Here is a 104,492-nt window from a genome sequence, read left to right as displayed (position 1 = left end):
GTTCTTACCTGAAAATATCAGGTTTGTGGTAGACCCATACTGTGGAAAACTGTAAATTTAATCTATATGTGATGATATGGAGTGATAATCATAATACATTGTAAGTTAAAAATGCTAGTTGCAGAATATATACATGCAATGCATATATATATATATATGCAATGCAATGTTAGTTGCATATATATGTGTGTGTATATATATAACATATATATGTATATATATAACATATATATATGTGTATATATATATATATAAAACGTTGACATAAAAGGAAAGGAAGAAACTGAGGCAAAATTAATATAAGCAGAGAGTTTATTTGGGCCAAGGTTGAGGACTGCAACTTGGAAGCATAGATTCAAGTTGCCATGAACGTATAATTCAATTAGTGGCAGTTACAAATGGATTTTTAACGGAAAAAAAAAAAGGGACAGGGAGTTGATAGGACATTCATTGTTTGTCAGGAATTCTCATTGGTTTACAGAAATAACATTGATTAGTGATTGGCTATACATTGTTAAACTCTAGAGTGTGGGTTATAGTGTTTGATGTGGCATTATTAGATTAATTTATAGGCAATAGCAAGCAGGTTCAATGGGTGAATGCATAGCTCACAAAGCAGGGAAGTAGGATGTGATTGTTTTCTCATTTTAATGGCTTTTTAGGCCTAAAAGTTAGAAAGGGCTCACATTCCTCAGATAAAAATTCTTTGCCTTCCTTAATAGAATAATCCCATTTCTTTAAATAATAGATATAAATATATGCACAAGAATAGAAAGGTATGAAAGTTATTATATGAAAGTTAACATTGATTACCTCAAGGAAAATAAGAGCTGAGCAGATCTTTTGAAAATAATAGTATATTACATAAAAATTAAAAAGAAATTTAAAAACAAGAGCCTTAGTGCTGGAGAAATCTCAGAAACTTGTGGACAGGGAAGGTGTGCTTCCTTCCATATCTTCCTGTTTGAGTCAATAGAAGAGTCTGCATTTAAGAGACTAGGGAATGCCCCCAAGGTGCCCCAGGGACTGGAAGTCTTTCAGGAAGAGGAGACCTAAGCCACAGTCAACCACATCACGACAGGGTGGGATTTTAAGCTGCTGAACTGCAGGGAACTTTCAGTGATTTCCCAAATGTGGTCTGTGAAGGACTAGAGAGTCTGAGAGGTAGCTGTGGAGGAAGAGCTGGGCAGGCAAGTGGACTTCAGGGACCCCTGTCGCTATTGTCTATTTTGCTTATTGGGACTTTTAACTTAATTTGGAGTTCAGCAGCAACAACAGTGGAAATTTTCTGTGGAATCCATTGAGAAGGAATTTGGAGTTAAACAAAATTTACTTAAACTCCTTGAGTCTTAGTTTCCTCATCTTTGCAATACAGATAACTCCCTATCTCCTAGGGCTGTTGTGAGGATAGGATGAAATAATGCAAGTTAAGTGTTTAAGGCTTAATAAATGGTTGCTTAAGAAAGGAGGTAAGGTAAGTGGTAAATAGTAGCACAACTAAGGCAACAGGATGGGCTTGGGACTCCTTACAACCTGGGTCCTCAACAGGGACCGGTACTGGTCCATGGCCTGTTAGAAACTAGGCTGCATTGCAAGGGCAAGGGAGCATTACTGCCTGAGCTCAGCTTCCTGTCAGATCAGAGGCGGGTTTAGATTCTCATAGGAGCATGAACCCTATTGTTAACCAGTACATGTGAGGGATCTACGTTGCCCACTTCTTATGAGAATCTAATGCCTGATGATCTGAGGTGGAACAGTTTCATCCCAAAACCATTCTCCCCACCCCTGTCCATGAAAATAGTGTCTTCCACAAAATCGGTCCCTGGTGCTAAAATGTTTGGGGACTGCTGCCTTACACTGTACCATTGTCTTCAACTTTCCCTGTCATCCATAGATATCATGCATGTCAAAGACAGTTCAATTGCCACCAACATGTGCTCTGGGTGCCTGTTTATCCTTGGGGCTTCATCACTGTCTTCCTGAAAAAGCCGTCTCATTTTGCAAGGTCAGGAATCTAAATCCTTGTCAGCCTAGGAGAAAAGAAGGACATTCAAGGAAACTCATGTGTAGGAGGCATCCATGTGGAGAAGATCCCCTCTTGCATCCTAGGCCAGGGAAAAATATGAGGCCTGTATGGAACCCGGCTGACCTAGGTAGTCTGTCTTGATTAGAACAGGAAAATAAGTACATAGAGAGGCAGTTTGGCATAGTGGTTCAGAACCCAAACTCTGACCCAGGCTCCTTGGATTCCAGTCCTGCCTTGGCCACTCACTAGCTTTGTAACATTGGGCAGGCTGTTTGACACTCTCTGTGCCTTATTTTCCTCATCTGTAAAATAATAACTTACGTATGGTTTTTGAGAGGATTAGACTAATGAATATAAGTAAAGCACTGAGAACATACGAGCTATATATTGGTGCTATGTAAGAGTTAGCACACAAAATACAATTCCTCATGCCTATGTCCAAGCAGACAGAACTTAACCACAGCATACTTTCTCACTGAACCTATTGGAAACCTCTGTATCCTTCTCAAAAAAGTCACTTCACGTCTTTGCTAATGAACCAGATCACTCAATAAAACCTATTGTCACATCATGCTATCATGTCAACTGGAGTATCTGAATGTAGCAGTAGAGAAATTCAGTTCACACATACCCGCTTTCTGTACCAAACACTCCATAGGAGTAAAATGCACCCTGATTAGAAGCAAATTATGCCATATAAGAGGGTTTGGCACTCAGGCCACCCAGGTGGCCTGTTGTGTGGACACAAGTGTTTTCAGTTTCCCTAGGATGCCTGTGCATATCCTGAGACAAGCAGCCATGAAGAAAGTCCTTTTGCCTGTCCTCATTCTTCATTTACTATAGAACAAGAGTGGCTGCTAAGCCACAGACCACAAAGAAAAAGGTCAGCCTCATAAAATACACCACAGCCCTGCTGATGTGCTCAAAGAGGCACGCACACTTCAAAGTTAGCCATGGATGGAGACACACAGCTGAGCCACTCAAGAACTTTTATTTCAACTAGGAGCGTTTACCCTGAGGACTTAGCCCTTGTGAAGTTAAATCCTTCATAGAAGAACCCACATCATAGAAGCTGCATTCAACCAATGAACATGGAATCAACAGTGGAGGAGACATATGGGTAACAGCTTGTTAATTTATAACCAACAATAACATGTTGGATCAAGAGAAAGGCAGTATTTTCACCCACACTCTCATTTATCTGAAATTCCTGATTGGCTCTATCTAATGCTCCTCTCCACACTTCAGACCCCACACCCCTCTGTAAATCCAGCATTTTGTTTTTCTCACTAGGCTCAAATGAACCAGATTATTCTTTGAAACAGAGGGGGATAAATATCCCTGAAGGACATGGGGAAGTTCTCATGGCACACCAGGAAGTGGGCAGATCACAAACCTGTGACATCAACAGATAATTCTGGAGCCTATATTAGCTCCATTAGCATTTACTTCAACCACATTCTCACCAACATTTTAGAGGAATTAGTAATAAGTAGCAAAGTGGCTGATTTGATTTCCTTACCTTCTTGTATTTTTATTTATCTTATTTTTATTTTTTATAGAGATGGGGTCTCACTGTGTTGCCCAGGCTCATCTCAAACTCCTGGGCTGAAGCAATCCTCCCCCTTGGCCTCCCAAAGTGTTGGGATTATAGGCATGAACCACCATGCTCAGCCTTCTCTTGTATTTTTAAAAGTGAAATGAAATGGCTCAAAGATCATCCAACACTGAGAAACAGACAAGAAAGGACTTGCTCATCTTGGTGAAGTTGCTGCTTAAAATCCTATGATTCAGGGGTCAAACTAGAGCTTACCTCTCAATTCCATTGCCCATAGCCATGAAGTTTAGGGCAAGATAGCAAGCCTCTCAGAGGCCAAGTTTTCTCACCTTTAAATGGAGACAAATAATACCTACCTTCCAGGATTGTTGTGAAGCTTAAATAAGGTAATACGTATAACACACCCAATAAAGATCCAGGGACATAATAGGCATTACATAAATGGTAGCTCTCATTATCATCAGTATTATCACCACTGATAATTCTCCAACCAAGGCAACCTGTTGATTATCACTGTTATTTATGTGACCAAAACATCTGGAAAGAACCCAGAGACAATAAATGACTCAATGAGTGAGTAATCTAAGAGAAAGTGAAATATGTGGTATTATCTCACAGGGCAAAAATAACTGAAAATTAATCCATTAAAATTATTTGAATACCTTTTAACTGCAAACAGGCATAAGGGAAATTTTGCGGATAACAGCAATGTTCTAAAGCTGGATTGTGGGAATAGTTGCACAATTCTGTAATTTAATAAAATCATTGAATTATATACTTACAATGGCCAGTGGGGTCTATGGTATGTTAATTATGCCTCAGTAAAGGTACTAAAATGGTTCTCCATGGACAGGAGCTGAAGGGGGATTCAGATAACAGGAATAACAGACATTACCTTGCATGTAGCATAGAAAGACAAAAAGAAGGAAAATATGAAAGCCAGATTAAGAGACATGAAGGATACAGTGAGACTTTAAGATGCATTGAATTGGAGTCCCAGAAGGAGAAGAGAAATAAGATGGAGAAGAAAGATTTTTAAAAGACTGAACAATTTTAAAAGGACTGAGATTTTTCCAGTATTGATGAAAGACATCAATCTATAGATTCAAGAAGTCCAAAGAATTTCAAATAAGATAAATAAGGAGAAATTCAATCTTAGGCATATCATAGTGAAACTGTAAAGACCAAAGACAAAGAGAAAATGTTAGAGGCAATAATGAAAACAAAAAAATAATATCTTCAGGAGAATGACAACCTGAACAGACTTCTCAATAGCAAAAAATGGAAACTCGAAGAGGGTGGAAATGAATGTGCTAAAAAATATAACTGCCATCCTTGAGTTCTATATCTAGTGCAAATATATTTTTAAGAATGAAGGTGAAATGACAATTTAGACATCAAAAAGTAAAGGGTTTGCCACCTGCAGACCTTCAATAAAATAAAGTTCCTCTTCTATATTTTAGTATCTTTGAAACTGCATTTCTTTCATGTGCTGGACCTAGAATATCCAATAATTAATTAAGTGTCATCCTTAACTTCAAGAGTCTCACAATCTAGACAAGGGTTACCAGATTTAGTAAACAAAATACTGGTCATCAAGTTGACTTTGAACTTCAAGTGCACAATAATTTTTTAGGATCCATATGTTCTAAATACTTAAGGGTACACACTTACATTAAATGTTGAAATTCAAATTTAACTGGATGTCCTCTATTTTATCTGACAATTCTAGTCTATACAAAGGGAGAGATGTCAGAGTTGGAAATTGTAGGTTGGTAGATGACAGCCACATCTCAGGGATTAGATGAGATTGACCAGAGATTGGAGAACATAAGACAAGAAAGGACCAAACGCTGGAACTCCCACTTTTAAAGGGGTGCTGGAGGAAGACAAAGAGGAGGACCGGCGAATGCAGGCAAGAAGGCAAGTTTCAAGGAGGAGTCCTTCAATGCATAAAGCTTCATTTATTTGACAATTGAGTGGTTGCTACTGACCAGGCTCTGTTCTAAACACTGCTCTAGGCAATGGAATGATTGAACAGAGTGCTCTGAAACTGGAACTTTGGAGATCACTCAAGAGTTTTTAGAGAGCCCATTTAGTACTCTAGGGAGAACCAGGTCACCTGCAATCAAGAGGGTTTTGAGATTTTCCTGTTCTGGGTTGAATTGTGTCTCTCCCAAATTCCTATGTTGAAGTCATATCCATAACTCCCAGTACTTGAGAATATGGCCTTACTGGAAATAAGGTCTTGGGAGATGTAATTAGTTAAGATGAAGTTGTACTGGAGTAGGTTGAACCCTGAATCCAATATGACTAGTGTCTTCATCAAAAGGGGGAACTTGGACACAGACACACACACAGGGAGAGCACCATGTGAAGTTGAAGACAGAGATGTACAAAGAATGCCAAAGACTGCCAGCAAACCACCAGAAGCTGGGAGAGGCATGGGACAGATTCTCACAGTGCTCCGAAAGAACCGACCCTGCCGACATCCTGATCTCAAGACTTCTAGCCTGCAGGACTGTGAGACAATCAATTTCCATATGGAAGCCAGCCAGTTTCAAGTGCTTTGTTATGGCAGCCCTAGCAAACCAATACACTTTTCTTCATAAAGGTTCACTCAAAGGCTGCCCAGGTGGTGCTTCCTGAAGCCTTGCTCATCCCGAGACCTCTCCCATGGGGCATTTTCTCATGCAGACGCTGGTGCTGCTGACCTTCTCCAAGACCAAGTGTGGGGTGGTGCGGTCTTCCTGTCTTCAGCTTCTGCACCTTAAGCCCTGAAACTGCTTGTCAGCTGCAGCTCCTCTCCCTACTTCTGAATAAGGCAGAGCACTCCTGCCACTTTCCCTTCCTCTTCACCCTTCCCCAACTACCAACGCCCTCCTTTCCTTCTCTTCTCCTTGTTCCCACAAAGCCTCTGTATAGGCCTCAGTAAGGCTGTCCGAAGGAATGTTTCTAGTTCCCCTTTCTCTTCTCCCCAAAGCGCCACCCCCCTCATGTGAAATTAAGCTAACTTCACTAGCTTCTGTCTTCTTCTATTTCCTCTCTTTCTTGGGCCCATTTCCTCCCTAATGGCTCTCTCTCACTCCAAACACTGATGGGATGTTTAATTATTTGTTCAAAAAGAACCACTCTTGAAGTACTCTGCTAGCAGCTTTGGGGTGTCTGAGATGAAGAACATCTGTCCCTCAGGAAGATGGAAACTTGGTCATCATTTAAGGGGGACAGGTAAGTCTCTCTGCAGGCTAACACCAGTTGACTCCTATCAGCTTGTTGGAAAAGACTGTGACTTCTAAGGCACCTGGGCTCAGTTGGAGGGTGTGGTGGCAGATGAGTGATGTCTGCATGGCCAGGGTGGTGGGAGACACCAGCATGGGAAGACCAGGTGTTTGCCATCACTGAGGTACAGATCTGGATTCCAAGTCTGGTTTCATGTACTGCTCCATGAACTTGGGCAAAATGTAACTCTTGCAACCTCTTGGGCAATTTAACCCCTGAGCGTCCGGACAATTCAATATTTAACAAGTAAATGATACCACTGACACCAGTAACCCTGGCACATACGGGAATTTTATGTTAACCGATTTTAAGTCTGGATATAGTATGGGTGGGGACAAGACAAAAGCCAAAATAATAAAAAAATCAATTGTAAGAGCCATAAAAAGTAAAGAGTGTTGTGGGAGTTCAGCGACAGCTTCCCATTGAGATGATTTTGCTGGTCTTGAAAGATGGGGTCTTGCTGGAGAGAAGAGACAGTATGCAGTCTGAGAATGGAAGCAGAGAAGAGCATGGGGCATACTCATGGGCCTTTGATAATAGGAGAGAAGTAGGAAGGAAGGCTGGAGCAAGAATAGAGAGCTTTGAATTCCTGGTCAAACACTGGGATTAAAAAAAAAAAAAACCACCACCACCACCCAGAAATCTTTATAGCAATGTCAAGTTGTGCAACACACTTGTACAATACTGTTTGCACCTAAGAGAAAGAAAATTAGAATCAAGCTTTTGACTGTATAATTTTACATGGGTTATGTCAGTACAGGAACACCGCCCTCCCTGCTTAATAAGGTGAATTGGCCGTGGAAAAACTTATTAGGCATATGAACGAGCTGGTCTTGACAGCCTCACATTAATACATCAAGGTAGACACTACTCCCATGAGCTGAGATTTCAAGAGCTAATCTGCCTAATGTCACACAGTGGTTAAGTGGTAGACACAGGGGTGGCACTGAGATTCGAACCAAGTTTGAGCCTGGGCACCAAGACCTGGTATTCCTTTCCAATGAAAAGCTAGGCTGGTGAGGAAAATTAGCTAGACTCTTAACACAGGGGACTGTCAACTGCTTCTAACGCAAATTTCTCACACATGACAAAGGCTAAATGACAGTGAAAACATTTGGAAAGAAAAGACTTCTTTGTTTTGTGGTCAATTAGCATTCATTCCTGTCTGCAATAAAATAATGGGAATTGCCTGACTGAAATGTGGGTCTGTTTTTCACTGATTATTGACGCATTCCTTGCCACACAATTCCCTCTGGATTTTAAAAGGATTCCTTTTCATTACAGGTCACTTTTCACCCCTTCCCTTTCCTTTCAGGAGACATTTCTGCAGGTGTAGATGTCACGTCAATAAAGACAGTCATGACTGAGGGTGTGTGGGTGCCTCATTCTTAATAAGATTATGTGATTCAGGGTGCTTCCTTTTGTTTCAAGCTGAAGAACTCTCAGCCTCTGTTTGGGTTCCAGTGGTCTGGACGGTACCAATTGGGCATGCATAATGTTTCACCCACATGACAGCACCCAGCTCATACATACTAAGCACCTTCTCTGTATCTATTTTTCAATTTAAATAGAGACCTCAGGTTGTAAGACTAAAATGAGAAAATATCACACGTATGAAAATTCTTAATATCTGTTGAATCTCGAAGCATGTAAATCCTAGCGTGATCTGATAGCCCTGCACATATTTTATGAAAACTGCGTACAAAACTTTGTCAGGATGATTGCACTTTAATGCTTTAAAGTTTAATCTCAACGAATCTCAACAATCAAATGACTCCACTTGATTTATATATGTACATTTTATTAGAATTCTTCAGAACTGTCAACAATTGGACAACATACAGGAATAAAACACGTGGAACACCAACATCCTTTAAACTTACGCCGCTTATGTATTTACACATAAAGTTACTGTATATATAAAAAATATTTTCAAGGACTCATGGGCTTGGGAATATTCAAAAGACATTATTGCTACATTTCAATATTTACAAAAAAAGCCACAAAATAATTTCAAACATTAAGCCACTGCAAAGAAACATCTGATGTAAGAAAAAATTATAAAAATATAAACTTTCAAGAATATCCAAGACAAAACTCTCAATGAAGTGCCCCTGAAGTACCTAGACATCTATAACTAACAACCACTTTTCTTACTATCATTGAAGTCAATAGAAACACAAAGGAATTTTTCAGACAAAGTATGGCAAACAACAATCTCTTGGGTGACAACACAACCCCAAAATCTGTTAACTTTGGAAAGGTGCGAGAGCATAGAACTCCAGTGCAAATGGTTACTTCCAGATAACGGCCACAGTTCTCTAAATGTAGTCTAAGAAATGTAGAAGGGGGAAACCATAAAGGCAACATACCTGAATCTTTCAAGACAACACACAAACTCTGCCATGTACACATTTGCCTTTTATATTGGGCAGTGAGGAAGGGGAGTTTTTTGTTTTGTTTTGTTTTGTTTTTAAAGAGGTAAACTACAAGAATAATATCCAGGCTACAGTCTAAAGGGTAAAATTTAAATGTTTCAGTGAGACAGTAGCATTATGGAAGGTCTAAGGAACAGGTACAGTAAGATGAGTCTAAATAACAGAGTGCCTTAAGTGCAGGTGAACTGCAAATACATAGGGACTGATGCCTTCCACTTCCTCTGCACCACTATGGAAGCTTCTGGTAAGCTACTCTAGACAGCTATGTGAAAAGAAACAAGAGCAGTACTAATAATGAAAGCCAAGTTACTTTTCAGGTACTAAAGGACCCTCTTGGACTCAGGGCAAAAATACCCCTCCAAATATTTGTCTACACACATACAAACGTACATACACATATATAGATACTGGCCCGGTGTCCAGGACATGCCTGCGAAGGAGGCTAAACCTATACTTTATTTCCTGCTACATAAGAATCCAAACTAAGATGGCAGTGTTTTCCCACTCCTGTGGGAGCCATGCAGTGAATCAGTAACTTTGTCAAACAGCATCAAATCCATTGAGTACAATGCCATTCTGAAGCTGATAGGCTTGTTCCACAGAATCTACAGAATAAGTTCATCAGCTAAAAGAGGAGATTTTGTTCAAACTGTGCTTTGTGGTTATATTGTTTCCTTAAAAAATGGTATTAACTGTTTCCTTCAAACTTATATGGCTCTTAATCTACTTCTATACACAGTGGACATAATGCCAGGGTTGTATACAGAAACGAAACCTTATGGTGTTTTCCCCTCAAATGTATGAACACGGACAATTTATAGATGCGTATATACAAGTGCTGGCTAGGGAGGCCTTCTCTCCAATTCAATGCTCTAATAGCAAACTCTATTTAAAAACCAGGTCGGTAGTATAAAAGCTCATGCAGTGGTCCACAGAAGAGCATCTTTTGTTCACACTTGGGGATCATTTTTTTCATGGCCTATGTCTCATTCCCAGCATGAAATACTAGATTTCTTAAGCCCAGGTGTTCATACTCTGTCCTTTGTTCTAATGATGTTCTGTTTTCCACATAAAGGACTTAGGTTTTCAGCTTCTAATCTTGTATCATCATACTACTATGGATGGTTCTGAAGGCCAACTGTGATTACTACCATTTATTCAGGTAAACTATCAACCATATTTTTGGGCAGAATTGGAGAAGCCTTGGAAAGGACTCTGGCCCCCAGTCCATACCTCCCTCTCTTTTTCCAAATCAGAATGTTTTCTGTTCATGGTAGAAGCTACGTTGCTATTGGGAATATATACAGTTGGAACCTTTGCAATAGGATGGTGGCTGATGACAAAAATCATCGGCCACTAAAGTGTGCTCAGAAAGACAGGATTGCAGTGGGGTGCCCACTATCCTGGAGTTGGATGCAAGTTGAAAGAAAAGAAAATAACCATCATGGAAGCCAAAAGAAGAGATCATTCCTGGAGGGGTGACCCAAACACTGATTCTGCTCAGACATCGTCGTGCACAAGCAGAGGCTGGGAGGAGGAAGCGGTGCTGCCGACAGAATTGATCCGCACAGAATGGTCTACCACGGGCTTCTGTCGGTTGGGGCTGCAGTTTGCTAAGTTGGAGTAAATCTGGAGAAAACAAGCCCATAGTCAATACAGCAGTCCCTACAACGAACATAGCAACAAAAGGCATACTTACAGTGTCAAGATCACAACTAACTGATGGAAACTCTTAAGAGAGAAGTGGTTTCCAAGAACTTTGTGGCCAAAACCCAAGTCATACTGACAAAACAAATATAAGCTTTGTTTTCCCCCTTCATTTTTCCAAGGAAATAACTTTATACAAGAAGTGGGGACAAAACATGCACAAGCTTAGCTCTTCTAAAAGGGCACACCAGGCACCAAGCACTATCTTACCTATTTAAAAGGCTTGTAAATCTCTCCAGCAACTACAACCCAATAACCAATGTAATTTGCTGGGAAACCCACGGCCCTTCCAGGGGTCTCTTGTCAAGAATCAAAGCAACTGGGTGGAAAATGCTGTTCAATTTGAAACATGTTTTGACACCCAGAAGAACAAGCTTTAACCCAAAAATTATCAGTGGTGTGCTATTAGGAAAGAAAAGATAGCTCCAAGCACACAGCCCAGGAAAGAAAGCAGCTTAAAAAAATCTGAGTCAAAGTATCACTAATTCTTGCTTAAAAAGAGAGGAAATAATGGATTTGAGTTTTCATTCCCCCACACTTCCCAAATCACTGGGAGGGATCTCCCAACTTCAAACAGCTCTTCATTCTATATGGCTTGTGGGCATGACAGCTATCTGCCATTTTCTGGCTATGCTTGTTTGATCAGAAGGCTTATTTCACTGCAGTAACAAGCTGTCTTTTCTATGCTTTTATTCTAGTTCACATCACCCCAACCCTCCAAAGGATGCATGGCCCTGACATGTGAGAGGGAGAAAATACTGACCCCGTGACCAGCATTTGAGATGAGGGAGGAAACATGGCAAATCCTTATGGAAACTTCTACTTCCAGTGAGTACAAAACTCTCCACCCTTCCCCCTCAATCTCACATCCTTCTTTGGCTCAGAACAGGAGGGCTGGGCAGAAAGAACTAGTTTCCATTGCTTTACTTCCCCTACCTGAAGCCCAATTTGCAACCTAAGATTAGGAGAGAAGGGGTTGGGAGGTTAGTCCTCACCCTGAAAGCCTGAGGAGGAGGACACACCTGGAACTGGGAGAAGGGGGATTCTATGCCTGGCCAGGGTATACTCACATGATTGGTGCTCTCTGAAATCTGCTTCTCAATTAGCTGAACAATTTGCTTGAATGTTGGTCTTTTTAGGGGATCTGCATCCCAGCAAGTCTTCATTATGTCATACCTGCAAGACAAGGGCCATTTACTATCCCTCCTCAATGCCCTCAGCTTGTTTTCAAATGTATGGGCATCCAGCAACTTCAGTAATAATTCCAGGGCTATGCAACTGGACATATGGACTGACATATAGATAACATAAAACACTGCATGTATGAAATATTACTGAAACTTTCTGTATTTTTGGTGACAAGAGATTATGAAAATAAACTACAGAAATGACATTTGACCAGTGTGTCATAAAGAATCCAAGTGACATTTCAAACTGTGTTATGAAAACCCTCAACATCTGGGTTTCTGTCTCTAAAAAGAAAAATAAAAGGGAAAACGTGACCTAAAGGAAAAATTTTTTGGCTCTTACATTTCAGCAGGTGCGTGTTCAGGGCTGAGCATCCGGAAGCCTTCCTTGATCATCTTGTAGAACTTAGAATCGACCGGCATTCCAGGATAGGGGCTGCTTCCTGAGACACAGTTTGCAAAGCAGTGTTAATCACAAGGAAGCAGGACACCAATGAAACTTCAAGAAGATGCTCTGAGTCTAATGAAGTTGTCTTTGGCAAGGATCATTTTACCTAAAGAGAACAGCTCCCAAAGAAAAATCCCATAGGACCAGACGTCACTTTCAAACGTGTATACACAGTTGAAAATGCTTTCAGGTGCCATCCACTTCACAGGTAGTCGAGCCTGTAATAGAAGCACAACAGAGTCAATAATGTTAATTCAGAAGCTCAACAAAATTGAACAGAAGATATTCTTATAGATGCTGCTGTTGCTGAAATGTGGAGTGATAACTTGAGTACCATCTCACAAAAACCTTTTACCTATATGAACTCAGATGATCCCAATCACCTCTGAAATACATGGCTCACAAGTGCATTATCCCCATTTTAAGATGTGAGCACTATGTCAGTACGGCATGGAGATTAAGAGCACAAACGTCAGAGACAGCCAGACATTTTAGCCCTGGCTCCACCATGGGCCTTAGGTAATGCAGAGATTTGTTAGTTTCCACTGAATATGTCCCTCTCCTTCCTTAAAAACAGAAACACGGCCTCTCACAATTAGGACTACATTTCCCAGCCTCCTTTGCAGCTAGCTAGCTGTAGTTAGGTGACTCGGTTTTGGCCACTAAGTTGTAAGTGCTGTATAGCAGCTTCAGGAAAACCTCCTTACAATATAGCTGGCACGTGCCCTCTGCCCTCTCTTCTCTAGTGCAAGGGCCCCCTGCCTTCTGGATATGATGGCTGGCTATCCACCTGGTGGTCATCTTGGACCATGGACATGGGGGTTACACTCAGGAATGGCTAAGCATGGAAAGGAAAGACTTGCCCGGGTACTCCATGGAACCTTTATACCAATCCTGGTATAAAGTCTACTCCTAGACTTCTTTTATTTTGGGTTTTCTGTCAAAACCCAAAACTTTCTCTAATACACTGGGAAAGTCACTAAAATATTTGTAATTAAGCCTCAGTATCTTCTTCTGTAAAACAAAATGAATACTTTTAATTTTATGAATTGTCTTGTGGGTTAAATAAGATAAAATGGGTAAAAATGCTTAGCACCGCCTGACTCAGTGCTATCTGAAAAATTGCCTAGAAGAAAGGCAAGTACTTGATAAACAGTAGTGGCTTGTGATCCTGACTCTTTGGAGAACTCTCTCCATTAAAGTTGAGCTAAACTTTCTGTAACTAGTCCTTTTAGATGCATTCTGGATTCCCAATCTTAATCTGCCATAAAAAGCTAAATCAATCCTTCTCTTAATCCATTTAGGATTGAAAACTGGGAAAGCTTTTTTTTTTTTTCTTTTTTTTTTTTGGTGTTAAAGTTATTTTAGTCAGCTTACAAAAACAAAACAAAAAACTTCCAATATCCCTTCCCTTCCTAGATGTTGTGCTAAAGTTCCTATAAGGGCTCCTAACCTGAGATCTATGGGTGTCAAATTCAGGGGCCTGTGAACTTGGAAAGGAAAAATGACATCCTTATTTTCGCTAATTTCTAGATGAAATTTAGCATTTCTTTAAATTACTAACAAAGGTGATAAAACGCAGTAGTATCAGCTGTACCTGTGACTTTGTCATGAACAGTAATCATAAATATCTTCATATCCTATTAAGTCTTTATAGGTATCTCAAAATCATATTTACATTAATCACCACTCTAAAATTACAGTGGTTTTTAGAAAAAATAGCAAAACCCACAATTACTTTTACACCAACCTAACAGAGCCTGTTACACTCTATAGTAAACACATGTACTGACATATCACAAATTTACTTAGTATCTTCATAGCTATTTCGATTTAACTGTTTTCCTTGGTATTCCTATGTATTTCATCATAGGCGTTGAAAACAGTGTTCTGATAAGGGTCCCATAGGCTTTACCAGGCTCTAAAAGGGGCCATGACATGAAAAACAATGAAGAACTCATGTGAAAGGAAAGAACTTCAGAGAACCTGACACAACAAGGAGATCTCAAATGATGATGACAAAAATGTGGGGCGGTAACATATATGAGTTTCCTTCTTCTTATCTTGTTCCAGAAATTCTCCTTACCCACTAGCCTGGTGAAAGCGAGATCTGTGATTGGTTAGTTCAACTGACTTGAACTGGAGTCTACAATCTGGAAGCCTGATAGAGCCAACCCCTCTTTGTCATTTCAAACTAAGGTCACTAACCAATAACAAGACAGTATGTAACCACCGTCACGATTATTTAGATCGTAAATAAGACATCTATAAAGAATAGTAACAATATGTCTGGCACTGTCATAAGCACTTTACATATATTAACTCATAACTTTCTGAGTCAGGAATCACTATTATTCCCAAGGGGAGAAAAACAAAGATTCAGAGGTATTGGACAACTCTTGACAAAATTACACAGGCATGAAATAATGGAGACAGATTGCAGAATTCATCAAGACTGGGCCTGGAGGCGGCCACCTTCTTCCTCCTCCCTTTGGTCAATATTCAGAGGACTGGATAATTAACGACTTATCATTCTTCCTTCCAAAATTGCACCAGGATGAAGAGAAGTTGTTTTTATTATCACTCCTGATGATAATATCTAGCTTCAGGGCAGCCTTTTCAGAAATTCATGCTTTGGCCAGGAGATAAACACAGAAACACTCTTACAAAACCAAATCGAGTACAGGCTACCAATAGAGACGCCACAGTGATGGGGGGAAAACATTACATTATCATAAGGGGCACAAAAATCCACCTCCAGGAATAAATCTGGACTGCAGAAATGGGCCCAGGAAGACAGGCAGAGAATATTATAAAGGGCAATATGGTTTTCCATGGCGATGGGATGCCACTCTGGAAATCACAGGCTCTAGTTTCAGCCTCTATTGTCCTGTGTCACCTCAGATAAAAAGCACTAAAATATGCCATGCCTTAGTTTCTCCAACTTTTAAAATAGGAAGGTGCTGCAATTATAGGACAAGGGTTTGTTCTGAGGATTCAATAAAAATTGGCAAGGAAATACAGCACTTTGAAAAACATTTGCTATGTTCTACAAACCCATTATTACTTATGAACCTATTTAATAGCTCTCCGTGTATTCTAGGATCCAACATTCTATATGGCTAACTCTGAATATGATCTTAGATTTTAATATTTTTCACACGGCATGCCAATCCCCCCAAAATTTCTCCTGCTGTGACCTTCAATGACCTACATTTGTTACACTTGAGCAAAATCAAGTTCATTGCTATTCTCAGGCTATAATGAAAATTAAGGCTATTTCTGTTTCCTTCACATGCCCCAAAATTACACAATTAGAATTAGGACTTCTATTATTGAATGTTAGTTGTAGTAATGTTCAGCATACCATGCAAATTTTGCTGAAGTATACTTAATTTGACTGCTAAAATGTGTGATATCCCTAGACAGGATTTACATTATGAAAATCACAGGAAACAATTTTTATCGAAAGTTGAAACTAAAAATCCTTTGCAGGACTGTCAAGCAGAGAATGGGTACTCACGTTTCCTTTAACCACATAATTAGAATCATTCTTGATGTCTCTGGCTAGACCAAAATCACAAATCTTTGTGATCCGACCATGAGTAAGGAGGATATTTCTGGCTGCCAAGTCTCTGTGAATACACTATTAGGTTGGAGGAGAAAAGAAAACCATTTAAATTCATTTTAACTTGTAAAGAGTGAAAACTAACTTTTTAATACTATAGTGTTGCTTATATTATAAAAAATCCAATACTTTTGTTTTAAAGTATTCAGTACACCAAAAATAAAAATCAAAAGTACGCCTTGAATGATGTTCACATAATCAAGAGTCTAATTATTATAATCTCTTTTAAAAGCAATTCTAATAAATGCTGTTTTCTTCTCAGGACTGCTTTCATTCATAGGGAAATACATAAGAAATAGTCATATCATATTGTTTAAACTGAAAATTCATTTTGCATGCATCTCTTTGAATGTCCTTTCACAGAGTTCCTAATATGCCTTTGCAAATTCAATCTGACATCTCCCAAGGACACACGGAAGAAGGTCTTTATTTCAGCCATCTTATATCCTTTCTTAGTTTGGTAATTGTTGGGAAATGTCACCCATGACATTTAAGGGTAGGACTGGTAACTCATTCTGTTCGGTTAATCTTACTTCCTAAGGAACTCCTTTCACCCTTCCACAGACCATGCTCCTTGTTTTGGTTCCATCATTCTTTCCATTCCTAACCTTCTCCCAAGTGTTTATTACTCCCTCTGACCCCTTATTTCCTGACACTTCATAAGCCACACATATAATATTTGGATCTAACTTCAATAAAACTCAAGTCTATGCTTCACCCCAAGCCTTGTAACTATGAGGTGCCCTCTGCTTTTACTGATAAAATGATTCTGTTCTCTAGGAACATATCCTATATCCTAAAAGCCAAAAGTTTTAAAAGAATTTCACTGCATATAAAAGAATATTCATAGAAAAACTCATTTAGACAGGCTTGTACTTTACAGCTTATAAATTAGAACAGGAATTCCAAAGAGACAGCAGTTGGAACATGAAGAAACTAAATTTCCTCTGCTTTTGGTTACCACACTTCAAAATGACATTCTGCATTTTAACTATGGCTCTAAAATGCTCTGTTCTCAAAAAAAAAAAAAAAAAAAAAAAAATCAAAAAAACAAAACACAAAACTCTTTAGAGAATCACTCCCACTTACATTCTTGGAGGCGAGGAAAGCCATGCCCTTTGCCACCTGGTAAGAAAAGCTCAGCAAGTCTTCTAAGTCTAGGGCCAACTCGTCATCCTCCATGATGGCGGGAGTCACATCTCTTTCTATGTATGAGCCTGTGAGGAAGAGAGGATTTTTCTTAGCAATTACAACCATAAAGGTCAGGAAAGGAAAAGACAGTGGCAATGACATACCAAAGGCTGGTAATGAATGAACTAATGTGAACTTGCAGGCAGATCACTTCCCTGGTGTCCAGGAAAGGTAGATGCTGAATCACAAAGTTAATATTTAACAATCCTAGGCTGGGTTACAAAATCCATAGAGGAGAGGGATGGCGAATTAAAGCAAAGATCCCATATCTATAGAAAGATACTCAGGCACAAAAACATATGCTCTGACCCCAAACACCCACTTGCAACCCTAACTGCCATTGACCATTGGCACTGCTACCATAAAGCAGAACTGGTCTGCATCATTGCTACTGGGAATGATGTTATATTCCACATTAGCATGATATACATACTCTCTGTAAAGTTACTCTTGGTTGCTTGATAGGTAGGTACTCACCTATTCTCACAGATCTCCTTTTGTCGGCCTTGGTTGGGACAACATAAGAAACTCCAGGTTTCATGTCCATGTACTCATTAGTACTATCGCTGCTGGGAGAGATGAAACAAGTCATGACTGAATCAAGTGGGACATGTAGAAGGGCACTCATGGGTCATGCTCTACCTCCTCATCCCCTTTGCTACATAATAGACTGGACCAATTTGAGGAAAGTCATGTAAAGTTTGAATAAAGAGTTTGAAAATCCTGTTCTGTAAGAAATGAGTTTTTAATAATCGATATTGGGGTCCATGCCCAGAAACTAGGTGTCCTTTTTGTGTATAATCATATAGAGGACTCAGGTTAGAAATTTCCCGTCTCTTGACACAATGAATTTAATGGGAGACAGAGAGCCAAATATGGTATCCCGTATTACCTCAAACTCTCTAAATGAGCCCCAGGAGACAAGATGAAAGAAAGACAAAGAAGAGCTTCCAAGACGTGTTATGCAGGAGGCAGAGATCGTTAACATATAGTGACTGATGGAGGAAGGTTTAAAAAAAAATCAAGTTGGTTCAGATAAACACCAATAATTTGGATGATTTTCTGAACCATCTGGACCTCTTCAATCTGCAACATTTGGCTGGAGACTCTTCAAGATTTCTAGTACTTCCTGCTTCTGATTAGCATAGAAACACCATGACAACAATCTCCTTCAGAGTGTGCTGGTGGTTCCAATCCCATATGGGATCCCAAAGCACAAAGAACATCACACAGGATTGAACAATTTAGGCCATTATATCAGAAAGTTAAAGGATATATATAGGGCCAAGGTTTCGGAAAGAAGCAAAATGGCTCATTTCTTCATATAATGAGCACATGCCCAGGAGAAACTAACAAAAAGTGGTTTTGTACAGTTTCTACTACCACTTTAAACTACTCAAGTTTATAGGATTAAAAAAAAATAAAAAGTTTCACCTGGGGTTTTAAACTTTAGCCAGAGGTACAGAAAATGGCTTTAAGGGGTAATTGCCCATCAATAATATTTACTGAGGTCTCCTTGAGGACCTGGTGTTAAGAGTTCAGGAGGCAATGTCTTGCCATTGCAAGATGCAGTGGATATAAAGTGCATGAAAAGGATAGGAGAAATCTACCACACAACTGCAGCAATATACAGTATAGGGGACTGGGCAAAATAACCATGACTTCTGTTGGACTGGGTACATCTAGGAAGTCTTCTCAAATGGTGGCCCTTAAGAGCATTTCCAAAGAAAGAATAGGCAAGATATGAGAAGAATTCTTTTCTGGTTGTAAGTCAAACTCAAAGCTCTTTATACATGATTCAAATTCAGAATGGCATCAATGATGAAAGAGATGAGAATAATGTCCAGAATTTTTAAAAAATGTGCTGGAGTAGTTATGTCTTTTAATAGCATGATGAAATAAAAAGGGCAAGAGGCAAGGTATACAGGAATAATCCAGAGGTCGATGGCAAGAAGCCTACATGTGGAGATATGTTCAGAGCTCTTTGTCATTCTGCTAAAGGTTTTAAAGGGACTTTACTGTGGCAACTTGAGAGGCTTTAGCATTTTCCCTATAAACAGTATCTCACTGGAAACATGCATGTAGTACCAAGCTCAATAGTATAAATGGAAATACATGCAGGACAGAACCGTAAGAGAAACAGATATAGAATGCATTCAGTTGCATGGAACTAAAGTGTAGAAGAAAACTGAAAATACATTTTTAAAAAATCAGCAAAAATCTAGGTTTGAATCTTTAAAAACACAATTTAACTTTCTAAACTGTTAATCACATTTAAATGATTTAATAATTTTGATTTCATACCTCAGAGTACCTCAGTTCATTTTTTAAAGAATCAGCCTTGATTGCAAACCCTTATGACCCCATGAACTGCCTGTCAACAGCTAACTATTTATGTAAATCAGTCTTACCAGGAAGACTCCTTTGAATGCAGAAGATTCTTATAAAGTGCAGCTTCTGCATGATCTTCCTGCTTTGAACAAATAAATGAATCACGTTTTCTTCTCAAAAAATTCAAAAGATCACCATAGCAACAATATTCTGTAATGACCAGGGTGGGCCCTAAAAGCACATAAGAAAAGGTTAGAAAGAAGGTGAGATATATAGATTAATTCTGCCTCCCATAAAAATACCCAAGGGTGGTCATGGCCATTAATATTCAGCTTCAGTGGATCAGACTACTTAGTCCCAATACAATCCCATATATTAACACTGCTTATCAAAAAAGCAGCCTTATGTGGAGTAACATAAAACAAGCAAGCCTCTTTTAACCTGAATTTCTAAGTGACATTAGTATTTGGAGCCAAGCATGACTGCTGGTTTTACAGAGAGAAGTTACTGCTTTCAAAGATTCTACTATTATCAAGCTTCCTACGTGAATCCTCTGGTTCACTTCTGTTTACAGCAGGGCTTCACACACTCTCTGTAACGTTATTATGGAAATAATGAAGGCACAAACTGTGGCATAGTGGGAAAATCAGCCACAAGGAGCAGCCAGCTGGGACAAGACTGGAAAGTGAGTGAAAACCTAAAATGACCTGTGTTCTGAGCGCTACTAGTTGAAAAATTTTTTGGTGCTATGAATGTTTAAACTGTAGTTTAGAAGTAACAGGCAACTAATTAACTTGGGTAAGAAATTTTCTCATGAACAATTCATGATGTGGTGAAGCAACATTTATGGGGATTATTGGAAGACATGATATAAGGCTGTCAACTTTATCGTGGATCTCCAGAAACAGCTCATTTTACACATCTTTGTTTCTTTCAACTGAAATACTTTCTGCAAACATCACAGACATCCTTGATGGGAACTTCAACTAAGGCTTCAAATTGGAAACTTATTTTTAGAGAAGTGAAATGTTTGCCTCATTTGGTGTATATTTGAGAACCAGTAGGCTTAGGCGCCTGTTTTAAATTGTAGTATGCAAATTAATATTAACCCTTTCAGTGGCTACATATGATCAAGAAATGTATAAAGCTTACAAGATAACAGAAGCCTTCTGGTCGGGATGAGATATTCAAGAGGCTGATGTCGTTGATGTTACAAATACGACAATAACTAGGGTATGTCCTGGGCTGTTCTACCCCATAATGATAAAATTAAAATCTGCATTCTTAAGAACAATGAGGAAAACAAAATCTAGCAAGAGAGAACAACAGTCTGGGTAAAAAAATCTTCCAAGCAGTTTATAATCTAGCATTGCCAAAATCATATTAAAATGTCATGTTTTGATAACCTGACAGACAATAAAAGGCAGCTTGGACACGGCTTTACCTCCAATGGTGCAGGCTCCAAGTAGATTCACAATATTCATGTGATTACCAAGGTAACTCAGGACTTTGAGTTCAGACATGAGGGCTTCCCGTTCTGTCAAATGGGCACTCGCTAAAATTGGAAACATGCATTTTAGCAAAAAGCACAACTGGCAAACTGATGTCAAGCGCATGCAGTACCATACAGGAACTTACGCTTGAGCATCTTTACAGCGACAGTCATGGCCGCATCTGACTTAATTAAGCCATAAGCAGTTGCCTCAACAACCTTCCCGAAAGCTCCAGCACCCAGGGTTTTCCCTGTAGGAAGGAAGACAACAAGGTAAGTGGTGATGGTGCTGGTGGTGGAATTGAAGGACCATTTGTGCAGTTTCAAAATCAATAAAGGAATTAAAAACAATGTTGTCCAGAGACATTTTCCTACGATGTTCTCTATGGCAAACCTATCAAAAGGGGCGCAATTTCACAGAAAACTCATTGTTTCAGGTGGAACAAAACAAAGGAAGCCACTGGAGTTCCTTAAAGTCACTGTTATGTGTACCCAAAAAGGTGACATGGAAAGCCCCTGTTTCATACTGACCAAAACTCAGCCTGTTTCTGGGAAACTCCCATTTGTGATCATAAGGAAGTTGTGTTGGGTCTATGTAAACATAATTGTTTCCATTTATCTCCTCAACAACCTTCCACTGTACTTCATACATGGGTTTCTGTGGGGAGAAAGGGAAAAATAGATCACCTTTTAATAATTATTGTCTCAGTCATTAGAGCACTCTGGAGAGAGAACAAATAAATGGTTACCTGTAAATATTTGTAGGTCAGAATCATCACAATAATGCACATCATGCCAGCTACGATTACGAAACCAATCAGCAAAGGAGTGAACAGGGTGTGGGGATGGATTTGCTCTACAATGGAAGAGAAATGTGGAATCACAAACTTTGGCAGGATGGGATCTCTACCACAGCCACTCAGTCCCAAACTGACCCCACCTCCCAACTCACAGCCCATGGCAGGATGCAAAGCTATGTGAGTCTCAGAGCTTCACCTTGGTTACATTGTACTCTTGTTATTCAAATGAATCTTTAAAAATATAACTTGAAACCACAATACTGCAGAATAGAAGTTGAGATTTCTGTAGAAAAGGAATAATTTATGCTGTTTTTCAATGAAAAGCAACATCTGAATGCACTTTATACTTCAATCAAATTCCTGCCTTGTACAACTTTAAAAAAAAGAAGCTTCCTTTATGGACGGTTTATATTTTCTTCTTTAAGCTTTCCTGTATTTTCCAAATTTTCTACACTGAGCATGAATGTCTTTCACAACCAAAAAAAAAAAAAACATTTTTAAGGTATTCTTTTCGTTGCCCTGTCTGAAAAACATGGAAGATTCTTCCCCTCACTACTCAAAACCTGAGAAAACACGCCACTTTTTGGCACTAGTCTTTGCCGACTCAAAAAACGAAAACAACAAACAAACAAACAAAACCCCAAGAAGGCCTAAAAAGTAAGTGCCCAGTTTCTTTGTCTTCCCACTTTGTACCAATTCATCAGTTTGCCCAAAAGATCTTTTAACTTGTTAAGAGAGTTAGTCACACATGAATCAAATTTTAAATATTTTAAAGAAATAACTTGCTAACATGACTTCATAAAGGCAGTGTTAACTTTTGGATACAGTGTCTGGCAAAGTGTTAAAATAATTCATTTTAAATAACTGAAATTTTTAATTGAATTTAAATTTTAGATTGTTCTAATTCTGTTTGGGTGTAAGGTAAATATATTCCCCCATTTGCTTTCTCTAGCTCTTTTTAATGGAGACAATTGTAAATATACAACTAATAGAGACACACATACATATAAAATATATAAAGTAGCATGGTTAAAATTGCTCTGGTAAAAGCATATACTTAACAAGCTAGTACAAAATGAAACTTAGTGAGTTTGATGACAGTATGGTGTGATGCATGTATTACCAGAAATGACATGGTCAATGTTGGAATGAACTTAAAATCATGACTGATATGGTAGACAGAGCCTAAACATCCCCTTAAATTGGATTAAAAAGAAATATACCTTTGTTGTTACCTTTAAATGCAAAGTTAAAATAGGCAGAAGTCTTGCCCACATCGTTGTAAGCCTTACATTCAACCGTGCCATTGTGCTTGAATGCACTAGAATCTATAGAACTCTGAACCACTAGCTTTCCAAACGGTGGCCCAGATGAGTTTAGTGTCTGCACATCCACTGGCAGTACAGAAGCAGAGCATCTAAAGGGAAGAAAACAAAAGCCCTGGCTTACTCTAGGAAAATAAATAAATACATAAAACACTTGGGATGTGGCATACTTTTAAAACAAAGTTAGAGGTTCATAATCAACAGAAAATGTCCTTTTACAAGTGTCTAAGAATAAGCACTTTGGTGACCTAGTGAGTGAAAAAAGCACTGGGGAAGAGAAGGCAGAGGAGGCTTCGGAGTCAGATGCGGGTTTGAATCCTGATGAGTTTTTAACCCCCACCAACACTGAGTTTCTACGACTGTAAAACAGGGATAGTAATACCCATTGCAGAGGGTTACTGAAAGGATTGGAAAGGAATTCAATAAAATGGCAGGCATATATGCTGGTACACAGTAGATCCCTAAAATAAACAAGCTTCAAAAGGGTACACGAATGGTTGAAAAGAAATAGCATAGAGGAGGAAAGCATAAAAAATCTTCAAGGGGCCGGGCGCAGTAGCTCACACCTGTAATCTCAGCACTTTAGGAGGCCGAGGTGGGCAGATCACCTGAGGTCAGGAGTTCAAGACCAGACTGGCCAACATGGTGAAACCTCGTCTCTACTAAAAATACAAAAATTAGCTGGGCGTGGTGGCAGGCGCCTGTAATCCCAGCTACTCGGGAGGCTGAGGCAGGAGAATCACTTGAACCCTGGAGGCAGAGGTTGCAGTGAGCCAAGATCACTCCATTGCACTCCAGCCTGGGCAAGAGAGTGAGACTCGGTCTCAACAACAACAACAACAACAAAATCAAGGATGTAGACCAGAAAATAGTCAAAGTGAGGACTGAAGTTTGAGTTCTAAGCAGGAAGGCCTAGTTATACTGCAGGTGGCTGAGACCACCACTGCAAGGGATCCTTTTCATGAGCCAGACCCCGACTTCCCTATTCTAAACACCTAGCTATTCCCTGTTTCCTTTCTTAACACCTACATACATTCATTGTTTATTCCATCTATTATGTGTTTCTACCCACTAGAACAAGCTTATCCAACCTGCAGCCCACATGTGGCCCAGGACGGCTTTGAATGCGACCCAACACAAATTCATGAAGCTTAAAACATTATGAGATTTTTTTGCAATTTTTTTTTTTTTTAGCTCATCAGCTATCGTTAGTGTTACTATATTTTATGTGTGGCCTAAGACAGTCGTCTTCTTCCAGTGTAGCCCAGGGAAGCTAAAAGACTGAACACCCCTGCACTAGAACATAAACTCATAAAGGCAAAAAGACTTGGGTGTGTTCTGTCCATTAGAATAGTGTCTGGTACACACTTGCCACTCCCTGTGTATCTACTGAATGAATGCCTGTAACTACAGGGCTTGCTTCTGCTGTGGCCATTCCTCCCAGGGGCCTTGAACCCTACTTAGTATTCCCCAAAAGAAAACACTCTCCTAAACCCCAGCTGAAAACAGCAATCCGATGTAACCCCTTCCAACTTGTTGTGATAAAGAGGCTTATTCCATGAAAAATAAAATTTCTGCGACCATACTAACTATTCAATTGTGATGTTAACCTGGGCTTTTAAAGCCTGAGCATAAAATAGCAATTGATGGATAAAAACAGCTGTGGTGACCCCATTTTCGTCTTCAGGTAATGCAAAAGGGCAATTTAAGGCTTAAGTGTGGATGGTGAGGGGCAAGCAGCACAGTGCCAGATGTTCTCTGTTCAGGGGCTGGGCACATTATCAAGAAGAAACCCTTTTTAAAAGCGGTCGCTTGCAAATGCCATATGTATGTTGTAATTGTGCGATCATTACTTTTTGGTAACTTGGCAATTAACTACTGAGGTAATTTTTTCATGATAACTACAGTCACATTTCCCACACACATTACCTCCTGTGTATAGAATGGAAATCTAATTACTCTGTCCTGCAAAATTGCTTTATCTACCTGCAGGCTAGAAATTGCATGATAAATCCAGAAAGATAACACCAAAATAGAGAAGTCATTCAGTAATGATTTTTCAGCAAACAAAATTAATGTCTACCAAGAAAAATATAGCAATTATCCCTTCTAAAAAGCCACATGGCTAGAAAAAAAACAATAATCAAAACAAAGCTTTTTTAAAAAAAATCAGAAAACATATTTGAAATTCAAGTGAATTGCAGTCCTTCCCCTCTGCATTATAAGCAGTGCCAAAAATAATCATCTCACCTCTGCTCAGTTCCTGGACAAAAATACCAATCTATTGTGGGCTCTGGGAATCCTGCTGCCACACATTGGAGCATGCCATTCACGAGCCTGTCGTAAGTCAGGATTTCTGGTTTTGCTACAGGAAAACAGAAATGGCCATATGTCAGAGTGCTGGAAAACCTCAGCAACATTCACTTCACTCCCTCTCTAATCCCTACAACCTTCCTGAGGCTGCTGAGTAGCCTGAGGGAGCAAGTTCAAAGGGCAGAATCTGAACCAAGGAGTGGAAGGTACAAGGAGGCGGCTGTCAGGGTCCAACCCAGAAAGGCTTTCCCAGCCACAGTGGCCCAGCCCCAGAGGAGATGGCTGAGGCAGAGGTGGCAGGGCCAACTGCAGGGTTTCTGCTTTCAGGGAGTAGGGATCTGAAGACTGCTTCTAATCAAACTCTAGGACTCCAAAGTGTTCCACAGGTAAAAATCTACTTTAAAGGATTCCTGCCAATGGGATTTCAAGCAACTGTACCTGCCCTAGGAATTTCAAGTTATTGTGGGAACTGGAATGGATGAAATTAGGAGTTGTTAGAGGAAAAGATAAGCCCCACTCTTTTGCTCTTACATGAATTTTCTCCTTTTTGGGGGTGGAAGGGTGGTGCCGATTAAAAGCCGAATCACTCTATTTACAGGGAAGCTAGAACATAAAGAGTAAAATACAATATGGGCTTTACTTCAAATCTTTGTTTCAAATGCAAAATATGAACAGAAAACTAGAAAAGAAAACCAGCCTAAGATTTATATATTTATGTATATTATGAACGTGAATATATATATATAAATACATATATATAAATATATATACATATATATAAAAATATATATAAATATATATAAATACATATATATATATAAATATATATATAAATCTGAATATATTCACTGTAACAGCAGAAATGCTCTAATTTGGTATTTCTATGTAACTACAATAACCAGCTAACACTCAAGAATTTCTAATTTTTGAAGTTATTTACAAAGTGAAAGGAAGATGCACTTATACTCGGTGGTTCTGATGGCAATACATCTGAAGGATTCCAACCCTCTAAGAATAAATAAGCTCAACAGAAGCAACAGGATGGCAGGGATGCTGATATGCTCACCCTGTACTCTGAAGAATAGCATTGATTGTGCCAAGTCTAAGCACAGAATTACGGGAGCCCCATGCATAGTGGACACATCTGAATACCAGCTCTTACATTTCTCAGTTCTTTGAACTTGAGTAAGTTTCTACATCTCTCTAAATTTTTGTTCCCTCATGTGTAAAATGGGAATAATAACTGTGCCCCTCTCATAGGGATATTGAGACAATTAAATGAGATGGCACATACAGAGAGCTAAGAATGACTTATAGAAATGAAACAATTATTTATTATTATTATTGCTGGGCACGGTGGCTCAAGCCTATAATCCCAGCACTTTGGGAGGCTGAGGCTGAGGCAGTGGATCACCTGAGGTCAGGAGTTTGAGACTAGCCTGGGCAACACAGTGAAACCGCATCTCTACTAAAAACACAAAAATTAGCTGGGCACAGTGACATGCGCCTGTAGTCCCAGCTACTCGGTAGGCTGAGGCAGGAGGATGGCTTGAACCCAGGAGGCAGAGGTTGCAGTGAGCACCACTGCACTCCAGCCTGGGTGACAGAGTGGGACTCCATCTCAATAAAATTTATTATTACTATTAATACTGAGTTATTATTTTATAATCAGAATATCTACCTTTCTTGGATAACCAATTTCACTACAAATGAAGTGAACTGTATTTGCCACTCTAAATATTCTCCTCAATAATCTAAAAATTCCTTCTTTAGAATAGTCTGATAAGGTGTATATTTTAACCCAATGCGCAGGGAATTCAACATCAATTATATTGCAACTGATAGGGAAAATATATGCAGTGAGAAGGAAAGACTGACAGATCAGAAACTTAGGAAGTTTATTTCCCCAAAGGAAGGTAACACTGATAAATGACATCTTTGTAGAATAACCTCTCAGCACCTCACCTCCCTGGAGGCACCTCCCTGGAGTTGGCGGAGATCAGAGTATCCACATGCATGACACACCCACCTGTCACTCAACCTGGCCCTGCTGATGAGCAGGCCATTTGGCTAATATACACAAAAGAGAAACTCTCCAAAACAATCTCAAGGTAGGGGCATCCTTGAGAGTTTGGATCCAATGCCAGCTTTACAAATAGAGCAAGAAGACAAGCCATCGTCTTGCGAAAGCATCCATCTGGCAAGTTTCATTTAATTATCATGGGCAACTGTGTGATCAGGCTGAAAAGTAGGACACGACACAAGAAATCAGCAGACCCTTAGGAGAGTGCTATTTGCTAGGGACTCTAGGTGCCATACTGTGGGTCTCTCTGGACTCAGTTTAAGTGTCACCTCCTTTTCTAAGCAAGCCTAAACTCTCTGATGCCAAGCTGGTCTCTCTCCTTTCCTTATTCCCAAAGCATTTAAGAACACCTGACGCTGGTATGCAAGATCTTGGTCTGCCTCCTCCATCAGACTCGATGTTCTCGAGGGCAGAAACGACATCTTACTGATTGAGTATACTTGTGACTCCTAGCTCAGTGAGACCCACAGCAGGCACACAGTAAGCACTGTTGTATGATGAAGATCCCACCCAAAGGAACAAGTCTCTAAGATTCCAAAGGCATTCAATTATAGAGTCACAAGAAGAGACCTGTGGGAACAGCCTAATGGTGACTTTCGTAAATACGGCACTATTTCTATTATTTTTGCAATGGAGGGCCATGAGATAAGAAATCCAAGCGCCTGACAACATGAATTTTTTATAACACTGAGATGAATGATGAGTGGGACCAGTCTACACAAAGATGGTAGAGATAACTGAATAGGACTCAAATAGGAGCTAAGTTCACAACATAGATGTACTCATACCTATATTCCCTTAATACTCATACTTCCTAATGCTCATAACACTACATGGTAAATTCTTAGTGAAATTAAATATTAACTTAATAGGCGGAGGAAAGGCTGAAAGAACACTTTAAGATGATGTTAACAATGGTTATCTCTGGGTAGTAAGGTGATGAAAAGTTTCTATTTTATTCTTTTATTTCTAATTTTATTTTGCAATGAATGGGTAGCTGAAAGTGAACCTATAAAACATTGTTTAATTAAAAAATTGGAACAGCTCAAAATTACATAATCAATTCCATTTAGCTTTGGTTACAAGTATGCTCTAACATCCAAGCCTTCTAGCGTGACACCTGGTAGCAGTTATACAACAGCCATGGCTGGCAACGGTGTGGTCTGGCTGGCCTACTTGTTCCCATGTGCCGGTTAATTAAGCAGTTTTGTTAAGTTTCTATCCCAGGTGGGTCATAACCTGAGGCTAATTGAGCAGCTTTTGTCCTGCTGGCCTTAGGTTGGCCAACCAAGCTGACAGGGTCCTAAATCTTCAATATGCCTTAGACTCTCTAAGGGAAGAGAATAAATGCACATTCCTGGGCCGCACCTCCAGAGATCTAGTAAGCTGAGGGTATAACCCAGCAATGTACCTTTTTAAAGGGCCTTTAAGGAACCCTTATCAAAGCCAGGACAAGAGTAAGGCAAGAGAAGCACCCAGGGCATAAAAATAAGAAGGCACTAACCCTAAAGGGCCTATGAGTGGGTATCTGTGAGAGCACCTCCTTATATTTCACACTCTAGGTGCCTTTCTTGCCTCACCTCGGTCCAGCCCTTTCCCTAACACTGGTGCTAAGAGACCTCCTTCTGAAAAGGATGAGACACACTAGTACAGCATGAGCTGTACCTGGCAAGTTGCATTATGAAAATGTTTAATGCATAAAGAATGAGCCAGGTGGAAATCTAATTCCTAAAAATGAAAATCTGGGCTCATCTGCATTTTATAAGTGCCTCAATGCACCGTGTTTGGCATTAAATATACATCTTGCCTTTAAAGATACATAACTCTGCAGTTCTCCAGGTTAAATCTGAGCTGTGGCTTCTTAGATATTCTGCAATAAGCAGTATAGCAAATGACACATTCTCTAATTCCTCCCAAGTTGGAGGTTTAGATAAGCCTAAGAGGTGTATAAGTTATGCATTTCCTGTGGAGATAAAAAAAAATAGCCTTTTTGCCTTTAAAAACATCATGGACCTGAGTCATTCTGATATCGCCAACAACACCGATCAGCTTGTAGGCAGATTTCAGATGCTTGTAACTCTGCTGAGAATTTATTGCTCATGCAATTAAAAATCCTACACATCCAGTGATTTACCCCACAGATTTGTGATCTTGGAAAATATTCCTTTTCATCACCATCCAGTCCATGTGGAAAGCAAGAACAAAATGAATTTTAAGAACATAGTACAGATAACAAAGCTGAGGGCTGGTGGCTGAAAGGCAATACACAAGCCAATGGTAGAAGGGGTCTTCCTTTCTTCATCTAAATGCAGGGAGGCATTTTTTGATTAGAGTTCTCTCACCCAGCCACTTTAACCAACTTCCGCTATAAATGCACATTTGCCCATATTTTATAATCAGCAGGACAAAAAACGCAAACACTTAAGTCTCCAAATAATAAAAGACTAAATGAAGAGGGATCATAAGAATGAATTTCTGTTTTTAAAATTCGAGGTTTGCTGGTGTTTAAAGGCAATGAAGCAATGCTTTTCCGGAATTTTTCACTATCCCGGTTTTGGTCTGTGTAAAACCTACACTTGTGCCATAATACCATTATAATAAAGAAATTTAAGTCAGCTAAAATTGGAGTAGAAAAATAACCTTACTTATAAAAGGAATATTATACTTTTTAAAAAATTCCCAGGATAGATATTTTGGACATATACTGTGTCTTATACATTCTTAAAGATATCCAGAAATTGGCATATGGACACTAACAGAAGTTTATTTAACAAACAAAATAAAACTTCAACTATAATCTCCTGTACCTATTTATTTTAACAGTGACTGTCATTTTAAAAAGAAAAAAAATCATTCTCTTAATGAAGTGATTTTCTCAACTAGGGCTCAGCAAACTTTTACTATAAAGGGCGAGATACATATTTCAGGTAAATATTTTAGATTTGTGGGCCATAAGGTCTTTCCTGCAACTCAACTCTGCAGCTGTAGTACAAATGTGCCCATAGACATTATATAATCAAATAGGCATGGCTGTTTTCAATAAAACTTTCCTTGTGGACACTAACATTTGAGTTGTATTCTCATGTCTCATGAAATCTCCTGATTTTTTAAAACTAATCAGAAATAAATTCAATAACGTTCTTAGTTTGTGAGCCATTCAAAAACAGGTTATAGGCCGGGTGCAGTGGCTCACGCTTGTAATCCCAGCACTTTGGGAGGCCAAGGCAGGAGAAAGACCAGCCTGGCCAACATGGTGAAATCCCATCTCTACTAAAAATACAAAAATAAGCCAGGCATGGTGGCAGGTGCCTGTAATACCAGCTACTCGGGAGGCTGAGGCAGGAGAACTGCTTGAACCTGGGAAGTGGAGGTTGCAGTGAGCCAAGATTGTGCCACTGCACTACAGCTTAGGCGACGGAACAAGACTCTGTCTCAAAAGCAAAAAACAAAACAAAACAAAAACAGGCTACAGGCCAATTCTGGCCAGCAGGCTATAGTTCTACCAACCCCTGTTCTAAACAGCAATCAAAAAGATATCCCAATCACGAGATTACGTTGAAAAATGATGAAACTACTTGGAGAGAGACTTCTTCAGCCAGAATCACTGCTCAACTTACAGGAGCACCATTGCTGTATCACCCAGCCGTGGGGAGGAAGACCTGTACACACATCACAATGCCACTCTGCTTGCTGCCAAGGAGTGCAGGCATGGGACAAAAGCCTCTTTTTTCCTACTCTGGAAAAGTAGCTAATTCATTTTGCAACATAATTCAGAAGTGGAGGAGAAGGGTATTGACAGAATGCCCATGGAAACATTATGTCCCTATTCTTGGATTAATTTAAATTTCACTACATTACAGGTGACCTTGCATATATCTGTAAATGAAGGAAGCTAATTTGATGTAAAAACAAGTGGCTCAACTGAAAAGAAAATCTCCACAGAGTGGAAGTTCCACAATATAAAAGGGACCACTCACTGCTTTTAGCGAAGTCTATGTACCCAAGTTTAGAGTCAATTCCAGCAGAAGTTTACATGGCTACATACCTAAACCTGTTTCTCCTGCTTTTCCACCATCAACATAAAAAAATGGCCAAACCACACAAACGGGGGCAACCAAGGGCTATGGATCCAGAGAGTTTACCTGGTTCTCTTACAGGTTCAGTGTTTACATCAAGGCCCCTAAATTAGCAACACATCCACCAGACCAACTTTCTTATGAGATAGGGAGGAAGAGTAATGATGCCAGCCTTTGAGGAGGGAAAGATGTTTAGCTTAGTTCAGAGCTACATCTGCTAAATTTTTTCAGAACAGAAGAGAATCAAGTTCTACTTTAAAAGTAGGTTGCCATTATATCTTTTTTTTTCCAATTTAAACATCTATAACAATTCTTGCCTCCACAGACATTCTCTTTATAAGGAGAAAGAGATATTAGAGTGTCACATCAAAAACAACATTCATAATTCCCAAGCAATTTGAGAACAAAAACTCATTTCAAGTTCAGGAACAGAAAATACAAACAGAGTTCAAACACTGTCAGATATCTCAAATGAACACATATTATCTATAAAAAGATTAATGTGAAAAGACAAGCAACGATTTTTACATAGATTAGCTACCACACTAAGAAGATCTGAAAATTATTCCTTAATTTAGAACTGTCCTGAAAGCCAGCACAGTATATCTGCCATATCGTATGTTGAAGACACAGAGCATGAAAGATAACAACAGATGATAACCTTATTAACTTCCAGCCACTTAAGCAAGGTCACTCATTAGACATTAAACACGATAATTATAAACTTTAAATAATCATCTGACAGGTTTCTTTTAAAATTCAGTCACATCATTTCAGAGTCCCGCCTCGCTCCTGGATGTCTCAAAATTGCATCAGGCATGGGCTAGAGAAATTATAAAAGATCCATACACTGAGATGCCAAAATGATGTTATAGAAAGATATTCACAATGCTTTTGTTGTGCAGCACCAAAAATCCAGGTTATAAAGCAATATGACTTCATTTTTATTTAAAAAAAAATTAATGGTCTGGAGGAATGTATAATAAAGAATATTAGTAATGGTAACCTATAAAAAGTAAATAAACATAAAAAGTAAAAATAAAACTTGATTTTTATTTTTGCTTATTTACATTTTCTAATTGTTCTACCCTTCACATAATGCTTTTGTAATGAGAAAAAATTGTTTTAATTTAAAAACATGCAGCATACAAATGTTCACACAAACGAAGCTATGTTCCAGTTACTGTTGCAGCCTTAGAGCAAACTCTCAAAAGCAAGTAAATAAATCAGAAAGGAGTTCTATTCGGCACTTTATTTAACGTTTAAAATTTACAATTATTTACTATAAGAGGAAGTCACGCTAATAGTATCCACCTAATGGGGAAAACACTGAAAAGCAAAGACTTTCAAGCAAAAATTAACAGCAAGTCTTCAAATTTGTGGCCTCTAACACAAGTATGGTTTGGACGCGCATGTGTTTGAAAGGTCCTACTATTTTTTTAAAAAATGGAAAGAAAAAGCTAATAGGTTAAGTGGTGGGAAGACATTGCCATCTTCCAAAAAAGTTGAAGTTCTAGTAACTTTGCTCTGTTTTGTGAGGATCTTCCTGAAGGGCACAGTGGCCTTAAGGACCAAATCTGAGCAGTCCTTGCAGGCAAGACTGCCGTTATTATTTTACTCTGGATAAAGGTAGTTGGAGATTCCAGCCAGGTGGGTGACCCAGAGAGCTGGCAAACAGGTGAAGCCATCTATATGGCTGGCTTTCACGGGTCTATGATACAGTTTGAATATTTGTCCCCTTCAAATCTCATGTTTAAAAACTGATCCTGAATACTGGAGGTGGGGCCTGATGGGAGGTGTCTGGGTCATGGGGACAGATCTTTCATGATTAGCCTGGTGCTGTACTAGAGGTAATGAGTGACTCCTCACACTATTAGCTCCCTCGAGATCCGATTTTTAAAAACAACCTGGCACCCTTCTTCTCCTCTCTCTCTTTCCTCCTCTCTTGCCATGTGATGCCTGTTCCCCTTCCGCTTCCACCATGAGTGGAAGCTTCCTGAAGCCCTCACCAGAAGCAGGTGTTTCTTACAGCCTGCAGAAATGTGAGCCAAATAAATCTCTTTTCTTTATAAATCACCCAGCCCCGGGCATTTTTTTTTTTTTTTTTTAACAGCAACACAAATGCACTGATAGTCTACCTGGGATCATTTCTGGTTGGCTGGCCAAAAGCTAGATGGCTATGTGCTTTATCTGCAGGAGCTTCTCCCTAGAATTGGTTCCACCATCCATAACTGGATTTAACTGTGAACCAAAAATACTAAAAGGTAGCCCAGACTTTGCATACTTGGTCAAAGGGGATCTTTCTCATCGAGAAGCCTTATTCTGGGTGATTTATTGCTTTGGCTGATTTTGGTATACTGTATGACCTATAAATAATTGCTAACAACAGGTAGGATGTTAATTATATGATGCAGTGATTTGGAAATAATACATTATTTAACATTTCCTTAAATTGTTTCTCAACCCCCTGTTAATACCCTTCCATAAATGGAGTGAAATTGGTGACTTCTGAGTTAATTTGGTGCACTTCAGCAGTCACTTGGGCTTCCAATCTAGCTCAACATTAAAGGCATCCTATGTAAGGCTAATGATCAAAGGGAGCCCTTCAGTTCTCAATGTCTGCCTCCCCGTCACCACCACGTGAGGATCACAGTACTCCCACCGCACTGGCTGAAGCTCGTCATTAAAGGATAAGCTTTCAAAATGGGAGCGGGATCTATTTATGATCCGTAAATACCGTTTGCCACATATTTTAAATGCATAATACCGCCCTGGAAATGCTACCAGATCATGTTTTGAACTATCCACTTTAAGGTTACAGGATCTTCTTAAAATTATTCCAAAGGTTTGAAAAACAACTGGTTTATCATATCAACCATAATTTATTTCTACAATTATGTAAATTATTTCAGGATTCACATGGGTATTTAAAATTGAAGCCAAAATAAACCTACAAAATATTTACTTTACTGATTATCCTTTAAGTCCACTATAAAGTTTGTTATTTATTCAAGAAATACTAGATGGAGTGGGGAAAAAAGCCAAATGGATATATTAGGATTAAAGTGCATATTTGGCCTTTTATTTGTCCTGGATCTGGCAAAAAAAAACCTCATTGTGTGACATTTAATATAACCAAAGAGGCCATCAGTTCCTAAATAAGTAGCATAAGCTACCCATAGCATCTTGGCAATGTCATTTTTTTCTAATATTTCCAAGAGTTTTGGAAAGGTTAATGTCTATTAAGAAAGCACTTTGAGGTAAGGTTTCAAAACTCTACTTTTTTCCTGATTTTCATTTCCAAGAAAAACAAATCACCATTTTCGCTGAAGGATATCAAACATTTCAGATCTAAGAATTTGATGTCCATACACATCTTGGATAAGCAATTCCAAAAGTTAATTAGAGTAATGCAAATTCAATGCAGATATAATCACTAATTTTTGGTTTTGCTTTGTTTTTTAATGAAAATTCCTATCAGTTTCCACTAGAAGTTCTACTCAAAGATGGCAACCATGTTATAATGGCTCTTGGCCATTATAAACCACCTTAAATGTCACTGAGTCAGTTTAATAGGCCCATGTAAATCATGGCTTGATTAGAGAGGTTAGAAACAGTATTAGAACATTTTCAAGCTTAACATGTTATATACGTGTTTTCTTAACACAAATTGTCAGAGCACAATATTTTTTAAAAGTCTACCATATAAGCAATTAAAACATGCCCCTTCCCCACATTCACTATACTGAAATTTACATGTGGAATTTTCAAAACAAATAGATTTTTCAACCGCCAAATATTTAACCATGCCAAATCAAGGATTTTCAATAGCATTTCTTGCAGATGAATCTATTAAGCAATTACGCATTAGTGTCACAGAGTAAAAGTAGGCTGAATTTCTGCACTAACAAACACTATGCATTCATTATTCTGATTTTTATCAATTCTGATTTTTGCAGAACACAATCCCTTTTGTCCTTGAGGCTCAGCTTATTTACAAAATAAACCATACAGTACACCTACATATGTAACTGGCTCAGCTAAAATGATGTCAAAAAGGCCACAACTATTCTAAGTTTAAAATTGTAGAATTATTTTAGCTTTTGATTTTAAAATTTAACATGAAAAAAATCCTACCTCACGAGCTAAGCAATGAGGATGCAAAATCATGAGAATGACAGAATGAACTTTGGGGACCTAGGAAGAAGGGTGGGAGGGGGGTGAGGGATAAAGACTATACACGGGTATAGTGTACACTGCTTGGGTGACAGGTGCACCAAAATCTCAGAAATCACCATAAAAGAACTTATCTATGTAACTAAAACCCATCTGTTCCCCAAAAACTATTGAAATAAAATTTTTAAAAATACTACCACATAATAATGTTAACTAGATTTTTTTTCAATTAAAAAAAATCAACAAATCAGCTAACTATATCTCTAAAGAGCAACTGGGACGTACCTCATAGACAGTTTAAAGCTCAAACATAAATGCTACTACCTCTGTCCAAACGTTTGCAAATCAATAAATCCAACGTGTTAGGTAAGTGAAATAAATGCCTCTGTCAGTTTGTTATTTGTAACAAACTAACTTCAAGGAAAAGACTTTCTGAAGAGCTTGAGGTCAGGACCAACATGATCCTCATCTGTATATCCAGTGAAATACAGTGGGACCTCAGGAAGTGCTGGGTGGGTATTAGAGACCCATACCCTAGAATGCAGAAAAGACCTCCTACTTACAGGCAATCCAAGAAGATATCCTTTTGGAAGGCTAACAACATATCCTATCTAGTTTCAAATAAGCATGGGTTCACCAGCAGCACTGATTAAAACTGAGCCTGCTGGAATGGCAAATTAGCCTAGTAGCAATTTTGCCCCCACCAGAGAAAAGTCAGAAACATCTTCCTGAGGTCAATATCTCATGACCAACTGGCAGACCACACACTGGCAAATGGAAGCATGAAAAAAGAAGAAAAGAGACACATTTAAACACCCCTTTGGACTTAAAGCCAGGGAAACAGTGGTAACACAAAGTACCTCACTTCATAAAATTCCCAACCACTGAACTCTCAAAGTGAGGTCTGTGGAGTGGGCCCCACCCACGATCTGCTGTTGCTGGTGCACAGGAGATAAATACAGAAACTGAGAAGAAGCACTGAGGAGGAGCAATTTGACAAAGAGTAATTGTTATATCTATTGAATCTAAAAAATAAAAAAACCCGAGCTTGTATTTTGTATATTGTTCTTTTTCATTTCACTTTTCCAGTAATTGGTTTTTACTATATTTTACAAGAAGTATTGATCCACAATGTATTGGGAATCTTAGAAAAGAAAGTCTTTTAACATAGAAAGGTTGAGAAGCATCACACAAGAGCAGCCACAATAAAATTCTGTATGAACAATATGCATATTATGCTTGCAAGGATACCGATTTACCTACGGTCATCTCTTAAATGAGATGAACATTAAGACTTTTCAGAAGCAGGTAATTTTGTCCATGGGTAATACACTAAGCTCTATATACTATTATCTTTTTTTTTTTTTTTTTTGAGACGGACTCTCGTTCAGTCGCCCAGGCTGGAGTGCAACAGTGAGATCTCAGCTCACTGCAACCTCTGTCTCCCAGGTTGAGGTTCAAGTGATTCTCCTGCCTCAGCCTCCCAACTAGCTGGGATTACACGCACTCATCATCGCAACCAGCTGAATTTTTCTATTTTTAGTAGAGAAGGGGTTTCACCATGTTGGCCAGGCTGGTCTCGAACTCCCAACCTCAGGTTATCCACCTGCTTCGGCCTCCCAAAGTGCTGGGATTACAGGCGTGAGCCACCGCGTCCAGCCTCTATATACTATTACTTTCTGATTCACATTGAAATTAATCTAGAGATACTTGAATTGAGGACCAGAGAAATGCTATGTAATCAAAACTGTTTGCTGGAACTCAGATAATAATTAATGTTTCCCTTGAAAAGGGAGAACTGTGTGATCAAACGAGTTTGGGATATATACATCCTATCCCATGGCCCCCTCTGGCAAAGTCACATTAGCATATTAGGATTCTGGGAAGGCCAGTAATAAAGATATGTGTTTAATTACACGAATGTGACCTTCTTCATCTAAACTCATATGAATGTCTTATTCAGAAAACACAATTTTTGAAATGTTCATAGTCAAAAGACTCTGGATTAGCAATAAAAAATCTGTCCAGCTATTTCTTTTCATTGGCTTACACCACCCACCCTACCATCTTTCCTGAGCTGTAGCATCAAATAAGACAATTATGTAAAATCACTTCACACAGGTTGAGTGTTGTGGCTCACTCCTGTAATCCCAGTGCTTTGGGAGGACAAGGCAGAAGGATCGCTTTAGTCCAGGAATTCAAGACCAGTCTAGGCAACAAAGCAAGACCCCCATCTCTAAAAAACATTTAAAAATTAGCTGTGCGTGGTGGTGCATGCCTGTACTCCCAGCTACTTGGTAAGCTGAAGCGGAAGGATCTCTTGGGCCTAGGAGTACAAGGATATAGTGAGCTATGATCACTCCAGCCTGGGTGACAGAGACAGATGCTGGCTCAACATGTTTGTCAACATGTTTGAAAACAAAAACATGTTTGTCTCAAAATCAAACAAACAAAACATCTAGCTGGGCGCGGTGGCTCATGCCTATAATCCCAGCACTTTGGGAGGCTGAAGCAGGTGATCACTTGTGGTCAGGAGTTCAAGACCATCCTGGCCAACATGGTGAAACCCCATCTCTACTAAAAATACAGAAATCAGCTGGGTGTGGTGGGATGCCTATAGTCCCAGATACTCAAGAGGCTGTGGCAGGAGAATCACTTGAACCTGGGAGGTGGAGGTTGCAGTGAATCGAGATGTCACTGCACTCCAGACAGGGAGAGAGAGTGAGAGACTCTGTCTCAAAAACAAAAAAAAACAAAACCACAACACCTCGTACAGAAAGTAAGCTCCTTCAAGACAAGGAATTGGCCCCAGTCCTTTGTTCCCACAACACCCTATAACCCAACACACATAAAGTGCCCAGCATAACGCCTAAGCTCTTTTCTATGAAATATTCCAGTTGTCTCCTCATCCTCCACACACCCAGGAAAGCCAATTCCAATAGTCATTTATTGGGCCACTCCCTTGGAACTCCTAGTCTTTAGGGGCCTCCCTTGCACTAGCAGGTATGGTGTGGGAGGCACCTTCCTTGGAAATGCACACGGGGCCCAGAGTGGAGCCAGGAAGAAGCCCTGCACTTGGCAAAAGGTCCAGCTCATGATCGGGCTCCCTTGGCCTCAACTTCAGAGCAGACATTTCTCTAAGACATGGTGGGCTGCAGGAGTGGGGTCGGTAGGACCCCAGCAGTGCAGGACTTGGGTGCTCAGGTGCCCATGGCCATCTCCCATCCTAAACCATCTGCTACCTTCTCCCACATACCACATGGTACTCAGTAGTGAGCCATGGGCCTGTCAGTATTGCATTTGTCTCAGTGGAAGAACAATCTAAACACAAGTAACATCACAGCCTCAAAAGAGACAGCACTGAACAAAGAAATCACGTCAGGGCTCGATAGCATCTCTTCCCTACCTAACGCAGTAATTCAGCTCCTATTCAACCACTAGCCCCCCATTCCAACAATCAATAATAATACATTTTCCCTCAAACAACTGTATGTTCAACTTGTTTGGCTCCTCTGTTTACTTCAAAGGCAGCACGCAGAATTTGAGCAACTTCTACAAGGTCATGTGATCAGTGAAATGTAGGACAAGGAACTGGTTTTTTGACACACTCTAACCACCAAACCACGAAGTCTCTGTGAAGGTCAAGATTATCATGAAACGTTATTTACATAGTACACAAGTTGAGTCCTTGCAGCTGTTACAAACACGAGCCACAACTTTAAAAGAATAAAAAATTAAAAGGAGCCCTTCATGTTACTTACTATTCACATAAACATTAAATGCTATGGCAGCATTGACGTCAGAATTGGACACTAGGAATGTGTAAGTGCCTCCTTCGGTGCCTTTTAATCTCGTTAGATGAAGTTCACTTACGTATCTACAAAGAAAAGACAACTAGTCAATCACCTGTGGATAGCATGCCTTGGAAGGCATGTCTTTTTCAGTTTCTACCTGGAAATCTATGCCTGTTTGAGGAAAAATATAACTCATTTAATTCAGTAAGTATTAGCAAAATCCACATTAACAAATACATAAACACGCACACACATATTCCATCTGGGACCAACGCCTGTTGTGAGAGACCACAGAGTGGGGAAAGGTTAAGCACAAAGGCAACCTGACAGAGGCTGCAGCCTCTCCACTGGCCCACCGCCTCCCGCCTCCGCCCTCCCCCCACCACCCTGGGCTGTCCGCATACCACTTCCTCCCCTGCCCATGGTGCTGCAGGAGCCTGCTCTCCACAGTGTCCTGAACTCACCTGCCCTGCATGCACATGCTCACTGCCCTCACACAGACACTCTGGGCCCTCAGCGAGGTCCACACTGCTCACCTTCCTTCTTGCAACACCCCCATCTCCTGGTTTTCCTCCACCCCGGAGACTTCTCAGTGCTCCTGGCAGTATTTGCCACTCAAGCTTCTGACTTCTTGCAGGACCGCCATATAGGGCTGTGTACACTGAGCACCCTACAACCCTGTCGGGGTTACTGGCAGGGGCTCCGATGTACATGTGTCACCCTGGGCAGTCCACGACCCACACGATCCACATGGGCCACAACACCAACTTGCCATAGGCGGTGTGCCAACTCTCACACTATGCAAGCTCCCTGGGCAGCCCACTCTCTCACACTGAGCTGCTGGCTGCTGGCTCACAACCTTCACGTCTTTACTTCCAGCGCAGGGTTCTCTGTACCATGTCTCCTCTACAGAGCTACTTTCATGCCCCCAAACACTTGCCTGCAGCATTCTCCCAAGGATTGCCCTTGCGCAATCCTTGGAAGACGTTGACCGTGCAGCCAGGTCTGCAGCCAGTAAGTGACTGATAGCTGGAGAGGTGCAAAAGCCCCGCTCAGCTCCTGGATAAGACTGAGGCTTGGGGTCATCTGAGCCACATCCTTACTTGCCTCCTTTCCCTCCCATGCCTCTTCCCCTACTCCCTGGTCAGTCTATCCCTGCATAAGTCACTTGCCTCAGAATCCCTGTCTCAGGCTCTGCTTCTAGGGCGTTTGGCAAAAGATACTTCCTACCTAAACAATCCCACTCAAGATCCCACTATCAATCTCAAATCCAACAAACCCCAAAACAAAGTCACTGTCTTTCCTCAGAAACTTGTCCCTCCCCGTCCTCCTGCTCTCCCTGAATGGTATGGTCTCTCACCACCCAACCTAAAGGCATCTTCAACTCCTCCCTGCCTCTCCTGCCCTCTCAATCACCTGGAGACCTCCCAAATTTATCCTCTTCCCTCCAACCTTTAGTCCTTGGCCCAGGACGCTATCATCTCTCACCCGTATTTTTCCAACAGTCAACAGTCCTGACTGGAAAAATAGAGCAAAACCCTATCCAGGCACTTAGCCCTTATTAGCCGTTCGGTCTTGGTCAAATTACTTCACCCCTCTGTACCTCTGTCTCCTCTTCTATAAAAATGGTGGGAAATAAGAATGTCTACTCACAAAGTCTGTGAGGCTTCAGGTCAGTGGGTGAATACACGTAAAGTACTTAGAACCATGCTTCAGAAAAAAAGCACTTATGTCTTACCTGAAGTATTACTATTGCTACTATTTTTACTATAATGTTTTGAGGATCAAATGAGAGGTCTAGTGTAAAAGAACATGGGTTCACTGCCTGAAGCGAAGTTATTTGGCTCTTAGTTTTCTTACAGCTTTAAGAAACAATTATAGGTACTAACTTCCCTTTTTCTCTGAAGAGACTTGCTGTATCCCGAGTACATGAAAGTTACTGCTTTGAGCTAAGCTCAGATCTCTAGAAAACTGTCCTCCATTTTACAAGTGAGAAAACTGAGGCACACAGGTGTGTGTGTGCATGCGTGTGCAAGAGTGTGCATGCTCTAAACACACAACAAAATGGAATACTAGGATGAGGACATAGGAGGCAGCCCCAGACTTTCTTCTTTACCAGGTATCTTCTCGTGGATTTACGGGTTACAGAAATAAGATCTGATAAGCCCACTGGAAAAGGGGGTAATGTGTAATCCCCCAGGGCAAGGTCCATTTCTTACCTGATATTACTTTCATTCTCAGACTTGGGATAATCTTCCCATTTATCAGTGAAGGTTCTGTTCATATAGATCCACTGCTGGTGTTCAGGTTTGGGGAATGCTTCATATTCAACAATCAAATCTACATTTTCTCCATCGTTTACAAATACTGTAGTGTTTATCATGGGGAAGATATTAATGAATCCTTTATCTAATTAGAATGAAATAAGACAGAAAGAAACCATTATCTACAACTACTGGACAAAAAAACAGAACCTCATCTTGGAATTACAAAAACAATTGGTTGATTTCCAGTATTAATTGGCAATAAGAGAATTTTAACTAGCTGTTTTTCATTTTATTTTGCTCTTGTAGAATCACTGTCACAAGTGAGAAAGGACACACATTTGAAATACTGATTCTCCCATCTCTGCCTCTTAAGCAATTCTCTTAAAGATCTATCACCATCTTAAAAGTCTTCTAAATCTACTAGTCTTGATGTTTATTAGGTTAAAAGAATTTGGAATAAATAGTGAGTTCATACACAGACCCAATATATAATTATATATGTGATAAGGTGTCATAAATTAAGGGAAAACAAGGGAGCCCTAATGTTTAATAAAAATGTTCAAAGAATGTTCTTTAGTATTTGAAGAAAAATAACCTTAGGTCTTCTTATATATCACAGATAAATCAAAGAGCATTTTAACAATAAAATGTTATTTTTAACTAAATAACAATTGACTCCTATGAAATTTCTACAGAGGGGAAGTTTCTAGGCTTTTTAGAAGCAACAGAAGAAAAACATCATAGAAGACAAATTTAAATCCATAAATATTTTTAAAAGTCTATATAGTAAAATAATTAATGTAACAGGAAAAAGGAGAATAAAATGTAGAAAAAATGTTTAGCTAAACTAGTAATTAAAATAAGACATCACTTTTCACTTATTAAAAATAGCAAAACTAATTTTAACTAAACTCAATAATTTTGCAAGTGTGGTAAAAGTAGTATGCTGAATTACACACTGTAAATTGGCACAATTCTTTTAGGAAGCATTTAGCAATATAGATTTTTTTTTAAATTATCTATTCCTTGATTAAATCTTGTAATTTCCATTTGAGAACTCTTCTTAAAATGAGATAGATAGCTACAGGCCAAAAACAAAAGTGCTATTTACACTATTATAAGCTATTATAATATAAAATGGCAAAATAGAAAACCGGTTAAATAAATAATGGAGTCCTTAGAAAAGGTGATATAATAATATAAAAAAGATCTTGAAAAAGAGAGCAATAAAGTAATTGCTAACATTATTTTTATGGCCACCATTTATGTGCTTACTATGTGTTAAGAACTGCTTTAAGTACTTTAGCATACCTTTTACTTAATAATTGTGACACTTAATCTTTTGTTTTGTTTTGTTTGAAACAGGGTATCCCTCTGTTGCCCAGGCTGGAGCACAGTGGCACGATCACAGCTCACTAAAGCCTCGACTTCCTGGGCTCAAGCAATCCTCCTGCCTCAGCCTCCCAAGTAGCTGCAACTCAAGCATGTGGCACCATGCCCGGCTCATTTTTGTATTTTTTGTAGAAATGGGGTTTCACCATGTTGCTCAGGCTGGTTTCAAACTCCTGGGCTTAAGAGATCTGCCCGCCTCAGCCTCCCAAAGTGCTGGGATTACAGGCAGAGCCTCCAATTCAAAACCAGGTAAAATGTTAACAGCTCTTATCACAAAACAAAAAACAAAGAAAGGGTAACTTTGTGAGATGATGAATACATTAATTTGCTTCACTATAGTAATATTCTTACTATCTATATGTACCCCATAACATCATGTTGTATATCTTAAAAATATACAATAAAAAAGTAATTTCTTAAAAAAAGAGTGATACCAAAGCCCTGTTCTCTTCATCACTCCATCATGGATCCAAACCCTCCTCCCAGCCACTAAAAAATTACTTTTCTGTTTGTCTCCTCCTGTTCCTGTTCCACCTCAACCCATTCTCAAAACAATACAAAACCAGATTCAGGTTTCACAGCCACAAGTCCTTCCAGTCATACAGTGATAATTCTTGGAAATTGATGAATGGATTTTAAAAATCCGATTACATACAACAATGTTCTCAAAACATCCTTACTAATTGCTTTCTGGAGCTGAAGCTGATATATCAACATGCTCCCTAATCAACTTAGCAAATTAGTGCTTATGGAGTTTAATATTTTAAAAGCATAGCCTTCTATTCAAATTAATAAATGGTTCACAATCATGTTTAGGAACAAAGTAGTACACTTTCTGTGTGCTGACTATAATTGCAAGTAAAGTATCTTTTCCATGTTCAGTCTGGGGAGAAACTTTCCATTATAACATGGGCAGAAACGCCAAAATTTTACGAGATTATTGTGGGATAATCACAAAGCTTTAATACTGCTACATAAATTATTGAAGAAATTTGGTGAGGCGGGGAAAGAGATGAAAACAAATACCGCATCACTTTATTATTGTTCTTGATCAAGAATTTTGCCACCTTAGAAGTATTTAATGAAAGTCTAACACTAGGAATATGGTTGTACTAAAAAGACAGAAAAATGGATTAAATTCAAACAATACTCAAAAGACAAAAAAATTGTAAACAAAGTAATTTTAAAATTATTATTATTCTCAGTAAATCAAAAGCATGAAGAAACTCACTATGCTCTGCTCTCTTTAAATAAAGATGCTTGGAAAATAAATATTTAGTGAAATTTCTAGAGTAGAGAAGATAAGGCTGAACCAATTGTGCATACCAGATATGATGGGGTCCGGGGACAGATTACCATGTTGTAGTTTATGCTCCGTAGAACCAATGACCTGTGTCCCAATGGCACTCCTTCCTGAAGGTTTATGCTATAATCTTTATGCTTAGAGAACAGGTGAGATAAGGAGGTAGGGAATACTAGGGAGGAAAAGTCCAATTCAGTCCTTACTAGAAGGAACTAGATCTGATGAGTGGCAAAACAATAAACCAAGGGGCACAGCCCCTACCAAAAGTTTCAGAGAAATACTTCAGGCTCTAAGCATTTGTGTTCCTTGATAAATTCTACATCCATTTCCAAACTCAAGTCATTCAGCGAGCACTAGCATTTTTGAAAAATCTCAACTTATGTTTTGTTTGGTGGGGAAAGGAGGGTGAGGTGCACAAAGAATAATAGGTTTGAACAATTTTAGTAACAGCTTTCCACTTTCCTCCACTAAACTGGTAGAATTTGGTTTTGTGCTTTCATTGCAAGAGGCTACAAGGATAATTTTCATTCATTCAGTGATAACAAAATTCTAAGAATCTGTTCAACATTCCATTTACATAAAAAAGAAACTGTCTAATAATTTCTTCTTTCACTACTGCCAGTAATTTAAACATTCCCATAGAGGTATTTACCTACTACTTCCAAGGTTGTTGTGACATTTGCTGATCCAAAAGTATTATTGGCATAACACATGAACACTCCAGAATCATTAACTCTCGCTGAACTGATAGTCAACGTTGCCTGACGTTCATAATTGAAGTCACCGTGATGCCAGCTATTATATTTCTCCTGTAGTTTAGTCTGCTGGTTTCAGAAAAGGAGAAAAAAAAATGAAGATTACCATATAATTTATATTCAGAATCTTTCCTAGATAAATTAAAAATAGCAGCAATTAACTTCTCCATATTAACTTTCATTATACACTACTTAAGTAAGAATAATAAAGCATCATGACAAGTCTGTCATTGGAACACTTCATATTACAGGATTATGTTGAAAGACAGTCATTATTAACGATTGGGAAAAAAACGAAAATTCATTTCTTAACCCTAGTATGTATAATTCCAAATTCTATACAACGCTAAATTTTAAAAGTTGCTATCTCTGAAATATTATGGGATACTGATATTTTGTAATATGAGTCAGCATATTTTTGTCATGTCTTTTTCTCTTCTATGTCCCAATGACTGAGAGCGAACACATTGCTAATAACAATAATGTTCTATTTTATTAAAATTTATTATTTGCAAGAATGAAAACAGAATCACAATGTCAACAACTAGCTTGGAAACTCATCCTGCAGTTCTCACCCAGCAGAATCTTGTAAACTACTGAAGGGAGTTCCAAGGTATAAGAGACATCTAAGAACAAGGCCCAAATTATTTAAGCATGAGCTGAAAAGAAAAGGTTGTGAATTTACCCTTGTGATATCACCATCTCACTCATTTTTTGTCTGCAGACAAGACATGGAGAGATTTCTTGTATTTAAAAAGTCATGGGGAAACCATAACATAAGCTACAGCAGCTTTCTGAAAAGATTAAAGAAAGTCTAATATAGCTTTCTGCATCTTCCAAATTTTCTGTAATGTACACACACTCCTATTACAATGGGGAAAAAAACAACCAATTAAAGTAAAAGGAGCTAATAGTGACATGGAATGAGATCAAGGGTGATTCCTTGGCGAGGCTTTGGTAAACCTAATAGAGTTAAAGCATCTGACAGTATTATAAATCAGAAAAATCCTTCTGGAAAGGAGCTTACCAGGATGTTCATACCCTCTGATCAACTGCAGCAAATTTAACTCAAGGAAATTGCTCAACAGAAAATAAAAGCTTCAATATGTTGGTTGTGGTAAAAACTCAGAAACGACCTAAATGTATATCAAGTATAGCATTATGACTATAAGAGAGGTGTTTACCTACTTAAAAAGCACAAATTGAATGTACCTTAAAATTGCAATTATCTGATAATACATATGCATAGGGGAAAAGAGAAAAAATATGAAAAAATGCAGACTATATAGCATTTATAAGGACTAGACACTTGGGACTACTAAGCATTTGAAATCTGGTAGTCCAAAGTAAGTTGTGTTGTAAATATAAAATATGTCCTGGATTTTGAAGACTTATATTTAAAAAAATGTAAAACACCTAATTAGTAATTTTTATGTTAATTACATTATGAAATAATATTTTAGACACACTGAGTCAAATAAAATATATTATTAAAATCAATTTTACCTTTTTTATTTTTTGTAATGTACCTACTAGAAAATTTAAAATTACATATAAGGTTCATGTATTTCTATTACACAGCATTGCTATCTATGACGGTGGAATTATACCTATTTTTTAATGTTATTAAGGTTTTACAAATATTTTTACATTAAAGTAACCACACACAAAAGTTGACTGCTGAAGCTGAATGTTTCAAACTAAAAAGAACAGAAACCTGCTTTGCTGTTAACTAATCGTGAGATCTTAGGTAAGTCAAGAGCATCACTAGTCTTAACTTTTAGTTTCTAAAAGGGTATGTGGGAACAAAACTATCTTTAAAGGCTTTTCTAGTTTGTAACACTATGTAGATTTCCTACTACCCCCTTCTAAGAGAGTCTTCTAATAATTGGCAGAAATCTACCATTTCACAGCATAAGATCAATTGTCAAGAAGATGTAAGAGCAAGGTGAAGCAACATTTTCAAACTGGCTTTTCCCAGTTCATAGTTTCACAGACTTCTCCACAAAGGCAGAGTGACAATGGACAGATAACATATCAAAGTCTCAATTTAAGGTATCTTCCTTCTAGTTCTTTCAAGAGCCCAAGAGTCCACAACAGAACTCAAACAGGAACTCTGAACTTGTCAGCGCTGAAAGGAATAGTGCAGTCATAAGAGATGCAGCATGAACATCCAAACCCAAAGCCCATAAGTTAGGATACTGTCAAAGATTCTGATTACAAGCAAGTAAAAATGTGAGGGTTTAGAGGCATTAAGAAAGCTAACCAACTAAGATTAACAGTATTGAACAAACTCCAAGACTCCCTTGCGCTTAAACAATGGCAACAATGCTAAAAAGTCATTTTACCCTAAATTACATTGTGAGTTAAACTTATTCCAAAGGGTCAGAATAAAATATTATGGATTTTTTAATAATTTGATAGTGCTAATAGTATTCTAAATTAAGCCAAAAGATATCAATAAAAGATTCATGGATGAACCTTGGCAGACAGCCATGAGCCCCATCTGCAAGTCACACATTACATATTGTTTGCACGTGATTTGGTTTTCCTTAACCCTTGGAGGTGCACACTGGGATTTCCCCAAAGAGCTCCTAACACTGAAGGCTTATCTACCAGCACCAGTGGATTAATTGGGACTGGCATGCAGGGCTCCTGGGAAAAATGGTTCAGAACAAAACTGCCTGGGGCAATTTAATTTCTCATCTCAAAAAAGGATAATGTTCAAGTTATACAGAGGCTCAAATGCACACCCGGTCTAAATTGTTCTCTCATCTGAAATCAAGGATTATAGAAAGCCAATTAATATGAGATTGTATTCTGTAAGGTTAGCCAAAAATCCATACATAAGCTATTTTTGTATTACATTATATGATACAAAAACTAAAATGTTTCTCTGAGTCATTGGTTTGAAAGAATAAGTCTATGGTACAATCCATTCTACCAGTCAATGGCAGGCTTCATTTAGCAAGATATCATCCATCACAGGTCTACATGAATATCATCACACTGTCTTTGCATTATGGCAATCACCATGGTTATTTGTTTAGCAAAGAGTTTTTTAAACAGGCATAAAATTGCCAATGTTGAACATGGGGCAGGAGGAGGAAGAGGAGGAGAAAGAAAATATAATATTTCTTTTTTCCAATATAATGCTTGCATGGGTAATGAATAAAAACCACTGTGATAGCTAATTAACTAGATGGCCAAGATTATTCAAACAAAAATTACTGAAAACTTGGTCAATGGGAAGTTTAAAGCAAAGTATTTGGAAATTAAGACAGTGTAAAAACTCTGCTCTTTTAGTAGGGATAAAATTTCAGTAACTAGCTAAAATTTATTTAAGATATGCCTAACCCAGTATCTGAGGTATAATGGCATTGAATATGCATTTGTTAAATGAATGGGAACGTAAGCATGCCCAGATGTTTCAGATTAAGGATAACAGTTTTATTAATAGTGACTAAAACAAATAGAAAACCATTAGCAACTTAATCTCAGGTAACCAGCCTCAAAGGAGGAAATCAGATCCTTACAAAAAGAAACCCATCTTCAAATGGATAGGCCAATTTGTGGGCGAGGGAAGGGTTTTCTGGTGAATAATTGAGACTCTCTATTCTTTTTAAGTATGGAAGTGGCAACTCTTTTCAATATTTTAAATAGTCTGGCCTAAACGGTATCAACAATAGCTTTAAATCAAAGTATTCATGCAGTTAACCATGTTTTTTAAGTCCCTAACAGTTTTTCAAAGAAACAGCATGAAGTAATAACATGAATCTGAAGTTCTCTCAAGTTTCTCAAAATAAATGTATAAAATGAAATTTATTTGTTACTAATAATAAATGTATATATCTCCATGTGGAGGTATGAAAGGGGGAAATATGCAATCCCAACACTCTCCCAGACAATCCACCTCTGACAGACGCACTAGTCGAGGCAGTTTCAGGACAGACTCTTCTGAAAGAGAAAACTTATCATCTCCCACAGAGACAGAACATGAGAAGAATGAAGCGATTCACTCACCTGACTGTTTTCTCTTTTCCACGTTGAGTACACAGAACTAGACACATCTTTTATTGTGCACGTCACTGTGAATTCTTCCCCTTCCCTAAGAAGATAGCTTGCTTTGGACACAGACACAACAGGCACAGCTTTGAAGGCTAGAATGAAAAGAAATGTGGCCCCTCAAATAATTTGTATTATAGCATGAAATTTTGATTTACCATTTCTCCTCAAATGTGTACAGCTTACTTTGTCATCTTTTAAATAAAATACAAAGCATGGTGCTAACCTATCTGTACTACTTGCATATCTGAAGGTACCAGCAATTAAATCAAGCATCCTTCAAGTAAATTGAGTGAAAAAGACAGAAATGCCCACTGTGAGATTATAATACTTCTGGAAAACACTTTTTCCAAACCAAGTAGAAGCCCTAGCATAGAGAAGCTGCTTTAATCTTTATTTCAGACAACCTTGATGGTGTCAGGAGGATGTGACCAACAACTACTTATATTCTTTTAAGCAAACAGGCGTCTTTCTCATGCAAATCCTACCCTGCTCACCTCTGGAAATCCCAGGTTTTAAATAATCAAATTTTCCCTAATTTCAATAAGTATACTTTTTCAAAAGCCTTAATAAAAACTGTACTCAATAGCTGAATGCCAACTGGTGTTGAATTAGATGATCTCTGAGATTTAAAACCTAGATTATCTTCCAGCTAACGAAATATTCTACATAACGGCACAACCATAACAAGTTCCACAGTCAACTGGAATTTTCCTTCTCAGATCTCAAACAGTTTGAGGATGCATTGCAATTGATCAGCTGAAGGGAAAGTCAATTCATATGTCAATAGTAAATCAAAGAATGAATCATCTGCATGCTAATCTTTTCAACCAACATAATTCAAGCTACCCAATGGGTTTCCCTTAGAACGAGTACTTGATGCAATTATGAAACTTTGGGCTGACTTAAGTCAGTCCAGTCTAAATGCCAATCTATGGCAGATACATTCACCTCTATGAGAGGCAGTCATGGAACTGCCACACGGGGTCAGGACCATGAAATAAACAAATTCAAAAGCAGATGACATTTTTTGAAGCTGGGGGAACTATGAACAGCTAGCTCCCTGATTGACTACACTAAGGTGGATCAACGAGAAGAGAAGTCTTCTTTAGATAAGTGAGTTCTCAACTCCCAGAGGCAGATAAGAAAGAGCCAGTACCTGGCCTCACTTTCAGGATGAATTTTTCCGACAGCACTGACTTGCCCTCCTGGTCCACAGAACAATGCAGACAGAGCCGATGGTAGGCGCGTTTCACACTTTTGATCATGATGCCCGCCTTGGGGTCAGGAATAAACCTCAAGTCCTTGGGAAGAGGCTTCCCCTGGCACCCCTTGAGGGAATAATTGGTCACTTCTGGGTCTGTGAGAGGACAGCGGACCAGCGTGTCGTTGTCTTCTTTCCCATACAAGGAGCGGTCAACAAGGAAAAGCTTGGCAGGATCTATAGAAGCATATCCAAAATCAGTAGTTGGAATGGCTGGTCACAGACACTGAAAACACTTTTTAAAAGATCTAATATGTTGCCTTTCATGACTAGTGGCCCAAATGGCTGCTTTTTTCTGTGTAAACAAAAGCAAAATTTATCCATCTAGTACTATTGAGAATTAACATTTATTAAACGCTTTCCATGTATCACGCACTAAGCTTGGACCATTACACTTAATCTCATTTAATCTTCAAATTGCCCCTCCCATGATCAGTACTATTATTATTGCCATTTCATAGATGAAACTGCGGTGTCATAAAAGCAACCCTCCTAAAGTGACATGACCTGGAAATGGCTGATTGGAACTCAAACCCAAGTCCAACAGAGAGCAATATTTGAGCTCTTAAAACTTTGGGAAAACTTTATTACAACTCCAGGGATCATCTGCCAATAAGCCAGTGTGATGATTCCTAGTGAGAGCAGGAAAGGCTTCCTCCTTCTAACCACTTGGTGCAGGACCCTTTCCAGGGTCCAGAGTCTTTCGGCTTCTAAAGAGAATCCAGAAAACTCTCACCAGGCCACCCAGTACCCATGATAGGTGAGTCTCACTTGATTCATATTCCTCTGAAGAAACATGTAAATGTAGCTTCTGGAAATCAAATAATTTCAAATGCACAAGGGGAGCTTGTGAGTTTCAGGAATTCTGTGGCAAATACCATAGCCCACCAGGACACTTGTGAGTGAAAGTGAACACCATTAGTGTTTATGACAGGACACCAGGAACAGACTCGGAGTGGCTCAGGCTGACTGGGGCCTCATAGAAGCCAGACAAACCTAATTTCGTATACACAATATGCTGCCACTCTCTACAGTGTCATAATACAGATACATGTTTAGGCCCACAGATTACATTTAAAATCTGTTTTTAAACTGTCCTTTCCATCTGAAACTCAGGTGTTTCACAAAATGAACTTGACATCATTGAAATAGGTTTGTGTTTTATCCTTGATCAATTTTGAAAAAAAAGTTTTCCAAGATAAATTATGCATCTCCCAACCTTACTAATTTATTCTGCAAATAAATGACCTCATGATGGTTGAACTATGGATGGTCCCAGGCCATAGCTAGTTACTGTTTTATCTACTCTTTGTAGGTCACTTGAGTCTAGCTCCTACAATGATGCCCCACCTTCCTTCATTGCTGTAACAGAGATTACTTAAGTATTCAAACATCTTACATTTGTTATAATTAAGGATAGTTCCAAGATACAGAAGATGACTTTCCCTATGAAGAATGTTTGTGAGCCCTGTTAGAGTGATTTAACCAATTCAACAGTTTTCCTCATTTATTCAATTGTCATGATACTTCATTGCCACCTGGAAATTGCAAAATACCTTCCTGAATGTAAAGAACAGCACATGGATTAGCTCAGCAATCACAGAAGCATGCCCTGAGGCGAAGTGGTGACTTACCAGGGTATATCTCTTTGCAGCTACCTACTTCGGAAAGGACAACTGATAAAGCGGAGAGGCACAGTCAAACTTTAGAGTCAGCTTTATTCGCTCCTGATGGAGCATGTTAGAATTTGTACCATCCTGGCTCCCTAACAATTACGTAAGGAAGACAGAACAGATCATCTTATCCAAATACTGTAGTGAGGAACTGAACTCAGGAGGTACCTAAGATCTCCAATCTAGAATAAAAGTATCCATTATTCATTCACAATACCATGGATAAGGCCTCTCAGGCCTGTTTCAAAGACAGCCCCAGTCCAGGGGCACCCAGAACTAGAAAATAGAACTCTATTTCTCCTCCCGTCACTTGGATATGTCCCTTAAGCTGCCAGTGGATCAGTTTTTACATCAACTACAAGATACACCCCTGCCCAGCATGCTTACTCTTGAAAAGGCTATTAAAATCACAGACAAATCACTGAACTTGTCATAGGAAATAAAGCAAAGAACTCCAACTACCATATTTATTTTTCTTTTGTTTATAAGAGGTCACATTTTTTTCTATGGACAACTCTACAAAGAACCCATGACAGACATGGGATGTTTAGCTGACCAAATTATTTTTCTGAAATTTACTCCTTAAGAGTGGGCCACATCTTTCGAAGTGTCGGTCTGGTTAGGCTTTGAGAGGCCTTCGGCTCCCTGAAGTGTTTTTACTAAGTGGGAGTATCTAGTATCTCAAGGCATTAAAATGCAGCTTTCCCAAAGGGCCTAATTGATTCTCAGGGTTTACTCAAAGCACCAGCACAAATGGGCTAAACCTACTGTAATCTCATTAGGAAGAGTATCACAGTCCTGCAGTCCTCCAGCTGGGGCCATACCCAAAGCCACTATGTATCATATCAAAAGATGGGAGAGAACAGTGAAGAAACATGTGTTTTAGGCCTTCTAGACCCAGCCAGAAATATTTTATCTATGGCTCAGTCATCCATATGTCATCCAAAATTAAGAGCAGGATATTAAATTCTTGAAAGCACAGCACTGCAGAAAGCCAAGCATTTACCTCTAACAAACACATAAATGGAATTGCTTAAGCCGTGTTTGTTGGTGCACGTGTATTTGCCGGTGTTGGTGGCTTCTGCCTTTTCCGTGATCCATTCATTCTGCTTATTCTCATTCGTTTCATCCAGGATCTCAAAAGTCCATTTGACAAAGCCCGGATCAGTGCATAACAGCCTAATCTCGTCGCCCACGCGGACTATTAAGTCTGATTTTCCTGGATGGATGGATGGTGGAGACGGTTCCCCTGGACTCACAGATGGTTGAGAAGAGCCTGCCAAGAAAAACAGAATCGTGTTGAGTATGATCTTCTTCCTTGGCGAAATAAAGCACTTCTTCCAATACTGAGTTCCATCTTCTGTGTACTCTACAATAAAAATAGGACAAAGCTGCCCTGCTATTTATGGCTGAAAAGAGAGTTCTGTCTAAAATGTCTTAAGTTCATCTATAAAATTATTTTCTCCAACCCTCAATTAATCCTGAGGGTCACATTTGGTCCCCAAGCCAGGATGTGCTGAATGCCCCAGCCTTCTCTGGGCTAAACATACAATTGGGTCAAGTTTTCATTCTGAATATGGGCCATCTTCGCAGTGTGGACATGCAGACACCCAGCTTAGAAACAACAGAAACAAAATCTCACACTATGGGGAAAAAGAAAAAAGAAACTACTGGCCTGTCACTCTCTTTGGCAGAATATACATGACCATGACATAGAATAGCTTTTCCTTAAAACTGTGTGAATTCAGTTATTTCTGTATAACTCTCTTTACATGGCAATGTTCATCAAAAGGAGAACTATTCACAAATCTCTAAACACTAAGGCAGAAAATGATACACCTGTTTTAACACCCTAATGCCTAAATAGGTTTCCTAGATAGGAAACTATTTAGTTTATAAAGATGCAAACTTTAGGCTCTGAATATGAAACCTGAACCCTAGAAATTTTACAACAGCCACTTCATTCAGCCATGCATGCCTCCATGTATTCAAATACCTATTCATTAATTATCATCTACAAAAGCACCATGCTAGATGCTGGGGAAAAGTCCATGCTAGTGTGACACATGGTCCTCACATACATTTCAGGGTTTAAAGAACAAACTGCTGGCCAGGTGCCGTGGCTCACGCCTGTAATCCCAGCACTCTGGGAGGCTGAGGTGGGAAGATTGCTTGAGCCTAGGAGTTCGAGACCAGCCTGGGCAACGCAGTGAGACGCCCCCACCGCCCAACACATCTACAAAAACTAGAAAAAACATTAGCTGGGCATGGTAGTGGGAACCTGTTTTCCCAGCTACATGGGAGGCTGAGGCGGGAGGCTGAGGTGGGAGATCACTTAAGCCCAGGAGGTTGAGGCTGCAGCAAACTGTGATTGCAACACTGCACTCCAGCCTGAGTGACAGAGTAAGACTCTGTCTCTCTAAAAACAATAGAACAAAGTACTGAAGTAAAACATAGCTATGAGGTTTACTGTCAATCTGAAGAAAAAGCAAGAGGTGGGCTGGAGTGTAACCATATCATAAGGGCAAAGGAGGAGGAGGAGGAGAAGATGACAGCATGAACTGGCAGTGAAGTGAGCACAGAGCCTCTAGAGTTATTCAGAAACCAGCCTGGCTAAAAAACAGGGTACCTTGCGGAGCACATGACAGGTGAAACTACGTGGAGTGAAACCAGATCCATCAAGGGTCCTGAACTTCTGGGTGTAAATTCTGGGAACGTACCTCAGGGACCCTGTAGATTCAATTTAGGTTTTTCAGCAGAGAAGTGACATGCATAGTGAGATCCCAGAGAATCAACTAGATTCAAGGAAATGAGTGAAACATGCTGGTCGCAGGCAGAAGTAATGAGAACCTACAGTAAGGAATTCAGAATAAACAGGAAAAGACACTATAGATTGTCAGAGGAAGGCCATATCAGCGGGATGAAAAAGCAAAAGGTTGACTCAGGGAAGACCTCAGTGAGGAGGCAGAAGGCAAGGTCCCCAGGTGAGGTGGGCTGGGGCAGTGTGATAACAAGATTCCCTGGGGCCCCCAGTCACCTCTTGCAGAATGGTGAAGGGAATGGTTCATGCACATCAGATTTATGTCCCCTGCCACCATATGCAAGGTTGCAGATGAGGACTGATCTGAGTGAGCCACACAAGTTCAGGATGGGTGAGGATAGGGGATGGGGGCATATTCTGAGGGGAGGGGACGTGAGAGGTGTAATTTGCTCACAGGTACAACCTGGCCAGTAATGGGACTTCTCAGCAGTGGGTTGCTTATGACCTGGAATTCAGATGATGGTGGTCCAGTGACACCTTGTGAAGTTAAAAAACAAGATCAGATCATTAAAGAAAAGGGTTTGAGGAACCAACCAAGCATTGATCTTAAAGGGCTCTTCCAGCCAAGACGGTGTAGGAAAGGGTCATGAGAGATTTAAGAAAAAGAACCACCAGGAAGAAAAGGGAGAGAGGCTAAGTGGCAAAGAAGGCAATGCAGTACAAAGTTTCAAAGAGAGGGTGGTGGCTCTAAGGGCAGATGCCACAGTAAGATGGCAGGGAATGAACAAAAGACCCCTAATCTGGTTACAAAGAGACTGCTGGAAATTCTAAAGTACAATTTCAATTGAGTGGGAAGTGTTGTTTGCTCCAGGGCTACAAGCTGCAAATGCAGACCTCTCCCTTGGGTAGTTCTGGCAGTACAAGACAGAAATAGAGATCTGTAGCCAAACCAGGCTTAAAGGTAAAGAAAACAGGAGACCCCCTCACATGCGAGATAGAAAGAAGAGCACTTGTGGGTAGGGACAGACTGAAGGTGCTTTACAGGAGGGTGGAAATTGTTTCCTGCAGGTGTGTGTATAGATGACCAGTCTCAATTCCTGTTTATTAGCCAAATATTGCCTGTGGTGGCATCAACTGTAGCCCCATTATGTCAAGCAAAGTACACCCCAGATCAAAAGACAATAAGTCCAATTATAAGCATTAAATATTATTAGGCAGCAACAACGTCATAAAGGCTACAGAGTGAGACGTTGAGTCCGCTAGGTGCAGCATCTAAATGTGGCAGCAAGAATATGGGCACGCAGTGGCCAGGATTATTTTCAGAGTTGTACAGAGCACTAAATAATAAAAACAGAGGCAGCAATAGAGATGCTATTATTTATATTATTTATTCCTTTTAAAAAAGAACAGTTCCCAATGAATGTGCATGATATTGATAGCAAATTTGACCCAATATTTCTTAAAGAATTTATACTGCAATCTATTTCAATCAATTCCATTTTCTCATGGGTTGATCTGATGGATATAGATAATTACAATCCAGTCAAATAAACATCCTTGACTTCCTGAGACACACCAGGCCAATGCAGCTAAGTCTAGCTGTGTGACATAGGCATATCACCCTAACTCTGTGTCCAAGTTTCCACACCTGGAAAATGAGGATAAAAATACCCTCATCTCATAGAGTTTTTCTGAGAATCAAGTGAGGTAACACATGTAAGGAGATTAAAACAGGACTGGATAGTTTTTAATACATGCTATCATAGAAAAGCAGGAAAGCCTTTTAGCATACCAAGTGAGAGCCTGGCTCTTGAGTTAGGACTGTCTAGACTTGCATCTTGGCTCTGCCACTGAGTGTGTAACCCTGAGGCAAGTTCCTACTCAACTCTGCCCTCAGTTTCTCATCTGTAAAGTGGGGATACTAACAGTACTTATTTTATAAGGCTGTTATGTAAAGCTCTTAGAACTATGTTTTGGTACATGGAAAACACATAATAAATGTTAGGCACACTTATTCCAGAAATGGAACTTCTTATTGGCCTTCCAAATCAGTCCGGACTCACCCACTTCCTATGTATGGGAAGAGTTTCCATCATCTGCCAAACATGTTCCTACCTGACTTCCCCCTCTCGGGCAGCACATCCTAGCATTCTTTCCTTCAGAGCCCCCTCCACACACCCTGTATCCCTTCCATTCCTGCTGTTCCACTTGAGACCAGCCAACTACTTCACAGAAGTAATATCCTCTCCTAAAAGACTCCCCGCCAGCCGCCACCCACCCCACCCCAACTCATCCTCCCTCAAAACTCTGAGGTCCATCAGCCTAAAACAATATCCTTTTAACAATTCCATCCCCAGCCTCAAAACCACAACAGAGGCAGCAGCAGCTAACAGTAGCAGCTCTTACAACTTTAAAGGAACTGCCATGGGGTTAACTTCTAGCTGTTTTCCCCGGACCCAACCTGCCTCTCCTTAGGCTGACTGGCTAAGGATCCTGAGAACATTCTTCATCCGTTGTCATGCCCATCATCCCTTCTGCCTGTGTCCCTGGGACACATCTTGTCTTGTGTAAAGCCCCGCTGAAGACAGCCTCTTCATGGATGTTGTTCCCTAGCCACTCCATGTTGCGATAACCTGTCCTCACTAAATCCCACCAACAGAGGCAGCCCATCACTCATTTGCCTTGTACTGATGTTCAACTGTGTCCATATCTCCTACATCCACTCCAAGGTCTTAGATCCTGCAGGTAAGGATCCTAAATCGTACTTTTCCCTCTAGCACAGTAATAAAAACATTTTCTTCAATCCTGAACATATGAAAGAATAAAGACAGGACAGGCTCCTAAACACCCAGTCCCTATAACAGATGTCAACAGTCTACAGATCTATCCCCAAAAGATGACCCATGTCAATTCTGCTGCTCCACCAAGAAAAGCTTGGCTTCATCAAGTCAAACAGCCATGCATCCCTCCAAATAAGGGCCCTCTAAATTCAAGATCATGAGTTCATGCTTCACTTCTAGAGTTTTAAAAAATAATTAAAATAATTGCCACCAGAAGTATTCAGGGTTTTATTTTCAAAATAAATGATTTATAAACTCACATTATAAAATGAAAATAGGGCTTTTATTAGGGTGGGACTGTAATGTTTATTCTCTTTTTTAAATTGTCTTTAATATTGTTATAGTAGTCTCACAATTTTTGAAAAACAAAGTTTTTTTTAAAAGAGTAGAGGTTCGTATTAAGAGAACGCCTTTCAAAAAGGTATTCCAACTTAGCTTTGAAATTGCTCTGAAATTCCAAATTTTGAAATGTGCGTGGTAGACAGCAAGTTCTTAACAAATGTTTGTTGAATTGTGTTTTATTTACACCAGGACTTTTTGCATTAGCAAATGTACTTCCCAAATTATGTTTGGCTAAGGCTAATATTAAGAGTTGTTTTCTGTTCCCTGAACACATGTTAATTAATTAACCCAAAAAAAGGATAGGTGGCAAAACCCAACACTCTGGAGACCAACTAGCACTATAAGGAATGACGGCTTTAAGCTAGGAACTCCGGGAACTATTTATTCAGTAAATACTTATCCCAGCTACTTGGTAAGTGCTGAACCTAGAAAATGGCCTTCGCTCTCAAACAGCATAGAGGAGGAAGCGGACACTTACGAAGAGTCAACAATGCAAGATTTCAGTGATAGCTCAAAATAAAAGAAATGCCTCTGGCTTATAACCTCTTCAGGTACTTGCTATGTCTCCCTCATCACTAGCAGTATAAAATTCAACCTATATAATTGAAAGCAGAAACTCAAACCCATACTTGTACACCAATGTTCCCAGCAGTATTATTCACCATAGCCAAAAGGTGTAAACAACCCAAATGTGGTCCAATAACTTATAAAACCCAATGTGGTCCAATAACTTGGATAAAATGTGGTATATACATACAATGGAACATTACACAGCCCCCCCCCCCCACAAAAAAAAAGTAACATTCTATACATGCCACACATGAATGAACCTTGCAAACAGTATGCTAGGTCAAATGTGCCAGACAGAAAGGCATATTGTGTGATACCAGTTATATGACGTACATAGGATAGGCTAATTCACAGAGACAGAAAGTAGAACAGGTTATTAAGGTGTGGGGAGGGAGTACAGTGGGGGATGGACAGTTATTATTTAATAAGTAGAGTTTCTGTTTGGGATATGAAGAAGTTCTGGAAATGGTTAGTAGTGATGGTTACACAACATTGTGAAGATACTTGGTGCCACACAGAATTGGGACACTTAAAAATAGTACATCCTAAGTTACATGTATTTTACTGCAATTAATGTTTTAAAAACTCAACAATTCTTTAAGGCCCGGCTAAACCTAAAACCTGCCTCAGCTATCTTGACACTTTTTTATCTGATCACACTGGCCTCTATTATTAGCCTCTGTGAGCCCCTCAATGTTGTTTTAATTCATGTCATTAAAAAATTAATTGCTTCACTATTTTTATTTAGTTTTGCTATACAGTTGAGCTTATACTAAATAAGCATTGGCAGGAAAAGGTCTTTTAACTCTCTGAGTGGAAAGACCTGGAAGCTCTTATTTTAAACCACACTGACCCTGCCCAAGGCATTTTTAATGTCCAATACTATTAAGTTCTTCTCTAGTGTATCTTTGCTCTTCTGCTCACACCATGAGTCATCTGGTTTTATCCCCAAACCTGCTTATGGGAGTTGTATTCGATATTTTATTATGTATAAATTACATGTATAAAGTGCACATTATGGAAATTGGTGAAAAATGAGTGTGTGCTTATGGGGAGAAAGCTGCTAATTCTTCCATAACTAAGAAAGGCTTTATATGGGTCGCTCAACTAAAGAAAGTCTACTATTGAATTAAATGTGGGCAAACATTAGCAGATCGGAGGAGGGCCTCCAATTTACAAAAACTTGGCGTGGGTTCTGCATTTGGATTGTTTCACAAGTACTCCATTTAAGGACACAGAAATAAGGAATCACAGACTCTGCATTGTGGGTGTGGTGTATGGAAAGAATGGCAGCTCAGAACTTTCCTGAGAAAGCCCATCACTCAACCAAAACTCAAAGAAGAGGCTTTGGCCCTCCATCAAAAGATAGGCAGCTGTCCATCTCCTAGCTGTCCATTAGGCCTATTCTAGTTTTGGGGAAGCAGAGCAGGAAGAACTGTGACTGGGGCAGAGCCTGTGCGTTGTAGTTCAACTACTCTTCAGTTCACATAGTGTTTAACCACAATTCGTAAAAATAAAATATTCAAAGCATACCTGTAGTATTTTTTTAACATGTCAATTCACAGACTAGTTGAGACTGCAATTCTAGGTGCAGTGATCTGTGGAAGCAGGAGTGACCTGTTGATGGAGCTCAGGGGTTCTCCCCGGCAACTTCAGCAGTGGCTGGCCCAGGTCAACCATGACTGCAAGGTCTTTCTATCCTTCACAAAAGGCTAAAGCTCCAACAACTGGATTGATAGCTGCGGTTAAAAGTAAGGAAGTCCTTTCTAAACCTGTCCTCTTTTGGACACAAATATAAGGAACTAGACAAAATAATGGCGGGGAAGAAAACCCACCACATTAGGCCTATTCTAGTTTTGGGGAAGTAGAGCAGGAAGAACTGTGACTGGGGCAGAGCCTGTGCATTGTAGTTCAACTACTCTTCGGTTCACATAGTGTTTAACCACAATTCGTAATAAAAAAGCTAATGATTTGTATATTATACTGTTTCTGACACACTTTTATATCCCCATAGGAATAAACTGGATGAAAACCATGATGGAAGGATCCCAGTAATCGCCCACAACACCCATGAGGCTTTACAAACAAAGAGATGATACTGGAAATAGCATGCAGATGGGGGAGGGGGAGTATGAGCTCAGTGAAAACCACACAAGTCCTCAAAACACTCTTGCCCAGCAGTGGGGAGACTAAATCAACTCTGAATCACCCACATGAACCAAAGGAAGCCATGCAACAGAGAATCTCAAAAATGTCCCTGTTCTACTATGGGGAGCTCAATGCACCGTCGTCATTAAAGTCTTACCTTTCATCACGCATGTACTGTGTAACCAGAACTAGATGCTCATGGGGGAGCTCACAGCCTTGTGCAGACAAAGACATAATGCTAATGAAATAAAACATCAAGAGGTGACACACGTGCTACAGGCCTGTGCTGCCCAGAAGGACCATGAAAGGGTGTAGGGGAGAGCTGAGCCAGGAAGACTTTGTATATGTGTTTGCACGTGTATGTGTTTCTATGTGTATTCAAGGAAAAGGAAGGCGAAGACAAAGTTCTCAAAGCATGAAGGGGTGTCCAAAGCATCAGGAAAAGCTAGTCCTATGGGGACCCCAACCCAACCAAACTGTGAGCTCTCACAATCCAAAGTAAGGTCTCTGTCCAGTGCCAGGAATATACCACCTGCTAAGTGCAGGGGGAAGGAATGTCTACAGTACAGAAGATGCAAAGGGGCAGAAAGGAAAGAATGGTTAAATAATTTGTGGCATCACCCTACAGAGCAATGCTTTTTCATTGAGGATGTTTGATTGTAAGTCTTTTTTTTATTTTTTTTTTGGAGATGGGGTCTTGCTCTGTCGTCGCCCAGGCTGGAGGGCAGTGGCGCGATCTCGGCTCACTACAGCCTCTGCCTCCTGGGTTCAAGCAATTCTCCCACCTCAGCCTCTCAAGTAGCTGGGATTACAGGGGCACATAACCATACCCGGCTAATTTCTGCATTTTTAGTAGCGATGCAGTTTCACTATGTTGGCCAGTCTGGTCTCGAACTTTTGACCTCAGGTAATCCACCCGCCTCGGCCTCCCAAAGTTGATTATGAGTCTTCTTGAAGGTTGATTTCACTCAGTGGTAAATAATTTTAAACAGTCTTTCATATTGTTTTACATATTGTAATATAGAAGGTAAAATCAAATGTATTTTTTTCAGGAGGAAATAAATGAGCTTTCGAAGAAACTGAATTACTTTACAACCACATATTCCCAAATGTCCCACTCAAACCAGTGGTACCTCCAATCTTTAAAAGTAGTTCCATGGAAAAGTTTGAGAATATGCCTGGACGGATCACACTTTCTCTTAAGTTCAGATCTATCTTTAATCCAGTAATACAGAGATTAAAGCAATTATTTAGGCAGAACTCATGATTAAAATCTGCTCAGGGCCAGGAGTGGTGGCTGACACCTGTAATCTTAGCACTTTGGGAGGCCGAGGCAGGCAGATCACTTGAGTCCAGGAGTTACAGACCAGCCTAGGCAGTATGGTGAGACCACATTTCTACAAAAAATACAAAAATTAGCTGGGTGTGGTGGCACGCTCCTGTAGTCCCAGGTACTCAGGAGGCTGATGTGGGAGGATCACCTAAGCCCAAGAGGTCGAGGCTGCAGTGAGCTGAGATTGTGCCACTGCACTCCAGCCTGAGGAGTGGAGTAAGGCCCCATTTCAAGAAAAAGAAAAAACCTACTCAGGTTTAGTCATGAGGTGAATGATAGGTAACTGATTGACATCATCTCCTCCTTACCTTTCATTGTAATATTCCCATGTCCAGGCCTGAGAAACCAGTTCCTTTGGACAATGCAAATTTCTGTTTAGCTTTTAAAAATTAAAGATATGTTCTATCTGCATGCCAGGTCTCAGTACTGTATTATGTACATGATATTTAGTGATTTTACAGAATTTGGACAGTTTAAGGTTTCAAGCAATAGCACTATACCATTTAAAAATGATTAGCCATTTAAAATTCACAAAATAACAGACTTCATTACAGCATATTTAGTTTTTTTTTTTAAGTAGCTCCTTAAGTATATTTCAAGGTTGGTCTAAAGATGATGAACTAATTGACACAGGGGAATCACAGAACAGAGAAATAAAGCTAAAGCTAGAGTGTCAGTAATTAATGGCAAACAAGGCTGGATCAGTAACAAAGCAAGCACTTGTGTAACGTGTCCTTATTGATGAAATGGGAATTGAGCTCCTATCATTTGGCCTGGGAATACAAAGAAGGGGCTCACAGCCCAGTGGGGAAGACAGACTCACATAATTACCATACAATGAAGCAAGTACAGGCTAAAACAGGGCAGAGTATTATGTAGAACTGAGCTGGGAAACTAAGGCAGTGGGCAAGTGGAGAAGGCTCAGAAAAAGATTCCTAGGGCTCAAAACAAGTGATGTGTGCAGCCAGGCTGAGGGGTAGAAGAGGAGAAAGGTCTATCACTTGGGTCAGGGGAGAAGGGAGAGACATTCAAGACCAAATATCACAGAACTAGTGGAGTCAGTGCCTAGGAGTCACAAAATCATTCAGAATTGCTGCCGGTGTGAGGCTAGAGAGGGACAGAGGGCAGAACCCCCGGAGGCCTCCTCCGTCATGGTAAGGGGGTGAGCTGCAGATGTATGTTTTAGGAGGACTCCTCTGGGAGCAGTGAAGGACAGTGCAAGGGGAACAGAATTGGAGAAAGGTCAGCCAGGAGACAACCAGTCAGCGACCCAGAAAAGAGCTGATGAGGGCATCAACCAGAGGTGGTGGGATGAAGGGGAGGGGTGGCTTTATGCCAGGTGAGCCTGGGACCTTGGGTGGGCTGGCCCTGGACAGTGAAGAAGCAAGGAGAAAAATATCCCTGGTTTTGTCTTACATGATGGGGAGATGGGGTGCCAATAGATTGGAGGGGTAAAACAGATTTTGAGGCATTTGGCCCAGCAGGCAGCAGCAAAAAGGTTCTGGAAACTGGAGGCAGGAGGTGGGGTATATCCACAGATATACTCTGGAGTCTTACTGGCACACAGAGGGTGGTAGTGGTGTCCATGAAATCCCCCAGGGAGGGAGTGGAGACTACAAAGAACAGAGGGGCCAGGGAGAAATGACAAGGCCCAGGGTGGCTGAAGTAGGATAGAGATGACAATGACTCCACTGCTAAAGGAGAACCAGGAAATTCCAGATCAGACAGTGCACAGGGCCTTCTATAGAAGGTTGGTGCAAAAGTAATTGTGGTTTTTGCCATTACTTTGAATGGCAAAATAGATGGACACTAGAACCTCAGGACAAGGTAGTAGGTTGGGGAGCAGAGAAGGATGGGGAACCCACCCTCAAGTCTCCAGGGCACAGGACTGGCCACTGACAGCAGTGAGGAGAAACAATCATAGAACTCATACACTCATTAGCAATCCCAGCTGCATGTCGGAACCACCAGAGCTTTGCCCACAGTAGTCAAACCAGGATCTCTAGATGCAGGGCCTGGCAACTGGTACAGCAGAAGCAGGCCCGGCCATTGGTATGGCAGAAGTGGGACATGGAAGAAGGGAGCTTTGTCGTGCTGCCGGGGGAGCAGCAACTGTGGGGACTGGCTGGTGTCAGGGAGGAGTTTGGGGGAGGAGGTGGAGGGAGGACCCTCGGAGTCAGTGAGTGTGGGGGACAGTGCCTGATGGCAGCATGAAGACACAGGGTGCTTCCAGAAGGCTCAGAATGAAGAGTTGGGGAGATGAACATCCACAGAGGAAGATGGCAATAAAGAAAGAAGGAACTGAGGGGAGGGATAGCCAGAGGGATGACTAGAAGGGCTCCTAAGTTGACCTGCCCAGGAGCTGATGCATGTGTCCATAAGGTGCAGAAGCCCATTTTGGGCTCAAGCCCCCCTTTTTTTGGACCTACTCTTTTCAGGAGACTCTCAGTGGTACAAAGGAGCCCATGGTACATGTGGGTCCCACATTTCCAAGGACATGTGAGACGAAGTGTTTCCCAGGTTCGCCAAGGCTAGAGAGGGATGTCACACTGCACACAAAGGCACATCCTTTGCAGCGGAGGCAGTCAGGCTGCACCACCCCACCCCACCCCACCCCACCCACACACCTCTGTGTGGGCGTTCAACCTGGGTGGATTCACCTGTGGTTTGGGCCCTTCCTGCCTCTGCTACTGAGTAGTTTCCTCCTCAGGGCCAAGTCAGCCCTTCAGTTTTCTGCCTTAAACCACACGGACATAGTGCCAAGGTATCATTTGTGCCGATCCCACCTTTCCTGTAGCATTTTCATGTTCTGCTTTTCTGTCTTTTATTTTTGTGATCTCTGGGCAAATCAGACAGACTTCATTCTCTGCAATGAAGCATTTCCCCACTCAGATTCCTCAACATTGCCCAGCTGGGAGATTCATTTTAGTGCAACCCTCACCTTGACTCATTCCTTCCACCAGTTCCCAATTCACAAGCGTGCCACCTGGTGGCAAAAGAAGATGCCCTTGGGCTGCTTCTGCTTTTTGAACAGCACTCCCAAGATAGAGAACATGTTAAATGTTCTGTGTGCTTCTAAGGAAACTTACTAAGAGGACCCAGCAGCAACGACTCAAGCTTCCAGTGAGTGTGTTTTAGAGACAGGACATCTGTCAAAGCTTTTCTCAGGCTGGAGAAGACAAGCAAAATTATTAAATGTTTGGTGTCTGTTAAATATTTAATATTTGTATATATTAGATGAAATGTATAAATGCATACTTTTGCAGGTAGTTACACTTGGGTTTTGGGGGTTTTGTCTTCCCCACCCCCCCACCTTTTGGTGGAGAACGAGGTCTCACTATGTTGCCCAGGCAGATCTCGAACTCCTGGGCTCACGCTATTCTCCTGCCTCTGCCTTCCTAAGTGCTGGAATTACAGGTGTGAGCCACCGCGCCCGGCCATAACTGCATACTTTTGCTCTTAAGCAATTAGTGAAGGATGTGAAGGGGAAAATATATACTGGTAGAGACATAGCAGTTCTGGATTCTAAATCATTAGGCAAGTTACTTAGGTTCTCTAGGCCTTGTTTTTCTCATTTGACAAAGTAAAGAGTCTAAAGCCACTAACAATTCTAAGATCTGTAATTAAATGCTTAGAAGAAATAAATGCTGAGGTGATGGGATAACCCCAATTATCCTGATTTAATCATCCTACATTGTATGTTTGGAATTAAACACATAGGCCCCATCGGAAGGTTAAGACAGGCCGGGCACAGTAGCTCACACCTGTAATCCCAGCACTGTGGGAAGCTGAGGCGGGAGGATCACTTGAGACCAGGAGTTTGAGACCAGCATGGTCAATATGGTGAAACCCCGTCTCTACTAAAAATACAAAATTTAGCCAGGTGTGGTGTAGCATGCCTGTAATCCCAGCTACTCAGGAGGCTGAGGCACAAGAATCGTTTGAACCAGGGAGGCAGAGGTTGCAGTGAGCCGAGATTGCGTCACTGCACTCCAGCTCGGGTGACGGGGCGAGACTCTGTCTTCTAAAAAAAAAAAAAAAAACGGTCAAGACAAAGAAATATCGGCCGGGCGCAGTGGCTCACATCTGTAATCCCAGCACTTTGGGAGGCCGAGGCAGATGGATCACTTGAGGTTAGGAGTTCAAGACCAGTCTTGGCCAATATGCTGAAACCCTGTCTCTACTAAAAATACCAAAAAAATTAGCCGGATATGGTGACATGTGCCTGTAATCTCAGCTTAGGAGGCTGAGGGAGGAGGATCACTTGAACCTGGGAGGTGGAGGTTACAGTGAGCCAAGACTGTGCCACTTCACTCTAGCCTGGGAAATAGAGCAAGACTCCACCTCAAAAAAAAAAGAAAAAAAAGACAAAGAAATCTCTTACATTAATAAAAATTCAGTGCTTGGGCCAGGCACGGTGGCCCATGCCTTTAATCCCAGAAATTTGGGAGGTCAAGGCGGGAGGATTGCTTACCCAGGAGCTCAAGACCAGCTTGTGCAATGTGGCTAAACATCATCTCTGCAAAAAATACAAAAATTAGTCAGGCATGGTGGCATGTGCCTGTACTCCCAGCTCCTTGGGAGGCTAAGGTGGGAGGATCGCTTGAGCCCAGGAAGTTGAGGCTGCAGTGAGCTGTGATCGTGCCACTACACTCCAGCCTGGGAGACAAAGAGAGATCCAGTCTCAAAAAAAAAAAAAAAAAGAAAATTCAGTTCTTGTACATAGAAAGCACTCAAATGTTTGTGGCAAGAATGAATAGCAGTGATTCTCTTATAATATAAATATATAACTAAACATCTACTTTGTTTTTGTTTGTTTTTGAGATGGAGTCTCGCTTTCCCAGGCTGGAATGAAGTGGCACGATCTCGGCTCACTGCAACCTCCGCCACCATGCCCAGCTAATTTTTGTATTTTTAGTAGAGTCAGGTTTTCGCCACGTTGGCCAGGCTGATCTCGAACTCCTGGCCTCAGGTGATCCACCCGACTTGGCCTCTCAAAGTGCTAGGATTACAGGTGTGAGCCACCATGCCAGGCCTACTTTGTTTTTATACTACTCTTTGGACACAGAATTAGAATAAGGACCTAAACATGAAATTTGACTTACGGCTCTGACATCTTATAATTAACTATGAAGATGCAAGTATCATTCGACACTCAAAGACGGACCTTTCTCAGCTAATTATGTGGTCAGACTTCTCCTAGATACACACACCTTACCAGCAGCAAAGACCTTCATAGGACTACTTAATATATTCTCTTCTCACTCACTCATCCTAACAAAAATACAACCTAATGCTTGAGGAAAGACCTCCCCTTTTGATCTCAGAGACAGACTAAGAGGAAACCTTTCTCTGCCATTATGAAGTCAGTCTTTGGGGAGTTGGATAAGGTCTGGATGTGACAAGCAAAATATACTGGGATCCATCCCTGAGCAGAAAGGAGGAACTTTCTCATTTCCAGTGGGTTCTTCCCAACAGCCCAGCACAGTCCCCCGTTTCCCCGCACCCCCCACCCCATCCCCGCTGCCGTAAATATGTAGATTTCTGTGTTTTGATTTCTGGAAAGCACATATTGAAACATGAACCAGAAAAGCACTAAGGATTGGAATCCAATAAACACCAGAACAAGGCCCTCACCATCTGTGAAGTTTGGGGTCGGGGTAGCGAGCTCGTCCCTTCTTTGAACATTTTCTTCCTTCACTTAAAGAACAATTCAGAACAAAGTAAAAAGAAACAGGTCAAAAGAGCATGGCAAAGGTCAGCCACACTAGTCAAAGACTTCACCCCCCCAAGACCTAGGACATACAAAAGGGAGCCCTGGTGCAGTCTCACCTCCGAGCAGATCCTCCTGGCTGCACACTCCACAAACAGATGGGCATCACCAGATTCTTGCAACAAGATCCTGCAGGAGGACCTGACAAGTGCAAACTGCCTTCATGTTAGCACTGTCCTGGACAGGTGTGGGTGTGGGCGAGTGTGAGCTAGGCGCTCCAATATTCACTAATCACCAAATTTCCTCCTATCAGGAAACTCAAGCTTCTGCAAAATGTCAATTCCCTGCAGGCTCAGGAGGGGAAATGGAGTTTTGAGGAAGACAAATAAGGCCGGCACGGTGGCTCATACCTGTAATCCCAGCACTTTGGGAGGCCGGGGCATGTGGATCACCTGAGGTCAAGAGTTCGAGACCAGCCTGCCCAACACCGTGAAACCTCATCTCTACCTAAAATATAAAAAATTAGCCGGGCGTGGTGGCGGGCGCCTGTAGTCCCAGCTACTCGGCAGGCTGAGGCAGGAGAATCGCTTGAACTGGGGAGGCGGAGGTTGCAGTGAGCAGAGATCATGCCACTGCATTCTAGCCTGGGCAACAAGAGCAAAACTCCTTCTCATTAAAAAAAAAAAAAAAAAAAAGGACGAATGAAAACTTCAAGACATAAAAAAGTGTGACAACCCTAAACTCTAGTTCTAACTTATGGCATCTAATTTGAATGATATCAAATGAAACACAGATAAGTGAGAGGCTGATTAACATTTATACATACACATATGCCTATCTGTGTGCATGTGTATATATACACATATATCTGGCAACTGGGGCATTTAAGAAATGTTTTACTATGGTAAAATATACATGACATAAGATTTACCATTTTAACCTTGCAAGTATACAGTTCAGTGGCATTAAGTACATTCACATTGTTGTACGGCCATCACCATTATCCATTTCCAGAACTTTTTCATCATCCCAAACAGAAATATTGCATAATGACTCACCATTCTCTGCTCCCTCCAACCCCTGATCAACATGATTCTACTTTCTGTCTGGATGAATTTCATTATTCTAGGTACCTCATATAAGTGGAATCACACACTATTTGTCCTTTTGTCTCTTGCTTGTTTAACTCAATATAAGGTCTGCAAGGTTCATCTATGTTGTATCATTTGTAAAAGTTGACTTCCCTTTTAAGGCTGAATAATAGTCCACTGTGTATATGCTATATTTTTGTTTATCCATTCGTCTTGACATTTTATTAATATTATTTCCCTAAGGCATTTTTAAAACCTGTCTTCAATTATGATCTACATTTTATAAAGGCCTGATTTTCTAGCTCTTAAAAATGCTATAAATTATACTTGACTCAGATACTTAAGCTAATTTTCATTATAATGGGTAAATCAGTACATTTTGCTAGTGAACATACTCTGAAATCCTGCTTTAATGGGCCTGTCAAATAGGGAAAATTGCACCTTCCCCTCCATCCCACACTGAACAGACAGGACATTTTTCCTTCTATTTCCACTTTCAAAAATGTCACTTTATAGCCATAGGGATGGTTTATACCAAAGGAAGTAAAAACAAATTATTAATAAGAAAAACAAGTTTTATCTGAGGCCATTGCTAGAAAAAAGGTTACTGCCCTTGATAACTGTTCTGCAGATAGACTTCAATTACCAGCAGCAGAACAGTTCACCTACAGCTCCGGATAACAAGCAGAGGCAAATCTCCTTTCTCCCCTCTCTGGAGTTGGTAGAAACATTCAGGGAGCCCCTTTTCACTTGCCTTTGTGTTACCCTGCCACAGAGGAGGATCTGTTTTTTAAGTGCTAGAGAGAGCCAATTTCCAGGAAGGCAGTGCATGTGTTTCAGAATATGAGTTTAATTTAAAGGGCTCACAAGTGAGCAGCTCACAGTGTCACTCCTTGGAGCAGGGCCCTCAGCTCTAGAGGGACAAGGTAAAGGCTGCACTTGGGTGGAGGCAGAGGAACTCACCCTGGGTGGCCTCAGTGTTTCTCATAGAATAATACAAGGCTGTCTCCTTCAGTGAGTCTTCAAGGGGGCACAGCAAAGGTGGGGGAGGGGGTCATGTTAGCAACTTACTCTCAAATGGTTCAGAAAAAAATATGTATATAAAACAAAATACATGTGGCAAAATGTTAACAACTGGTGTACTGGAGTTCTCTGTACTAATCTTGCAATTTTCCTTTAAGTTTGAAATTATTTCCAAAAAAGGAGCTTTAAAACAAAAAGTGGGTCCAGCTTTGTAACTTTACTCAGCAATATTGGAAAGTTTAGAAGGAGGATCAGACACTGGAAATTAAGGTGCTTCTCTGAGCTTGGGTGAGCAGATGAAAACAAGAGGAATATTATGAAAACAGGTGTGGGTTTTGGAGTCAGACATGCATGGATTGCAATGTGAGACTTTGGGAAAACTCATTTGACCTCTACAAACTTCAGTTTTGACATCTATAGGGGTAAAATAGGTCAGAATCTCCATCTTCAAATCCTTTAAATGCTTTATACTCAAATAAAATGGTCCTGTTGTTACTACTACTATAATTACTGCACTTGACAGCAAGAAGAGAAGAGAAGGGGGTAAGGCAACGTGAAGGAGCAGGGAGACAGCCTCACAGGGATTGGGGGAGGGAGGGAGGGAGGGAGGGAGGGAAGGAAGGAAGGAAGGAAGGAAGGAAGGAAGGAAGGAAGGAAGGAAGGAAGGAAGGAAGGAGCGAGCCAGCCATGGAATGCATTGAAGCTATGAAGAAAAATGGCAGCTGATGAAGATGAAGGAAACAGACAACATAGGTTATCAAAGCACAAAATTATAGTTCTTCCTGCTATCAACACTCCTGGCAGATGGTAGCTACGGTATTCTGACAGTGAGTGAGGAATTGTGTTTATAATTTTTCCCAAATTTACTGTGTTTTATTACATTCACTTAATCTAGCAGACGTTTACGATAGGTATAAGAGAATATGTTGAGCCTCAAATGTAAAAAACAAAAACCACACATCAATCAACGTGCAAATAAAATAGTGAACAGATTACCAGTTCCTCTATCAAAAGCAACATTCCCATTAAGCACGTCAGCCTCTTTACCCTCTAGGTCTTGAAACCCCAATCTTTCACAAAACATGAGCCCTCATTCTCAATATATGTATTTTTATAAGCTATTGTCAAGCTTTCTATTAAATCAGCAAGGCTGAGTTTCTTATTTTAGACAAATGTCCCAATGTTGCACAGCTGTTGCTTCTGAAGGGCAACTTCCATGCCTTTACCTTCTAGAATAGGAATAAAAAACACTGGCTTCAACCAGGCCAAAGTAAATTGACTAAAAGGCAAAGGAGTGCGTATCTTCTAACAAATAGATTTGGAAGTGGGTGGGAAGAAACACAACCCACAACCCCCAGCCTGCCATCAACTTCTGTGACAGAAGGAGGCAGTGTTTCTTGGAAGCCCCGAGGAAAGAGGAGGCAAGAGTCACTTTCCCTGAAAACCTTCCGGGGCCACCTTTACTCCAGGCTGCTGGCTTCTGACCCATGTATTATGAATGTCTGCAAAAGCAAAGGAGTTCTTCCTTCCCCATATCCCTGAAATACTGATACTCAAGAACTTCTCTCTAGTGTCCCACAGGGCAGACCCCAAGTTAGAACCAAGTTATGAAATTTCGCTGCCACAGTGCCAGGGACCTGCCTTTCCCATAGTAGAATGAGATGGTGGTGGCAAATGCTCCTGGGACGAGGGTGGGGATGAGAGTGGGGATGGGGGCGGGAGGGATGGAGGGGTCTAAAGCTCAGGTGACACCTCAATCAAAATGTAATATATTAACCAGCCCATGTGTCCTAACAACAAAGATGAGGACTGCTCCACCATTCATTCATCCAATAATAAAGCTTGCTGTGTGCTGGGCCCTTGGGACAGTCAAGAGGGCAAGAATTCCCCACCCCTCACCCATAGAGTTTATATTTAACTCCACATCAGCAATAAACCAATAATTATACAATTAGGTAATTACAATGTGATAAGTTCGAACAAGCACGCTGTACAATGAGGGCTGATCTGACCTACCCTGGGAGGTCAGAGAAGATTGCAAAGGACGGGTGGGAGCTGGGCTGTGAAGTGCACTAGGAGGCCAGGGAGAAGCATGAGGCCCCTGGCAGTGGACAGAAGGGCAGCTCCTGCAGAGGCCACAGATGGGTGGATAGGAGCTGGACACCTTTGGGGGTGCAGCGTGCACTCCACAGCCAACAATGAGGCAAGTGCTGTGTGCAAAATGGAGATCAAAAGGAGATACTGGAGGCTTGAAAGGGATCTACGGAGACAGACTTTATTCCAAGAGCACTGGGCAGTCTCTGACAGGTTTTAATCAGGGTAGGACACAATCGTATTTGTCCTCTGAAAATACCACTCTTCCCCTGCTCCCTCCACCCATGCAGGTTTCTCGAAGCCTCTACTGCAGCACTGTCCCATGGTACTCCAGTTGTCTGTTTTCCTGTCTGGACTAACCGAAACTCATATCTATCTTTCTTAGTCTGACACAAGGAGAACTGAGAATTGCACCCTGGTCTGACGTTCTGACATTAAGAGAATTGAAGAATCCACGAGGGCTTTAACTTTTTAACTAGCACAGCCTGACAGCTGTGACAAAGCCCAGTAATTTTTACACTCAAGGCCAGTGGTTCTCAAACTTTCGCCTGCAGCAGAATCACCTGGAGAGCTTGTTAAAACAGATGGCTGGGCCCTGCTCTCAGAGTTTCCAACTCAGCAGGTTCTTGGGTGGGGGCGGAGAGTTTGCATTTCTAACAAGTCCCAGGTGATCCTGATGCTGCTGGTCCAGACCACACTCGGGAACCCAGCTACCACAAGAAACTCAGGGCATTAGCGCAGCAAACAATTTTACCAGGATCTGTATCTTGGAACTCAAAGCAAACCTGCAAAAACAGATTTTCTTGAGTGAGCAAATCTGCCTGGCTTTTACACCTAGAAATCGGCCTAGCACTGGGTCCCCCTGACAAGCTTTGGCAGCCAGTCGGGCACAGATTTCTCGAATCCCCAAGCTTTAGAAGTGGGAAATGTTGCAGAATTCTCCAGTCACAGCTACGGGACTCCAGAATAGTGACACCGGGTGGCAAATACAACTTCTGCAGCACATCAGACCTCAATCTGGTGCACTACATCTGAGAGCCCGGAGCCCACATCCACAGCCCATACTAATCCAGTGAGATCCTCTGAGCTGCCATTTGTAGTGAGTGAAAAACAGCAAATATCCTCCCTGGACAGTCTGTGTTCTTCCACACAGCCCTGTAAAATACCAGATATTTCTTGGTGAGTAGTCAGATACCATTCACCAATTTTCTAAATTGCTAATCAGATAATTGCTGCAATAGTTAATTCTGCAGCCATTCTACATTTGAATAAGCAAAACAGAAAATAATTAGGCCAAAACAATCACATTGGTTTAAAAGCACACTAATGGACAAAATTGGTTTATTCAAATTTGTTTCAACATTCATCAGAACGCTTGCTGGTCAATTTGCTTAATGAGTATTCACTTTTCCCTTAATTTTTCTTGGGTGACATTCACTTAGAGCAATACATTAAGCCTGTTTCCCTTTGCAAAGAATTCTTAACGACCAGCCCTGTGTTTGAAATTACTTCTTCTCAATCTTTTTGTGGAAAACAAGAGGAAATGTCTAAAAACAATCTTACTCTATCTTCCAGAATTTAAATAACAAAAGTTTCCAGTATGTCTATTGAGAAATCTGTCCTTATTCTTCATATGGCTTTAGGATAATGGCCATTCCCAAAAGCAGAGGGGTAAGAGGTCAATTCTAAAATTGTAACCTTTTAGTAGGTAATTTAAATCAATGGCCAATTGGAGGAAAACTCAGGTTGGAGGAAGGAAATTTAGTATTTCTGGAAATCTAAATTAATATCATGTCAATCCCTAGCAGCATTTTTTCCAGAAATGATTATAATTAGAGATATGCAAATTTTTCAGTGGGGGAAAAAATCAGAGGAAAATACACCTAATTAAGAAATGCTGTTATCTTTATTAGATGATATTAAGTATAAATGTGATTTAATACTTTTAAAACTGTAAAATAGCACTCTCTCCTTCAGAACTCAAGGAATCTCACACCAAACAAATAATGACAAAAGCATGTCAGTTCTTATAAATTTTTCTCAGAAATAATAGCTCAGCAGTGAGTTTCCTGGCACTCGGATGATTTCAGCCACTATATTTTCTCATAAACAATAAGCTTAGAAAGCTAATGTTAGGTAGGCCATACAGTGTTCATTTCCATAGTAATCAGTTTTCAGATAGTTACAAATTTTTAATAACTTATTTTGGAAGCAAATCATTTTGAAAAGCAGCTACCTCTGAGTTGAGATTTCAAGACAGGACTTTATCCAGATTTCATTGACCCAAAGGTTGCCAAATTTTGTGTTAAAATGTCAATATAGATTCTGGGAAGATGGTGGTGGCAGCATAATTATTGACTCTCCCCAACCATAAAAACTGACAGAGAGCAGACTCAAAAACCATGGACAACATCCACAACAACTCTAGATGACAAACTACCATCAGCTACAGGAACCACTATCAGGCACTCACTGGAAAGCTCAGAGGGTCATCCTGAGAGTAGACAGAGAAAAAAGTTCCAGTTTAATTAGTGAGTGCGGAGAGGGCTGTGCCACCTGTATGTCCAATGTGCCAGAATGTTCTGGAGTGGGAGGGGTCTGACTCCTATGAATTAGCAAGCCAAGGCAAAGCCCCACACTGGGGAGAAGCTGCTGGGGATGAGATCTAAGATGAGGAAATAGGGGCAAAGGTAAGGGAAAGTCTGGGCAGGTAAGCAGTGTGGGTAGGGACAAAAAAAAAGTCTTAGGATATAGGAAAGTAGAGTTCATATTTTTATTACCACTTTATGAAAACAACTATGAGGCCGGGCACGGTGGCTCATGCCTGTAATCCTGGCACTTTGGGAGGCCAAGGCGGCTGAATTGCCTGAGCTCAGGAGTTCAAGACCAGTCTGGCCAACATGGTGAAACCCTGTCTCTACTAAAAATACAAAAAATTAGCTGGGCGTGGTGGCACATGCCTATAATCCCAGCTACTCGGGAGGCTGAGGCACGAGAATCACTTGAACTAGGGAGGCAGAGCAAGACTCTGTCTCAAAAATAAAATAAAATAAAATGAAAACAACTAACAGAGTCTCCTAAATCTCTGATGCTAGGAAATCTACACTGGCCCTCCTAAAAGTATAGGAAAACTCGGTTAACAACAGAAAAGAATCCAGTTGAATTCCACATAGTTATTTTTAAAGAAAAACTAAGGAGCAGAATGACATCCATCGTGTAAACAATAAAATCACGCCAGAAGGGCACAAAGGAAAGCTATGACCTAATATTTCAGAAGGAGCCAAGAGAAATTAACTAAATGAAAGAAGCTATGAAGAACAGCATAAATCAGAATTTTTAAAACTCAGAAATGAGTTGATTGAAGAAAATGAAGATTTAAAAATGGAGGCAAAAGAACTAAGAATTAAAAATAAAGAAAATAATCATTTCAGAAATGACAGGTAAAGACAACACGAGAGCAAATAAAAATGAACAGTGTCTTAAATGAACCAGAAGACGGAAAGGAGGAAAATTTTTCAATTCAAATGAATTATGACGCGGTTAAAAGGATTTGAGAGAAAGTGGCAGATACAGAATACAGGCTAAGAAGGTCTAACATGAATAATGGGAGTTCCTAAAGCCAACAAAGATCAGAACAAATGGTAAATGAAATCTTTATTGGAGAGGAAATAAAAAAGAACTCTTAAAATTACACATTAAAGCAGCGAGCACATTGTGTCTATGGAAAAAAAATAATCAACCTACAGCAGCCAATACTATAAAACTAACTAGTGGGCTTTAAAGAATAAAGGTGGAAAAACATTCCTTTGGGTATCTAGGCAAACATACCAAGTTAAATTTGAGGGATAGAAAATAAGATTATCATCAGATTTTGACGCCACTTTATGGCAAAATGCAATACAGTAAAATAATAAAGGTATCCAAGCAAAGATAAGATGGGCCAGCAATTTTATACTAGCCAACCTGACCTTTAAATATACAGACTACACACTCGCCGTTGTGGACATATAATTCAGGAACTACTTCCCATAAGGCATCTATTAGAGGGTGCGTTTCAGAAAACCAAAATGCCAGGAAAGCCATGATATAAAGACTGGCCGCCAGCATTAAACAGATATTTACCTGTAGAGCTAAGACTAAATGATGGTAACAAGGGAGACAGCAGAGTATATAATTGCTGTATGCTCTGAAAAATGAGTATAGCCATCAGAAAAATGGGGAATAGGTGAAGTTCCGAAAAGTAGAATATGCTTGCTGATTGCCTTTTAGATATTAACTGGAAGTAAAAGAATATTACTTCCAATCCCCAGCTCAGGAGAGTAAAGAGAGAGCAAAGAACAAACGCTGGCTAATTTAAATATTATGGTAGCAACAATGGAAAATAGCCCCCACAAAAACAGCAGACAAGGGTATTATAGAAAGGTATCAGTCTGAAGGCAACCATTAAAACCAAAAATACAAATCTAGCAAAAAATATGAATCTTCACAAATACCCAAAGGTACACCAAAAAGAGAAAGCAGAACAAGAGAACACACCACTTACACAGTACCCTCATTAAAAAAAAAATCAAACTGAGTATGATCAAACGTCTAAGTCACCAATTTACAGGAAATATTCAAAATGGTACAGGTGAAGACCAAGGAATGCAATCAGAATGAAAAGCTGCACAGGACAACTGCAGTTTCCTTAACCAAAACGGGGCTAACACCTACAGAGAAGAAATGACTTAAAGGACATATCAACCAATTACAATGTGTAGATCTTGTTTGCTTTCTTTTAAATGTGCATACATTTGTTTATATTTTTATGTATCTTCAATAGGAAAATGTGAATACTATTCAATGACATTATGTAATTATATTTATTTGGAAGGGTTTGACATTGGCATCATCATTATGTTCAGAAAAGAAGGTCTTTGTAGTTTAGGACTACATACTGAAAATATTTATAGATGAAATTCTATGATGCTTGAGACATGCTTCCCAATAATGGGAAGATAAAGTGGGTAGAGGCCGTATTGGTAAGTGTTGAAGCTAGATGGTTATATGAGGGTTCATTACACTATCCTATTTGAAATGTTGCCATAAATAAAAATATACTTTTTTTTAAAGTTCAGTTCTTTCATATTGAAAAATGGCTGCTAACACATTTTCAAACAAGCCAGGGAATACTCTAGAAGGCATAGACTCCTTACTGCTTTTTTAACCCTTCCCTAGTCAACTAATAAATTTAAATAGGGTTTACTTAAATGTAGACCCTGAAATTCTCACCCAAAACAATAGGTGCTAACCAGTGATAATTACTGTAAATAAAAGGAATTGTGAAACCTGGAGCAAATATATTTAAGCAGCTGAGTTCATAATTAGTTAAGCAGCCACCTATAGACCTAATGCTGCTAATTTCATTGAAATTGTCAACTGACACCCAGACAAGCACCTCAAGATTCCTCCTTAATACCTTCAACCAAGGCTATGGTCACTAGGGATGCCTTCCTGCCCATATTCCAAGAGGGTACCACTTTTATCCCCAGACAGCCTTTATCTTGGATTCCTTCTCGAGAACCAGAACAATACCATCTGCAGCAAGAGTCCTACTCCAGTGCCCAAGAATTGATGGAGAAGGAACTTTCCCATCCTGAGGAATGCAATGGTGTCAGTTCTCAATTTGAGGCGTCCTTCATTTGAAACTGGAGAGCTTATCATTTCATGGAACTGTGAAAGGCCACTCTAAAGTGAAAACGCAAAAAGCCGGATGAAGTCACCCTGTCACCTCTCTGCTGGCACCTCACCCAGGCCAGCTACAGTAACAGGAGCATTGAAACTTGACATGCAGTAGGGCTGATGGTGGCTAAATGGTACCGTGTCAAACAGACCGACAGTTATTACAACAGTTATTATTAAAACTGAAGTCTGTCATATTTTTTTCCCCAGGGAAAACCTTTATTTTTATATTTAGGTTTGATGAATGAACAGCCATGCAGAAAAGTGATTGGACACAAAGGATCTGGCCTAACAGTGATGGACAGAGTGGTGAAACCCAGCAAGCCCGCTCTGTACAATTCCCCTTCCCCTGGGGATGGGGCAGGACCCCTCGGGAATGAGGGTCTTCCAGGAAGAAGGGAGAGTGAACTTGCTAGGTTTTATGACTGGCTTTGGGAGAGAGGAGTTCTAGTTTCTATGACCTGCCTTGGGGAAAAAGAATTCTGGTTTCTGTGACTCACTTTGCGGGAGAAAAGGGAGCAGGAACCAGGAGGAAAGAACAGAGACCTGGCTTCTGAGGCCTTCCAGTCTCCTCTTGGTCAGAGTAGTCTGCATGCCAAGGTGCCATACTTTGGGGTTTAATGAGCCCTGACAGCAGGTCCTTGCAGTTTTCACAGGCAACTTGTGATCCAAGTAATTAGCTTTCAGTCCCCCAATTTCACAGGACTTTATAGCAAAGCCTGGTTGAAATGGCCAAGTGTTAGAAGAACCTCTTTAAAGTTGAAATTCATCAAGTTCTTCAGCTGAGGGCCTAAGAATCCCAGGTGTAAGGTTAGCAAGAGTTAGGAGTTCGGTCATATTTTAAGAAAAACATGAATGAATTTTAAAAAGAGGGGCAGAATCTCCAGTCCTTGGAGAGATACCAAAGAGCATCTAGCCTGGACCCTGAAACATCTCTCTCAGATGTGAAAGAGCATTCCGGCACATTCCAGAACAAACAGTTCCAAACCTGCAGACTAAAGCACATTAAAGGCTCCAAAGGTCCTGAAAGTGAAGACACCTATCACTAGTCAATCCTCTTGGGTAAATCCTCCATCAAAAACACCTGTTGAATCAAGAGGCCTGCTGCTCTGAAGTTACAGAAACTGGGGCAGGGACATGGTGGGATGGAGCTGGTGCTCAGCCCTCTGGAGGGCAGCACTGGTGGCAGGTAGTGAAAAGCACCTCACAAAGCTTCCCTGACTCCACTCCTGCCCATCTCCCCCAGCCCCTGAATCTCCTTTTCCTATTGTTCTAGTTGCTTTCTTTGGCTTTCCTCTTTTTTGAACTGGTACCCTCTGACCCTCTGCATCACCTTTCTTTTCTCTTTCTTCCTTAACTAACCACAATATGGAACTGAAATAAGTCTAAATTAAACTGCTTTCTATGATAGCCCCTCAAATTACATCTTTCTTTTTTTTTTTTTTTCCTTTCTGGACTCCTGGACTTTTCTCTCTCCTGGAGAGAAAAATAATTCACTAAAACATAAGCCCCAAGAGAGGACAAAGACTTTTGCCTGGTATGTTCACTACTACACCTCCGATGCTTCAATAATTATTTGTGAATAAATCTATGGATTTCTGGTATAAGGGCAGATTAAAGATACAGAAGGGATCAAAAGAATGAAGAATAAAGCTGTAATGTTAAGTACCCCTGCTGTACCGCCAGAGCTGGTGTTCCCAGTGGCCAGTATGGCGCAAAGCCACTAGACCCCGTGGGGGACCCACCTCACTCGCAGGCACACACAATGCTCTGGGCCAGACTCTTTGAAAGGCAGTGGTTCTGAAACCAAGATGATCATGTTAAATAATATCCCTTGAAAATGCTGGAATGTAAATTGGGCAACACATTCAGATCTACTAAAAAAACTCACAAACCCTTCTACATATGCTGGTTTATTTTAAAAAAGCAAGGGGGGGGGGTCCTCTTTTATCAAAGTGATGCTTTTTGGTGCGGCTAAAAACGTATATACTATTTCCCAGCTGCACATATACAGACTATACTAAAATAAGTAGAGAAACATTTAAACATTCCAATTAAGTATTTTCATTAGCTATCCTAACATATTTTAGGTTAAGAATCCTGGCTTGATTTAACAATGACAAAAAATTCTAAAAACCAGTCCTTGTGGTGTTTTATCAGCCAAATAAATATCAATATCAACCATTTCTTAAATGGAAAATCTTTCTAAGGTACCTTCTTTCAACATCAGCCACTAAAAAGGAAGTCTGCATTGTGAAAGTTGGGATGGAATTGCATTTAAAATACTTTATAAGCCAAAATTTATATCCTTTGAAAAGTACCTGTACTATCTTTACTTCAGTCTTTCCAAGTAGAATTCTCAAGATCTTTTTAACATAGTCTTGTTTTATTTTTAAGTGTGCACTAGCCAAGTAGAATAACAGACAGCCAACGTCTCCTGCCACCTTTCACACTTCTAAAATCTCCAGTAAATATTTTCCCCAGAAGCCAATTGAATCCTGTTCTAGAAATACTTCTTTTCCAATAAAAAGAGACACATTAACTTCCAGAGCTCTTTGTGATAATGCTCTCCTTTGTTCTAACTCTGTTAACTAATTCCTCTGCTTAAGAACCCGCATAGGCCATTATATTTAAATTACTGGGAGTCCCGGCCATTGTTTGGAATTTTCTAACACCCTCTGAAATGTTCTAACACCCTGTGAAATGAGTTACCTGGGGTAAACCCAAATGAAGGTGGATATTTTGCCTCACTAAGCAATTTAAAATACAAGGTAAAGGAGAACCGTTTCACCTTTTTCATTTTCCCTCTTATCTTTTTTCTACTTGGTCAAGAATGAGGCATTCACTACTGGCAAGTGCTATCAGACACGCCTCTTCCTTAAGTGACAGAGTTCTGCCCACCACAAACAGCCACCTCCTCCTCCCTCCGAAGACTCCCTGGGTTGGGGAGGGCAGCCACCAGTGTGCCCCTAATAGGTTTCTAAAACAGGACTCGGGGGGATCCAGGGAAGAATCTCAAGATGTTCCAAACCACACAGGCTCCTTATCAAGGTTTGCAGGCTTGTTTGTTGCTATCTTTGCTTCAATGAATAAACTGACATAAACAAGGTGTATTATTTTGCTAAATATTTAAAATATGTTAATAAGCAAATGAAAGGTCATCTACTGCCACAATCAGAAGTTGAGCCCACAAAATCTCTAATCTTGGCTAGGAGTGGGGAAGGTCGGTAGGGAGAAGGGAGCAGAATTAGCCTTGGACTTAAAAACAACTCAAAATACATATCCATACTGGATGTGCATCGAACATACAACACAGGTAATACATGCAAAAGTGATATCCATACTTTTCCATTTTTAAAAGTTATTTCTCTGAATAGGCAACTACTTAGCCAGATTACATTTACAAAAATCTCATCACATATAGCACTGCAGGAAAGACTTCAATTATTGAAGAATAAAAATCCAGGTGCCCTAAAAATTATCCCATCTCATCTTCCGCTACTCTCTACAGACGTTCTGTCGGCGGGAGCAGAGCCTTCCGGCTAACTCTAACCTTTGCTTTTCCTCTTCACATCTTGACCAAATTCCACCCCACTCTTTTAAGATTTAATTCAGGCCCCTATCTTCCTTTCAATTGGCCATTCAAGAAGTGATGCCTATGTCCTCCAAACCAATGGTAATGAATAGGACTGGAATTGTTAACTTAAATCTTATTACAAATCCTGTAACATTGGCGCCTACCCAGGACCATCTTCCTATAGGTCCTAGGATCCTTAAAGGCAAGGATCCCATCTTAAGACTCATCAATTTCAAAGTGACAGGTATTAATAAAATGTTATCAAGCAGTAGCTGCTGAATTGCAATGTCATTTCTACCACCTTCCCCACTGGACCATGGGCTGATCTCAAACGTGCCACTGAGCCATGACCACAAAATGACCAGAGGGAAAGGACAGATGGAAAGGGTAGTCAGAGTGGTGGGTAACCAATCCACCCCTGAGTAATCAAGAGAAAAGGACTTTGGGAGCCGTCCTTCATGCTTACAGACTTTCTGCCTACATGCTGCGTTATAGCACAGCGATTCTTAGGGTAGGGCTAAATGATAGATTATGGATTTCTCTAGACCTTGAGCTTCCTTTTGTCTTATTTTGACACTCAGTTTAAGCTACCACACCGTACAATTTCTTCTGTGTTTAGATCCCGCCACACCTAACAGATCAATAACCCATTTTTAGGCTGTGGGTTCTTTACTTGCTGTTATCAATATAGCCGAAATTGTGACTATAGTAGTGGATTATGTTAGAGTCTATTCAGCATTTATGAGAAACTCTGCCCCACAGCCAAGGCAGTGAGGAAAGAAAAACGGTTGGTTATTTTCCCATTTCTGAATTATTCCCAAACGATTTCAGGCAGGCCCTTAAAGGGCCATCAAACCAACTGAGTTGGGGAGGACCTAAGAACCATTTCAAAATGACAATTACTTGGTTTTCTTCACAGCTCCAGCAAAGGCCCTATAACTGAATAAAGTCTCTGCCAACCCTTCTAATGAAAGAATTTTCCCTTAAAAAAAAAAATTGCCGGGTGCAGTGGCTCACGCCTGTAATCCCAGCACTTTGGGAGGCCGAGGTGTGTGGATCACGAGGTCAAGAGATCAAGACCATCCTGGCCAACATGGTGAAACCCCGTCTCTACTAAAAATACAAAAATTAGCTGGGCATGGTGGCGTGCGCCTGTAGTCCCAGCTACTCGGGAGGCTGAGGCAGGAGAATCACTTGAACCCGGGAGGTGGAGGCTGCAGTGAGCGGAGATCACACCACTGCACTCCAGCCTGGCGACAGAGTGAGACTCTGTCTCAAAACAAAACAAAACAAAAAAAACAAAAAACAAAAACAAAAAAATTTTCAATTTCCTTCTGGGGCAATTTAAATGACTCTCATTTTGTTCTACTTTTCACTCACACACTAAAAATATTTGAAGACTGTCATTCACTAAACCTTCCCTCACCTTATCTTCTCCAGGCTTAATAAATCCAATTTCTTTAAGTTGCTTTCAAAGGACCTATTTCCCAAAGCTTTCGTCAATTCTATGTCCTCCTCTATACCCAGTATGGCCATTTTATTCTGAGAAAAACAAAAAACATACCTTAAACATGGCCTAATGCAGAGAAGAATACAGGATTCTCTTCCTAGTATACACTCCTTTTCATGAAAACTTACTTTTCACCATAAGACTGGTTCACAGTTAACATACCATTCTTTATAATCCCCAATGCTACCGTAATATTATAGAGCCATGTTTTGTGACTTTGGGGTTTAGTTTTATTTCTTACAGGGACCTGACCCTAAGATTTCATTGACGTCTTCCCTCCATGTCTGTGAAATTGAGTTTCAAGAAAATGCAGCTCACAAATAATCAATGAATAAACCCAGCAGAGTCCAACATCATATTCTCTCCCTCAAATAGGCCACCCCTCCTCTTGGCTTTATTTCCACTAATTCCATAGTATCAACAATACTCCCAGTTACCTACACCCATGATAATTCCAGTTCTCCTTCCCCTCAATCTCATCAGTGCCTGACACACAGAAGGTGCCCATAAATACGCCGAATGAGAGAAGACCTGCACCTTTATCCTCCTCGTGTCTCTTAAGGGCGCTTTCTTTCCAAAGCATGTACCCTAATACCCAGGTCCACTACCCCTTCACTCAGAGATAATCTAAAGAGCCCATCTTCTGCCCAGCTCCCCAACATGTAGCTCGCAGCCATGAGTTTAACCCTCCTAAATAGTCTCCACGAAAAATCTCCCTTAGATACTTACATGCAAATGTTCATTACAGCATTGTTTGCAACCCAAATGTCCATCAAAGGAGGAACAGGTAAACAGAATGTGGTCTATACATACAATGGAATATTTTTCAGTCTTAAAAAGGAAGAAAATTCTGACTTATACTACAATAGGGGTGAACCTTGAGGATGTTACGGTATGTGAAATAAACCAGTCAAAAAACAGACAAATTCAGTATGGTTCTGCATTTGCGAGTTACCTGGAATAGTCAAATTCAGAGACAGAAAGTAGAATGGTGGTTGCCAGAAGCTGGGGGAAGGAGAGGGGAGCTGCTCTTCAATGGGTATAGAATTTCAGTTTTGCAAGATGAAAGTGTTCAACAGTATGAATGTACTTAACACTATTGAAATATACATTTAAAGATGATTAAGGTAGTAAATTTCATTTTATGTATGTTTTACTATTAAAAAAAAAAAAAACAGGCCAGGTGTGGTGGCTTACATCTGTAACCCCAGCATTTTGGGAGGCTGAGGCTGGGGGATCGCTTGAGCTCATAAGTTCGAGACTATTCTCTACAAAAATAGAAATAAAAAAATTAGCCGGTGTGGTGGCACACGCCTGGGGTCCCAGCTACTCAGGAGGCTGAGATGAGAGGATCACTTGAGTTCAGGAGGTGGAGGCTGCGGTGAACTATGATCGTGCCACTGCACTCCAGCCTGGCAACAGAGCAAGACCCTGTCTCATAAATAAATAAATAAATAAATAAATAAATAAATAAATAAATAATAAAAACAGACTCTCCCTTAGTCTTGGTTGCCCACAGCAAGGGAGTGTCCAAGTTTTAAGGCAGGGCTTGGCCTCTCGCTTCGTCAGACTATTGGAACAGGCTGGGGAGTATGTCTAATTGGACAGAATGGTGGAACAGGCAGCCCTGGACTAGTATGCAAAGCCTGGGGGGCCACTCCTGGGTCAAGTCCACCTTAGCCTTGACTTCAAAGCATTCTTCATAACCTAGACCAAACTCAGCACTAAATACACATTCCCTCCATGCTCCTTGAGGCTAGTAAGAGGAGTCTTACCTTCCCAGCCAATTCCCTACCCCCAGCCATCATACCAATAGAAAGGTTTGATAATCCTGAAGTAAGATCCTAATGCCTTGTTCCTTGTACTGTAGTTTTTTTCAGCTGAAGCCACAACTACACTGCCCTCTTCCTTTAAGGTTCAGAAATTAATCTCAAATATTATCTCCTATGTGGATGCTCTTACTGATTCCTGATCTCTATTACCTGCCCATCAAGATTTAAGCTCATCTCCTTGAAAATCCTGCCCAGAGCACTTTACACTTAAGAAAACCAAATTCTACTTCGAATCAGGGGCTGTGCTCTTGCCCTGGCCCTCCTCCACCCCCAGCCTGTAACGTAGGACCAAGGCATGGGGATTGATAAGCCTTTGTTAAACTGAATCCAAAATGTTTACTGACCATTTATGTTCAAAGCTTAGTGTAAGTGCTGGAGAATAGAAAAGATGTTAAACTAATACTTACTGAACACTAACCGCTGTGTCTAGCCTGGGGCAATGGACAAGTTCAGCTTGGTCCTTGAACTCCTAGTGAAAGCAGTCATGGAAAAGCTCCTTGACTGCTTTCATGGACCCTAGGTGAACTACATGTACTTATTCACCTACAGAAAATGGCCATTTGCAGACATTCCCCCAACCTAAACTTTTATCAAGAAATTTGTATCTCTTTTGGTGGAAAGTAACCCAAGAATACGGCTAAACAAAGAGCCAAGCAGATAAACATGCATTACCACTAATTAACAACTTCATCTTAATACGAAAAAAAAAAACCACTCTACATATTCTGTTTACACGTTTTCAATTTTTTTCTAAGAGGCAAAGCTGAAAGGGGAACATAAGAAAATCAGCCTGATAGTGGAGTCCACACACTTCCTCTATGCGGGGCACTATGCTAAGCATATTACATGCAGAATCTCATTTAATCCTCGCAGGGGCCCTATGTCATCATCTCCATTTTACAGATGAGGAAATGAAGCTTAAGGAGAGGTTAAGTGTCTTGTCCCAGAGCACACAGCAGGGAAGAGGCAGAACTGGAATAAAAATCCAGCGTGTCAATTTCAGAGCCCAAGCTCGTAATTAACTGATGCCACATGTCCTGAATAATAATTTGGCTTAAACCTTAAATTTTGCAAAAATGTTGAAAACCTGTCAGAAAGGTATGCATGGGAAGATGTCTAACAAAAGTGTGTCATAACCAAAATGTAAGCATGAAAGCTAAAACATAAGATGAATGGGAAAAGTACCAGACACAAATGTTATGTTGGAGAATCTTACAAGATGTGTAGTTTTTTTTTTTCCCCCCTGGAGAAAAAAAAAGTTCAAGATCTATTCAATCTCTAGGACTAGTGATTTCCTAACTCTTATCAAAAGCTAAATAAAACAAGACCAAAAAAATTAAAGCTTATTTTTAAAACTGTCGGCCAGGCATGGTGGCTCATGCCTGTAATCCTAGCACTTTGGGAGGCCGAGGCAGGTAGATCACCTGAGGTCAGGGGTTCGAGACCAGCCAGGCCAACATGGTGAAACCCCATCTCTACTAAAAGTACAAAAATTAGCCGAGCATGGTGGCGGGTGCCTGTAATCCCAGCTACTCAGGAGGCTGAGGCAGGAGAATCGCTTGAACCCAGGAGGTGGAGGTTGCAGTGAGACGAGATTGCGCCATTGCACTCCAGCCTGGGCAACAGGGCAAGATACTGTCTTTAAAACAAACAAAAAAAATGCCTTTCTAATCTTTAGGGCAATCATCTTAAAAGAGTAGGCATTATTCCCATTTTAGGGACAATAATAATTCCTGTTTTACAGACGATAATTATGGCTAACACATATTGAGCCTGTACTATGAGGCACCACTCTAAAAGTTTTACATGTAGCAACACATTTACTGGCACAGAGAGGTTAAGTAATCTGCCGAAAGTCACAGAGCTAATAAGTGGCAAAACTAGGATGGACAATGAAAGCTCAAAAAGGTTAAACAATTTGCTCTAAGGCCATCAAGCTGTCAGTCATGAAGCCATCAGACCAACACAAGGTAGGCCGGCCTGTCTCCTCCCACTTGTCATCTGCCTGGTCCCAGGGGCATATTTGGATTCCTGCACTCACCAGGGCCCAGTGGGGAATGCCTAAGGGATGGCAGGATAAAGCCCTAGAGCCTAATGCAACCTGAAGAGCACAGGCCTCATCTACAGGGGCCATGACCTTCAATTCTTAAAGAGGAGACAGAAATAGAGATCTTGATTTAAAAAAAATCTCTAGATTGTTTAATATCGCCTCAATGTTTTCTAAAAAGCATCATGTAGGCCAAAGAAAACATGTCTCCTCGGGCTATCAGATTACAACTGCTCTTTACTTATTAAGAGTCTTAGGTCAAAAGATGAGCTGTATGATCACATCCAAAAAATGTCAGAAATCAGAGCTGCTGGGCCAAGCCGACTCAACTCAATTCCTCTCTATGACTCAACTCAATTCCTCTCTAAGTACAACAAAGATTTACACTGGATTTGCCCTCCAGGCAAACTTTTACCTCCTCTAACTCTTCCCCAGGCCTTCTTCAATCCGGACTTATAGCTGTGGCAATATCTATTCAAGTTACCAAAACTGCACATGAAATTTGCATATTTGGATTCCTGCAAATGTCATTCAATCTCAACTTTTAAAAGTTACCGCACATTAATGCAGCAAAAGAAAGCATTTCCCACATCCTAGCCTGCCAACTCTTAAACTACATTCATTCTGAAGAAAAAGCTGCCACAGCCTTGACCACTACCTTGAAGGGGTCCCCACACTGCAGGCCAGCTCTGAGAATTCCGCTAGAGACACCGAGGTTCATTTCCTCGTGTCCTTCTTTAATCAGCTGGAAGAGACTTGAGGAAATGAGTCAAAACCCTAAGGGTAACTTCGAAGGGCTGTCAACAACAGCAGCAAAATTCATCACCACCACAACATCTGTACATAAATGTTCTCCAAGGGAAGCCCGCAGAATACTTGGCACATTTCTGATGAGAATTTCTTTTGGGAGAAAAAATGGCTTTGGATGGTAGATTGTCATTATTTCTCACCATGCTATCCAGGGTAAATAGCCAATGACATCAGCCATTATTGGGGGTGTTCTCTTTCACACCTATGCACAAGACCATTTTTATGTTTTGGAGTGGGAGATGGATTTTTAACTGGCTTGCATCATCCTTTTAGAAACAGCTTACCTTCATTTCTGAGGGACGCTAACTGGAATGAGATAGCTAACAACTAAGCCAACATACCACAGGGTCAAATGCCTACAGCCCTTCCTCCAAGCTAAAATTTAATTAATCCTCCCTCCACAAATAATCCGCTTTCATAAGACACGCAATTCTAAATATTTTTCACCAAAATTGGGAAGGTAGTGACATTGGCCATCCTGTATTCCCAGAACTTCCAACAATCCCTGGCACATAGTAAAAACTCATTAAATATTTTTGAATGAGTCTTACAACAGATTCTGGTGAATCATGTGAATGGCTATAGAGCTGGGCACATGCAGCCAATCTCATCAGGCTTCACCACTGATGATTTAGGGCTTATCCTTAGCCAGTTTCTCCAGCTGTAAAATGTTAGGGGTAATAATAGTACTACTTCCTAGGCTCATTGAGACTACTAGAAATAGGTAAAGCCCCAAGCAAAAGGCCTGGCACACAGTTTCCAACTGAAGAGCAACAACTATGTACACCACACATGTCATACGAAACTTAAGGCCCATTAGAAAGCATGCTATAAATGCATAGCATTACATGATTTACAGAGTCATGAGAAAAAAAATGGGAATGAGTGGGGGAAAAAACAGAATAGGGATAAATGAATTATCTGGGGTCTCTTATTTCCAGCAGGATAATAATTTAGAGTGCCTTGTGTCCAGCTGCTGAGAATGACTCCAGCCTCACACCTGCAGGAACGAAACGGGGAAGGTATGATTCACTATTCCTAGCAGGTTCATCCTGTTAGGCACAGGAGCTGTAATACTTGGGGGGCGGGGGCCCTCAAAGGGCAATGCAGAGGAATATATGGGAATTGAAGGGCAGTAAGCATAAGCCACAGCTCCTTGCTTCAGTCAGGGGCAGACCGGTCAGATGCACCCATACTCTATGACTTCCCTGTGAGCAGGAGAGGCAGAGGAATTTCAAAGAGGCAGACAGGGGCCAGGGGAATAGTTAAAAAGAGTGCTGAGTCTACACTCAGAACATTGGAGGAGAATTCTGGACCCAAAGGATCCTTCATGATGCAGATGCCTCCTTGTACTCTGGAGGACACTGCGTTTCCCAGAATTTAAGCAACCTGCCCTAAGCAACCTGGCCAAGGGCACGCAGCCAAGAAATGGCAGAGAAACCGAGAACCCAGGGGACAGAGCAAGGCTTTGTCGTTACACCACACTGCCCCCCCAGGAGACAGACCTTAAAATTCCCTTTGCCAAAAATCTATTGGGGAGAAGAAAACCATTGATTCTTTTAATTTTTTAAAAGGGAGATATTCGATGTGGTCTTTCTAGTCTCCTACTAGGTTCTAGTTCACATAGCTTAACTGATATTAAAAAGGTCAAGGCACAAAAACATAAAGACCAGATGTGTTGTTTTAAGCTAGGTGATCAAATCCTCCAGAGAATCCGAACACTCCCTCGTGACCCCTGCTGACCCCTCCTGCTGCACAGGGGTCCAGATGCAAGGCCTCTCTGCCCCCCACAGGAAAGCCCTCACAATAGTTACAAGTCCAGGACGCTGCAGACTGCGCCTGGAGACTTTATAGAGAAACTGACCGGTAGTCGACAGTCTCAAAACCGTTCATTGCGCCGCTTCCTTTCAAGCGCTTGATTCCAGCTAAGACTCACTTTCTATCCTTACATCATCAGGGTAACCTTAAAGGTTTGTTTTAAAAAATGACCTGGGAGATAGCAGGGCTTCAGGGGTGAGCTGGGCGACCTGCACTCGCCCGCACCAGCGACACCTGGAAAAAAGGGAACGGGAGGCAGGAATCTGACCAAGGGGCTCCAGCAACCTGCAAATCCTTCACCTAAGACCCAGTTCCCGCGCGGATATACCTGGATTTCTGTTATAGCTTTAAGAACTGAGTAGGATTTGCAGAAAGTTCCACGCCATCTCCCACCCCACCCCCAGGCAGCCCTGAAGTATAGAAGTCCCGGGGGCGGGGAGGCGGGCGGTCACGAATCTCAAAAATTTCCGAAGAAAACAGGACCTGCGAATACAGGTCGCAGACACCGGGAACTAGGGGCTTTCAGAACCCGCCAGGCAGGCCGGGCACTCTGGCCGGCGTGCTAGGCGGTTGGAGTCAGGGAACGCAGAGTCCCAGCACGCTGTCCCTTGCCTTCCCGGAGCAGGCGGCAAACACAGCCTCCAGCCGCCCCGGGGCGCGCGGCAGGAATGAAACGGCGCCGCGGCAGAAAGGGGCGAGCACGGGATGTACGAAAGCAAAAAGTCTGCAACCTAGCGGCTGCTTTCCACACGCCCTGCCCAAGTTGTCCCTGTCGCCACCACCTCCAGGCTCGCGGGAGTCCGGCCCCACAACAGCCCCACGCCGCGCACTCCCAGCGCAAAAGCCTAACCCGGAGGCGGGGAAACGCCGCAGCCTTCGATTGGTCTCCACGGGTGGCGCCGCGAGCAGAGGCGGCAGCGGGTCGGTCCCCAGCTCTGGGCACAAAGAGCGCCTGCGGTTGGAAGGCAGTAGCCGCAGAGCAGAGAAAGGGCTCTCTAACTTTGCCCTCAGCGCGGCGGAGAACCTGCAGGCAGGTCCTCCCGGGCGCCGGTCACACACACGCAACTTTTAACAAAAGGAAGCTGCGGCCGCGCCTCGCACGGCAAGAGAAGGCGCTCGGTGCAAACCCCTGAGCCCCCCGCCTCCGCCCCCCGCGCAACGTCGGCACAAAAGCCACCCCAAACTCGCACGGAGCCTGCAGCCTCGCTCACGCCTAACCCCCTCTTGCTGTCCCCATTCCCGAAGAACCCCGGATTCGCGTCCCCCACCACCAGCAGCTGGGGTCTCCTCGCGCAGGTGAGCGAGGCAGGGCGCCGGAGAGTCCGAGGGCCACCTGGAGTCTCCCCGGAGGCTGGAACGCACGGGCACTGAGGGCCCGCAGTCCTCTCTCCGGATGCACCCTGGCGGGTACCACCCTCCCAGGCACAGGCTTCGCCGAGTAGTCGCACGGTCGGGGTGCCAGCCGCGGTGTCCCACCTGTCTGGACGCGAAGCAGTAGGAGCAGAACGCAGAGAAAATCCCAGGCGCCGCGAGCGCCTCTCATCGCGGTAGCTGCGATGGGATCCGAGCTCTGGTCCACGTTCCAGCTCTCGCCCAAGTGCAGCGAGCGCGGCAAAGCCGAGCCCCCAGAGCCGCGAGCGGCGAGCAGCAGCCCCTCCTCCCAGCGCCCTCCCTCTGCGCGCCGGCCACGCCCCTCCTCGCCTCCCCTCCCTCGCGCCCGCCCGGGTCTCGCTTCTTCCCGGCGGCGTCTGGCCCCTGCTCTTTCGACGTGTTAATGCCGGGGGGCCGTGCCCGCCGGGAGGAGGAGGGCGCGCGCGCCCTCTCTCCCCGCTCTTGACTCCGGAGCCCCTTTCTCTCTCCACCTTTCCACCCCTGGGATGTGGACGGCCAGGCTGAGGCCGTTCCCGGACCAAGGAGGTGCTGCCCGCTCGCTTTGTGAAGCTGGGCACCACGCACACGTTAGGGCACGGGCCCGCCACCTGCCAGGTGCTCCCCAGACAATAAAGGTCGACTGCCCGCCCCTCGAGCACGTTCGGGCGGGAGGAGGCTGGACGCCGCTGCTCGTGGAGGTGGCATGGGGATGGGGAGGGGAGCGTTAGGAAATTGAGCCCCGACATTCCCCTCCAGGCCTGTTAGGAGCTCCTGGCACCGCGGTAAAGGCTGAGCCCGGTTTCGCTAATTGTTTCTGCTCAATTTCTCCACCTGCTTCGTAACCTGTAGGAACACAGTGGGTTCCTATTGGTCGGCGTGGCCTCCGCCCAAGAAGCCCCTGCCGGGACTTGTGTGGAGACAGGGGCGATGGAGGGCGCGTGGCGAAGTTTGCTCTGGGAGCCCAGGTTTTCATACACGTTTTCCCCCCTCCCCCCAACGCTGCCAACCCCAGTAATGATTTCTCTGCCTCTGTAACAGACGACAGTTTTAGGGCTAGGGCTCTTAACTGCCCTTGCCGGTCCCAGGAGCAAAATAAAAGTACAATGATTCTCTTAAGCCCGATTTCACTGCCCAGAAAGTGCCTTACCCACAGTCTCATGGTGGATCCTTGAACGGAAAGCAACAACAGTATCTGTATAGGGGTTAATAGTTCTTCCCCACAGCGACTCGTCTTTTCATGCTCACGATAACAGCTTTGTGAGGAGGGTAGAGCAGGTATGTTTATTATTGTAGTGAGGGAAGACCCAGGGCTTGAACACTTATTGGAAGACCTACTCCAAGAAAGATGAGCTTTCCCTATGCATTCTGATAAACTAATAAGACATCCCTCCTGAGAGCTTAAGAATGGAAAAATAAATGGCAGATGCCCATCAGAAAAAGGGATAGAACAGATACACCTAGACTCTTCTCTGAAGTATCATCCAAAATTTACAGTTGCCCAGCTGCCCCACTTCATTTAATATTGAAAGCTCTCCTGTTGTTTAATAGTGTGAGGACCCAGGTTGATGTAAGAAAAATGATTTTTAAAGCTAATCACTTAAAAATTATCAGTGCTAGAGGGTGATCAAATGATCAATGTGTATAATTGCCTCTCTTTAAATGTAAGTATTTACTCACTCAGCAAGCATTTGTTTAGTGTCTGCTGTGAAGCAAGGAGGAGCTAGGTACCAGGAGTACTATTATTAATAGACAGATATGCAGATGTGGCCCCTGCCCTCACAGTCCTTATAATCAAGTATGGGGACCTACATCCCAATCTCCCAGCAAAAGGTTCGAGTCATGCGGCTGTAGGAGAACTGAAATACCAAAGGTCTCTGTGCTCTGGGCCATCAGATCTCATGTTTTTCTTAGGATGACAGATAAAAGATACCACTCAAAGCAATCATAAGTTTCTGGGATCTTGATTTATTTCTAAAATTCATTTTGTATTGAGAAAAAATCACTATGAGTTAAAATATCAACATTATGCCTGAGAGAGAAAATTTACAATTTTCTTCTTCAATCAGCTGATATTGGAGAGGATAACATCTTCAAAAGAGTGGGTGAAAAGAGACCATATTGCAATTTAATTCTAGGCACGGAACTTCTATCAGGAAAAAAAAAAACTGAATAGGGAGTTATACCATGTTGGACCGTCATTCCTGTTTTTCATTCAGCAAATATCTTTTGAGCACCTAGGTAGGCATAAGACCCACATAAATGAGTAAGACAAAGTCTCTGTCTAGGGGAATTCACAGTCCAGCAGGGAAAATAGGTACTCAAGTAAGAAACTATAATATCTGCTAACAGAGCTTATGTTCAGCCAGTACACACCAATTTGGCCTTATTGGTTGACACAATATTGAAATCCTTCTGTACTGATTACAAAAAAAACCATACCCTAAAATATCTCCCAGCCCAACCTTGAGACACGCTAAATCTCCTTAGATCCAGGAATTAAAATTTTAATGCTGGCCACAACAGAGAGCCTCCAGTACTTGTACCTTTAGGGTTGTTAGCTGTTTTTAATAATACCCACTGCCTGTTACATAAAGAAAGGAAGCATATATATAAGGCACTATGAGTGGACATATATGCTGTAATATATAAGGAACTATATTATAGATCAGCAGTGTCCAATGGAACATTGGCAATGATGGAAATGTTTTATATCTCAGGTAGGATGTATGGATTAATTCTATACTGTATTTTGTGATAGTCCTGGGCATGTTCAGGGATTGTGCTTTATGTATTTCATTGTTTTCATAATTCTTTTAGCAAGGACTCTCGATTGCAACTTATAGAAGCAGCTTAAATTAAGCAAGCAAACAAAGAAGCCTAAATGTATTGGCTCTTATAACCAGAAAGTCCAGGGACAATAGTGTTTCAGACTTTCCTAGATCCAAGGACTCAAAGTTATCAGGACTTGAAGGGCGAGTGTGTGTGGATGCATGTGTGCACAAGTGCACGTACACTTTCCTCCACCTTTATCCTCAATACTTTCCTGTGTTGTTTTGCCAACCTTGTATACACTCAGGGCAGCTCTAGGCTTACAGCTCACTAGTACCAACGGAAGTAGAGTTTTCCTGCCCCCATAAACATCTCCTGTAAAAGTTTATGGGAGAAACCGAGTCTCACTGACCTGGCTTAAGTCATGTGCCCATTGGGAAGGAGCCAGAGGGATGGAGTATGCTGATTGGCCATGTCTGAGTCATGTGCCCACCCCTGAAGCCGGGGTCAGGGATCCACTTCACACCAGAGGCCTGAGATGGGGAAGGGTGCATCCCCAAAGAAAAACTGATGCACCATCAACAGAAGAAAGAGTAATAATGCCACACAAATACAACTAACACAGCTAAAATCTCGAACTTGAAAATATTTTATTATATTTCTGACTGTAAAAGATGCTTATTGTAGAAAATTTGGAAAATACCAAAAATTATAAAAAACAAAAAAGGCACTCAAGATACAATCACTGAAGAGTTTGTTTTAATATGTTCCTTTCTTTTTTCTCTATTTATGTGTGAGGTTTTTTTCCCTTTACATAATTTAAGATCTTGGTATATTTTCAGTTTTCTATCCAGCTTTTTCACAAATAACATGAGCATTATTACAGATCACTAAAAATCCTTTGGAAACACACTGTTTAATGGCAGTATAATGTTCAATTTTATGGATGTACCATAATTCTGGGTGTTTAATCATTTCTCTCTTTTTTTTCCAATTTTTTTACTATCATAAATTACTTGATGATTAATGTCTTGGTGAATAAAACTTGCCTGCTTCTGATTAGTTATTAAGTATGCATTCCTAACCAGGGGTGGAATTACTACAACAAGAGTATAATCCTTTTCAAGTTTGCTTTTTAATAGCTTTTCTTGGTTTTCAGCAATCATCTGAAAGTCTTTTGTCCATAAAGTTGAAGAAATGAATAGATTAATACAATCCCCCGGTTAGATTCTATACTAACAATAACCACTTCACAGTTTGTGAGTCTGAAAGGAGATAATGTATGGTCTTCGTTCCAGCTTTCATTCAGTATTAATTGAACATCTCTGTGTCAGATGTAGTGTATTAGGTGTCAGGGATACCAAGTTAGACAAGACACAGATGCTGCCCTCACAGGATTTCCAGCAAATGAGGGGAGAGATGAATAAAGGGGCAAAAATTACATGGCATGAAGTACTCTAACAGAGCCATGCACAGTGATGTTTGCACACAGAGGAGCACCTGTCCAGTGAGCTCATGTGGCCTCCCAGAGAGGTGGGTATTAGACTCTGAAGGATCAGGAGCGGGGAAAGGGAAAGGAGAGAAGAATGTTCCAGCAGTGGGAAGTACAAACGCACGGGGCTAGAGGCAGGAAACAGCATAAGGAATAGGAAGAACAAGGAGTGCTGCCCAGTCAAGGAAATGGGGCTTGGAGGAGAGTGGGGAGAGTCGAGGCCACAGAGATAGACAAGAACTGTAAATACTCCGAAATGAGAACCTCATCCTCTGAGCTACGGGGAGTCACTAAAGGACTTTAAGCTGCAGCCTGTTGTGCTAAGATTTACATTTTTGGAAAGATAGTGAAGAAACTCAGTGAAGGGTGACTTGAAAGGGGGCAAAAGTTAAGGCAGGAAGAAAATGGTAAGGAGCCTAATGCAGTGATCCACAGGAGAAACAGGGAACTGAATTAAGTCCACAGAGGTGAGAATAGTGAGAGGGGATGAATAAGGAAGTTAAGATTCAATAGGCCTGTGTGACCAAAAGTATTGTGGAGCTACATGTGCTCCCATCCAGCAAGACATGGAGGTACTTGTTAGTGGACAGTGAAGGATTTGGAGTTGAGCCTGTTTGTTTCGAGATGCTCGTGGACTTTTTTTTTTTTTTTTTTTTGAGACGGAGTCTCACTCTGTCGCCAAGGCTGGAGTGCAGTGGTGCAATCTCAGCTCACTGCAAGCTCCGCCTCCCGGGTTCACGCCATTCCTCTGCCTCAGCTTCCCGAGTAGCTGGGACTACAGGCGCCCGCCACCATGCCTGGCTAATTTTGTTTTTGTATTTTTAGTAGAGATGGGGTTTCACCATGTTAGCCAGGATGGTCTCAGTCTCCTGACTTCAGCCTCCCGAAGTGCTGGGATTACAGGCATGAGCCACTGTGTCCGGCCGACTTTTTTTTTTTTTTTAATTATTTTTTTCGGAGACAAGGTCTCCTTCTGTTGTCCAGGCTGGAGTGCAGTGGTGCCCTCATAGGTCCCTGCAGCCTCGAACTCCTGGGATCAAGCCATCCTCCTGCCTCAGCCTCCTGAGTAGCTGGGAGTACAGATACATGCCATCACACTCGGCTAATTTTTTTAAAGAGATGAGGTCTCACTGTGTTGCCCAGGCTGATCTCAAACTCCTGAGCTAAAGCGATCCTCCCACCTCAGCCTCCCAAAGTGCTGGGATTACAGACATGAGCCACTGCACCAGGCCAGACTTCTTAACACTAGATATGGAAGCCTGGGGCTCAGCACAGGACCAGGCTGCAGAGAGGGGACTGCAGCCTCAGATTTGCATGAGGTCACTCTGGATAAAATGTACATTGCAAAGAAAACAGAGGAAAGATGTCCTCTCCTTGGGGAATACCCGTAAGGGACAGGCAGAGAGTACCCCATAAAGGGGCCGGGCATGGTGCCTCACACCTGTAATCCCAGCATTTTGGGAGGCCAAGGCAGCAGATCATTTGAGATCAGGACTTTGAGACCAGCCTGGCCAACATGGCAGAAACCTGTCTCTACTAAAAATACAAAAATTAGCTGGGTGTGGTGGCAGGCCTCTGTAGTCCCAGCTACTCGGGAGGCTGAGGCAGGAGAATCACTGGAGTCTGGGAGGCAGAGGTTGCAGTGAACCAAGATCGTGCCACTGCACTCCAGCGTGGGTGACAAAGCAATACTTTGTCTCAAAAAAAAAAAAAAAATACCCTTTAAAGGATCCCAATAAGCAGAGGTCAGAAAGGCAAAAAAGGGCTGTGGCAAAAGGAGATTTTCAGGAAAGCTGGAGTGTTCAACTGTATCATATCTCATAGGGAGGTCAAATAAGATAAGGGCAGAAAAGCATCAGCGGGAGTTTGTAATCATAATAAGAACTGACAACGTCTACCAAAGTTCTAAATTCTTTATATACAGTAGCTCATTTAATGTTTCCAAGAACTCTACCAGGTAGATACTCTTGTTCTCCCCATTTTGCAAATGAGGAAACTGAGGCACAAGGAAGGCACAAAATTTGAATCCTATGCCGGGATTGGAACCCTTGACATAGCCCCTGTGCTTAATTACTGTAATATCTCACGTCCCTAAACCTGCAAGTCTTTGGTAACTTTAAACACATATTGTCACACCTACACACCCACTACACACATACACAGTGTGTGGGGCCAGAATTCAGAATGTAGTGGGTTGAACAATACATTAGAAGTGAAGAGGTAGGCCCAGGGATTTATTCCTTGGAAAGTTTTCAGGTTTGGTGGTATGAGGAAAGAGGGGGAAGAGGCAAGAGATTAAGGGAAGATTGGGGAGCCCTGTGTGTTTGTAGGCTCTGCTGAAAGCACCAGAGAAAACAGATCTTGGGCTGGCACAGTGGCTCTTTCCTACAACCCCACCACTTTGAGAGGCTGAGGTGGGAGGATGGCTTGAGCCTGGAAGTTGAGACCAGCCTGGGTAACATGGCAAAATCCCGTCTCTACAAAAAATACAAAAATTGGCTGAGTTTGGTGGCGCGTGCTGATATTCTCAGCTACTCAGGAGGCTGAGGTGGGAGAATCGCTTGAGCTGGGGGCAACAGAGTGACACCCTGTCTCAAAAGAGAAAAAAAAGAAAAAGAAAAAAGAAACAGATCTGGAAGATCCAGGTGAGGGGGGAGGGTGATTTGAAAAGGGAAGTGGAAACACAATCTAAAGCCAAGATGGAAGAATGAACATTAGAAACCAGAAGGAACAAGTCCAGTGAGAAATGGAAGTGTGTAGGGTGAATTTAAAAACCCTAGAGTCCCAATGTATATATGAGTATTTAAAATATGATACTAATAGGTAACTCTTTCATAATTATCAACAATCATTCCTGAGAACTTCCTACAACAAAGGCACTGCACAGAAATACATGTGTACATACATACATAAAGTAATAGGGCATCTTATCTAAATCTGTGTTGCTTCCCAGATTTAGGAGTATTTCTAAACTTTAGAGTTCCGTAAATCTCCTTAGCACATGGTTCAGACATCTTTTAAGTCATACATCTTTTTCTGGCTTATATAACAATTATTTGTAACCTTGTCACAGCCTCTTTACTAAATCATAAATTATTGGAGGAAATTGTACTGTAAGTCAACTGTGAGTCTCAAACAAAGGGCTTGCCCAAAACAAAGCCAGGCAGGCCAGGCACCCAACAGGCACTGTGTTTACAAAACCATAATTGCTGACAAATTATGCATCTGGAGGCTTTTCCCTATGTTTTTTACTTCATCAGGATTTGTTTTGGCCCCAGGAAATCCAATATATTATTATTATTGTCATAAATTTGTATAATCCAAATCTATGTTAATCTCATAGTGAACATCATGACTCTTTTTACTTTTATTATTTTCCTTCTGATCTGATAAAGAAGTTACATTACATTGCTGCAGGAGAAAAACCTGGTTTTCTTCTTCTTTTTATTTTATTTTATTTTATTTTATTTTATTTTGAGATGGAGTTTGGCTCTTGTTGCCCAGGCTGGAGTGCAATGGCATAATCTTGGCTCACTGCAACCTCTACCTCCCAGGTTCAAGCGATTCTCCTGCCTCAGTCTCCAGCCTCTCGAGTAGCTAGGATTACAGGCATGTACCACCACACCCGGCTAATTTTTTGTATTTTTAGTAGAGACAGGGTTTCTGCATGTCGGTCAGGCTGGTCTCGAACTCCCAACCTCAGGTGATCCGCCCGACTCAGCCTCCCAAAGTGCTGGGATAACAGGCATGAGCACCTCGCCCGGCCCTTCTTTTTATTCTTAAGAATAAAAGTCTTAAATGGTTGAGTAAATACAAGGAGTAAATATGTGTTTAACACAAGAAAGAGTAAAGATAAATCAAGTTTCCTGATTGGTGGGGGACTGGGGAGACAGAACTGTTTATAATCTGTATGCAATTCTTAACATTTGCAACTAAATGATCTCAGATTAGGGACTGCCCCTCATTCTTTTTTTTTTTTTTTTTTTTTTTGAGATGGAGTCTTGCTCCGTCACCCAGGCTACAGTGCAGTGGTATGATCTCAGCTCACTGCAACCTCCACCTCCTGGGTTCAAGCAATTCTCCTGCCTCAGCCTCCTGAGTAGCTGGGACTACAGGCACCCACCACAATACCCAGCTAATTTCTATATTTTTAGTAGAGATGGAGTTTCACCATGTTGGACAGGCTAGTCTCGAACTCCTGACCTCATGATCCGCCTGCCTCAACCTCCCAAAGTGCTGGGATTACAGGCATGAGCCATCTATCCCTCATTGTTGATTGACAGAAACTATTAACACAATGGAAAAATAGCAACATGAACATGGCCTTTATTATACAGGTGCTGTAGCATAAACCATTCCGAACGACAGGAGTCTCTGATCATTACTAGACCACAGGCCTCCAGTGGTTAAAGTGACTCTGGAGATGGGTATATTTACTTGGCAGGGACCCGAGGCAAGAGGAAAGAGATAAATGAGGAAAGGTTGACTCTACAAGGTGTGTTTTTTAAAACACACCTGATATTTTGAGTTGCGTATAAGTAGGGTGATCATATAATTTATCATCCATACTAGGACACTTCTAGTAGTGAAAAAGAACAAAAGGCATCAACTAGGCACTCCAGGATGAACGGTTATCCTGAGGATAGGGGTTGTGGAAACTTCTCTGCTGCCACCCTTTTCAGTTAGGAATCAGGTCTCTTCTATCCCTAAGGCCCTTTAGGACAGAAATGCCCTGGAAATGTGGCTGCAAGTACTGAATGCTTTTGACCTCAGCTTCAGAGGAAGGTGTGAAGATTGTGGGGTGTCAGGGAGAGAGAGAGAGAGCTTAAGCCAGTTGAAAAACACCAATAGGGGGCCGGGCACAGTGGCTCACACCTGTAATTCCAGCACTTTGGGAGGCAGAGGCAGGCGGATCATAAGGTCAGGAGTTCGAGACCAGCCTGGCCAATATGGTGAAACCCCGTCTCTACTAAAAATACAAAAATTAGCCGGGTGTGGTGGCACGTGCCTGTAGTCTCAGCTACTTGGGAGGCCGAAGCAGGAGAATCGCTTGAACCCGGGAGGTGGAGGTTGCGGTGAGCCGAGATCACGCTACTGCACTCCAGCCTGGGCGACAGAGCAAGACTCTCTCCAGAAAAAGAGAGAGAGAAAGGAAAGAAAGAAAAACACCAATAGTATTGACTTGCATATTAAAAAAAAAATTTCTGGCCAAAATAATCATCATTCTCATTATCATTAAATAATACATAATTGTATATTCATGGCATAATGATTGGAATACCCATCTTTTTACTACACAAGTGACTTTAAGACTTATTTATGGGCCATAACCATATCAAGATATAATACTAGCTAATGTTTATTAATTAATCCTGATGGTTCATGTGCTGATGGAAGTGTTTGCTTGTATTATCGCATTTCTCCTTCAAACAACGCTTTGAGGTAGGTCTATCATTAGCCCCATTTTACAGATAAGGAAAGGAAGGCACTGAAAGGTCAAGTGACTTACTTGAGATCACCTGGTTAGGAAGTGGTGGAGGTAGGCTTGGAACCCAGGTAGCCAGCTGGGCCCATGCTTGTAGTCTCAGCTACTCAGAAGGCTGAGGCAGGAGAATCACTTGAGCCCAGGAGTTCTAGATCAGCCTGGACAGCATAGCAAGATTCTATCTCAAAAATAAAATAAAATAAAATAAAATAAAACAGGCTGGGCGTGGTGGCTCACAGCTGTAATCCCAGTACTTTGGGAGGCCAAGGCCAGCGGATCACTTGAGGTCAGGAGTTCAAGACCAGCCTAGCCAACATGGTGAAACTCCATCTCTACTAAAAATACAAAAATTAGCTGGGTATTGTGGTAGGCGCCTGTAATCCCAGCTACTCGGGAGGCTGAGGCAGGAGAATTGTTTGAACCCGGGAGATGGAGGTTGCAGTGAGCAGAGATCACACCACTGCACTCCAGCCTGGGCAACAAAGCGAGACTTCGTCTCAAAAAAAAAAAGAAAAAGAAAAATAGAATAGAATAGAATAGAATAGAATAGAATAGAATAGAATAGAATAGAATAGAATAGAATAGAATAGAAAGAACCCAGGCAAACCTCCACACTGCTGCCTCCCTCTGCACCACGGGACTATAGTGCACTATTGTTCCATTTTAATAGTAGGTTTTCAACTTCACACTTTACTGTTTAGAACCAAAGGGATTTTTTTTTAGCCATCTCTGTGTCCTCTACAGTGTCTTATACTGAATAAAAGTTCAAAACTTGCTTCCTGCAGACCAACTATAAAAATAAATATGTGTGGCAAATGGGATAATTTGAACACTGACAGGATATTTGATGATTTTAAGCAAGATAATTTTTAAGGTGTGATAATAGCATTGTACTAACCTTAAAAACAGAGTCTTTATAGTTTAGTGATATATTCAGTACTTATGATGAAATCCTATGATGCCTGAGAGTCACTTCAAAATTTTCCAGTGGAGCGGGGGTGAGGGGCAGTAGGACGTGGGTGGGAAGATAGATGAAGCAGGATTGGCCAAATGGTTGCTGAAGCCTGGGAGGCAGGATGCAGAGGTTCGTTATACTTTTGTAGATGTTTAACTTTTTCCACAATAAACAGTGGTTTTAAATTGTTGACGGTATTTAACCAAATGGAGAAAACCAAGGGAATGACAGGACCATAGTCAGCAAAATCTTTGCCCTGCACTCTTATCAGCAAGTTTGAGCCTTGTCCAAATCCCTTCAATGCTCTGGACCTACTGTTGTCCCTCTTAAAATGAGAGGTTTGCCCCAGATGATCTCTTATCTCTGAGGTTCCATCCAGCTCTAAAATTTTAATTATCTGATATGAGGGCAATAGTTAAAGGAAAAGGCAGGGTGCGGTGGCTCACTCCTGGAATCCCAGCACTTTGGGAGGCCAAGGCAGGCGAATCACCTGAGGTCAGGAGTTCAAGAACAGTATGGCCAACATGGTGAAACCTCGTCTCTACTAAAGATACAAAAATTAGCCAGGCATGGTGGCATGTTCCTGTAGTCCCAGCTACTCAGGAGGCTGAGGCATGAAAATGGCTTGAGGCTGAGGCAGGAAAATGGCTTGAACATGGGAATCAGAGGTTGCAGTGAGCTGAGCTCACCCATTGCACTCCAGCCTGGGCAACAGAGTGAGAATCTGTCTCAAAAAACAAAAAGAAAAGAAAAGAAAAAAAAAGTGAAAGGAAAAAAGAATGTTCCCTAACTCTTTGTCCTGGCTAGCTCTGGTGGCCAAGTGGAGCTACTGAAACCACTCCAACTTCTCTCTTCATTCCTCTTCAAACACTGCACCTTTTGCTTTCACTCCCTAGCTGTGTGACCTTGGGCAAGTTATTTAACCTTCCTGCACCTCAATTTTTTCATCTGTAAAATAGGGTGAGAATAGGGTCATAACCACCTCCTAGGGCTATGATGACTATTACATGAGTTAATATATGTAAAGTGCTAAAAGCAGTGCCTGGCATATAGGAAGCACCCAATAAATGACAGATATACATTTTTTTACTATTCCAGTTGTATAGCTATTAAAACTAATTGTGGCTCAGTGAGGATATGCGATTTAGCCAGTCTATCCATTTTAATAAACAGTGGAGAGAGTGGACGTTTAAACGCAATGTTTAAACCATAAATCCAACGTTGCTTCTACTCAAATTGCCCTCTTAGGGCATTATTATGAAAAAAAGCAAAGTATGAAAAATTATACTAGACAACAATCTAGGAGGATCAGGTAGTATCCCAAGACTCCAGCAGTCATCAGAAAATAAGTTAACATTTGTTGTTAACCACAAAAACTTCATCTGAGTCTCAGACTGTGGCCTCTGGGTCTTGGAGCCAGCCAGCCTCTCTTCCAGACAGCTTGGAGCCTGGCACAGTGCAGTTGGAGAGCGCTGGGTGGCTGGAAGGTAAATTACACCAGCCAGCAAAAGCCAGCCCAGCAGGGAGAAGGGGACAGGGGCATTCTTTTGTTTGCATACTGAAAAGCTTCTTAACCATGTACACTGAGCCTTTTGGAAAGAACTGGGCCTCTGGGCTGACCTCAGGTGACCAGGAATTATTTTTCAAATTGTCCCTTATTATTAGTAATTTTTCCAGCAACTCTTCCATCATTGGCATCTCTGCTGTAGCATTAATCTATCTTCTCAAGAGTATTTTTTAATAATGCTTTTAGAGATGTCATGCGCCAAAGAAATAAGATTAATCTCTGTTTGTTCACACAAAGTTTAAAGATGTGTTGTTAAAGAAAAAGAGAAAGTCGGCCAGGTGAGGTGGCTCACACCTGTAATCCCAGCACTTTGGGAGGCTGAGGCCGGCGGATCACCTGAGGTCAGGAGTTTGACACCGGCCTGACCAACATGGTGAAACCCCATCTCTACTAAAAATACAAAAATTAGCCAGGCGTGGTGGCACACACCTGTAATCCCAGCTACTTGGGAGGCAGAGGCAGGAGAATTGCTTGAACCTGGGAGGTGGAGGTTGCAGTAAGCCGAGATTGCGCCATTGCACTCCAGCCTGGGCGACAAAAACAAAACTCCGTCTCAAAAAGAAAGAAAAGAGAAAGTCACAGAATAACATGTGTAGGATAATTTGAATTAGGTTAAATATTAGGTTAAATCATACCAAGATGCTGATAATGTGACTTTATATAAATATATCTCTGAAAAGACATGAACCAAACTGTTAATTGCTCATCTTTGGCTAGGAGGGTAAAATTAAGGAATGAGGGGGAGGGGGCTAGGTAGAGGAGTTCACTTCTTCCTCTGTTTGTTTCTGTAATGTTTGAACTTTTATTCAAACATGTTCATGTATTACTTTTACATTTTAAGAAATAAAAAAATAAGTTGCTATTTGCCCAATTTAGCTATGGCAAATATTTTCTGGAATGAACTTAGGAATTAATAAATATTTATGTCAAATTAAACATCCCTATTCTGAAATGCCCTTGCATTTTGCATATATGAGGACTACACACTTCAGATGTCACAGACTTTCAGGTTCCCACCTGATTGAATCCCGTATTTTTCTCAGTGTGACTAT

General features: G+C 41.2%; 1 protein-coding gene across 8 annotated transcripts, besides 2 other annotated features; it reads right to left on the bottom strand.

Annotated features, from left to right (window-relative positions):
• On the bottom strand, window positions 8,644-91,402 carry KIT (KIT proto-oncogene, receptor tyrosine kinase). 8 transcript variants are annotated; one of them, NM_001385284.1, is made up of 21 exons: window positions 91,278-91,402; window positions 53,578-53,847; window positions 50,794-51,075; window positions 49,593-49,729; window positions 45,467-45,638; window positions 42,072-42,261; window positions 39,820-39,935; window positions 25,661-25,775; window positions 23,309-23,502; window positions 22,035-22,141; window positions 21,817-21,943; window positions 21,432-21,536; window positions 21,238-21,348; window positions 19,874-20,024; window positions 17,940-18,031; window positions 17,361-17,488; window positions 16,167-16,289; window positions 12,750-12,861; window positions 12,539-12,638; window positions 12,079-12,184; window positions 8,644-10,930 (listed from the first exon to the last, which is right to left on the bottom strand). In NM_001385284.1, the coding sequence occupies exons 1-21, from the start codon at window positions 91,342-91,344 to the stop codon at window positions 10,802-10,804; spliced, it is 2,934 nt and encodes a 977-aa protein (NP_001372213.1). In that variant the 5' UTR covers window positions 91,345-91,402; the 3' UTR covers window positions 8,644-10,801. The 8 variants fall into 8 exon arrangements, with proteins under 8 accessions (NP_001372213.1, NP_001372219.1, NP_001372217.1 ...); NM_001385290.1 differs by having other exon boundaries at window positions 17,940-18,028; NM_001385288.1 differs by having other exon boundaries at window positions 23,321-23,502.
• Window positions 60,787-60,856: an enhancer, noted in NCBI's record as "active region_21573". NCBI's record gives its function as "activates an Ori minimal core promoter by ATAC-STARR-seq in GM12878 lymphoblastoid cells {active_cell/tissue: GM12878}" and the evidence as "EXISTENCE:reporter gene assay evidence [ECO:0000049][PMID:35858748]".
• Window positions 91,823-92,117: a silencer, noted in NCBI's record as "tiled region #7950; K562 Repressive non-DNase unmatched - State 20:ReprD". NCBI's record gives its function as "represses a minimal TATA promoter and a strong SV40 promoter by Sharpr-MPRA in K562 cells {active_cell/tissue: K562}" and the evidence as "EXISTENCE:reporter gene assay evidence [ECO:0000049][PMID:27701403]".

The sequence above is a fragment of the Homo sapiens genome, chromosome 4 (assembly GCF_000001405.40).
Source record: "Homo sapiens chromosome 4, GRCh38.p14 Primary Assembly".
Taxonomy (NCBI): Eukaryota; Metazoa; Chordata; class Mammalia; order Primates; family Hominidae; genus Homo; species Homo sapiens.
This window is presented reverse-complemented; position numbering and strand designations above follow the sequence as displayed.

Coding starts and splice junctions, on each gene's coding strand:
- KIT (NM_001385284.1), bottom strand. CDS start 91,344: ATGAGAGGCGCTCGCGGCGCCTGGGATTTTCTCTGCGTTCTGCTCCTA. Junction 39,936..42,071: donor GAGAATGAAAGTAATATCAG/GTAAGAAATGGA, acceptor TTTTCTTTGTAG/ATACGTAAGTGAACTTCATC. Junction 20,025..21,237: donor TGGAGCCTGCACCATTGGAG/GTAAAGCCGTGT, acceptor ATGTGCTTTTAG/GGCCCACCCTGGTCATTACA.